Genomic DNA, 121,896 nt, shown 5'->3' with positions numbered 1-121,896 from the left:
TCCTGTAAGGTTGGCTCAGACTTAGTCTCTTCTAAACCCCAATGCCTAACACAGGGTGTGGTCACACCCAAGGTGGTTCTCAGTAAATACTGAGTGATCAAATGTAAGGCTGAATAAAGATCAAGAAAAGTACAAGATACCTGGATGATAATAGTGGTAGTAAATTTTATTGCTAATCAAGGGATCTTCGTGTATCAGTTGATTTAATTCTTATGACAAGTTTATGAGAAAATTCTTTTTCATCCCCATTTTACAGACAAGAAAACTGAGGCTTTGGAAGTTAAGTATTTGCCCTCTGGCTGGCAAGAGGCCAAGCTGGAATTGGATGACATGCAGGCTGACTCCAAAGGACTCAGTGTTACCAGAGCTGAGCAGGGCAGGGCGGTAGGGGGGGTGCATGAAGGATAGGGAGGGAATGTGGTGTATTCTCTCTGGTTTTTCTGCCTTTTTGTGTCCACTCTTGAAGGGATGAGAAGTAACTAGGTCAGTGGTAATTGTCCACCATCCCAGAAGTCCATAGAGATAGCCACAATGTAGCCTGTTTGCTTGGTTGTCAATCATAAAGTGTCACTATCAGTGCAATGAGCCTCATGGCCCTTGTGTCCTGTTTGTCTCCCCTAGATGTCATGGAACCCCCAGTACCGGAGCTCCAAGTTCCGCCACGTCTTTGGCAAAGCAGCCACCAAGGAAAACTGCTACGACTCAGTGCCCATCACCAGCAGCGTCCACGACAATCACTTCTGTGCTGTGAACCCCCACTTCATTGCAATTGTGACTGAGTGCGCTGGAGGGGGGGCCTTCCTTGTCATCCCCCTGCACCAGGTAAGGACTCCTGGTAAGCCCCAAGCCCACACAGCTGTCTGGAGGCAGTGCAGGACAGAGGAAAAGCAGAAATAGCTCGGGTTCCTGGTTCCATATGTGAGCTAAGTAAGTCCCCACCCTGTCTGTTACCAGTCCTATGACCTTGAGTAGGTCATTTCACCTCTGAGCCTTGGCTTCCTCATTGAGAAAAAATACACCTCTTCTAGGACTTCAGCTTCAGCAGTTGCCTAGTTACTGCTAGGACCTTCCCTCCTCCCCACTGCAAATAATTCACTCTTGAATTTTTTTAGTGCATCGTAGGGCTTATATTGGGAAATCTGCAAAAGGCACTCCTGCCACCCTCCACCCCCCCCCCCAAAGGGAAACAAGTATTGTGCCAAAATCTAACTAGGAGAGAGGTAAGCAGTAAGCAAACGGGAAAAACAGGTTCCCCTGCAGGCAATGTTGACAGTATAGGTGGACCATATGCAGTTGCTGATGTTTCAAAAGTTTTTGACCCCAAGTGGCAGTTTTATATAGATTTATATAGATGAACCTAATAGCAGATCTTTTCAAGAAATTTAGTCGCTGCCTTAAGGCAGAATCTCCAGAGGGGCTACTGGGTCCCCTGGTTGGTAGTAGAAGTCTTTCCAGAGGAAAGGACTTCCAATGTGCAAAGGATTTCCACAGATTAAGATCAGTGAAATTCATCATTGGAGATGACCAAGCACTTAGGCTGCCAGAAGCACAAGTCAGCTGAAACTAGAGAACAGATTTAGCTCCCCCAAAGAACTTTAGATGTTAAAATCAGAAATACAAATTGGATTTTCATAGATTTCCTGTGCCAATTGAATTAGAAATCAGTAACAAAGATACATTTAAATTCCCATTTATTTGAAAATTTAGAAGCACATTCATAGGTCAAAGAAGATATCAAGCTGAAGATTTAAAAGTACTTGGAACTCTGTGATAATGAAATATATTTCAAAATGTATGGGATGCAAAGAAAAGGGGTCCTTCAAGGAAAATATATAGAATTACTGCTTCTGTTAGAAAAAGGGCTGGAAAGTAATGACTAAGCATCCAACCTAAGAGGTTAGCAGAAGAGCAATAGAATAAACCCAAAGAAAGTTTGAGGGAGGGGGCCTCCCCAGTGGCGCAGCGGGTTGAGCACAGCACTGTCTGCAGCCTCTGCAGCGTGGATTCGATTCCCGGCCAGCCAGGGAGAGTCCCACTTGGCGCGGCAGACCTCTCTTGCCTTGCCCGCTGCTCCCCTCAGCAGTGTCCTTGGTTCATTTGCCTGTTCTGCTCCCCGCTCTGTCTCTGGTAAATTTTCTCACCCTCCCACACCTCTGACCTGTACCCCAGTTCTTGTATAAATAAATCTTTAAAAAAGAAAAAGAAAGTTTGAGGGAGGAGATAATGAAGAGCAGAAATCAGTGGAAGAGAATACAAAATTCTAGTAAACAGGGTCAAAAAAAGTAGAAGTTGGTTCATAGAAAACACTGACATACAAACCCTGGAGTGATGCAAAAGCAGCCATGTAACAGCTATTATATGAGCAATTCTATGACTATATATACAGATATATATATATGAAAATGTTGACAATCTGGACAAATTATTAAAATATATAGAACATAATTTGTCAATACTGATTCAAATAAAAATGGAAGAGTCCTATGACTTTTTAAAGTTGAACAATAAAAATCTCTCTTAAAATAAAGAGAAGGAAAGGCAAGTCACAGAATGAGAAGAGATATTTGCACAATCAACACTATAAAGTGTTCTTTTCCTGAATGCATAAAACAGACCAAGAAAAAAGAAAACTAAGCAAGCATCTCATAGCACAGAAAACCTATAAGGTTACTAAAAGTTTGCAAATGTCCTGCCTCCTGCAATGACATGGGCGTGCATATAGCTCTTTGCATTAGTGTTTTCCTATAAATATCAGAATGGGATAGCTGGGTCACATGGTAGATTAATTTTTTTAAAGATTTATTTATTTATGTATATAAGAACTGGGGCATAGGCCAGAGGTGCGGGGGTGGACAGGGAGGAGGTGTGTGTGAGAGGATTCACCAGAGACAGAATGGGGAGCAGAGCAGGCAGCTCTACTGAAATACACTGCTGAGGGGCACAGCATCGAGACAGGAGAGGTCTGCTGCGCCATGTGGGTCAGCTCCCTGGCCTGGGATTGAACTCAGGCAGTGGTGTTGACAGTGCTGACACTTAACCCGTAGGCCACCAGGGAGACCTGATTAATTTTTTGAGGGATCACTTTATGGCTTTCCATAAATCTGCACCAACTTACATTCCCACCAACAGTATAAAAGGATGCTCTTCTCTCCACATCCTCTCCAACATTTATGATTTCTTATCCTTTTAATGATATTTATTCTCACAGGTGTGAGGTAGTATCTCATTGTTGGTTTGATTTGCCTTTCCCTAGTAGTAAGAGATGCTGAACATCTTTCCTGCTAGCCGGCTGTATATTTTTGGAGAAGTATCTATTCAGATCCTCTGCCCATTTTTAATTGGCCTGTGTTTCTTTTTTCAATTATTGAGTTTTGTGAGTTCTTTATATATTTTGGATATTGACCCTTTGCATAATATGTGATTTGCAAAGTCTTCTCCCATTCAGTAAGTTGCCTTTTCCCTTTAACGATAGTTTCTTTCCTGCACAGAAAGAAGCTTTTTAGTTTGATATAGTCCTGTTTGTTTATAACATGGATGAATCTTAAAAACAAATTTCAGGGCCTCCCTGGTGGCGCAGGCGGTTGAGTACAGAGCTGTGAAGCTGCCCGCGCCTCTGCAGCACTGGTTCGATCCCGGCCGGCGGGTGAGGGTCACGCATTGTGCGGCAGACCTCTGCTGTCTCGCCCGCTTCTCCCCTCAGCAGTGTATTTCATTCAATCTGCCTGTTCTGTTCCCCATTCTGTCTCTGGTGAATCTTCTCACCCCCCGCCCATCTGGCCTGTACCCCGGTTCTTGTATAAAAAATTAAAAAATAAAAAATAAACAATGTTGAGGAAAAGAAATGAAACAAATTATAAACTGTCTTGTTCTAGTCACTTAAAATTAAAAGCAGATTAAATTAATCTCTACTTTAAGGACTGTATTAAGTAGAACATTTTTAAAGAAAAGCAAAGAAGGGCCTATCAATAACAATTACCCATGGTGGGGAGTGGGGAGAAGGAGCTGTAGTTAGAAAGCCTCCCTTGGCTGGGGGCAGGGAGGGGTCCCTTTCTGCTGGGAACATTTCATGTCTGGACCTAGGAGTGTGGCTGTTATTTGAGGATTTATTTTCCATCAGTTCATTAAGCTGAACATTTGCATTCTATGGGCTTTTTTTATATGTTATTTAGTTCCATGTGGTTTTTCATAAACCATTTCTGATTATTCCAATCTTTTACAAACATCTAGAGAGGATAGGAAAATGGAGACTACTCCCCTCCTTGTTCTGGGAAGTCAGTGTAACCTGGATTTCAAAACCAGAAAAGGACAGAACAAGAAAGGAAAGTGGGAGGCCAGTCTCACATAGGAAAAATGAAAGTAAAATTACCAGCAAACTGAAGCTCTCTGTGAATTTTATTTTATTTTTTTTATTTTAAAGATTTACTTTTATTTATTTATACAAGCCTGGGTACAGTCAGAAGCACGGGAGGGTGAGAGAATTCACCAGAGCCAGAGCGGGGAGCAGAGCAGGCAGAAGGACCGAAGTACACTGCTGAGGGGAGCAGCGGGCGGCAGGAGAGGTCTGCGCGCCAGGTGGGACCCTCCTCCGGTGGCCGGGGAGCAGCCGGGGATCGAACTGGTGCTGCAGAGGCTGCAGGCAGCTTCGCAACCCAGCGCTCAACCGCTGCGCCACCGGGGAGGCCCTCTCTGTGAATTTTAAAAAATAAAGCAATACATTCTGACCCCATTGCTTTGTTCCAGAAACTAAGGGTGATTTAATATTAAAATCTATAAATGTAAACATTATATTAACAAATAAAAGGGGAGGGTCTCCTTGGTGGCCTAGGGGTTAAGTCTCGGCTCTACCACCACTAGAGCCTGAGTTCTGTCCTCGGCCAGGGAGCTACCCACATGGCGCAGCAGACCTCTCCTGTCTCACCTGCTGCTCCCCTCAGCAGTGTACTTCAGTACATCTACCTGTTCTGCTCCCCACTCTGTCTCTGGTGAATCATCTCACCGCCCCCCCACCTCTGTCTACACCCCAGTTCTCCTACACTAAATAAATAAAGGGGAAAAACCAGATGGTCATCTCTCTAAATGAAGAAAAAGCACTAAATAAAACTCTATACCCATTCATGATCAAAATTCCTAACAAATTAGGAAAATGATTCCTACATACATGTAGGAAACAGAATTAAAAACTTTCCTTTGGAAAAATAAGAACCCTACAGAGAAGTAGCAAATATAGTTGAACTGACTTTCCTTCTCCTGGACCCACCAGTTGTTAACATTCTGCCACATTTGCTTTTGTCCCTTTTTCTACCTTTCTCTCCATGTATATAGAGAAGTGTCATTTCTGGTCCAGAATACAACTCATGTGTTATATGTAGTTGTCATCTCAATCTATTTTATTTCATAATAACATTGCTTAAGTAGTAAGGGCCAGTTTTGTAGAATATTTCTAATTTGGATTTGTGGAAATTGCCTCTTCGTGATTACATTCACCTTGTGCATTTTGGCAAGTGACACACATGGGATGTTGCATCTGTGATTCATTACACGGATGACGTGTTGTCATTGTGTCTCATCATTGGTGATATCGGTGCTATTTGGTCTCTGTTAATATGGCACTAACATCATTCATAAAGAAGGAATGTTAGAAATGTTCCTTTAAAGGCAACAGTAAGATAAAAGGCCTAGGGCCTAGTAAGACTACAAAACAAATTCTTGTGGTGGTAACTCCTAATGAATTTGGAATAAGTGGCTTAAAAGGATCCCGTGTTTTGTCTACCGAAGCAGCACACATGGGCACACAGGAGGTGCTCATAAATGTTCATTGATTGAACAAATTATCAAATGATTGTTCATCCAGATAAATAAGGAAGGCATAATTGGCAAAGGGGATGGCACCAGCAAAGGTTTGGAGGGGGGACTGTACATAGAATGTTCGAGAGTAATGGAGAGCGCAGTCTGGCCTGAACAAACGAAACTTCTGTGAAGGGAATGGAGGGAAATGCCCTGGGGAAGTGGATAAGGGCCAGACCACAAGGGATGTGGTCTGGTCAGAATATCAAGATGAGACTGTCAGCTGTGTTCCAGAGAAAGATGCAAATATATGTTGAAGCTAGGAAGAGATGACTATAAAATGGAATGTACAGAATGACCTAAAGATCAGACTTGGAAAGACCCCTGAAGAGGGCCCATTTGACTACTTGTTCCTCCTAAGTTCTGGATTCTTTGAAAAGATCGTGTCTACTAAACCAACTGCATTCCTAATGAAATAATGTATTTGTTTTCCTGATTTTTGCTTCTTGAACTCTTTCATCCCTACCACAGTTTATTATTGGCATGAAATCAGGAAGTGACTGATCTGAGGAAGATAAATGTGTGATATGATATGAGTGGGGAGAAGGGACCTAGTTTGGTTAGGATGATCAGAAAAGGTCTTTCGGTGAGACTACATAAAGCTCTAGAGGCAGAGCAATTAGACAGGATGAAGAGCAAGTGCAAAGGTCCTGAGGTCAGAATGGCTTCAGTGTGTTGGAGAAACCCACAGGTGTAATAGTGTGCCACTATTCTGAGTCTAGTGGGAAGCCACAAGAGGATTGAAACTCAAAGGGCCTGTGCATCCTGATCCCAGATAAAAGCCTTGAGGCTTTTTGAAATATCATAATAGTTGGAAGACACATGTTAATTGCTACTGTACCAGACTCCTAGAAATCCAGTCACAACAGGAGCTAAAAGCCACTAATCAGAGCTCACACCTGAGTGTCCTAAGGCAGATTCTGATTCCATGGGGCCAAAGTGGTGCCGGAGAGTCTGCATTCCAACAAGCTCCAGAATCTCAAGATAAAATACAGGACACCCAGTTAAATTTGAATTTCAGATAAACCTCAGAGATCTTAATTTGCTTATTTTTTTTCTTTCAATTTAAGCCATCTTGCTTTGAGGTCTTTGGAGATGCACATGCAATTGTAATTCCCCCCAGTGGTGACATTTTATAAGACTACAGTACAATATCACAGCAGGATAGAGATCCAGGCCATGGTTTTCATCACCAAGATCACTCATGTTGCCCATTTATAACCCTGGCCACCCCACTCCACCCCACCCCCTGCTTAATCCCTGACCACGACTGATCTGCTCTCTATTTCTGTACTTTGCTGTTTTCAGAATGTCGTATAAGTGGAACCCTACAGTATGCTATCTTTTGGCCTTGATTTGTTTCACTCAGCATAATTCTCTGGGGAGCCATCCAAGTTGTTGGCTGTATCAATAGTTCATTCTCTTTTATTGCCAAGTTGTACCCATGGCCTGGATGCACAGTCTGTTTAACCATTCACCTGTTGAAGGCCATCTGGATCGTGTCCAGTTTGGGGTTGCCACCATTAAACCTGCTGTAAACATTGGTGGGTAGGATTTTGTCAGTAAGTTCCATTTCTCTAGGATAAATGCCCAGGAGCTCAAAGGCTGGTTGTAAAATAGTTACATGATTAGTTTTATAAGGAACTGCCAAGCCCTTTTCACACTTCTTTTTTTAGTATGAGGAAAATATTGCATGAAATATTCTTTTTAAAAAATGTATTTGCAGTTTACCTGAAATTCAAATTTCACTGGGCACCTTGTATTTTTAGTTGCTAAATTCTGGCCTCCCCATGCCGAGGGGATGTCTGTGCTGCTGATTTGCAAACTGTATTTTCAGTAGCTTGCCTCCAATCTAGTTCTTTTTATAATGATGAAAACATTTAAGGCAGAAAAATAGATTTAAAGCACTATAATTCACTCTTCTGCACGGATTCTAGAACTTTCAAGAATTTTCTATTCTTGCTTCTTTTATCCCTTTTCTAACTTCTGAATTATTTCAAAGCATATGCCAGCATTTTGTCATCTTTGCTCTCCCCTTTACTCCTCCCTACCCCCCACTACAGTATAGGGATATTTTCGGACATCACCACATTGCCAGGATCACAGCTTTGACAATAACTCTTGTGTCACCTGGATTCCAATTCATATGAAAATGTCCCTGATTGCCTCATAAATGCCTCTTGGTGCTTGGTTTATTTGCCTCAGTGTCCAGAAAGTACCACACATTGTATTCAGTTGATGTTTTCGAAAAAGTGGCCACCTCCCAGGTGAGGGAGCAGCGGGAAGAACCCACAGGTGGTCTCCCCACACAGCACTCCCCCTGGGCAGACAGGCCTGTGGGCCCTTTTCCACTTTGTAAGCAGCATAACACAGTGCTCAGGTTGCTTCCTTCACTAGCCCACAGCCTGTGTTTCTAGAAAGGGAATCCGAGTGCGGAGGGAACAGGTTGGGCCCTGGGACATTGTTGGAAATGAACCAGACTGAAGGGCTGAATGAACACCTGGCCTCCAGGTGCCTGAGGGGGGAGGAGGGATTGCCCCATTGTGCAGATGAGGAGGCTGAGGCTCAGGGAGATGCCTTCCAGGAGCCTGAGCCTGAGGGTGAGGCCCCAAAGCTGGAGCTCAGGCCTGGGTGCAGACTTGTTCTCCATATCCCACCTGCAGCAACTAAGTCTGCCTCTGCTTTACCTGGGCTCCCTGTCAGTTACCAGGGGTCGTGCCCTACCCAGACACAAAGGTGTCAGCCCTGTGTGTGGCAGGGAGGAAGGGGCAAGCTAGCTAATCATTTATGGAGCATGCACAGGAGCGTTGGAGTTGGCTTTACCATTGTGCACCGGAAGTGTCAGGTATCCCAGAGGGAGTGACCCTGCAGTCAGGGCTCTTGCTTCTGCACCCTGACCCTGGGCGAGCCTGTGGGAGGCAGGGAGGTACCTGCAGCCTTGGCAACCCAGGGCTGTGGTTAGGAAACAAAGGCAACAACAGGGAGATCTGGGGACAGCCCCGCCCTGAGCTTGGGGACATGCCAAATTGGGGTCCCCACTCTGTCACCTGGCCTGCCGCTGAACCACCCTTTGGGTGTGAGGAGGGTGGACTTTGCTATGAGGTGTGGAGGGTAGAGAGGAAGGAAATCAGAGCCTTGGGGGTGGGCCTTGGGACATTGTTGGAAATGGACCAGACTGGAGGGCTGAATGAACACCTGGCCTCCAAGTGCCTGAGGGGGGAGGCACTTGGCTGCTGTGCTCAGTTAGACCCTTCTCAGGCCTGCATCTGACCTTACCACTCCCATCTAACTCCTCCAGCACTCCCCGTTGCCTGCAGATAAAGTCCTGCCTCCTAATCAAAATCCTTTCGCCTATCCCATTGAACATGGGACATTTTCAACATCAGAAATTCCATACCTATTCCCTCTGCACTTGGATTCCTTTTCTAGAAACACAGGTAGTGGGCTAGTCTGGGGTGTGTGTGTGTGTGTGTGTGTGTGTGTGTGTGTGTGTGTGTGTGTGAAAGTCTTTTCTGTTCTTAGAACATACTTAAGAAATGGATACTGGGCCTCCCTGGTGGCGCAGCGGTTGAGCGCTGGGTTGTGAAGCTGCCCGCAGCCTCTGCAGCGCCGGTTCGATCCCCGGCTGCTCCCCGGCCACCAGAGAAGGGTCCCGCATGGTGCGCAGACCTCTCCTGCCGCCCGCTGCTCCCCTCAGCTGTGTACTTTGGTCCTTCTGCCTGCTCTGCTTCCCGCTCTGGCTCTGGTGAATTCTCTCACCCTCCCACACTTCTGACTGTACCCAGTGCTTGTATAAATAAATAAATAAATCTTTAAAAAAAAAAAAAAGAAATGGATACTTTGCCTTCAAAAATCCAGGGATCCGGTCTGGGATGGGGAAGGCATGTCTGGGGTCCCAAAGGACAGAGCTTGGATGAGAAGCAGAGGGTGAGGGATGGGGGAGGGACCACAGAGAGGCCATGCTCCACTCAAGATAGAAAATACTTTCTTATTGTCAGCAAGGCCTGAAAGCAGAATAAACCACCTTAGGAGGAAGTGAGCTCCCCATCTCCAGAGGTGAGCAAGCGAGATTACCAAATAACATCTGTGGCTTGCCACTTCCAGCACTGGGCGTGCGCGTCTGTGACATACCCTCACGCTCAGCTATGTAGTGGGAAGGGGCGGGCTGATGACTGACTCACAGCCCTCATCCTTGTGGGAATGTGATTTGCATTTTAGCAGCATGTGTGTTTCCAGGATTAGGGAACATTCTAGCGTCTATCCCTCTGCTCAACTCCCAGACTCCTCAGGGCAGCATTCCCACCCCTGCCCCACATCCCATCCCCTCTAGTCAGCATGTAACACATCTGTCCACATGTCAGTCTCTAGCCATGGACGCTGCACCAGTGAGTTTCCCCGCCCAAAGCCTCGCTTCTCTTGCCTGGCCTCCTCCCATCTCATCCTGCAGTCTCATTTCCCTGCTGGCTGTTTCAAGATCCTCCCCACTTAAAACCCACCCACGCCCTGGCTTTTTGTCTTGAAATGCCTCCCCTCTGCTCTGACCTCGTCAAAGTCTCTGCTGTAAGGAGTAATTCAAAGACCTCCTCCTCCCAGAAGCCTTCTCTGATTAATCCCCCAAGGCTCTGTCTCTGAGCCCTGAGTTCACTTCATCCTGCCACTTCCATGGACACAGATGACCCCTGAAGGTCAGGGACCCTGAGTAACTTGCCCTGTGCACACTACCTGGCACCTGGCACAGAGCAGATCTTCAGCAGAAGGCTGTGTGTGATGCTTATGATAACTCTGGTGAGAGGACAGCAAGAGGCTGACCAGGCAGTAAGAGAAACCCCAGTTCTGGCTCTGCCATGGACTGGCTCTGTCGCCCATACACACAGATGTCCACCCATCTCATCCCCAGCTTCTGCGTTGTTAAGGGGATACATGTAGCCTTCCTATAGTGGTTGGGGGGTGCATGAGGTTGGAGAACAGAACAGCCAGAACAAGGCTAGGCACATAAATGACTCCCTAAAGTATGATTCTAAAGAAAAACATTTTCAAACTTGTTCCTTATAGATGTAAGATGTGTCTGAGCTCATCAGCTGGAATACCATCAAGGCATCGATTTATTCACTGAGGTCACCCTGGGAGCCATTGCCTGTCATTTGTGTAGGAAGAGAAGGGAGTCCCCTGCAGAGCACTTTGGCCTCAAAACAAGGACATCCCAGGGCGTTGAGCACATTAAAACTGGATAAACTGGATAATTGTGATCAGCTGCGAGGTGCTTACACCGTACTATGTACCAGCCCTTGTCTTAAACGCTTTACGTGTAATAACTCATTTAATCCTCATATCTACCCTGTGAGGTCCGACTGCTGCTGCCATTTTGTAGATAAGGAAAGCGAGGCAGAGAGAGGTGAGATCACTGCCCCAGGGTGAACAGTAGCAAGGGCTATAGCAGGGATTTACACTCAGGAGCCGGAGACAGCCTGCCTCCCAACCTCTGTAGATTCTGTGCAAACTCCCTCTGCCTGGCCCTACCACCCCTGCTTCCATGTCCACCCTGGACTGTTGGGAGGGTCACGCGACCACAACTGTGCCACTTAAGGGAATGGCACGCCCTTATGAGCACTAGAGGTCATGACAATGGCCTCATAGCCTCTCCATCCCAACAGCTGAGGTCTGCCCCAGAAGTGCCCCCACCCACCTGCCACTGCCCTCTAGGATCCTAATTCCTGTCCATTCCATGTGCCCCAAGGCAGTTCCTCAGAGACTTAGAGCCGCTGTCTCTCCAGGCCCCGCAGCCAACTCCACCCAAGCTAGTCTTCCCTGAGCTCTCGGAGGAGAGCAGTTATTTCCCTGATTTAGAGCATGCATACCCCATAAATCAGAGGCCAGCCCTTGGCTGACTGTTGGCCTAATGGACAGAAAGGCAGAATTGCCTCCTGATTATAAATGTTCCTGCCATGACAGGGCTCTTAACAACTCGGTCAATAGCTAATCAGACTGGCTAATGTCGGTCCTCAGCACTAACGCTTTTAGGCAAAGAGCAGCCTGTCGGCCTCTGGGGAGGACCAGCTATGCCTTATTCACAGAGAAGGAAGAGCAGCTGGCTGGGGCTGGGGCCTCTGCTCTTAGAGGCCGGGGAGGGGCACTGGCGCAAGCACAGATGCCTGTCTGAGCCTCTGAAGCACCTTCCTGAGTTGTGCATCCTCCAACCTGGGAGGCAGAAGGCATGGGTCTGATAGGGCTGTTGGGCAGTTTTCTTCCTGTCAGCCAAGGCCAACTAGCCAGTTAACATTTCTGAGAAACCCCAGGGCAGAAATTGGGGCATGGCCCTGGGCCAGAGTGTAAAGTCAAAGGTTCTGAGAGCAATAGTGTGGCCCATAGTAAAAGACAATGCACTGCTCAGGCCCTTTGACCAGGAAATGATCTAAAAGGGTAGAAGCTGTGTGTAGGAGGAAAGACAGGATTGTGATTCAGAGAGAACTGGTGCTTCCAGTTCTCACATTTGGGAGTCAGGGGCCTGTGTTCCAGTTCAGCTGTGCCCCTCACATTCCCAGTGACCCTGGGTAAGTCCCTCCTCCAATCTGGGGTCAGAGAGAGAGTTCTGGGATATATTAGTGATGCCTGCCACTGGTGCAGGATAAGAAAGTGCTATATGTACTTGTCCATCCCTGGTCCGGTCCTTCAGTTTCTGCAGTTTATAACAGATTTTTGGCTAATTCCAGAAGGACTCATCTTTTCAGAAAGCTGGGAATTTTGTTACTGAATATCTTATTGTAAAATTTGCACAATTTTTATAAGAAGTGTGGGAAATTAAAAACAAAAAAGAGAAAGATAATAAAAATGACCCATTTATCCCATCTAGAGGTAACCATGACTAACATTTTGGTGCATTTCCTTCTTGTTTTCTTTTTTCCCCCTCAGTTTTGATCTACACCCAAAAACGTGTGCATGCACATGCACACATATACGTAGAATTTTCATAGGCATGAGGTAATGTCTTATTGTGATTTGATTTGCCTTCTTAGTAATAAGAGATGATGAATATCTTATTTGAGCACTCACTACAGGACATCATGGTTTGACAAGATCTCATTTTACCTTCCTTAAAATCCTGGAAGAAAGAGATTATTCACATTTTACAGATGTGGGAAAAGGCTTACAAAACATGAGTGGTGCATGCCACCATCCGATTTTAATTTTTGAAAGCTCACCCAACTGTAGGTGCTGAGTGACCCAAGGGCTGGGTGAGAGGTCTGTGGCTGGTGTGGAGACCTGAGCCAGGGTCATAGCTGGGTGCGTTCCCTCCCGGGCCTTGGCTCTAGTGCTGCCCCTGTTGCAGGGGGCAGCCAGTGACCCATCTTGCCAGGACAGGGTCCCATTTTTTTCAGCCATGAGGAGGCAGAACCATCTGAAAGTAATGGGGCTTTTGTCCATCTCCTACACATCACCAGCAAATGATACACATCCATGTTCTTCTCCCTCTTTTCTTTCTGTCTCTCAATGCATGTGAGTGTATATATATTTTTCTGAGCCATTTGAGGGTACATTACATCTTCACCCTTTACCCTGAAATACTTGGGTATTTCCTAAAAATAAGAATATCCTCTTCCATAACCGGAGCACATTATCGACTTCTGTAAGTTTGACAGTACGTCGACATTTAAAGCTACCCCCCATGTTCTAACGTGTCCTTAGAGAATTTTCAGGATGGGATGCAGTCTAGGATGAGGTGTCCAGTCTAGGATGGGGTGTCCAGTTCCCTGAATGGACTTTGGCCAATTTTCTTCCAAGCTGTCTCTTTCACTTAGATATAAAAATGGTCAGGGGAGCATTCTGCCCATGGGCCCCAGAACCTGAGGCCAGATGGTGGATATAGACAGAGTCTGTGTTGGCAGGCAAGAGCTGGAGTGTGTGTGTCCCTGGCAGCAGTTCCTGTGACTGATCTGGTGGGGTGGTTCTGGGTCCCAGGAAGTCTAAGTGTGTCAGTGCAGCCATCTCTGCTTCAGGGCTGCCTGGCATAGGCTGTGGCGCCCACAAGTCCTCCCAGCACCTCTGCAGGAATTCTCAACAGGAAAGGGGGTAGGGGAAGAAATGCCCTTTTTTTTTTAATTGAAACAGAATTTACATACTATGAAGTTCACTACTGAACACCATTCAAGTACGCAGTTGAATGAGTTTTAGTGTATTTACACCATTATGCAACTATCTAATGTCACCACAATCTAATTTCAAAATAATTTCATCACCCCAAGAAGAAACCCCATACCCATTAGCTTTCACTCCCCATGCTGCTTCTCTCCAGCCCTAGGCACTCACTAATCTGCTTCTAGTCTCTCTGGATTTTCTTATTCTGGGTTTTTCCTATGCATTAGTCAGGGTTCCCTGCACCAGGTACCAGGGGATGTGTTGATTTGCTCAAAGCAATGAAACCACATCTGGCACATCATCTAAGTGGAACTGTGAATTTGTATGGCTTTTTCTGTCTGACTTCTTTCATTTAGCATGTCTTCATACAGGTTCATCCATGTCATAGCCTGCGTCAGCACCTTATTTCTTTTTTTGGCTAAGTAATATTCCATTGTATGAATACACTACATTTTGTGTATCCATTCACATTGCTGATGGGCATTTAGGTTGTTTCTGCTTTTTTGGCTTCTGTGATCATATGAATAATGCTGCTGTGAACATGGGTGTACAAGTTGTTGATAGATCTCTGTTTCCCTTTATCTTGGGCATCTAGCTAGACGTGGATTTGCTGGGTCACATGGTAACTATGTTTAACCTTTTGAGGAATTGCCAGGCTGTTTTCCAAAGTGGATGCACCATTTCAACCTTCTCAACAGCAGTGTCTGAAGGGAAATGTCCTTTTATTGAACACCTGCTGTGTGCCCTGCCACACCTCATCACCTGTGATCTGAACATGAACCCTGTCACTGAACACGAACGTCTATCACTGCCTTCAAAGGGGTACTGAGACTCAGAGAAGTGACGTGACTCCCCTGGGGTTCACGCAGAATAAGTGGTGGCAGGGACCTGTCCCTTACACCCTCCTGTCTACTCAGTGATTCCTGGCTAACAGAGTGATTGTCCAGAAGCTAAAGAGGAATTAGCCCACTGCCAACCCATCCCTCCTGGACTCTGTTTTGCAGACTGGAAAGTTGGACCCCCACTACCCAAAGGTCTGCGGGCACAGAGGAAACATCTTAGACATCAAGTGGAACCCTTTTGACGATTTTGAGATCGCTTCCTGTTCTGAAGATGGCACGGTGAGTGTCCAGGCAGCAGGCAGCTCCCTTTCCCAGGGGGATGGAATCGGGACTGGAGAAGATAAATCAGTGCTTGTCCTTGACTCTGGTGCTCCGACTCCCTCATCCTTTCTGAGGTGAGGTCACTGTGTGCCCCAAAGGGGGTCAGTTAGATTGAAGAAAAGTTCTAGGATCTGTGGGATATGGGACAACCCCTTTCTTCTCTGTGGGCCTCAATTCCCACCTAAAAAATGGACATTAATTGCTCCCAAACAACTGATAAAGATCCAGTGAGATTCCTATTCCAGTGGGGAAGTCCACCTTTTGGGGAAAACTCTAAAATGCTGTGAAGGGCATTTTTATTGTGCCATTTTAGTGAGGAGGTAAGCTTTAAGGTGATAGGTGTGGGTGCCTTATATGATCTGGACACTAACTGCCTCCCAAAGTTTTATTTCACCAACTTTTGATGTCTGTTCTGTACCAGGCATTTGTACCTGGTACCTGCCCCCACATTGTTCAGTGCTTTTATTATAATTTATTCTGTGCCCAATTCTAACACATGGTGCATGTGACTAAAACAAAAGACAGATATAATGGGCCTCCCCGGTGGCGCAGTGGTTGAGCGCTGGGCTGCGAAGCTGCCCGCAGCCTCTGCAGCGCCGGTTCGATCCCCGGCTGCCGGGCAAGGGTCCCACATGGCGCGCAGACCTCTCCTGCCACCCGCTGCTCCCCTCAGCAGTGTACTTCATCAGTCTGCATGTTCTGCTCGCCCCTCTGGATCTGGTGAATTCTCTCACCCTCCCACGCTTCTGACTGTACCCAGTGCTTGTATAAATAAATAAATAAATCTTAAAAAAGAAAAGACAGATATGATTAGTCATTAAAATAAGAATAAAAGTCATAGTTGACATTTATTTATGAGACCACTGAGCCCCTCAGTCTTCCTCACAACCCTACAAGTTGTGATATTTTTCTGATGGAGAAACCAAGTATCTGAGAGGTATAGCAGTTTATGGAGGCAGACCCAGGCTTCCAGGTGAGGCTTCAAATTCCTTCCCCTGAGCTATGCCAGTTTCCTAAAGAGCAGTAGTTACAGATGGAAGAAGTCAGGAAATAATATTAGAAATGCTGGCTATGGAGGGTCACAGCTTTTACTCAGAGCTGCCTGGCAGCCAAGGCAAAAAGGGAAATAGACTATACTACAGAACTCTTCATTGTCCCAAAGGAAACAGGCCACTTCATCAGGAGAAGCAGGTAGAAAAGTGTGTAAGAAGACGTGTGTGTATCCAAATAGAGTATGCTAAGAAGTATGAAGGACATTGTCTGCCTTGGTGGCTTCATGAAAGGTTCAGTAAACCCTGTGAGAATTGACCTTGTCTCCATTGAGCATAGAGCTTCTGACAAGGTATCAAATATCTGACACAGTGCCCACTCCTGGAATACCTCTCCTTTCAGGCCTGCTTTGAAGACTCTCTTCAAGGTCTTTATTAAGTTCCAAACTAGCCTCAGTCACCTGCCACTGTCAGATTCCCCAGGCAAGGGAAATGGACACAACTAGTTGGGGTGGCAGTGCCTAACCCTAGGCCCTCCTGTGTGAAGTGCTCACCTGTCTCCTCCCTGGCCTCAGGACCTGAGGGGCAGGCATGACTCTGCTCTGAGGAGATTCAGTGGTGGTGTCCGTTCTGGGCAGGCACAACCCTCACCAGACTCTCCCGTCCAGAGCTGGCACTATTCTCATGATTTTAAATCCAAGATGACCAAAAATTAAGTATTTGCCGAATTGAAAGCAAGATGTACCTGAAAGCCCTATATGTCTCAGAGGGAAAGGGGATAAATACTCAGGTAAGGGCCTAGGAGCCCTGTAAGACAAGACAAGTCAGCACCCTCCAGGTTCCATCATACTCTGCATCCCCGCATCTGTAGACGCCCATGATGGGGGACTTACTTTCCACTATGGAAGCCCCTTCTACCTTGGACAACACTGCTCTGGAAGGAAGTCCCTTAGCCTCTCACTGTGGAGTACAGGCCTATGATCCCACTCAGCCTGGCCTTCTGAACTTCAGTTTTTCTCCTTCCAGGCCATCTGAGGGGACCCTCTAAAAACAAGAGCCCATCCCTGGTTGGTCCTTCTCCAGAGATTGTGTTGGCTTTCTAGTGCCCCCTGAAGCAGTACAAACCGTTCTTGTCTCTGCCTTGGGCCTTGGGGCAGGGAGGGGGTAGACCACCATCTTTGCAGGATACTCTATACTGAAAGGCAGATTTACTCTGACATTCAACCTGGAAGTCAGATCTGTGTCTCCCCTTTAATCCCCGTATGCCTCCAGCCTCAGGTAATTAGGATGGCAAAGATGCCGGAGAGCAGATTTAGAGGCCCTGAGCTCATCTCCAGAGTCAACACCACTGCCCCTTCCCAGATGCCACAGAGAAGAAATTGGAATAGAAAACCTTGACAAAGGCCCTGTACCTCTGAGATCCCCAGATGTTTTTCTATTGAATAACTGGTGGATATAGAAAGAGCTTCCCTGGCACTTCTGCTGGGCACTGCCAGTTCTGTGGCTTAGGGTGGGGGGGGGTGCTGAAGTAACCCTGGCTAACACTCCCCCACCCATGTCTCCTCTAACAGATTAAGATATGGGACATCCCCAGGCAGTTTCTGGCGAAGAACCTCACAACCTACAAGAAGGAGCTGGTGTGCCACATGCGCAGAGTGGGCCTGGTGGAGTGGCACCCCACAGCCGCCAACATCCTTTTCAGCGCTGGCTACGACTACAAGGTGGGTCTGTGGATTGGCTTTCTGGGGCTGCCCGAACAGATGGCCAGACGGTGACTCAGGACAGCAGGAACTTACACTCCCACAGTCCTAAAGACCAGAAATCCACAGTGAAGGTGTCAGGGGGGCCATGCTTCCTTCAAAGATGCTAGAAAAGAATCCTTCTGTGCCCTTTCTAGCTGCTGGTGGCCCAGGCATCCTCAACTTGCAGCTGCATCACTGCGATCTACTATCTGCCTCTGCCCTCACATGTCTTTCTTCTGTGCGTCTATGTGTCCTCTCCTTTTCTTAGAAGGACCCTGGTTGTTGGGCTTAGGCCCACCCAAATCCAGATGTCCTCACTGTAGCTAATCACGCCTGTAAAGAGCGTCTGTTTCCAGATAAGGTAATTAGGATGGCAAAGATGCCAGAGAGCTGCTGATTTAGAGGTTGGGCATGAATTTTGGGCTAGACTTTCAACCCCTTAATCTGCCTGGAGGGGACAGGCTAGACCCTGCTCCAGTGACTAGCAAAGTAGGGGCCATGGGCCCTGCGAACTGGGAAAATTCACGGTCCAAAAGACCTAGATTCTATCCCAACTCAGTCTCTGACTTGCCATGTGACCTGGGAAAGTCCTTTAATCTGTACATAAATGGGGTGAGTGTGACCATTGTGAGACTTTTAAATTCTCTTCACCATTACAGGACTTTACAGAGGCACTTCAGGGCCTTTGTGATGGATAGAAGGGTAGAGGGCAGCAGTTATGAGGACCTCCCACCCTTTTCTGATTAGAAGTACTCTCATCTGTTTATGTGTCTGCCTGTTGTGCAAGTCTCCCTATTATGTCTACAACTCCAGGGGGCGCTATTCACATCATAGGCTATGGAAACAGATTGCTCAGGATCTGTGCAGTGCACAGCCTATGCAACTAAACATGGCAGCCTGTGTCTGTGTCAGAAGGAAACTACTGCTAATATCTGTGAAACCCCCAGATTAGCAAGTCCCCTGGGTCTTTCCAGCATGGATGTTTTGTTGCTCCAAGACAGATGGTATTTTCTTTTTACTGCCAGACAGCAGGACTCCTGATTAACAACCCTCCCCGCCGCCGCCCCCACACCCCCCAGCATGGAGGCTTCAGCTGGCAGATTCACCCTCCCACCCAAGACCTCTAGGCCAGACAGCCATCTGCAAATTCTCTCCTGGGTATACACTGTTTTGCTGCAGCCTGACCAGCATGTGACTATGGGGACTGGGGGAAGCATGGCCGCTGTGCTCAGGGCTGGCTCTCTGCCTTGCAGGTGATGGTCTGGAATCTGGATACAAGGGAGTCTGTAATCACAAGCCCGGTCAAGACAATTTCCTGTCACCAAAATGTGATCCTGTCCATGTCCTTCAATACTGACGGCAGCCTGATGGCCACCGCCTGTAAAGATCGAAAGATTCGGATTCTCGATCCCCGATCAGGGACCGTCCTCCAGGTCAGTGCTAGTTCAGGGTCTAGCTTGGAGTCAGAGGAGCAAGAAGCAGAGTGAGGTTGGGAGGCTTCTGCTGTCAGCATTCTGGCCAAGGCTTTACGCATGTTATGCGTCAGTGGAAGAAAAGATGTCATCCATTCCTTTTTAATTGCGGTATAAATGACATACAGCATTATATTAGTGTTGGATGTACAACTTAATGATTGATGTTTGTGTACATTGTAAAATGATCAGCCACCCCTATTTTTCAGATGAAACAGACCAGAGATGTTAAGCAATTTGCCCACACTGCAAATTGAATGTCTAAATTTGAATGTGGTCCAACTCCAGAGCTTGTCAGCTAGGTCAGGAGGCATGACTAGGGTTTGGGAGGCCTCGGGGCACCACCCTTTATCCACTGTATGCCTTTAGGCAAGCACTTTCTGCTCTTGAGCCTCTGGTCCCTCATCTGCAGCCATGGACCATTAGTCCTTCCCCTTGGAAGATTCGATGAGATAACCCAGTTGCCTTTGCCCACCAGGCCTCATGCCTTGCATACAGTGAGTGCTCAGTAATCTCTCATCAAGAACTCAAAACTGGGCAGAAGCTAGCCTCTGTCCTAGCTCAGAAAAAGCACTTGCAACAAAATTAGAGTGAGAGGCTCCATGTGTATGGGGGAAACCCAGGAAAGCTGGAGATGGCACCTCTGGATAGTCCAGGCAGAGCTGGGAGAAGGAGGCATGTCTGATGGAGCAGCGGCATAACAAAGGCCCTGACCACACATGTCCCTTCAGGAAACCGGCAATCAGGGGCACAAGCCCAACAAGGTGCTGTTTCTGGGGAACCTGAAGAAGCTGTTGTCCACGGGCACATCCCGATGGAACCACCGGCAGATAGCCCTGTGGGACCAGGTGAGTCTCCCACACCCTTCACCATCACACCTCAGCTGAGTGCTGGCTTCATTCACTCACTCATTCACTCAACTTCTCAGCACTTACTTAGCATAGCCTGGCTGGTGTCTAGGATCCTAACAGGGACACCAACTGCCTGAGGGCTGAGCCCAGACCTTGTACATCCTGTCATTCAAGAAGAGAGAGGGAGGGGCAGGACCCGGCAATGGCCCTGGGGAGGCAGGAAGCTGGCCAAGTCTGGGGCCAGGCCTCGGCAGAAGGGAGAAGAGGGCTTTCTGGACAGAGGGAACAGCTGCAGTGAAGGCCTGAAATGAAATACTGAGATGTGAGGGCAGGAGAGCTGCTTGTTCAGGGCAGCTGGAGGTGGGGGTCAGGGTGGAGGCAGGCCAAGCAATATTGATTTGAAGGTGCAGTTGGCAAGAGTTTCAAAGACGGACAAATCACTTCCTTTCTCTTAATCTACCTCTTTATCTATTACAATAAATAATAAAACAGGCTGGGGAAGTTCAGGGTGAGGTCAGGTATGTGAGAAGGGATTCGTTAAAAGCAATGCTGGCAAAATAAATAGTGCTTTCTCTTTCAGTCTTTTTCTGTCTCTGTGTGTGCGCGTGCGCACGTGCTCGCACACTCACACACATACACATACATACACACATACACACACACACACATACACACACAGAGCCATGGCACACTGAGGGCCTTGTGAATGACTCACAGGCCTTCCTGGTTTCCCTTCCCTTGCAGGAAAACCTCTCTGAGGCTATCAAGGAGGAGGATCTGGATGGCTCCTCAGGCGTGCTGTTTCCCTTCTATGATGTGGACACCAACGTGCTCTACGTGGTGGGGAAGGTCAGCCTAGCATGGGAAAGAGGTGGCCACCTGTTGGGGGTCAGGGTGGAGGCAGGAGGCAGAACTAACCTGAGCTTAGTTCCACTGATGTCCAGAGAGCAGCCTGAGCCCCTTGGGGTGCAGGACAAGAGCATAACAAGCAAAAGTCGCTGGACACTCTCCCCTGTGTCAATCCCATGCCCCTCTCCCACCCACCTCCCTCACTCTCCAGGAATACAGTGTTTCATTGGGACACCCTGAGCGACGCCCTCCCCAGCTCTGGGTGCAGATAAGGAAGGGACCAGTCAGTGATTCTCAAAAGGGACACCTTCAAATTTGGAGCAGAACAGGTCTTCACTGAGGAAGATGAACCCATATTTGGCATCCTGGCCTCACCCACAGATACCGGCAGCCACACTCCCCATCCCCACCCTGCCCCACCCAGTCATTGTGACAGTGACAGCCAGAAGTGCCCCCAGGGGTAGACCCACCAGGTAGTCTGAGGCCACATCACTTCTGGTCTTTGTGGTAGCTCTGGGAGGGAATAGGGGGACCTGTGCTCCCAGAATTCCTACCTTAGAGGCACAAGGGTGAGTTTGGAGTCATGGTAGGGGAGATGGAGTGTTAAAATGAGGACCCCCTAGCTATGTTAATGACAGTCCTGGTGTTCTCTTGTGTGAGGTGGCTTTGCCAACTCTTCACTTACTGTGAACTCAGGTTTCTGTTGCATTCAGTGGAGGCCAGGTTGGGGTCATCTGGAACCAGCTCTGATCAAACCCTCTTCTCCTCAGGGAGATGGGAATATCCGCTACTATGAGGTGAGCACGGACAAGCCTTACCTTAGCTACCTGACTGAATACCGCTCCAACAACCCTCAGAAAGGAATTGGTGAGTGTGGGCACTTGACCATTGGGGGCTGAGGATATAGGGATGAGTCAGATGCTGGCCCTGCCCTGAAGGGGTGATGGTGACATCAACACTGACTCCACGGGCCCTCTAGCAGAGCTATGCAGGAAGGTTTTCAGGGGCACACATAGGAAGAAATCAGGGAAGGCTTCCCAGAGAAGGTGACATTTGAGGAGCTGAAAGAGGAAGCAGAGCATAACCTAAGTAGAAAATGATGGTGTTCTAGGTGAGGTTAAGCATTTTTAATTATAGCAAAGGGGTGGAAAAGACTAACCAATGAGAAGCCCGAGGGAGCAGTCCGCATTGACATTTTAAGTGTGTTTTGAGATTTAAAAACAAATAAATCACCCAACTGTTAGTGCACAACCGAGGGATACCCAGAGACCCCATACTGTTTAGGGGTGCACTCTAAAATTAGTCTGGCCATATGCACACAAAAGCAAAGGAAGCACACTTAATGTAAGGAACTTTAAATAGAATTGGTGTGCAAAGAGAGAATTTCAAATAATAGTTTCCCAATAAAATTACTCAAATTACCCATCTCCTAATGGGTAAATGTCAAGCGAAACAAGCTTGGCCTGACCCAGGGTCAATGAGGACCAAAAACCATGCCACAAGTAGAAGGTACCTTCTGGCAAGGAACCACAAGAAAGGTACTAGGCAGGTCCCAGAGGGCTGGGACCAAAGGAAAGACACAAAATTCAAACTATACCACATAATCCAACATGAGGTCAAGAGAGTGGCTGCCCTTGTCTCTGCCAAGGACCAGCAACAGCCTCCCCTTGTGTCTCTCACCCATGTCTCCTTTCTAAGCATCTTCTCCACATGTCTCCTCCCCACTTTCTTCATTCTGCCTCCATTTATATAACCACTCTTTCCCAGCTTTCTCCCACTCAGGAAATCTAGTTCATGGCCTGCTGGGACTTGTAGTCTAAGGCAGCTACATATAAGTGGGAGTGGGGAAAATGGTGTCCACTCTCTATTCCTCCCCCTTTCACAGAGAGCTATCTGTAGCACACTATGTGGTGTCCACAAGAGTTCCACTTAAAGACATAGCTAGAAGAAAAGCAAAAGGCTAAAGAAAGCCTCGCTAATGCTCATCAAAAAAATACCTTGCTAATGCTAGTCAAAAGAAAGCTGGAGTTACATTTTTAAGAGCTTCTGGGTCCTGAGCTTTGAGGATGGAGTTGGGGGCCTTGGACAGAGCACACTTCCTGTGAAAGTCTAGTGAAAATCATTGATATCCTTGAAGTTAAGACCAGGGCCTGATGATGCAACCCCTGTTTCCCCAGCACAGGCCCCAACCCAGCAGAGGTGTTTGCTTATGAGCTGTTTGTAGAGAGGAGAATGGTGGGACGGGGAGGAGAGGGCACACTCTGTCCTCCTGCACGGGTGCAGCCAGGTGTTGCCACTCTCTCTGGGTCCCTGCAGCCCTAGCCCAGATGGAACCTCTTGGCCTTCCTTGGCCATCTGCCCGCAGGTGTTATGCCAAAGAGAGGTCTCGACGTGTCATCCTGCGAGATCTTCCGCTTCTACAAACTGATTACAACCAAAAACCTCATCGAACCTGTATCCATGATTGTGCCCCGGAGGGTAAGGGTTGGTGGGGGTTATCTGGGAGGGACGTGGGGAACCCTCCTGGAGAAGACAGACCTTAGAGCCTGGAATCCCTGCCCCTGAAGCAGCAACTGAGCAGCTAGTAGCCATTCTCACAGTCTGCGTGGAGCCACCAGGAGCAGGAGTCCTGAGTCTCCCTACCTCTGCCCTTGAGCTGCTGCGTGACCTTGGCCCAATCCCTTTGCTCTCTGGGACCAAGTTTCCTCAACTCACAGGGCTTGGGAGAGCCTGGAGCCAGCTCTCTAAGGGGTCTTTCCCATGAGGGCAGCCCCCTGCCACCTCCACTCTCACTGTCCTGTCTACTCCTGCAGTCGGAATCCTACCAAGAGGACATCTACCCACCCACAGCAGGGGCCCAGCCCTCCATGACCGCCAAGGAGTGGCTCGGTGGCATGAATAAAGGTGAGGAAGGCAGAGAAAAGGCCTGGGGAGATGGGGGGTGGGATGGGAGCGCCCCAATGACCCCAAGTAGCTGAGTAGGCTTTGGCCTGTAGTTTCCTTCTCCCAAAACCCCAGAGAAGAGGTCTTTGACAGCAAGTCCCCAGAGACTGTGATGGCCACATGGGGCAGGAAGGAAAGCCTTGTGGCTCTATCCAAAGACACTATCCAAATCAAGGGATTTTTGCCCCATGAAAATTTTAAACTCTAGGACTGTGCAGTGACTGGAAACCCCTTTCCCATCCCCTACACCCCAACCTTTGATCAGGGAGACCGTCCAAGCAGCAGCCGCCACCCAGATTCTCTACCCAGTCTGCAGCCCTCCCAGCCCTGTCAATATATGGGCCATCCCAGAGCAGGGGCCCCTCCGAGTTCCTACCCCCATTCCAATAGCTGCCTCTGTGATCAGGATCTCTCACGCTGTTCTCTGCTCCGTTTCCTGTACACGCACATACTCATGCACACACACACACATACACATGCACACATGCGCACGCACACACACACATGCACTCACACCAGTGTCTGAGGGGGCCTCCTGGTGGGTGGGAGCCTCTGCCCAGGGGCAGCACTGGTGCCAAGTTTCACACGGTCTTAGGCATTCTAGCTCCTCTGTGGGCCTCAGTTGCCTCACCCATCTCCATGATCCTGCCCGCCTTGCTTCTGCCCTGGGGGCCAGGAGAATTCATGACTGGTAGGTGGCCGACACATTCTGGGTGGGACTGTCCTGACAAAGTCAAGAACATGGCTTTGCTTGTGGAGCTGGCGGTATCTGAGTGTCTAAGGGTACCTTCAGGGCTTGAGGTGCTGTTCCTACAGACCAAGCATCACTGAATCTCACACACAGGCTTTTACACCCTGACTGCTCTATCCACAGGGTTTGTTCCTGTCTCTCCCCAACTTGTGTCTGTGGCCTCCCAGGCCCATCTCTCATGAGCACTCAGCCCTCATGTGGCCCTTTGCTTCTCTCCCAGGGCCCGTCCTGGTATCCCTTAGGCCCGGCTCCGAGATGCTGAGTTCCCAGCCTCTGCCTCCAGAGAAACCCGTTTCTAACCCCCCAACCCCCACGTCGTCCTGGCTCCCGGACCAGAAGGAAAAGATGGTTCCCGAAGATGGCCGTAGGCCCTCCTTCTCCCTGCCAGAGAGGACATCAAGATGGATGCCAGAGCACAGACTGGAGGAGAAGAAAACCTGGCTCACAAACGGCTTTGATATCTTCGAATGCCCCCCACCAAAGACAGAGAATGAGGTGTGGAGGAGGCTGGGGTGGGCCTGCAGGGGGCAGCTGGGGTGGGGGCAGAGAAAATGAGGCGTGAGAATAACCAGCTGTGTGTCCTGGCCTAGCCCCATAGCTCACTTTATTGGCTCACTCAACAAACAGGTAATGAGCACCGTCTTTGTGCTGACGTGGGCTTACATATAGATGGTGGGAAGCCCCCTATTAAATGCAGAGGGCTTAACCCAGTGGGTATTAAAAACTCCATCCAGTTGTGACATCCTAGTGTTATAGAGCAGCCCTGATATTGAACGGGTTGCCTGGCTGTGGGTCCTCACCCGCGCGCTTACAAGGGACTTATGAATACTCCACTACAGGCACACACAAAAGGTTAATAAAAGGTTTATGTACAAGGGAAAAGGAAATAAGGAAAATGTACAACTCAGGGAGAAAATAGGGAAATGAAGTCTTTAATGCGTCCTACCCGATCCGCCGACCCGGAAACCCAAAAAGCACTCTCCGAGCTGGCCGGACGCTGCGAGCTGGCAGAGAGTCAAAATGGGGGACCCCTCCAAAGCCCTCGTGTCTGGCTTTATACCAACCTGGCTGCTTAACCCCACCCTCAGGTCCCAGCCACCTTCCCTTTGGTGGGGATGGGATTTGGAGTTCCCAGTGTCTTTGGCTTTGGCCTGGGGGGGAGGGGGGTGGGGAGTCCACAAAGCCTGTATGGAATTAGCTTTAGGGCATCCTTTTCGCCCTAACAATTGGAATACCTGTGCTTTCAGAGTCGGTATTTGTTAAGTGCCTACTGTGTGGGTACTTTGGTCTGTCATCTGACTGAATTGTCTCTACAGCCCTGGGAGCCAGTACATAGTGGCTGAAAACTCAAGGGCTGGCTCCTCGCAATCATTGCAGTCTGACCCTGCTGGGGACTGTCTGCAGGACCTCAGACCTGGGCTGAGTCTCTCTTAGCCTCAGCTTCCATAAAGTGGGGGTAGAAACATGACTGGTACAGTAACAAAAATCCTTAGGGAGGCACCCAATATTCTACTGCCATTCTGTACAGTGACTATAATTACGATAATTCTGAATCTGCTTTTCTGACACCCAGTTTTCAGAGGAGGAAATTGAAGCTCAGAGAGGGTAAGTAACTTGCCTGAAGGTACTTAGTGGTGAAAACACCAGTCTTCAGACTTCAGGCCAAGTACTTTTCCTCCCTCCCACAGGGATCTAAAAGGGCGAAAAAGCTACTTGAAACAAATTTTTTGAGTCTCATTTTTTGGGGGAAGAAAACAAGGTTTTTGTCAATGCAATGGCTGCCCCCTCAGGCTTCAGCCACATTAATCACCCCCCACTTTTCTAAGTCCAAAAAGAACGATATTTTATCCTCTGCTGCTTTCCCAGGACACCCAGGTGACCATCCCTTCTGTTCTTTGCCAGCTGCTACAGATGTTCTATCGGCAACAGGAGGAGATCCGAAGGCTGCGGGAGCTGGTGACTCAGCGTGAAGTCCAGGCCAAACAGTTGGAACTAGAGATCAAAAACTTGCGGATGAGCTCAGGGAGGTTCTGAGCATAGGTCTCTGCCCTCCCCACCCTCAGGGACACTACTTGGCTCCATGGGGAGGTCTGGGACCGAATCACAGGTCTCCCGTGAACAACCACTATTTCTATATTTTTTACCAGAAAACAAAGCTCTCAGTCGCTGAAAGATTCCAGTGGGACATGGTGCCGTTTTTCTTGTTGCCTTCTTGCAACAACAGTTCCTTTTAGATGCTATCTTGCCTTCTATTTAATTCTGTGTTTAGGGGTCCATTGTGAGCTGTAACCTCCCAAAGGGAAAGAACAATATATATAGAAAAATAGAGCTGGAAGGAGCTAGGAGGTGAATTGCCTCTGATTTCAGACTGTGGTCCACAGACTGGGGTGAAGACTAAACAGAAAGGCTGTCCCCGCCCCTACCCCAATACATACCCCTTCCAATCAGACACTCCCCTTTTTAAAATTTTGTATATTGGCTTCTATGGAATACATAATTCTACTACTTAAATAGAAGATCAGAAGCTTAAAAGGCAGTGATCTGGCCAAACTCCCTCATTTTCCAGGTGGAAAAACTAAGACCCAGAGAGGGGCAAGTAAGTAATCAAGATCCCCAAGAGTTCATGGCAGGACTGGACTGAGATCTGGTCCCAGTGGTCTGTCTGTCTGCTGTTCTCAGCCCCTGGGGCAAGGAACTCATTGGTTGTGGCCTCAGCTGTGTCTCTGACTGCTCAATGACCTCTGGTCATTGACCCTCCTCAGGTCTCAATTTCTCCAGCTGAATAAGGGGCCCTGGGATGTGCTGCCCTCTACAGGATCTAGCATTTAAAACAAGAAACTTGGCCTTGACCTGAGAAAACTACATGTAGGCTATTGGTGATGTGGGCTATTGATGAATGGGCTATTTGCTGCAGGAGCTCATCAGGCTTGACTTCAGCTCACTTCTAGAACACAGACAGGAAGCCCAAACCATCCTCTCTTCAACCAGAATCAGCCAAATGAAGGGAGACATAGTCCCTTATATAGGGATGTGGTCAGAGCATTGCCCCCCAAGCTCCGACTACCCCCTCCAAAGCCTTCAGGGCACAGAAGCTCTACAATTAACTTCTAATTGTAGAAGGGTGCCTCAGCTCTGGAGTGTGCCAACAGAGCCCTGTGGCCATCCAGCCGGAGAGCTCTTCTGGAGAGGATTGGTGGTAAGGAAGTAGGGCCAGATGACCCAGATTCTCTTCCAACCTGAGTTTTTCTGTGACCCCCTCTTTGTGAATCTGTGTTCTGGACCCTTCTCCAGGGTTCTCTCTCAGTGGTCAGTACAATGGACCAGCTGCATAGAGGGAATGCTTGGAAATTTAGTGTGCTCCCACCTCTACTACTCTTGCCCCAGACCTGCAAATGATTTTTGCTCACTGCACAGGGTGGGATCCTGGAACTCAGATGGAGGGAGGGGCTATAGTACCCGACCTGGCCTGATAGGTTTTAACCCAACAGTGCATGAGAATCCCCATGGAAGTGTTTAGGAAATACAGATGCCCAGGCCCAACCCCAGACCAAATGGAGCTGTGTGTTTTTCTAAGCTCCCCAGTGATTCAGCAATGCAGTGGGGACGGAGCTGTACATATCTGCAGTAGAGAGGAGGACAGTGAGAGCCTGACGAGCAGAGACTCCAACTCCATCTTTTAAGTCCTAGTCAACAGCCCCTAAAAAAGTCAAAAAGCATTGTCCCCAAACCTCTCCCAAGTCTCTGGACCTCTGCCTGCAGCACTATGGAGGTTCCGGGCCCTTGATTGCCCCAGCACCCCAAGCCATGACTGAGTTCCCTTGTCTACCTGCACACATCAGACACCCACCTTATCTTGGGCTCCATTTCCTCAGTCTCTGGGGCTTGCCGAGTTTGCCAAAGGTCAAATCCCAGACACTGTCAGGGAAGCAGAGCTCCACTGGCTGGTTACGTCTCCCACCTCATCTGTCACCTGCACTTCACAGTTTACAGAGCACTCCCACCTCCACCTCCAGATGTCCCCTTCTCCAGCAGAGATGAGGCAGGCATTGTCCTCCCCATGTTCCAAAAGGAAGACCCAGCCTCAGAGAATGAAGACACACCGCAACCAACCAACGACAGTGGCTGTGAAGCGGAGGTCAGGGCATGCCTCAGTGCCCCCTCCTCAAAGAACCATCCAGCCTACCCTAAGGGACCCAGACTCCATGCTTAAAAACAATACGAAGGCATATTTGAACAAACTTTTTTTTTTTACATCTAGAATAAATTATTTAGATTATTTCACAAGGGAGAGGGAGAGATAATTTTTATCAGATATTTTTTTAAGTCATTTTTTAAAATTACATTTTTGTTAATGTTCTTGACTAATGAAGTAGAGCAAGCCCTCATCTCCTTACTCCATAGCCCGGGAGCCCCCGACTGTTGACTCAGGAACTTTCTGAGAATGAAGACAGCACTGAGAGATGAGCTTTGGAGTGTATCCACCTTAGCTCTACAATAATTGTCCTTCCTGGAACAAAACTTGAGATTGTATCATAGAGGGAAACCAGAAGTCAAAAATCAATCTATGCTTTTCATATGAAACCGTGCCTGAAACAGTTTGAATGATTGTTTTGATGTTGCTGAAATTCCTTTTACCTTTATTAAAAAACAAAGTGAAAACAAATAGATGTGGAATTGTGCAATGGAAAGAATGTAACAAAATAATAAACATCTGTCTATCTGACATTTTAATACATGGTGGTTTGCTTTTCTTGATTTCTTCTACAAATGCCAGTTTCATACCTACTGTTTGGGTCAGACACCAGAAACAGGTAAGGCAGGTTCGGGTCCCCAGAGTTCTGGGAAAGGGAAATATCAGGTAGAGGAACTGCAGGCTGGCCTGGGAAGAGAAGCAGAGAGAGCTTCCTGGAAGAGGTGATATGTAAACAAACCTGAAAGCTAAATGGGAGTGAGCAGAAAAATAGACAGTTGAGGAAAAAAGTCAAGTAGAAATCTGTTCTTGGTCTGAAAACAAGCAGAGGGGGAAGCATAGACAGGGCAGGAATCAAGGGTGTAAGAGACAAAGACTTTGTAGGTGGAAGCTAAGAGTTGCTTTCTAGCTTTGTTGCAGTCTGGTTGTCATAAATACATAGAGGTTGCATGTGATTTTTAAAGAGTAAAATACAATGATTTGAATATATGTATACTGTGAGGTCCTTACCACAATGACATTCATCATCTCACATTGCCATTGTGTGTGTGGTGTTGAGAACACTTGAGATTTACTCAACAAATTTCAAGATTTGCTCAAATTTCAACTATACTCACCATGCTGTGTGTTAGATCTCCAAAACTTATGCATCTTATAATTGAAAGTTACCCTTTCCCTCTACTGCTCACCCCCCTGGCAGCCCCCTTTCACACCGTTTCTATGAATTTGACTTTCTTTTTTTTAAGTTTCCACATGTAAGTGATACCGTATAGTATTTGTCTCTTTCTGTTTGAATTTCACTAAGCAATTTATTTTATTTTTTTAATAATAAATTTTATTTTTATATTCCCCATACAATTACAACCTCCTTATTTTGACCCCAATCCCTCCCCTCCCACCCCCTACCCCCCATAGAGTGTGTCTGGTTCATAGTTTTTTGTTGATTTTGATTTTCACTTTCTTATAGTTATTCATTTTCCTGGTCCCTTATTTAAGTTTTCTAGAGTCCTGCTATGAGTGAGACCATCCGGTATTTTTCTTTTTCTTTCTGGCTTATTTCACTGAGCATGATCCCTTCCAGCGCCATCCATGTTGCTGCAAATTGCATGTGTTTATCTTTTTTGAATGCTAAGTAATATTCCAGGGTGTATATGTACCACATCTTCTTGATCCAGTCATCTATTTTTGGGCATTTGGGTTGTTTCCAAAGCTTTCACTAAGCAATTTAATGTCTTCCGGGATCATCCATGTCACAAATGTCAAGATTTCCTTTTTTATAGCTGAATGACTGTAGAATATATATATATATTCTTTATCAAAGGGCACAACTTGCTTCCATATCTTGGCTATCATGAATAATGCAAGGAACATGAGAATGCTGATAGGTATCTGTTCAAAAACTGATTTGCTATTCTGATGTATACTCATAAAAGGGATTGTTGGGTGGCTATGGAAATTTTTAATTTTTGGAGAAACCTCCATGCTGTTTTCCATAGTAGCTGTACCAATTTGCATTTGGTGAAAATAGGGAGCTTAGTCTGGGAGCAATTGGAGTTTCCAGAGTGTTTCTTACAATTGTAAAATGGTTAGCTCTCCTAGGGAAAGGGCAAGAGTTTTGCTTGTGGGGAAAAATTATGTTCAGAGGCTGAAGCTGTCCTTCCTGATAATGTAACACACGTTCATTGTGGGCATTCTAATGTGTAATAATAACGCAAACCAAGAGCGTACAGGATAATGTCTCAACAGCCTATAAAGAAATGACAATCTAAACCAATAATGGTTAATTACACTATTGTCCCAGGCAAAGGGGAGGTGAAAGAAATTAAGTCCAAATTTAGCAGAGGTCTACCTTTCTGCAAGTTGGTTATCAGGAGAATCAATTCAGCCAACAGAGACTGAGGTCCAGCTGTCTGTGGAAAGTAAATAGCGTCAGAGTGAAGTCACAGGTGTTGAGAGATAAAACTAGATAATCTTCACTGGTTACTGCCCAGTTCTTAGCACAGAGGGCAAAGATGAATTTTGCGAGGTAATGGGTGATGTCCCAAGTTCGCTGGAGAGCTATTTCCATCAGAGGAGAGTTGCCCTAGCCAGGGAACAATCTTAGCCATTCCTCACAATCCACTACATGATGGACACCCCCGACTTACTATGGATTCCGTGATGTGAGAGTCCTCTGCCTGTTCCTGATGACAAGCACAATTTTGCTGACATCATCCGCACATGCGTATATGGATAAGTGCTAATGCCTAACTTCAAAACAAGTTATTCAAAATAAGTTCAAACCATCCGGAAAAAGCTTTGCAAACATGGATTTGAAATCCTAAGTCAGTACACAACAGCAGGAGAGAATGAAAGGAAAGTGGAAAACGGAGGTCCTGCATGACACCATCCGCAAGCCCACGGCCAGCCCTGGCCCCACCCACAGGGCTGCAGGGGAAAAGCCCGCCACCTTCCAGTTAGCGCAATGGGAATGAGACCCCACTTCTACGCCGGTCACCTCCAGGTCAGCCACAAGTCCACTAGACCTCGAATGAGCTAAAGCTGTCCAGGGCGGGAGAGCACCCTGCGAGCCCCAAGGCTGCAGAAGCTGCGCTTTCACCCCCGCCCCCAGGCCGTGCCCTGTCACCTCGCCTCTGCGAGCTGGGCCATTTGCGACGCTGGGCTCCGCCCCACCGCCCGGGTTTCGATTCCCCTCCGAGCTCCTTCCTGCGCTGCGCCAACTGGCTGCTGTGGGGGGATGCATGGCGGGCGCTCCGGGGCCAAGGGAGACACCTGCGCGGTCCGACCCCGAGGAGCTCACCGGCGCGAGCGGCTGGCGCTGCAGAGAGCACGGCGACCGCTTGGCCGAACTCTACTGTCGCCGCTGCCGCCGCTGCGTGTGCACGCTGTGCCCAGTGCTGGGCGCGCATCGCGGCCACCCTGTGGGCCTGGCGAAGGAGGAGGCCGCGCGCGTGCAGGTGGGGGCTCGGGTGGCAGGCACGCGGGTCCGGGAGCCCGGTGCAACGGGCGGGTGGGAGTGCCCGGGGGCGGCCCCAGTTCCTGGTTTGGGCCTGGAAACCCAAAGGCCGCCGAGAGAGTCTGAGGCTGTTGACTTGTGGTTCAGGATGAGAGATCCAGGCCCAAGGAGGGCAAAGGGGAAGCGAGGCGATTCGTTAAGCTTCGGGAGAGGTGAGTTTGGGAGTGAGAACTCATGAGCCCTGGCTGGTACCCTGATAACCCTAACGTCATCTGCAAAGGGAAAGACCACCCCACTGCTCTTGGGTTGGAATATAATCTGCCTTTTTTTTTTTTTTTGTGGGACCCTCGCCGGTGGCCGGGGAACAAACCAGCACTGCTGCAGCCTCGCAGCCCAGCGCTCAACCGCTGCGCCACCAGGGGAGGCCCTAATCTACCTTTTAATAGGTGAAAATCCCTGCCTGTTAGATAAAAGCTACGTGGCCCTACCAAGCCACACAGACATCTCTGGTTTTCTTTCTGGAGTTCAAAGAGGGGCTCTTGGGCCTGCTGGCCATGGGAGCAGCCTCAGGACCAACTCCACAGGCTCTGGTGGGCCTGTTCCTCTCGCTCAGACCCTTAGACTGGGGGGCGCTAGGACGGCCATTTTATCCAGAGAAAAAGAGGGATCTGGAAGCAGAGGGGAACCTTGAATCCAGGACTCCACCAGCTGAACTGCCCCTCACTGGCCCATTTAGAGCCCTTATTCATGCTTAATCCCAGTCTATGCTTGATCCTAGTGGTGGCCAGGGTGCTGAACTCTTGTTTCAGCCTTGTGACTGACTTGTTCTGCAGCTCTGGTCAAATCTCTTGGCCTATCTAGTCTACACAGGCTTTCCTGTCTCTGACAAACATCAATTCTTCCATTTCCACGTCTAACAAGTCTTCTGTGATTAACTCAGCCCTACAAGGAGCTTTTCCCTTCATGGCATGACGTAACACCATCACTTAGAGGCAACCGTAGAACTCAGAAGTGAAAATGAGTCCCTGGGGGCCAGTTTAGCTGGTAGAGTCTTGGGTTCAAGCCCTGGCTCTGCCTTCTAGGATTTTTCCTTAACTATAACATGGCTATAATAATAATAGCTCCTTAAAAGACTGTTTTTCAGAGTTAATAAGGCTGCTCCGCAGAGATGCAGGTGTGCCTCTCATCCAGTTGTCCATTGGTCCACCTACCTGCCCATGGATTTTTCATCCACACACCTACCCACTCAACTCTGTTTGTCTTTCATCCATCATAACATCCATTCAGCACATACCCTGTGCCATGAGTCAAGGAATAGCTCAGTCCTTCCCTGACCTGGAGAGGAATTCCTTGGCTGGTGGGGGGAGAACAGACAGCAACAATACAGTGTGATAAATAGTATAACCAGGGAGCCCACGGTAGTGGTTCCTGGGTACCAGAAAGAAGAAAGTGTGATGCAAAGACAGGAAATCCAGCACATGGAGGAGGTGCCACTGGAACTGGCCTTGAAGGATGAAGAGATGCACCCTGTAACTCGAGGGCACTGACACCAGGAGGCTGGGTATCCTTGGATGGTGGGCAGGACAGAAGGCTTAGAAGTCACCGGGGGATAGAATGTGCTCCTAGAAGTTGAGGCTATGACTTACACTTGCACCCTCAACCCCCACCTGTTAGCAAATGCTTGGTGGGCATTAAAATAACAGTAAGCTGCACATATCGAGCCCTTACTCCCTGTTAGACACTATACCAAGCACTTTCTATAGCTCTCATTTAGTCCCCACAGCAAGTCTGTGAGGGTATCCTCATGTTTTACTGAGGACATGCGGTTTCAAAGGTGAGGTCATTGGCCCAGGTCACATGGAAGAAGATATGGAACTCAGATGTAGGTGCTCTTCTCTGACTCTGGGGCTTATGCTCATAACAACTTGCCAATGACTCCAGCTCTCCACTTGAATTTAGCAGCCCTAGGCATTCATTTGGCTCTGTTAAATCAGGGCACTATGTGGGAGCTAGGAATGAAGCAGACCTGCCCAAAGGAAGCTCCCAGCCCACCAGGCAGCCAAACCTGGCTCAGCAAGTAAAGAAAGTTAAGATAGAGATAACATTAAGATATCCCTAAAGAGGTTAAGGCAGAGGTAAGGTCATACCTGAGAGGAAGGAGGGTCAGAGTTAGCCTTTGGGAAATGACAGTTGCAAGAAGCAGAGAAATGAAGGAAACATTTCAGGTGGAAGGGAGAGGGGCCATGAATCCCACACAACTCTCATACATACAGGTCTTCCAGGCCAGAGGGTCCACAGACCCACTGAAGTATACATTCCATGAGGACAGCTCCCAGTATAGGGCGCAGGAAATAATAAGTGCTCAGTTAATATTTGCTGTACAGATAGCGAATGCTCTTCCCCTGGCCCCACACATTTGCCTTAAGATCTTGATTGGGGGCTGGAAAAACAGGTCATCCTAGAAAAAACTGGAAGAGGGGAATACCTGATGTGAGCCTCTGAGAATCAGACAGCCTGGTTCCAGCCCATCCTCCAACTTGTTCTGTGACATTGAGCAAGGATCCTCTCCTTCTGAGTCCCAAGTACCTTGGGTAAAACAAAGTACAGGATGAGATTACCCATGGGATGCCTTGTTCTCTCAAAAGTATTTGAGTATTAAGACTTTCTGCCTAACTCCTTCTTGTACAGAGTCTCACCCAAGAATCATTAAGGCAGTTGGCAACCAAGAAGGAGCAGCAAGATGGCAACATAGCCCAAATAGAAGAGGCTAGAGAAAAACTCAAGGCAAGTGACCATTTCTTCCTTATTCTATTTGAAATGCCCGCATTTCCCTTCAGACACAAGGTTCTTCCTATTATGGGACCAAGGAAAAATAAAAACCGGCCTCAAAGGGGCAAATCAGTTGGGTGGGGGGCTGGGGCTTCTAAATTCAGAGGACCCTTTTTAAGGAAAAAGAACACAAAATTGGGTGCAAACCCATGAAGGAACCATGCCATGTGAGGGTCCTGAGACCCTTGTTTCATTAGCTTGGTCCAGAATCTGCTTTGACCTAGAGCTCTACTCTTGCCACTCCTGCCAGCGTTCTCTCGGAAGGACTAGTCCCTCCATGACTGGTGCCCGCAAATTGCCTTTAACAAAGCAAAACACAGCTTAAGGAACATGCCAACATAGCTCTTTAGGTTTCACTGACCTGTTGTTGTACATAGGAGATATATAAACATATATATATATATATAATATATATACTGCATATGTATATATGTGTGTGTATACACACACACATGCACATACATGTACTTACTTCAGGCTTCACCTTTCAGAAGTGTTTATCTAAAGGGAGTCTCTTGTGAGTTTGAAATGGGGCTGATTTTTTTTTTTTTTTGGACTGTGAAAGGATTATTGCATCTTTAGTGATGCAATAAACTTGGCCAGTTCCATCTCCCACAGCCCAGGTGCTGGTGGGGTGCCCTCCCAGGGCTGTTCTGTGAAACCTGGGGTGACCCACACAATTCAGGCAGGGGACCTCTTGACTTTTACATCTGAAGATTTCTTTTTTCTTTTAATGTTGTGGTTTTTTAGGAGGAAGGGTGCTGGGCATGGTCATGTAATTTTGAAATGTGCTGATGTTATCAGCATTTCTGTGTGAAGTAAGAAAGGGGATTTTGCATGTCAGCCACTTTTCCTTTATGGACCAAACTATATGTCATTCTATACATGGGGTTTTGTTGTTTAAGATCGTGACACAGCAGCAGCCCTTCAGCCCGCCTTTGCCTATGCAGGTGTTCCTCTTCGCCTTCCTTCTCCCCTGCAGTAGCTCTCCTGCCCACCTGTGACTGTGCAGGTACTTCACTGCACTTCACTGACCTCCCTTTGCAAAGCAGCAGAGGCAGCTCTCCCAGGGCTGCCCACCTGTGGCTACACAGGCCTCTTCTTTAGCAAACCTAGGGGCGTCTCTTTGTGTCTGCTTGTGTCTATGCAAGTGTCCTTTTTTCCTTCTCTCCCTTTTTATAATAAATCTTCTTTTTTGGATATTTAAAAAAAATGAAAAAGATCATAACACATAGATGATGGTAAAACACCTTCTGAGCGTCAGCGGTAGCGCTGTGTATCCCCTGTCCGCATCCACCATGATTTGTGAAAACCCTTTTCCTAAAGAACATTCCCAGCATTTCCAGTTTTTCATTGAAGTCAAATAAGACTGCAATGAACATTTTCAGCACCTTAATGCTTTGGGGACTCAGTCCTAAAAGTGACTCACTCATCTGGCCAGACATTTGTGAGGATGTTTGTAGGGCAAGGAAAAATGTCAGGCTTTTCTGCCCTCCCGCCATCAGGATAGATGATGGATCCTTGCGGTCCTGAATGCATGCCTGATGGCAGACACCTGGAATAGGGTGTGGGCATAGGCAGATGGGATTCACCTGGGCTAAGACTGTGCTTTTAAGGGCAGCATCACAGGGACACCAGTAGAAGCCAAGGAGAAGCCAAAAGAGAAGCCTTAAGAGAAGCCTTAAGAGAAGCCAAGAAAGAAGCAGCAGTAGCTGAAAGAGAAGCAGAGAACACCGGAGAGCCCAGATAGAGTGAAGACTTGCTGGGGGCTGGGAGGCCTGCCAGCCTCCCGGCCCCCCAGAACCCTTGCTTGCTGTGTACCGGGTAAATCCCAATAAAAGACCTGCAGAAACCGGGCCTCCCAGGTGGCGCAGCGGTTGAGCGCTGGGTTGCGAAGCTGCCCGCAGCCTCTGCAGCGCCGGTTCGATCCCCGGCTGCTCCCCGGCCACTGGAGGAGGGTCCCGCATGATGCGCAGACCTCTCCTGCCGCCCGCTGCTCCCCTCAGCAGTGTACTTCGGTCCTTCTGCCTGCTCTGCTCCCCGTTCTGGCTCTGGTGAATGCTCTCACCCTCCCGCACTTCTGACTGTACCCAGTGCTTGTATAAAAAATAAATAAATAAATCTTAAAAAAAAAAAGACCTGCAGAAACCACTGAGGAGTCTGACTCCTCCTTTACCCGGTCTGCATGGGATCCTAGAAAACCCACACTGTGTCCTGTCCTGCCCCTACAATTGGCGTAGTTGGCAGGGTGATCCATGCAGACGGGTATGGAGCCCTCCAAAGACCTGGAGGGACTAAGGAGTAACAGACTGTTTGGCTACAACAATGCTGGAGGCGTCATGGTGGCACAGGAGAGGGACAAGGTGTGGGAGCTGTAGGACGAGACCTCACATGAAGGAGACACTTGAGAGGACCAGCCAACGACCCCTGAGGCAGCAAGAATCATGGGCGAAGAGAGGACCATGATTCAGAGCTCACCAGTGCTGATGCAGGGAGAGGCCAACAGACTTGGACTGATGGACATGGACTGACAATCCCGCCAGAAGGCGGAGGACCTTGGCAGGTTATGTTTTTTTGAGAATCTGGGGGTGGCCAGTGGGCCTTGATGGCCAAAAGCAGCCTGTGTATGCCCAGCAGCTAGTTGGAGGAGAAAAGCCAACTGAGAAGGCAAAAGCTGGTACTGATGTTAAGTTTGAGAAGCCCTGAGCGGCTGTTAAGCAGCCTAAGTATGCTGAAGACCTGTGAGTCTCGTAAAATCACCTGTGGGTGATGCCCTGCTCATTGTCGAGTGAAGGTGAGTTGCTGAGGAACCTGTCCTTGGGGGACAGGTGGGGAACGTGGCTTGGGGTGGATCCCAAGCTGTATGTAGAGTTTGCATCTAAGGTCCCCGACCCATGTGCTTGTGCAGTGGGTTGGCCTGAGTACAGGGGTCTGCAAGTCACATTGGTGGCTATGAAGGCCGAGTGTTGGAGCGACAGCAGACAGAAACCCTGAGGGTTGGGTGATTACCCCCAAAGAGTAGAGAACCCCCAATCCAGGAGTGAGTGCATCCTGGGGGTGGATGCGGTGTGTGGCTTGTAGCCGAAACTACAGCCAGAGAAGGTCAGGAAGCCTGACGGCTCCTGGCATGTAACAGAGATGTCTGAGTGATTCCCCTCCCTCGTATGAGCAGTGCCTTCAGCAGCAGATTTGGTGGCTCATCTGCTGGTACCAATAATTGTCTTTTGCCACTAGGTTGGGGCCCTGCCTGGACTTATTTGTGTTCTGTTTATTTTGTTATATTGTGATGTATTTGCTTTTGTGGGCCATGGCTGCATTGTTTGCTAAGAAAATTGTATATATGAAGACTATATAGCAGAAAACCCTGAGGGGGTGGACTGTAGGGTAAGGAAAAATGTCAGGCTTTTCTGCCCTCCAGCCATTAGGATGGATGAAGGAACCCTGCGGTCCTGAGTGCATGCCTGATGGCGGGCACCTGGAGTAGGGTGTGGGCATGTGTAGGTGGGTACACCTGAGCTAAGAGACTGATTTATAAGGGTGGTGCAGCAGAGTGCGGTGTGGTGGTAGTGCGGTGTCGAGGGTGGAGAAGTGGAGTGTATGGAGGAGTACAGCGACTACAAACAACGGCGAAGAGCATGTGGCTGCTAGAACCCTTCATAAACCTACTCGGAATGGGTTGGTTGCTTTACACATGGTTAGAACTGAGGTTACACCAAAATGGTTGGAGAACACTTAATTGCCCTATGGAGACTTTCTTTCTGTTTTTTTAGATCTGTCTGCCTACAGAAGGCACACTATCTGCTCTCGGCCTTCTGGAGAACTTAACAGGAAAGACTGCTCTCTTATCATTTAATGTGCCATTTTAAGGGTCAATGCAATTCAGGGGATTATTGTCAACCTATTCACCCCCAGGTCTAAGGCGTATCCTCCAATCTCAATTTTAATTAGGAACAAAGCTATGTGTTCATCTCCGTCTGACTTCTGAACCTATTCTCAATTAATGGGTTCCTAATTTAGTGGGGAAGAGAGGGACTTTGTATACAGACTCTCAAACTCCAAGATGGATTGGAAGGAGAGAGAGAAAAAGAAGAAGGTAGGTCAGTAAGATGGTATGCAGGAAGACCAGACAGGAAAAAAGAAAAACACTGTGGAGAAAATGTGTAAAAATTGAAGAGAGCAGAATGTGAAATGAAGAGGAGGAGCCCAGAATTCAGGTTGCCTCGGTGCTCCAGTTCCAAGGGATGAGCAGTAAGATCTCAGGTAAATTACTTTCCCTTGTTTTGCTTTATTGACAAACTCTGTGAAATGGGAGCCGTGTTAATAGAACCCAAATTATCGCATTCTTGTGAGTAATACACGATCAGCTCCAGAGAAAGCATTTAGTATAGTCCTTGATGTACTCTAAACAGTTGTGACAATTGCAGTTTTGCATAAAGAAGTTGCAGCTGTTTTGGGTTGAATATGTTTGATACTGGGACTCTTTAAAATGTAAAGGCCAAATTCTGACTTTAGCTTCCCTCCTTATCTCTTGTCTCTTGCCCCCTACAATGTTCATACCTTCTGCCAAACTGTGGCAGGAGCAGTTTGTGATGGGGAGGACAGGACAACCACCACACTCTTGTTTGCTTTCACAGAGGAGTGCCAGGGAAAAGATCACTCCCCTGAAAAGTAATCCTTACAACCACACTGTAAACACAAAGGCTGGTGAACTTCATGTGGTTCAAAGTCTGCTATTCAGAAACCAATGATCAGGCTATCTTTCCTTTCCCGAGATAATTCAAGGGTTATGAATTCCCAACCCACGAAATGACTTCCCCTGAGTCTTGGTTAAACTCTTTGTCTCCCACCATGGCTTCTCTGAGGGTCAATCCACGCAGGTGTAAGGTGGATGCAGCCTGTGAGGGACCCCATCTTTTCACTCAAATGGGGATAAGATGACCCTGCGACAGAGTGGTTATGTTCTTCTAGAATGTGCCTCTTAGGAAGAGTAAGTAATTTATCATTGGTCACAAGCAAGGTATAGGTGAACCTGGAGCCACTACTGGATTCATCCAAATCCACCCAGGAGGACCGTAACCTCTTTGCGAGCTTCAGGCAGAGGAGCGTGAGTGGGTAACATTTGCTCTCTTAGTTTCTATAGAAAGGTCCTCTGTTTACATATGTTGCCTCCAAAAGTGTAACTGGGGGCTGAAACCAAAGGCTGTCACAGGTGGTGCAGATGAGGATGAACAGCCCCAGGTGAAATAAAGACAAAGAATGAGTGGGGTGGAGACTCTGAGAAGAAACACAGGGAACTGCAGAAGCAGCTCTGGGAATTCAGCCTCTTCGGGCATTACTCAGCATTTTCGGGATTTCAGCTTTTTCAGAATTTCAGCGATTCCATATTTTTGGCATTTTTGTATTTTTGGCAATTCCAGGGTCAGCTGTTTCTGCCCTTACCGTGTTGCTCTTCCAGAGGCTGTTGCGGGCCTCTGAAGGACATGGAGAGGCGTCCAGCAGCCAGCCTCAGAGGAGTAAAGTTCGTAGGCTTTGTAGGTAGCAGAGTGACTGCAACTGTTCCCAGCTTTGCTGCTGTTACAGTCTGGAAAGGAAGCTGAGACCCGGAGCCAGGCACCTCACTGAGCCACATGAGTGTGTCTGTTTGTCGGGTGGTTTTGTTAGGGGGAAGTGATGTCCTGAGTTAATCCCATACAGGTTTTGTGGACTCCACCCCCACTCCAGACTAAAGCCATCAAGACTCTGGGAAAGACAAATCCATCACCACCAAGGGAGGGTGGCTGGCACCTGAGGGTGGAGTTGGGCAGCCAGGTTGGATATAAAAAACCAAACACGTGGGCCTTGGGCTCTCTCTGGCTCGCGATCGCTCGCCTCCTGGCTTCACCGCTCCTGGCTGGCGGCCAACTCTGAGAGCGCCATTTTGGGATTCCTGATCGGCGGATCGGGCAGGACTCATTTAAAACTTTGTCTCCCGCTTTTCTCCCAGAGCTGTACATTTCCTCATTTCCCCTTCCCTTGTAAATAAACCTTTTATTAACCTTTCACGTGTGCCTGCAGTAGAGCATTGATAAGTCCTTTTAAGCGCGCGGGTGAGGACCCACAGTCAGGCACCCCGTTTTGTATGGGGGTTGCTCTACAACAGTTTGGCTGCTGCAGCTACTGTTTCCAATGTCGCTTGTCTGGTGCTGTGCTGGGGCATCTCGGCGGCTCTGGTGAGTGTCTTCTGTTGTGTCTTCTGTTGTGTTCATGAGTTGGGTCCCAGCCTATTACCTGGCTGCCACTGCTCCAGGGCCTCAGTGGCAGGAAGATGCCATCTTGGCAGCGTGGCCTTTTCTTCGGAATGGGGGTTCCATGCTTCAGTGGCAGAAAGATGCCATCTTAGACGCTTTTTGTTTTAGGACTCCAAAGCATTGCTTTGGCTGAGGTAAATGGCCATTTGTGGTCTCAGTGACTCTGTTTTTCCTTGTTTGTTAAATGTATCCCACTATCTTTGCTCCCTGAGTCTGAGTGGTCTTGGCAATTGTGCACGTGTTTAAGAACTCAGATAGTGGCTGCAAAACTATTTGGGCAGTGTCCTTGGCCACTTTTGATGCCCCTTATTGCCCCTTATCAAAAGGTGTTTAAAGATTTGTGGCATTGTAGTGGCAGGAAGACACAGAGCAGGATCTCTATGACCCGAGCAGACGGGATGAAGGAGGAGTCCTGGAGCCCTTGGTGGCTTTTTCAGGCTTTTATTGAGTTTACCAGGTACACAGCAGGCAGGGGTGCCAGGGGACCAGGAGGCTGGCAGGTCTCCCAGCCCCCAGCACATCTTTACTCCTGGGCTTTCCGACGTTCTCTCGTAGCCTTTGTTTCTCTGTTCCTTTTGCTCTCGTCCTACTGGCATCCCCATGATGCCACCCTTATAAGCCGTCTTAGCCCAGGTATACCCAACTGTGCATGCCCATACCCTGCTCCAGGTATCCACCATCAGGCATGCATTTAAGCTAATGGCAAGAGGGCGGAAAAGCCTGATACTTTTTACTTACCTTACAGGCATATTTCCTTTCTTTCACTTGGTCATTCAATAAAGATATATCATGTCCAGGCTCAGGGGCCCATAGAAACCATGTTGCCAGTGCAGACTAATTTCCAGGCGAGCCCAAAGGCAGTTTATATGGCCCTCAGTGACAGAGGTTAGCCCCAAGCAGCCCCTTGATGCTGCCAAACAACATCTTCCTGTCCAGGCATCACAGGGGAGCCTAACACCCCCAGGCCCTGCCGCACTGACACATATTTGGTCTGAGAAAAAGGCTGCTTTCAAAAAAAAAAAAAAGAATTTCTGCAGTATGTTTTAATTGTATAAGTAGTACATGAACACATGTTCATTAAATATATATATAAACAATAGCATATTAGAATACAGTATAGAATTTTAGAAAATACAAAATGAGCAGTCCCCCTTCTCTATCCCCCAATCCCATGCCTCTTCCCAAGCATGACCACAACTTACATTTTAAATGCACTTGCAACTATGTGGGCACATATTTCCATACGTAGTTTTTGTGCTCCTTCTACCTAAATGGGATCATCCTATGTGTAGTATTCTGCAACTTTGCTCTTTTTCACTTGGTGTCTTGGAACACTTTCCATGCCAGGATCTATAAGTCCACTGCATTGTTTGGGGTGGGGGTGGGGGGGTGTTAAAATATACATAATACAAAATTTACCATTTTAGCTATTTTTAAGTATACAATTCAGCTGTATCATGTTCACAATGTTGTACACCCATCACCACTGTTTTTAAAAACTTTTTCATTACTCCAAACAAAATAAACTCTGTAACCACTAAGCAATTATTTCCCTGCCCCACCTCCCAGCCTCTGGTAATCCTGAATCTACTTCCTGCCTATGAATTTGCTTGTTCCAGGTATTTTCACATAAGAGAATCATGCAACATTTGTCCTTTTTTTGGTCTGGCTTATTTCACTTAGCAGCCTATCCTCAAGGCTCATATTGCAGCCTGCAACAGAACAGCAGTCTTTTTAATCCCTCTGTGTTATTTCATTGTCTGAAAGTAGCATCATTTATAAAATAAACATATGTCCACTTCCTGTATGTTGCCCAGCCTCTCCTATCAGCAACAATGAGAGCCTCTTGCTATGCAAATCTTCCTGCATATGTGTTCTTGCCTGTGTGAAAACATTTCCTAGGATGGATTCCTGCATCAGAGGGGGTATGTGTGTAAGCGTTTGTGGTTTCATTTTTAATGTGTTCAGATCTGCCAGGCCCCCTCTTCCCTCTCTGTGTTTTGGGGTCCATCTACAGAGCTCTTCCCTCCCCAATTTTATTTATTTTTTAATTTATTTATGCACACAAGAACTGGGGTACAGGCCAGAGGTGCGGGGGGAGAGAGGATTCACCTGAGACAGAGTGGGGAACAGAACAGGCTGAAATACACTGCTCAGGGGAATAGCAGGTGAGACAGAAGTCTGCTGTACCATGTGGGTATCTCCCTGGTCAGCAGGGAATCGAACTCGTGCTGCAGAGGCTGCGGACAGCTTCATAGTGCTGGGCTTAACCCCTTGCACCACCAGGGAGGCACCCCCTTCCCAATTTTAATAAATATAATGATTCTGTATTTCATTCTAATTGATTATTATTTTAATGTTTAGTGCTTTATTCTAGGTGGTGTTTGTGGTTTACATTTTACTCTGGAAAACCTTAAACTTATGGATTTTGAAGCAAATCCCAGATATAACATTTCATCTGTAAAACTTTCAGCATATTGTCTCTAAAAGATGGGACATTTTTTAAAAAAACATGACCATATTGTCATCATCACCTATTCAAATTAATATTTTACTTTTATCATCAAATCTCTAATCAGTGATAACATTTGCAATAATCTTACAAATGTCATATGTAATTTGTTTCAACTAGGAAGGAAAGGCCTCAAAATTCAATTGGTTGATACATATATATATATATATTTTTTTTTTGTGTGTGTGTGTGTGTATGTGTGTGGGACGCTCGCCGGTAGCCGGGGATCGAACTGGCCTTGCAACCCAGCGCTCAACCGCTGCGCCACCAGGGGAGGCCCAATTGGTTGATATATTGATGGTTAACATATGGTCATCTGTCCTTAATATTGTATATTCTCTAAGCTGGATTTTTAAATTAGATCAAAAGGCTTAATCAGATTCACATTTTTGGCAACATTACTTCACAAGAGGATTGTGTCTAAATTTATTTTTTATATATATAAGGATCTAACAAATTTTTCCAATTGTGGCTAATTGCATATTGCACCAATATCACTTATTGATTAATTTGCTCTCTCCTTCCAATAATTTGTAATGGCAACCACTATATTTGTGTGTCGGTGTGTGCATTTGTATATGATATATATTTTTCTTGGTTCTTTTTCTGTTTGGAACTCTGCATTTTTGGTCTTTTTGTCTCTGCCTAAGCCACATAGTTTTAAATCCTGTAAATTTAGAGTTAGTTTTGATAGCTTATATCGGTATATTCATTTGTCTGTCTTTCATTGATCTTTTTTTTTAAACGTCAATTTATTTTTTTTTTGGAAGATTTATTTATTTATTTATTTATTTATTTATTTATTTATTTATTTATACAAGCACCAGGTACAGTCAGAAGTGTGGGTGGGTGAGAGAACTCACCAGAGCAAGAGCAGGGAGCAGAACAGACAGACTGACAAAATACACTGCTGAGGGGAGCAGCGGGCATGGCAGGAGAGGTCTGTCGTGCCATGTAGGACCCTCGCCAGCGGCCGGGGATCAAACCAGCGCTGCAGAGGCTGCGGGCAGCTTCACAGCCCAGCACTCAACTGCTGCGCCACCAGGGGAGGCACTTTCATTGATCTTTTTAAAGCAATTTTTAGCTTTTATTGTACTTAGTTTCCCCATGATAATTTAATATTTGTTTGATCTGTATATTAAATATATATTTATTTAAATAAACTTCCCTTTGATTGAGATTGCATTGAATTTATAGACCAGTTTGGAGACAAATAACATCTTTATAGTAATGCAACTTCCCAACCAGAGAGAGTTATTTCTTCCATGCATTCAGATTATTTTTATGTCTTTCAATGTAATTTATACTGTTATTTATCTAGGTTTTTACAGTTTTCACTAGGTTTATTTTTGACATTTTGTTATTTTCCCCACTACTTAAAAAAGGGTCTCTATTTGTCCACATATTTTACAATTGGTTATAGCTGGTACATAGAAAAAGCTTGAGTTTTTAAATTGATCTTTTACCTGACTGATCACCTTGCTGAAACTTCCTTTTTATATATTATAATAATTTTTTTGATGTTGATTATTCTGGATTTTCTGGCTGGTAATCATATCATCTGCAACTGGTTTTCTTTTTAGGCTCATGCAGAGTCAAGTAAAGCCTGGCTGACCTCGAAATTTACCGAACTCAGACTACTACTTGATGAGGAAGAAGTGCTGGCCAAGAAATTCATTGATAAAAACACTGAGCTTGCCGTCCAGGAGTATAGGGACCGAATCTACTCTTGTGAGAAGCAAATTGACATCATTAATGACCTCTCCAACAGGGTCTGGTGTATCAGCCAGGAGCCAGATCCAGTACAGCTGCTTCAGGTAATCCTGGGTTTCTGCCCTCACAGGTGACACCTGCCATCCCCACTTCATTGTAGTTACTGTGGCATTGAACACGATTTTCACACTGCGTAAATTCACAGAGAATTACCTTGTTAGCTGGTAGACTGCCTTTCTCCCACACAAATGGCCATAAAATATACATTGTTAAGAAAATAATATACATCTTGGAGAAATTAAATAACAGTTACCATTTTTTAAAAAGATTTATTTATGCATACAAGAGCTGGGGTACAGGCCAGAGATGCAGGGGGTGAGAGGATTCACCAGAGACAGTGAGGGAAACAGAACAGGCAGACTGACTGAAATACACAGCTGAGGGGAGCAGCGGGTGAGACAGGAGAGGTCTGCTGAGCCATGAGGGTTGCTCCCTGGTTGGCCGGGGATCGAACTTGTGCTGCAGAGGCTGCGGACAGCTTCATAGGTTGCGTCTTAACCCCTTGTGCCACCAGGGAGACCCTTGAGAGCGTCTGTATCCCCAGCACTTCATGTATCTTATAGCACTAATATTTACTAGAACTCTGGGTTTTGGCACTCCATTATGAGTGAGAAATTGGCATTCAGGGAGGTTGAAATGACTTATCTAAAGTCACACTGCCTGGTAGGTGGGAAAGCTGAAATCAGAACCCAGGTCTGTCTGACTCTAAAGTCACAAGGCATCATTGCCATCCCTCTGCCCGTACACTCTTGAGATACCCTTCCTGGAAGGGCAGGTGCCTTTGAGCTAGTGAGCAAACTCCAGGAGCTGAGTCACAGTTAGCTCAGGGGGAGAAAGACAGTATTCCTTGGTCACTGAGGTCTGTTAGCGGCTATTGCCTTAAGCTGAAGGAGAGTCTGAGAAATAGCCCCTGTGATAGTCACTTAGTGAAAGCATGTTGTTCCTGTCTACAAGGAACCATGGAGAAACTGTCTTGTGTCAGTACACCTGGGCAGACAGCTGTGCACTTGATTTACTTTTCCTCTTGTGTGACTCTTCCTGTTTCCTTTTTTGCTATGGCTTCTGGGAGCTCCGGGCCAAACAGTTTTCAAATAACTGACTCACTTCGTAGCATACATTTTGTGCCACATCCCGTTCTGACTTCCAGCTCACATTCTGACTCTGCTTTTTCTCTTTGATCATTTTCTCACAGTAAAGAGAACTTTTGCAGTTTTGGATAACCTTTGTAAGATGCTTTAAAGGCTTGTGGAACAAGGCAGAGTACCACTAAATAAGGGTGGCTGTGTCTGAGTCTACCACAAATTTGCATGATCTTTGCCTGAAAGTAAGACAAATACATCAGCCAGTACAAAACCAGTCAAGCCCATGTCTGGCAGGTATTTCCACTCTTGTGCCTTGTCTCATTGTTAGCTATTTCAGCCAAATTCTAGGTGAAGTGCTCTCCCAGGCATGATGAGTATTGTACTTTAGGAGTGGCGAGATGTCCAGAGGAGTACATTTGTTTATTTGCTCATAATAATAGTGTTTTTTTAATGGATTTCTAATACAGAGGGATATTTCAATGGAGAAGAATATTGTTCTTCCAGCATACGTATAGTTTCAGAGCTTTGACATCTAATTCCTTTATTCTCTTTATTCTGCTGGTTTTCTTCATCCTTCTTTCTTTCCTTCTGTTTGCTCATTTATTTATTCACTAGACACATACTGAGCAACCAGTTCTGCACCAGTCCCTACTCAACATTAGGAGCTCATAGTAGGAAGACTTGCTTAGAAGCAATTATTCACAGCACAGCTCAGGTGAGCTAGGAAAAGGTAGTCAGGGAAGACTCCTAGGAGGAAGTGACAGTAGAACTGGTTATGGGATGATGGCCGGTGATATCCCAGACTGAAAGGACCACATGCATATGAGAGTTTGGCAGGTTGGAAAACCATCAGGGTTTAAGCTGGCTGGAAGTGTGATAGGGGTACAAGGGAGGGGATGTTGAGAGAAGCGGCTGGATCAGGAAGTCAAGATTAGTTGGCTAAGATCTTATATGCCTGGCCATGGAGTTTAAACTTTGTCCTGTAAAGAGATAGGAGCCAAGGTAATGGCATGGCCAGATTAAAGCTTTAAAAAGATCACTTTGATGACAGGGTGGAGGATGGACTGGGGGCTGGAAGGGAAGTGGGAGAAGACCACAGTGTCCAGGGAGAGGGCATGGTGGCCAGAACCAGTGAAGGGGCAGCAGGGATGGAGAGAAGAAAGCAGGTTTGAAAGATGCAACAGGATTATTAGGGGGCAGGAGGGCAGGCCCAGTGCTGCCTATCCTGGGTTTGTCCTTGTGTGCAGTGGTGGGGGCTGGGACACAGCTTGCAGCTCCCAAATCTGCCCTGCCCCCCCATGTGCCCTCGCAGAAGTACACAGCCACTGAGCGGGAGCTGCAGCAGCAGATGCGCCTGGGCGAGCTGTGCTACCCCAAGCCTGTCTCCTTTGAGCCCATCAAGAGCTTCTTTAAGGGCCTAGCGGAAACCATGCAAAGCGTGTTACAGACGCCCCTGGAAGTTCGCCTTAAGGAAAGTAAGTCGCCGTATGGATCGTCTTCGTGTCTTTAACTCCCCTACTGTACTTTAGCCCAGAGACAAGTGCAAGGATCGCCACCCTAACCATGTCTCTTCCACCCAGAGGCCCTTGAGTGGGCTGTCCAGGGCACCTGGCTTGGGCCCCAACCTTCTGCCTTCACCCCTCCTGAGACCATGACCTGCCACTCACAGCCACACAGCTCTATTTCTATCCCTGGGTAATTCCCAGATTCTGTGCTACCTCATCTTTGCCTGCTCTGGGCTCCCAGGGGGAATGGGCACCTCCCCCCTCCTCTTCCTCTGCCTGGCCAAGTCCTGCCTTTGTGAGTGTAGCACAGCTTTGCTCACCTAGGAAGTCCTGGTCACCCCACTTTGAAGGCTCACTCCTTCCCCTGGGACTCCTCTCTGCTTCTTTAAGGTCATGGAAGTGTATTTCAGTAAATCCGCAAAAAAAAAAAAAAAAAAAGTGTCCTGGAGTAAAATAAAGCAAGTAGGGAAAATAGAGGATGGCCAGGAGGAGGAGCTATTTCACATGAGGAAGTGAGGAAGGGCTTTCTGAGAAGGGGGCCGTGTGAGCTGACCTGAAGGAAGCCTTCTTTAAGCTCTGCGAGTTGGAACGACCTGAGATGGTAGTGGGCACACACATGGACTCGAGCCAGGTTCCTGCCCCAGGTCCACCGTTACCTAACCCAGCCATCCTGGGCAGGGCACCTGACTGTACTTTGCCTCTATTCCCACATCCATAAAATGGAGATGACAACATAGGTCCCTGTTATAGCACTGTTGGAAGAATTCGGTGAGTCCTTGCATGTGAAGTGCTTAGAGTGGCCCTCAGGCATGGTAAGCACGATGTAAGCACCAGCTAGTATTACTGCTGCTGCTGTTATATCTAGGGAAATATCTGCTAGGGTGGAAAAAAAACAAGTGCAAAGGTCCTGAGGTATAAGGTAGGAGTCAGTTTGGCTTGTTGAAGGACCAGCAAAAAGGGGTTCGTAGGAATGGATTCAGGTGGCAGAAGGAAGAGAGATAGCAAGGAAACGCCAAAGCTTTTAGCAACTAGGAGAAGGAAGCTCTTATTTTTCTGAGATGGCAAGTGCATTTGGAATTGGAAGGAATGGCCCTTCTGACTCTGAGTAGTATCAAAGTGGTTTGCAAGAGTAAATACCTGATGAAAGGCAGCAAAAAAGGAGTCAAGAGGAAAGTGGTCGATGCATTTTCTAAGAGTTCAGTGTGATATGAGAGCATGGTGAGGGATATTAGAAAAACACTGCTTGAGGAAACAGAAAACTTCATCTGATGGCACTTGGGGGCCTGGGAGAGCTTTTGAAGTGAGCTCCCTGACCTGCAGAAAATGTAGCTGCATTTAGAAAATTCAAGCCAATTACTGAGGATATTCTTGGCAAAAGCGCCCAACCTCCAGGGTGTAGACTTTACCCTGGGCAACACGTGCCCCATGACTGCCAGTGGCGATTTGCTTCACCAGCTCTATACTGGTTTTGCTTTAAAAGGCAACAGTAGATTTGGAAGACTTCTTACATTGGTACCAATAAATCTGCTAGATATCACAGAAATCCTGACCTGAGCGGGGCAGAAAAATGACTCAAAAGGACTCAGAAGATCAATCAGCTTATTCTAGGCAGCACATTAAAAAAAGACACACGGAAGGCTTGCCAATCTACCTACCTGCTACATGAAGTCCAAGTTTGACTTGGGAAGACTTGGAGCATCCTGGACTAGGGGGGTAGTTCTGGAAGAGCCCCTGGATGTGAGATGGGTACTAATGGACATGAGTCACCAGTCCAAGAATCTGTTTAAAATTCAGACTTTTAATGGTGACAAGAAGTGTCTTTAAAAAAAAAAAATTGGGAAGAATGAAGTGCTTGGATCTGTTAGGTTTGAGAAGTTTGACTTCCTACGTGGTGATGTCAAATTAGCAGCTGGATCTATGATTCTCGAGTTCTGTGATGAGGGGAGTGGTGTTCACATGGGAGGCAGGTGGGGGCTTCTTCCCACCAGGTGGGCAAGGAAGGCATCCTTGGGAAAGTGGTGAATTCCAGCCCAGGCAACTGAAATTCACCAGGCCCAGGGGAAGGGATCCTGGTGGAGGAAACAGCAAGTGCCAAGGGCCCTACTTGTTGAAGAGCTTGGTGAGGTTTAGGCACAGTGGAGGCCAGAGTCACAGGAGCACAGGGAGAGGGGAGATGAGATGAAAGCAGTTGGAAATTACCTAGGCACATGGGGCCTGGCAGAGCATTGCCATCTCCTCGGATCAGGAAAAAAGGAGAGGGAGAGAGAAAATGAAGCAAAATGATATCAGTACGCACTGGGCACCCTCTGGGATGCAGAAAGAGGGGAGTCTGGGCCCCAGCCATCTGTAGAGCAGGCAGACGGTGAGTGTGTAACCACAATGGCCAGGGCCATGGGAGGAGAAACAGAGAGTGATTTTGATGGAAAACCAGGAAGCCTTCCTGGAAGAGCTGGCACTCTAGCTGGACCTTAATGAATCACTATGCTTGGGAAAATGGGAGAGAACAGGGAAAGACATTTCACTCTGAGACAAGCAAAGTCTAAAGTATGTTTGGGACACTGAAGTGTGCAGCGGGGCTGAGTAGTGGAGTTACCTGAGCTGGTTTGTTAAAACAGATATTTTCAAAATCTGTGAACAGTGTTCTCTTTGTTCATAACTTTTACTGGAAGTTTGGCTACACAGTCCAACTGAAAAATTCTTGAGTTTAATTATTTTAAAAGAAAATCACATCAGAATCATAGCTGTCTATATAATTCAATTAAAAAAAAAAGACTAGTCAAATATGAAAACAAACTAACAAACAAGAATCTTAGCCAATGATTGCTCCAGGAAGCTTTGGGCTTATCGGTATCCAGTGGGTGGGCATTCATGTATTCCCCCATCTCTCTTCCAAGATGGACCCAAAAGTCAGTTCATATTTACATTCTCAGTGGTCCATTCCCAAAGGACTGGCGGTGACTCTTGCGTCCTTGATAACAGTTAACACTTGCTCTGTGCCAGGCCTTGTTTATTATAGATTCATCCAGCAACTCCTCACCACTACCCTGTATGGTCGGCTTCTTCATCCCCCTCCATTTTATAGATGAGTAAGTGAGGCTCAGAGAGCTTCACCGACTTGCTCTAGATCAACCAGTTGGTAGTTGGCAGAAGCAAAGTTCAAACAGCATTTCCTCAGCCAGCCCCTTTTTTCCATCCCCACTGCTCCCATTCAGAACTGAGCCTCCCAGCAGGGCCTCTGCCTTCACACTCACCCTGCCCCATCATTCCCCACCAAAGAGAGCTCTGGAAATTCTGTTCATGTATACCCTCACTCAGACACCCTCCATGGCTCCCCACTGGCCACTCTATATCTGTCTTTGTCTTTACTCCCACTGTAGCTTCTTGTCAGGAAAAATTTCATCCTTTCATTTTTCCCAGGTACCTAAGTCTTCATCATCCTCTAAGGGACAGCTGAGGGGCTTCTTCCTCCAAGAAGCTGCTTCTGACTCCTTCAAGCCCGAGTCCCTTTCACTTCTTCTCTGTAACTGGGAGCACTCTCTGGCTTGGGTGGTGGTTCAGGGGAACCTAGTTCTCTCCTCATTACCTGACTGAGCTGTGAAAACCAGGGACCATGGCGTGGGTTCCCCTTGAACCGCCTCTCAAGAGAATGAGACTTGAACGAGATTTTTCTGAGGATCAGCTTGAATTCTTTTCCATCTTTATGCCATAATTTCATTACTGCCTTGAGGTTGCCACCATCCTTTACAGTTGAGTACAGAAGTGATTCTCAGGCTCCTCAGGGAGCTGCTGCCCCTGCTCCAGGGCTCCCTGCCCTTGCCCTGCCATGATGGATGTGCCTCCTGTGCTGAAAAGTGCGTTTCTTCTTAGAGCTGAGCTTTGCTCAGAGTGAATTTGTATTTCCTACTTAATGTGCAAGGGATTCTTGGGTCGAGACTTTGCGAATCTCCAGTTTGTAATAGTTACAGTAGTTTTATCATTTGTGCTGTTTGCATAAGCACAAAGCACTCATTTCTCACATTTGTTGCAGACCTGAACTGCCGGCTCTTGGGTTCCTCCAGTGTCAAGCCAGGTTCCTTGTTGAAAACAAGCCCTCCTCCAGAGCGCCAGCTCTTCTTAAAGTGTAAGTGGGGAGAGGGTGAAGAAGGTGTGCTGTGGGTGTGGGCTTGTAGAAATGGGCCCCACCTTCATTTCCTAAGAGACCTAACTTGGATTTTTAAAACCTTTGCTGTTTTTTCTTAAATACAATAATAATACATGTTCATTGTAGAAACATTAAAAGGCAAAGGGAAACAAAGATTTGAAAAAGAAAATCACTTATACATAACTCTCCCATAATGACTGTTATTACTTGCCTTTTAGTTTTCTTTGGTATAACTACATGACTATATCTATACATAAATGATATATTTAGTATTTCTATTTTGCAACCATGGTGTCATACTATACATACTGTTTGGTAATGCATTTCACTTACTGATGTATTGTGATTATCTTTTCTCCCTTAAAAAATTATATAGCATGCTTTTTATAGAAAGTTAGAAATTAGAATAGAGCAAAAAGAAAAAAGATAAATGCTGCTAATATTTGGGCTTCCATTTTTAGACATTTTAAACTACATATATGTGCAGATTTTTAAAATGGGATCATACTATAGCTATCCTTTTATAAATTTTTAATAACTTAGTTGAACAATATTGTATTTCAATAAATTTAAATACTGTGGTTATTTTTAAAGGATGCATAATATTACATTGAATAAAATTCCCATATTTAACTACTCTCATAATGTTGGACATTTAGGCTGTGTTATATTTTCATTTCTATAAACAGTGACGTGATAAACATCCATTCCTGTACATATTTATTGAATTAGTGAATGAATGAGTACACCTACCACACTGGTGTATTGTATTTTAGGAGTAATTTCTCAAAGTAGTATTACCGGTCATGCATTTTTGAAAAAAAAAAGACTTTAATTGAAATAGAAAGTACATAAAGAGGAGAGCACAAATCAAAGGGGGTGTAGGCTAATGATTTAAAAGTAAACACATTCTTCAGACCTAATTCAGACCAAGAAATGGAAATTTCCAGCTCCCTGGAAGTTCTCCTCATGCCGTGTCCTATCTGCCAGCCTCCAAGGGTAACCACTCTCCTGACTTCTAAACGTACAGATTAGTTTTACTTGTTTTGTGACTTTTATGTAACTTGATCATTCAGGCTATCCTCTTTTGTGTCTTGCTTCTATCACTCAATATTTGTGAGATTTATCCTTATTGTTGTGGAGCAGGAGTTTCTTCATTCTCAATGCTGTAAAATAGTCCATGGCATGAATATGTATAACACATTTTATCTGCAGGGCATTTTGTATGATTTCAGGTTTTGACTATTGTGAGTAACGTTGTTAGGAACACTCTTGTGCATGTCTTTTGATGCACAGGTATGTGGATGGTGGGTATTTACTGAGGAGTCAGCCACAAGGGTGCCCACTATAACCATAAATATGTTCTGTTTAGAACATTAACAATGTTCTAAATGTCCTGGACAGTGCCTTGAAGCAAGAAAAAGAAATGAAAGTTATAAGGATTGGAAAAGTGGGGGAGAGATCATTAGTCATGGATGACATGATTATTTTCAGGAAATCCAAAGTAACCCAGTTACTAAGTGAAATTTGAACAGGTGCTGGTTTGTAAAGTCAGTACACACAGTTCTTCTCCTAGGGGACTTTCAAACAGGCCCTCAGAGCAATCAAGGCAGTTCCTTTGCTGCTGTGGTCATTGGCCCTCCCCCTTCCTCCCCTCCCCCCTGCATAGGCAGAGCACTTACACTATTTTCTGTTATATTAGCAAAAAAAAAAATTAGAAAATAAAAATTTACAAATATTTTCCATAACATTGTTAAAAACTAGGAATAAATCTTACAAAAGAAGTACAAAACTTCTACTGAAAATTTTAGCAAACTCTTTGGAAGTATTTACTTAAGCTGAACATTCACATACAAACCCTAAGCTCTAGCTCTTTTTTTAAAACTTCATGTCTACACCTGTGTGGTAAAAGAGAATGCTTATTGGGAGTTCAAATCACTACCACCTCTCTGGAGGACAACTTAGCAATAATTACCAAAGGACAATTTGGTGATATTTGCCAAAGGCTTAAAAACAATCACCCCCATTGACCCAGCAAATCCTCTTTTAGAAGTATCTCCTGAAAAATAATCAGGTACATACAGATGTAATCATAAATATTAGGAAAAAGGGGGATGGAGCATCGATTAAATTATAACACATCCATACATCAAAATCTTAGGACTGCCATCTTATAAAAGTTATTTGGGGGTGGTAAAATGTTCATAAATACATAGATAAAATTTAAAAAGCTGGGCCTCCCTGGTGGTGCAAGGGGTTAAGTTTCAGCACTATGAAGCCATTGGCAGCCACTGCAGCATGAGTTCCATCCCTGGCCAGGGAGATACCCACATGGCAGAGCCGACCTCTCCTGTCTTGCCTGCTGCTCCCCTCAGCAGTGTATTTCAGTCGATCTGCCTGTTCTGCTCCCCACTCTGCCTCTGGTGTATCCTCTCACCCCCGCCTCCCCCAACCTCTGGCCTACACCCCAATTCTATAAATTGTATGCATACATAAATAAAATTTTAAAAAAATTTTAATTTTAAAAGCCCATTACCCAAGTGCATGTACTGTATGATACCAATGTTGGAAAAAAAACCTATAAAGCATCTGGCAAAATATGGAAAGACATACACCCAGGTGTTACTGTGATAGGATCCATTTTTAATAAAAAACTTTACAAATTGGCAACAATTTATCATAGAAAATTATCATAACAATTTATAACAATTTATCATAGAAAATTATCATAGAAAATTAATTTATCATAGAAAATTATCATAGAAAATTCACACTGTGCAAAGGGTGTACAGTAAAATTTCTTCTCCTTCCCTTGCACCCCAGATCACCTCCCCAGAGGCCATCGGGGTTAAAGGGTCGACTTGGGTGTTTTCCCTCTTTCTACTATGAACATGTATAGGGCCTGGCCGTTGGCGCGAGGCGGGTGGGTATTTCGGGGGCGGGAGCCGCGCACCCCCACCCACCAGGCCTCGTGTCCCGCCCTCCACAGACGCGCGCACGCCCACGCTGGACCCGGACACGATGCACGCGCGCCTGCGCCTCTCGCCCGACCGCCTGTCCGTGTACTCCGGCCTGCTGGGCTGCCTGGGGCCCACGGCCACGCTGCGCTTCGACAAGCTGTGGCAGGTGCTGGGTAGGGACAGCTTCGCCGCCGGCCGCCACTACTGGGAAGTGGACCTGCAGGAGGCGGGCATCGGCTGGTGGGTGGGTGCGGCTTACGGCTCCTTGCGACGCCGCGGGGACACGGCCGCTGCCCGCCTGGGCTGCAACCGCCAGTCCTGGTGCCTCAAGCGCTATGACCTCGAGTACTGGGCCTTTCACGACGGCCAGCGCAACCGGTTGCGGCCCCGCCAGGACCTGGATCGGCTTGGTGTCTTTCTGGATTACGAGGCTGGCATCCTCTCCTTCTACGACGTGATGGGCGGCATGAGCCACCTGCACACCTTCCGTGCCTCCTTCCAGGAACCACTGTATCCAGCCCTGCGGCTGTGGGAAGGGGCCATCAGCATCACCCGGCTGCCCTAGGGGCCGGAGGGACTGGAGTGAGGTCCTGGGCCCTTCGCTGCTCTGATCTCACCAGACCCAGCCATGGCTGGCCCACTGTCTACTCTGTGTGCCCTTCTCCCATCAGCCCCTCTGCGGCACTGCCATGCTGTGTGTTTTGGATGGTACCTCTCCTAGGCTGGTTTCAAACAGCTTCTTTGCTGCTGCATGTTCATTGGACCTCCCCCCCCCACCACCACCACCAGAGCACTTAACTGCACTGCCTTTGGTAGGATTCCTGAAAACCCACAGTCCAAGCGCACCTGACCATATTAGAATTCACGTCTTCAGCCTTGGACCTTCTCCCTTACACAGCACAGTAGCTCCTGGCACATGATAGGCACATGGTAAATATGTGGCTGAAGAGAAGCAACTGGTCCAGACCCTTCTTCCTAGCTCTTGGAGGAGCCTCCTGCCTTCCACTTCAGCTTGTCCTTGTCACCTTCAGAGCCTCTTAAGCCTCTTGACCTGACCCCTCACGCCTTCTCATCCTTTACCCCAGAACCAGAGGGATCTGCCTAAAACTTAATCTCTCAACTCTCAAGAGGTTCCCAAGGATAACAGGGTCAAAAAAACAAGCACCTTACCCTAGCATTCAAGTCTTTTCTAGTCTGCCCCCAACTTCTATCCTCATTTTGCTCCTATTGCTCTTTTCAGAGACAGTCTGACCAGAATTGTGTCTCACATAGGTCCATCTCTACACCTTTCATTTACACTATCCCCTGGCCATGCCCCTCCCCCCAAACATTTATTACAGGAAAGTCCTTTCTTCTCTTTGCCTGTCTCAGTCTTCCCAAGCCTCAAGAATCTTCCTCTCTGCCAGAGTCACAAATCTGAGACCTGTCTTTCCAACTAGACTAGAAGCTTTCTAAGGCATCTATTAGATACTATAGTACCCTCCCCCACCCTGAAAATTTCCTAATATCCCTTTTATCCCAGGCAGTGAGTGAGTGACCAGCAGTGGTCTCTTCTTGACTCACAGACAGCTGAGCCTCACAAAAAGGCCTCAGATCACCCAGCCTGACCTTATTATACGTCTGGAAGACAAAGGCCCTGAAAAAGAGTTGCTTTAAGTCACCAGGTGACTGAGGGGCTGCACCATGCCCAGCCTCCTGGGAAGTCTGATTAGCCCTTCAGGTCCAGCTTTCAAGCTGCAAGATTGTTCTGTTTATTTCTCAGGGGATGTTGGGAAGAAATCAGCAGGTGGCCGTTGCTAAGCAATGACAGTTTTTCCAACTGTCTTGGAACCAAAAGGAGAGGAGCCATGGTGGGGTTTGGGCAGCCCCGACATCCTCTTGCTCCTCAAACCCCTTAGATCTAGATGTTGCCAAAAAAAAACCCAGAGAGCCTTGTTTTCCAAAAAGAAGTGACAGAAATGGAGAAGTCCAAACCAGTAAGAGCTTACTGGCAGCCTGCTCCCCTAGCAAGGAGGGAGAGGCTTCTTTCCAGGATCTTTGCCTCAGTTCTGAAGATTCAACGTCCCAACTCGTCAAATTCTCTAGGCAGTTTTGAAGTCATGCTGTGTTAAAGCATCCTCATAGGTGCAACGGTAGGGCGAGAAAAATCCCCCCCGTGGCTTAAACTGACTCAAGGTGCATTCATTAACTTGAACTATATATAAAACTGCCAATTTCCAATAGTTTTTGACCTAAAAATGGTCCTTTCATATGGAACAATGTAACACAAGTAGAATACTCAAAAGTGCCTTTGGTTCTAACCAAGTAATTTAAAACTCTAGCTGAATAAATGCCTAAGCACTGTGCTCCAAGAATCCTGAGAAAAGGAAAATTAATTCTCCTGGGGATGCCCCAGAGCTGAATTCTGACTGCAGACGACAGTCCTGACGGAGGAAGATGGGTACGCTTGACCCCACGTCTCTCTCTATTCCTGAAAACCAACAGTTGCTCCCACAGCTGCAGAGCCCAAGTAGTACGAGCACTTGCTCTTTGGGCAGATGCTATCCTAATGCTTTACAACTGTTAACTCATTGGATCCTCACATCATCCCTGGGAGGCAGAAGGTTATTCCAGCTCTACATGTGGCAAAATTGAGACTCAGAATGAGTAACTTGCCCAAGGTCACACAGCTAACAATGGAGCTGGGGTCCGCATACATGTCCGCCAGGCAGTACTGTTGAGGTGAATGCAGCCTGACTGGCCAGCGCCTGCTCACTCTGACCCTTGTCCCCTCTAGATGGGCCTGTCATGCTTTGTTTTTGCCTGGTCACTCTGGGGCTTGGGTCTACCTTTGTAGTACCTGCCCTACCTTCCTAGGGCTCTGAGATGAGGTCTTCCACCAGATAGGAATTTGTTTTCCACGTGCCAGAGACTGAGCTAATCTATAAAGGATAAAAAATTACTTTTATCAAATGCCTACATGGTGCCAAGGCCTGAACTAGCCAGAAAACTGCAATTTTGGCCCACAATCATGAGTTCAGGCTACTCATCTTTCACTTCTTGGAGCATCATCTGTTGGGGGGTGGGGGCTTAATTCCAGCACTATGAGGCTTGAACGAGCCAAAGAATGTGAACCTGCCTTTAAAAGTCTACTGTGCCTCCTTATACGTGTTTTTCTAATAAAGCATGAGTACTGTCCTTGCCAATCATGTTCTTGGAAGTTCATGGTGCCTCACTCAGGTACACAGCACCCAGGCCGGGATGGGGCTGCTGATGAGGAGGGGTGAGCATGAGCACAGCCACAGGTTTGAGTCCCCTAGGTCCTGCTCAGAAGCCTTCCATGGCTCCCCAGTGCCTACAGAATTAAGTTCTAATTCAACAGACTCTTAAGCTCTTCCTTCTTGGCTCCCATGACTCCTGTGCCTGCCTCCCACACCTCTGGGTAAACATTTCAGCATTCACACATATGGGGTGCTGTTGGTGAAGGTGCCTATACCCAGTAGGCTGTGAACTCTGACAAGGATGCTCTGCTGCCTCACTGTGGGTCCCACACTGCACTTCCCATCTGGCAGAGGCACAGGGATGTCTTCTAGACCTGAGCTTCCCAACCCCAATGGGCTAGTTATGTGCCCAGATGTCCATGCTCAGCCCTCACAGCAGCCTGGCACGGCCTGAGCTTGACCCACATCCATCGTACACATGGTGTCATTTCCGCTATGTGCCCTAGTGGGAAGTGTGCTCTGACAGTCACCCTCAGCAAGTGTCCCCAACTCACAACAGTCCTCTAGATAAAAGGTGAAGTCCTGGGACTGCAGGCTCTTCCAAAGCTGAGCCTCAGTGATTGCTGCCCCCTGAGGGGAAATCCAGCTGAGGTTTATAGGGCAGCAGGGCCTTCTGCCTTCTACCACTGCAGGCTGCCAGGCCTGGGGCAAGTGCCTGGCATCCTGTGGGAAAGGACCCGCAGCGATCATCCCTCTAGATCCACATCCTGTTTCGGCCCTGAAACGCGCCCCTCCCCACCAAGTCTCTCCTGTCAGAAGTCTTCAGTATTTGCTTAAAATGTCTCCTCTGCTGCTGCAGGAAAAAAGGCCATGCAATCAAGACATTTTGATTGTTTACTCAAGATCTGTTATACAGGGAGAAAAGGGAGTAAACACAGCGAGTAAGTGAAAGGATCACACTGCAGTTCCTGACACGTCAATTTTACAGGTTCTCTTTTACACATAAGCACAGTCTACCCTGCCCCACCTACACGTACAGACATGAGAAACTGTTTTGGGATCTGCAGGAGAGTGAGACTCTGTACTCACAAATAAAGAATGTTCAAAAGGCTAATTCATGTATTTGAAGAGACTCAAATATACGTTTTTGAAATGAGGGTTTATAGTAAACAAGGTCAAATAAGTATGAACAGAGACTAAGGATTTGAAAATACATTTGAAAAGAATGATTAATCTCCACATTGGCTCAAAAGAACAAAGGGGAGTATCACTTGGAATCTCTGTGAAAAGTTCATGCTGCTGTTCAAGGAAGTATAATAGAGTTTCGTACACTGGATTTGTAATATCATTATGGATTATACAACAGCTGATGTCAGCATTACCGCTGTATTGAAAAGCCATCACAAGCTGCAAATAGACCAAGCTCCACACTTCCCATCTCTCTTAGGTGGCTTGATTCCCCTGCCTCATTGCACACACCACCTTCTACAGACTGGTTTATTTCCTAATGCTCATGGTTTACTAAGCTCCTGTCCCCACCTAAATGGAAGTTCCACGAGGAAGGAATTTGAGTTGTGCACTGTTTGTACCTCCAGCAGGTCTGGCACCTGCTAGGCCGTCGGTATTGTTGAAAGGAGTGAGTGCCATTTCTCTCTCTCTGCTCACAGAGGATGTGTGCTTTCCGCATTTCTCTGTCTGCCAGACCCTTTCACCAATGCCAACAGTTGTCCAGTTCTCTGGATATGCAACTCAAAGGTAGGCTGGGATGAGGGCCATGGAAGAGAACAGACAGCTGGAGGTCTCGAAGGAAGTGGGATTTTGGGTCACATGGGTTGGCCCTGTGGTCACTAAGAACAAAGGTTAAAGGAGAGGACTCACACAGCAAATGGAAAGTGATGATTAGCTTCTGGGCCCCGCTTCCCTTCTGGGTCAGCCAACCAGAGCGGAGACCGGTGGTCATTCTTTGTATCCCTCCAACAGGCTTGATACAGGGCCTGGCCCCAAACTGCCTACTCTCTAGGGAAAGGGAGTGGATGAAGGCCAGGTCTCTGGACACCACCACTCCTGCCCCACCTCACCCAGATACACCCGGCAGTACCAGCAAGGCAGTTCAGAATTCAGAAAATGACATTTTATTTTAAGATTTTATTTTTTTACCATGATTTTCTACTGATTCTTCCATGATGGTTTCATCTTGTTCGACAGTGACCAGGGCCTTTTTGCCCACCAGACTAAAGATGTCTTCAGGAGGGTAACCTTTGGGCTCACCCACCTTCACAGTGAGCATGTCCAGCGTTAGAATGGTACCTTCTGGAATTTTCACTTTGGCCACCACAGACTTGCCCAGCTGTGAATAAAATTAAGACTCAGTGTCAATCTCACAGAAGCACCTAGCACATGCTGCTTCCTACCCCAGGCTCCTGGCCAGTCTTCACAAGGTGCCTGGAGAGTGGGGGCTGTCTCTGACTCAGTACCTAGAACAGGATCTCACCCATGTCAGGGACTTGGCAGTATTGGGTGAAGTCAGAGAGTGAAATGAGGGGCCTTTACAATAAAATGTAAAGGAAAGGGGGCAGATTAGGTGGCCACAGAGCCAGGTTCAAAGCCTAGCCTCTGGACACAAGCTGTGGCTGAGCTTCTCCATAAAATGGGAAATAATAGTGCCTTTATCTCATGGGAAGACTTAAAGACAGTGATAATATATGTAATGCCCCTGGAGATGCTCTTGATAAATGAAGATTGTGACTACTTTTGTCATCATCAACCTCAATTCAATGAGATAACTCATTTTAAACATGGTTAGAGGCCTGCGGGGAGCAGTGATTTGGTCAAGGTTACAAAGAGCTAGAATGTGAACCTGGGATACCTAACTGCTAGCGCAGTGCCCTTGAGGAGCACAAACCTTCCTGCTATCACCTTCCTTGGTAAAATAGGGCTTGCTGGAGAGTGAATGTGACCGCAGACAGGGCGCACAGGCGAGGGGAATGAGGATACCTAAAGCTCATGGCCAGCAGTTCTGTCTTCTCCATAAGGCTGTGAAGTTATCTACTATATCACTCTGTATTCTCCATAGAAGAGCCAAAAAATCCATTCTGTTTACAATTTAGAGCCAAGTCACAATGGTTATCAACAGATGATTACCAAATTGTTGCATTTGTTATTCACTGTTTGCTCAGGGAGCAAGGAGGCTCACAACCAAATTAGGTGCTTTCCTGCTCTAACTCTCATTCTGTTTTCTGGTATAATTCACTCCTCTTTTTTTCTAAAAGGCAGATGTTTCTTTTTTCTTTTTCTGTTTCTTGTTGCTATTATAGTTTCCTGTATTTGTTTCTTTCATCGGCGGGTAATGCATAGAGCCCACTACATAAAAGATGTCAGCAATCCTATGCATGCCTGGCATTTGATCTTTGCCTTGACCCAGATGGCACTCAGCAGACGAGTGGTAGGTATCTGCAACCCTGGCAGCCCCAGGATGCCTGGCTCAATGACTCAGAGGACAATCCAGGTCTAGGCCACCACTTCAAGAAGCCCAGATGGTCAGTATGCCAGGCAGTGCTCCTTGGCCTAGCCATGCCCCCTGTCTGAAGTCAATGAGGCACAGCTCAAACTGCCCCTGAGGATATCAGCAACACCCCCACTGACAGCAGGTGACAACACACAGCCCCACTCCACCAGTACCTTCTGGGCTGAAGGATGGCTCCACCTATCACAGGCCCTGCCCCACCCCCACCTCCGACTCAGGGAACCCCTCGGTCTGAATTTTCGCATAGCTGTATCTACTCCAGGGGACCCAGAGTTGACCTACGCTAGTGTTTCGGTAGGCCCTGTATGATACCACCCACCCTACATCTCCTGGAATCTATAGCACCAAGGCCACAGGGGCAGAGACTTAGAGGGAACTATAACAGGTTCATGATGCTCAGAGAAACTGCTAACATTTCTCCTGCTGCTAATACAAACCCCCAAAAACTTAGCAGACTGCTGTGACATGCCTCCACCCTCCCCTTGGACTGGGGTCTGGCAGGGTTGGGACTGACTCTGCTTCAGGTGAGCCCATTCTGGCCCTTCTCCGGAGAGTAGAACCAGCAGGATCAGGCAGAACCCACCTTCTCATTGCAGGCCGTCTCACAAGGCAGCAGCTGCTTGGTGGGGGAGCCCATGGCCTGTTCCACAAGGCGCACAGACCGCACCAGCTCAGCCAGCTCTCCAGGCTCCAGCGAGGCTGAGTGGTCACTCCCCTTCCAGGTCTTGTCCAGAGTTATGTGGCGCTCCAACACCTTGGCCCCCAGAGCCACTGCAGCCACAGAGATCGCTATGCCTGTCTCATGCCCAGAGTACCCTATGGGGATGTCAGGAAAGAGCTTTTGATATTCCTTTAAAATAGAAAAGGAAAAAAGGTTAAATACCATGGTGTTTACACCTACATTCCAGAGTCAGAAGGATCTGGACTGGAGTCCCAATTTAACTGCGTACTACCTATGTAACTATGGACAAGGATCTGAGGCTCTCCCAGCCTCTCTCTTGGAGATGGTAATAGTACCTGCCAAGGGCTGCTGGAAATGTATGAAAAACACTCAGCGCACTATACATGCTCAGAAAATAATGGCCGTTGTTATCAAGAATGCACTTTAAGATGGTTTCACACTGCACAAACCAACAGGAATAAGAACCCAACTATACCCGAATGCCTAAACTCACTAAAAGGCATCTGTCACATTTAATTACCCTGAGCTGCTGAAAGCAAGTGGGTTATATGCATAAATATCATCATCAATAATATATACAGCCCAATCTCAAAACAATCCTTTGGTGGAAACGCTGCATAATTAATCACTTTTCTATAATTTACAGGATGCAACAAAAGACATTCTAAGTGGAGTGAATTTTGTTCATAAGGGTGAGCAGAAAGCTTAAATATAGTAGAAAGACCCAGAAAGGGGTGTATTGAAAGATTAGGACAGGCGAGGAGCAAAGGTTTGAAAAGCAAAAGCCAAAGGGTGTGTGATGGACAGGGAAGGCAGGCTGCAGTCTGGGAACGCAACCTGCTGTAACAGGGTGGGGCCACCTGAGAGGAGGTGGGCTGGCAACTGAATTGTCACTTCCCTGATCAGGTATCAAAGAGGGCAGACAGGACCACAACTCAGGCAGAGACGAGAGGAAAAGGGGAACTATGATCCATGGAGAGAGATATCTGGAGTCACATACATTGAACTACTACCCCTGGTAACTTCAGTAGGAAGGAATTACAGAGGATGCTCACTCTCCACATTATATATTTTAAAATTTTTAAAGTAACATGATTAGAGATGAGCTAGAAATACAGACAAGACTGTTAGAACTGGGAAGTACATAAAAGTTTAGGTGAAAAAATAGACGTGTCAGTTAAAGTTAATTTTCTTACAGTTAAATGTGAAGACTGTGTATGAACATGTACAAGAGATTATATTATCACGGGAAGAAAAGCAATGTCAAATACAGCACTAAAAGGAAAACTGTTTAATTGCAATACCAGAATTATATGTTTATATAGTTAGAATACATATATCTATATTTAGAATTCCACTAACATTACTATGTTTTTCTATGATAATTACATATACAAGTATAATTCTAATTAAGTTGAGGTGCTACCAGGAAGAACTGACAGATGTGGCTAAGACAGTAAGACAGAAAGGATTCTAGTCTCAGCTCTCCCACCAAGAGGCTGTGAGATCCCAGGCAAGTAAGTCCTTTTCCCTTTGGGGCCAGACTTTACTACTGTAAAATGAATGAGTTGGAGTAGACAAAATCCTGGGAGAGCTAGTCTAGTTCCCTCAAGACTATCTCTGGAACTAGTTAGACCTCAGGGTTGCTCAGAAATGCAGCAGGTAGAAAATAAGAGAGCTGGCAAGTAAGGGACCGCAGGAAAAGCCAGAAGTTTCAAGGTCTCCTACAACTCAATATGAAGAAAAACAAACAGTATTCGTACTCATGTTCACACCAGCACTATTCACAACAGCCAAATGGAAAGATCCCAAATATCCATCAACAGATGAATGGATAAACAGAACGCAGCACATGCATACAATGGAATATTGCTCAGCTCTAGTAAAGGAAGAAATTCTGACATGCAACAACATGGATGGACCTTGAAGACATTATCCTAGGAGAAATAAGTCAGTTACAAGAGAACAGTTATTGTGTCAGTCCACTTATATGAGGTACCCACAGCAGTCCAATTCAGAGACAGAAGTAGAATGGTGAGTGTTGCCAGGGTTTGGGGTGGGGAGAATGAGGAGTTAATGTTTAATGGGGACAGAATTTCATTTTGCGAAGATGAAGAAATTCTGGAGATAGTGGGGATAATGAGGATGGTTGCACAGGCAGAGATGAGAGTACTTAATGTCACTGAACTGTACACCTGAAAATAGTTAAAAATGTAAATCTTACGCATATTTCATAACAAAAGAAAAGGGGAGTGGCAACAGCACCCTAAGACACAATATGAGCCAGCAAGTCACAGAAGAGGGACCTCTAATGGACAATACACGTGAGCAAAGAAAATGTAGAAAGACAAATGTGAGCGCTCCCTCAATTTTATTATGGGAGAAATTAAGAGTGATTTTAAGACTTTTTAATTAAATCATCCTCTTCGGGATATATGTTTTCTTAACTATACAGTTGTGCTAATTTGATTCTATAACATCAACGCAGTCAAAGGATGTTCACAGCACAAAGCATGCCAAGGCTGGTTTGAATTTTAGTTCCAAAAAAAGGCTACACTTCCCCCACAGCAATGGCCTGTTGAGACAGTGGCCCTCCCTCCTGCTCACCGAGATGACACGCAGGTTGACATCCTCAGGCTGGAGTGGGTAGGCACTGGTGCACTGAAGGAAGCAGAAGTTGGGGTTGAGGGGCTTCACGATCTTATAGACTTGCTTCATGGTGTCCATCGACTGCATCCCACTGGAGATCACCATTGGACGGCCTGCATGACCCAACACAACACCATCATCTCTCTCTTCAGGTCTTCCGACTCTCCCACAAGTACATGCCAACAGTTGGTCTTATCATTCAACTGAGCCTCCATAAGCACCTTTTAAACACTGTGGCAGCCAATGTGGGGGAACAGATGAGAAGCTCAGCCAGTTTTTGCCCTCGATCATGGGAAATGGAGACTCTCCTCACCCTCCAATGTTATCATTTAGAGAATGAACTGAGTTGAGGAAGCAGAGGGATTTCATAGTCCCCAGAGAAAGAAGGGACCTTAATCAAATGATTAAGAGGTTGCACAGTGTGGTAGCGTGATGAGCACCAAGCCCAGATTCAAGAGTGTGAGTGAATGTGAAACCCAGCACTGTCACTTCCTAGTAGAAAGTATAAAGCTTCAGAATCATATCACCTGCTTCCATCCCACAGCTGTTATGAGGATCAAATGTAATTGCTCATATTATAAAGCCACCCTACAAAACCGTCATGTGCAGACATTAGATATTATACCTACATGATAATTCTCAGAGCACATCCTCAAGGAAGTTTAATATAATACTGTCACATGATTTTTTACAAATTAAATCACTTTTAACTAAAGAAAAACTTATAAAGTTGTCTTATCCGTACTCTAAGTCATCACATGGAAACGTGGAAGTATTTGCTGATTAAAATGGTTTCTAAAGTCCTTCTTCATGAGACTCCTTGAGTTGTTACTAAAGGAGTAAAAGACAATTTAGACTTTCTCATAACAAAAATTAAACACTTACCTTTTTTGGCTGTCTTTTCCAGGTAAGGAAAATTGTTAGTGTCCCCAGATCCAACTTTGAAAAATGGAACATTCAGTTCATGCAGAAACTCAACTGCCATCTATAAAAATCAAAGAAGGAACACTTTTTCACCACTGTTCAAAAATATTGCCCTCAACAACACTGCCTTCAAGGCAGGCAGGAAGCCACATAGGACCAGAAAAACCCCTCCTCTTATCCAGCAAAAGAGATTCTCTCAACAACTTGGAAGCAGACAAATATCTGTTATTGGTTATTTCATTCAAATCCAAACATTCTTCCATTCCTATCCACCATCTATTTGTCCAACACACAGTGAACACAGATCTGTAAGGATGATGAGAACCTGGAAAAGAACCGGATGCCCTGGCTAGACCTTCCTTCCCCAGGCCCTGGGGCTTGTGAACAAATGCAAAAGGGTCAAAACCTAATCTTGACCCAGAAAACCAGGCAGTGAGAAAGTGAACGTTCCTCCAAGGCCTTATCTTTTACTCAGAACCAAACAGCTAGGGAAAAAGGCCATTTCAAATCTTGCCAAAAGTGGAAAAAATGGAGCATTTTATGGTCCAGCCCAATGCAGTGACCCACAGCTGGCAGGACTCATCAAACCAAGCCCTTTTAGACTTCAAACTGTGCTGCCCCAGAAAAAAAAAAACAACAAAAAATTGTCACTTTTGTGGACACAGTATCACTGCTGGAGGTTACCTATCCAGAGCCCCCCACTATCTTTATCTGGGGTTCAGCTCAGGAAACTGGCAAAGGGCAGCAAACACTGGCTGAAGGAATCGCTGGACTACATTTTTCAGAGTAAAACCTCAGTTTACTGTCAAATTACAAGAATTCCCCAAAACTACCTTTCATTACTAATTTTTAAAAGATTTTATTTATACAAGAACTGGGTACAGGCCAGAGGTGTGGGGGTGAGAGGATGTACCTGAGACAGAGTGGGGAACAGAACAGGCAGACTAACTGAAATACACTGCTGAGGGGAGCAGCAGGTGAGACAGGAGAGGTCTGCTGAGCCATGTGGGTCAGCTCCCTGGCCAGGGATCGAACTCATGCTGCAGTGTCTGTGGAGAGCTCCATAGTGCTGCATCTTAACCCCCTGTGCCACCAGGGAGGCCCTCATTACTAATTTTTTAATGGGATTGGAAAATTCAGAAGTGGATAGAATCAAAGTCATGGAATGATTCCAAATATCTCAGTTCTAGCTTAAAATGGTACTTGAGTTTCAGAATTTTGTAAGATTATAAGAACAAAATTGCGCTTTGCACACTTCAACACGGGCACATGAATCTTCCAGGATCTTGCTCAAATGAGCCACAGAATCTAAATCTGTTGGTCTAGGGTGAGGCCTGAGAGACTACATATTTAATAAATTCTTCCCTGACTCATACTTGGAGTAACCAAGAGCTAGGTTACTAGCTCTTGCCAGAAAACCTAGCCAGAAAATCCAGAGGACAGTCTGAGAAGGCCTTCCTGCTCCTGGCTCTTTAAATTACCCACTTCCGCCTGAGCATCCTTGTCACCCCAGTGTCCCAACAGGTGATGAGTTACTCCAGACCTTGTGGCAGTACTCAGAGAACTTTCCTTGCATAGAAACCCCCTAGTAATGGATGACTTACAGCTGCTAAGAACCACGCAGAGTGATTAGCCAGTCAGTCAGCAGTTAAAAGGCAGGTCACAATGCTCTTGGTCCAAGAGACACTGTCCGCTCAAGTGTGCTGATCTGCCTTTACTTCAATTCTTGTTGCTCCTTCCTCCCACTGCTGCCTACTCTCTCTCTCTCTCTCTCTCTCTCTCTCTCTCTCTCCTTGTCCATATCTGTCCCACTCTTCTGTTCATATACCTCTAACACATCAAACAGCCTTAAGATGGAACTGAAAAGCACTCATGTCTAACGTTTATGGAACAGTGTTATTTTCCCACTCTTCTCATTGGCAAATGAAGAGTTTGCTATTTTTAGGGGGAAACCCTGTGCTGAACTTTCATCTATATAATATAATGTTCAACTTGTGAAGAGGTTCGTGATGAAAAAAATGCCCATAGGCATATAAAGCCTGGTCAGGAGAGGTACAGAGTGAATATGGTGAAGGAGAGGCCAAATGCCAAAGCCGACCTATGGAGGTTGTGCAAAGGGCCTGCAGTTCTACAATTTCCAAGTCTGGAGAAAAGGGTAAATCCCTGCTGGGATGGGGGGGTGGGGTGGGGACAGGCATTTCTGGGCTCCTGGAGGACCAGCGCCACCTTGTGGCCATTTAGAGACCCACCAGTTGGATGAATCTGCAGAGGCTGTCACTTGCAGTAGAGATCCTAGCCTTCCATCCGCAGGTGGTATCACCCCACTGCCCTAGTCCACTCAGGCTGAGTCAGCTCTGTCAGGTGGCCCCTTCACTTCATGAACTTCTTAGCTTCTGCTGGTCCTGCCCACTCTGCTGCCCATCACCTTTCGTGTAGGAGTACAATGCAGCCAGGCACCTCACACGACTTACTCCCTCCCACCCCTCTTTTGGAGTCTGTCTGAAAGGAACCCAGCCAGCCAAGTATGACCCTCCCTGGACAAACAAGTAGGCCTAATAAGCAGAAAAAGGACCCACCAACCAACTGGTTTGGGTGAAATGCCACATTGCCAAAGCTCCCTCTTGTAGTGTCCTAATAAATACACTTATCTAGCTTTTTTTACCCTGGTGTTTCCTAAACTTATTCAACTCAGAACCCTTGCTTTTTGGGGAGGGACATTTTATTGACTTAACTAATGAGGATCAACACATCTATCCACAGAAGCCCCTTTACATGTCATGTGAGATGTGAAGAAACTGGAAACCACTGATCTAAGGGGTAACAGAAAAGAGAGGAGCTCAGATTTTTCTGAAGCCTCTCCTACTTCCCTCCATTTCTAGATTCTTCAGAAAAGGAAAAAAGAAGCTCACAGTGATGAGCTGGGAACAAGAGAGGGTACTGGAGAGCTGCCCAGGGTATGGGAGAAGGAAGCACAAAGCCAAAAAAAAAAAAAAAGCCTTTGTGCTATGGGGGAGGGGGAATGTATGAGGTACCTGGCTGCACTGTACCCCTAGATGAAAGGTGATGGGCAGCAGGGTGGGCAGAACTAGGGGAAGCTAAGGTGTCCTGCTAGCGCTGACTCGGCTGAGAGTGCCTATCCTCAGCCCAGCAGCCTGTCAGAGTGCACCTGTGACTTGGGGAAGGGGCGCCTTGTGGGCAGGGATGGCCAAGTTATGGGAGAGGATGGAGGGCCTGCCTGGGAGGCAGGAGATGCTGGGAGGGACAGGGGACCCTGTTGGGATGGGTCATTTGTGTGTGAGGGCAGCACATCCTTCAGCAGCTCCCTATACAGACATGTCTTTTCACCTATATAATGTCCATTTGCTCTGTCAATGGAACTCTTCATTTAGACCAAATGGTCTCTGTTCATCTCAGCCCAGTTCCACAGGACTGTGTGCGGCTTTGACAGTGTGCTCTAGTAGTTTTCTTGGCCTTAATGCAATTCTGCCACACCTTAACCTTTGCTCAGCACACAAGCAACACCCTAGGCCAACACAGAGTAGAGACAATAGACACAATAAATGTCTACTGTCCATTAAGGAAGTTAGGGTGGGTAAATATGCAGACACTTGCCAGGTAAGCAGGAACTAGGGAGCAACCCACCTGCAACAGCTGGTTCAAAAAAAGGATCTGGACAACATAGATTAACTCTGGTAAAAGCTCAAGAATGCATTTTCCCCTCACTGCAGGAGACCGGCTGGGAACAAATGGCATTCCCAGGACAGAGGAGCCTCCCTGCCCAGAGAGCACAAAGCAGAAAAACTCCCAGGGGTTCTAAGTAACAGAAAAGCCACAGCGCAGTAGGTGCTGATCTTGCTCCCCGCAGGCTTATCTCACTGAATCCTCCCCTCTGGGGTGGGCATCTGTATTATCCTGTTTTACAAGTGGGGTCCCTGAGGCTCAAGGAGGTTACATGAGGAGCACAAGCCCACACAGTTGATGTCAACGCCAGGAGCTGGACTCAGAGCATGACCACAGAGCACACACTCCACATGCCAAATAAGTGCTTCCTGGGGCACCGAAAGGGAGCAGGACTGCTAACACCCAGGCACCTCTCCATCTCCCGATGCTCCTGGTTCTCACCTCAGAGCCACCTCGGAGTGAAACCTGAAGAAGTAACTTCCCAAGGAAGCATCCTCTCTCCTTCAGCATCCACCTCTGGGAGTTCAGGTGCCCGGAAGCACAGACTGAGCGGGCAAATTCTTACGCCAGTGAGTAAGTCACTCGAGTGACGTCCTTCTAGTCCACCCTGACTCAGGATGGCAGAGCTGGAAGAACCTTGGACAGCAGCTTGTTCACACACACAGAAGGAAGTGGAGGCCCAGGACAGGAAAGCTCAGAGATGAACTTAAAGCAGTTGGGGCAAGAAGCTAAACCCGCCCGACCCTCAGCCCAGGAGGCTTTTCCTGAACCGGAGCTCATGGTCACTGAGTGCTCATTGTGCACTTGTTTTACGTAAATGATCACATTTAATCCTCACGTCAGCCTTACAAGATGGGTTCAGGTACCAGCCCCCTTTGAAAACAAAAGCACAAAGAGGTTAAATAACCAGGAATATTTAACCAAGGGTTAAATAGGCTTAACCATATTCAACCTCAGAGTCTGACCTTGGACTCTCACAATGAACCACTGGACCACACGCTCTAGACAGAGCCACGCCAACAGGTGTGCACCACCAGCATCGAGTTCCACGCTGTAAAGCAAGTGCTTTTCAAAATTACAGAAGATTCTACAGAGCTTTTGTTTACATAAGTTCTCTCTAGTTATATTTGCTGAGTTAAAATTAAAACGGAATTTTTTAAAATTTTAAGCCTTTTGAGATAATTACAGGTTTATATGCAGCTATAAGAAAAAGTACAGTGAGCACCTATGTACCCTTCACCCAGCCCCCTACCATCTTGCAAAACTATAGTGCAATTCACAACCAAGAGACTGACACTGACAGAGTCCGCTGATCTCCTGGAGAGGGTACCTGTACTTGTGAGATGTGTGTCATACTATGCAGCTTTATCACACCCACAGACTCACGAAACCACCATTGACAATACAGAGCTGTGCCACTACTACCAGGTCCACCCATAACCCTATAGAGCCACCTCCACCCACTTACCTTCCCTCCCTAAGCTGTGATAACCACTGATCTATTCCCCACTACAATTGTGTCATTTCAAAAAGTTTCCATATACAGAAACCGTAGCACATGCAACCTTCTGAGACTGGCTTTCTCACTCAGCACATTAACTTGGCATCCACGCAAGAGGTGACCTATATCAGTAATTCCTTTTTATTGCTGAATAGTAGTTCATGGTGTGGATATACTGCAGTTCACGGAACCATTCACCCACTAAAGAACCCTTGAGCTGTTCTAGTTTGTGGGCTACCACAAATAAAGCTGTTATGGACACTCACATGCAGGTTTCTATGTCAGTTTTGTTTCTTATGGGATAAATTACCGAATGATATGGGCCACAGATGAGCATATGTCTAGTTTATTATTTTTATGTATGCAATAAATGTTTATTTGTATTTTTTAAACTGAGATATAATTGACATATAGCACTATTAGTTTTAGGCATGCAACATAATGATTTATTATACACTGTGAAATGATTACTACAGTAAATTTAGTTAATATCATTACCACAAAGAGCTACCATTTTTTTTTTACATGCCTACTTTTATTAGAAGTTATCAGTATACTTTAAGTGGGAAAGCAGTACCACATGTGAACTGTAGCTCATTAAAGCTGTTTTTTAAAAAAGAAACAACCATAGTTTTCTAGATTGACTGTACCATTCTCGGTTCCCAGTATCAATGTATGAGTGACCCATTTTCTCTGCATTCTTGCAACAATTTGATACTGTGATTACTTTTCATCTTAACCATACTGATAGGTGTGTAATAAAATCATAGTGTGTTAAAAACTGAGAAATTTAGAAGAAGAAAATAATAAAACTGAGCAATTTTTAAATCACAAGAATAGAAAAGAGCAGAAGAAAAAACAGACGAATTAGTCATCAAAATTAAAGATGTCTGTGCTTCCCTCAAAGGACACCATCAAAACAGCTAAGACATGGGAAATCGGAACATTTTTGCAAAATGTGTATCTGATTGGGGAGTCATATCTAGAATATATAAAGACAAAAACTGGCAAAGGATCCGAATAGACATTCCTCCAGAGAAGAACTACAAATGGCCAATAGTAAATGAAAAGCTGCTCAAAAACATTAGCCATCGGGGAAATGCAAATCAAAGCCACAATGAAACCACGTCACACTTGCTAGGATGTCTTGCATCAGAAAGCCAGATAAAGACAAAGGTTGGAGAGGATGCTGGATCCCTCATGCACTGCTGGTGGAAATGTAAAATGTGCAGCCACTTTGAAGTCAAATGCTCTACCTCTGAGTTATACCCCCAATGCAGCTACTTGGAAAACAGTCTGGCAGTTCCTAAAAAAAGTCAATACAGAGCTGCCATACTTACCCAAGAGGAAAAGAACCTGTACATACATGCATACATATATGTACATTAATATTCACAGAAGCATTATTCATACTAACCAAAAAAGGAGAAACCATTTAAATGCCCATTAACTGATAAATGGATAAATGAAATGTAATATAACCATAAATATTATTCAGAAATAAAAAGAATGAAGTAGTGCTTATACAAACTACAACATGAATGATCCATTAAAACACTGCTTTGTGGCAGCAGCGAGACATGAAGATGCACAGACTGCCTAATTCTATCACTACAGACACCCAGGACAGGCACAGTCCCAGGGACAGACATCAGAAGAGTAGGTTGCCTGGGAGAATTGGGGAGACTGAGGAATGACAGCTAAGGGGAACAGTTTTTCTTCTGGGGGTAATGGGATGTTCTAAAAATGAATGTGGCGATGGCTGCACAACTCTGTGAATATACCAAAAACAACTGAGTAATATACTTGAGTTGGGTGAACTGTATGGTAGTCATGAAAGCTGTTTTTTAAAAAAGCACACCATTATTTAAAACAAAAGCTCATTCACACACCCATCAACAGCCACTGGCAGAGGAATGTTGCACATCAAAAGGCCTCTGAAAATGCCAAGGAACCCCTAAAAGGTTTCATGAATCCTCCAGGGGTTCCTGGACTACACTTTGAGAACTGCTGCCACACTCTGGTTTATTAATATTTCTAGTTGTGATTGCAGTGACAGTCCCAAATGTCATGTCTCCTGTAGCTCCTTACTTTGGACTCAGTACTAGGTAAAGTGAGGTTTTCAGAAAACTGTGTTCCAGGAAAGCAACCATATGGTGGCAGGCGAGGGTACAACCAAATGCTGAGACTGGCTAATTTTAACCACCAGGCCAGCACTTCGTGCTCCAGATGGGGGCACTTTGCAGTGACTGGTAATGTGGGAAAGGCTGTAACCTTCTTCCAAAGACAATACTAGGAATCCAGAATACTTTTGTATTCTTCTTTGGAAATTCTCCGCACAGTCTGTTTTCATGGGCCCTGCAAAAGCCCATCTGTCTGGCTACCAACTCATTACTAAGACAGTTGGAATCATATTTGATTTGACACATTTGACATAGGAAAAATTAATAGTTTCCTGAACCCAAACCTGTCCTCTAAGGATGAAGATACGGCTTCCCCTGACTGGCTGAGTCCTACGGGCAGGTTGCCAAAGAACCCAGAAAAGTTCTAAACCAACAATATGTGAACAATAAGTGCATAATGAAAAAAAATGTCATTTCCTGGGTCTCAACTGCCATCAAGGTATTTGCTAAGCACACCCTATAGGCTGACCATGGGCCAGGACCTGGGTTCATGGTAGTGAACACACAGACGTGGGCCTGCCCTGTGAAGTGTGCTTTCCATATGGTCTTGCCTGCTTCAGAGAGGAGCCCTTTATGAGGGCAGGAACTTTGAGGAAACAGACCCAGAGAGATGCAAGAGTATGATCAGGAGGCCAGGTGATTCCATCTGGGCTGGAATCAGCCCCTGCTGAGCACTAACTATGGATACTCTCTCCGTGCTTTAGTTTACTCTCTTGTGAAATGGGGATCATCCCATTCCAAGGGGTGGTGAAGAGAAGTAAATGAATTGATACACACCAATACCTAGCATAGAGCTCAGTTTGTCAAAAACATCCAAGAAATGTTAAGGATTCTTGTTGTATCCTGATTTGTTATTTTATTTTTTTAAATTTATTTGTTTATGCATACAAGAGCTGGGGTATAGGCCAGAGGTGCAGGGGGGTGAGAGGATTCACCAGAGACAGAGTGGGGAACAGAACAGACAGACTGACTGAAATACACTGCTGAGGGGAGCAGTGGGAAAGACAGGAGAGGTCTGTTGTGCCATGTGGCCAGGGATTGAACTCATGCTGCCATAGCTGCAGATAGCTTCATAGTGCTGAGACTTAACCTCTTGCACCACCAGGGAGGCACCCTGGATACTGGGTCTACTTTCCCCTTTCCTATTTTCTAAACTGAGATATTATTTTTATAATTACTTTTTTTATATTCAAATAAAGGGCAGGTGTAGGAATCTAAAGGAGGCAGAGCACAGAGCAGATGGAACCTGAGACCTGCCACCAGCTGGACTCTTTCAGCATGGCCATCCTGTGTGCCACTCCCTCCGGGTGACACCAATGCCACCCCACCCAAGCAGCCAGCCAGGCCATTCAACAAGGGGCGGATTCTTGTCAGAACTGAAGTTTCTGGAATCCTGGTCCAGCAGGATTTTTCCACAAGTCTGAGGGGCTCTGGAATTCCAGCGTGGCTGCCCCTATGCTCATAGTCAACTATTTTGTAAAAACTATGGTTCTCTTTCCACAAATTCTCACTGAACCTCCTTTCCCCCTGGCCTCTCCTTCAATTGGGCATTTACCTGGTTAATGCTGTGGGAGACTCTAGATCTAGAAAGCACAAGAGTACAAAGTGAGCAAGAGCTGGAGCTGGCTCTAAGTGAAAAGCCACCAGGCCCCCTGCTGCCCCTGGGTCTGCTAACAAGGCAAATGGCATTGGCAGAGGGCTCACCTCATCCATGCCAGAGGCAGTGAAGTAGATGCCAATCTCCTGGGCATATTTCTGCAGCTCCTTGTACTGGGCATGACTGAATTCCAGGTGGCGTTTGTGCTCCCCGTAGGTCTTCCCCCAAGAATGCTTCGAGGTATATGGCCTCTCCAAGGCTTTCCGATTGAACTTGTACTCCAGCTCACTCTTCTGGAACTTGGCACAATCAGCCCCACACTCCTGGAACACACATCAGGCCTGTCAGAGATTCTCAGAGAGAAATGTTGGGGCAACTGCTATGACATCATGATCTTTAAACATGACAACTGACATTTAAACATGACATTAAGAACACCCAAAGAGGGCCTCTCTGGTGGCGTAAGGAGTTAAGCACCATACTATGAAGCAATTCGCAGCCTCTGCAGCACGAGTTCAATCCTCGGCCAGCCAGGGAGCAACCCACATGGCGAGGCAGACCTCTCCTGTCTCGCCCGCTGCTCCCCTCAGCACTGTGTTTCAGTCAGTCTGCCTGTACCCCAGCTGTTGTATGCATAAATAAATAAATCTTAAAAGAAGAAGAAGAAGAAGAAGAAGAACACCCAAAGAAGAGGAATAGGAGAAGCAAGGAAGTCTCAAAGAAAGACAAGATTGGGGATGAGGTTTCCCCATTCCTACTTCCCCTTTAAATGCAAAAATAAAAAGCCGCTTTTTTTTTAATTTGTTTTAAAAATAATTCATCAGTTAACTATGATTTTAAGTTATGTAAGTCCAGAAAGGATAATAAAATGAACACTATGCCAATATTTAGGAGAGAAAATCAGATTTTGGCCTAACTTTAGCCTGAACTCTTAGTCAAGTTACTTCCTGTCTGGATTATACAAATAGCCTCTAGACTAGCTCCAGCCCCTGTAAAGGTTCTGAGGTTCCCCAGACTACGTTACCCCTTTTGAGCTTGTGTTTTTCTATATGACATATAAACAAGAGGTCCTTGGACAAAAAGCAAACTAATAAAACTTAGATGGCCCCAGTTTAACTGAATGGAAATAAAAGCTGAATTGTCTGACTATTGCCAGTTTCAGCCTCCAATCTCTAACAATTGTTTTTAAAAACTACTCAGTAGAGCGACTAAGGCTAACCCTCTAAAGTTTAGCTCACTGATATTTTTGTAGCCACAGAGGATCCATGCTGTTGAAAACCTTGGCTCCAGAAATGCCTTCAATAAGAGTACAGCTCCCACTCCTGGAATAGTTATAAGAAGGCATGGGCAGGAGTTGATGCTGCAAAGAAGTTCAGAAAATACCAGAACTGAAAACAACCCTGGGCCACAGAGTTCACATTGTCTATATGAAGACCCTGAGACCCCAGTGACCTGACCAAAGTCACACAGCCAGTCTCTGGTAGAGCCAGCCAGGCCGCTTTCTCAAAAGCTGCAGATCAAAAAGCTGTGTCTCTGCCCAGGGCTGGGACCTGGACCCTGCTACACCCAGCCCTCCAGCAAGCTACGGAGGAAGTCTTCAGTCCAGCTCCCTTTGCTTCTCACCTTTCTCAAGCAGTAGACTTAACCCCCCCCAAGAAGTTCAAAAACACATCTCCGTTTGGGGGTCAACCTCAAACAAGAAGCAATCAGCTGATTCACCAACAGAACGGGTTTATTTGAAAACAACAAAAAGGCAATTTGGAAAGTGCAATCTTGTGGCGAGACACACAGGCACGTCCCTAGAATAGAAAGCAATACCCTCTTATCCATCTCTTGGTAGGGCTGATGCTGGGTAAAAGGGACCCCCTTCTTCTTTCTGATGAGAGGAGAAGCAACATCACTTCCTACTGGATATACAAGGTGCGTGCGAGGGAACTCTTGTCTCCCAATCACATTTCTGTATATTAATTTTCACATAGGCAAACCTTCCCTTTAGAGGAATATGATAAAAGTGAAGTAGAAGAAATGAGCAATGACATGAGATCAGATAAAGCTCTACTACAGTTGTATGGGGAGAAGAGCAGGCTCCTCTTCTCTCAACTGCTTTCCTAAAAGAGTGGTTTCTTTATCTGTTTAATGCTATGATGAACTCTACGTTCAGGAAAATAAAAACGATCACTGTCCGTGTTGCACTATAACATTGATGGTTTCTTTGTTCAAGGTTTTATTGCTTCTCTGCTGACAAAAAAACAAGTGGCAGAACTCCAGGATGAGCCGAGGTATAATGCTTCATTTGTATCAAAATTTGAAAGTGAAAAGTATATTCAACAAGCATATTTGCAGTTATGATAAAGTAAAAAATAACAGAACAAACACAACTTTTAATATTGCAAACAGATCCGTAGTGTGAGTGAGGCAGCTTGTATATAACACTCTGGATAACTAAACTTGTAAATGTGATTCCACTGGGCAAAAAAGAAAAAAGAAATCCCAAAATAAGGGTTTTTAAAACTTTCACTGCTTTAATTTTTTTTTAAAGATTTTTTTAAAGATTTATTTATTTATACAAGCACGGGTACAGTCAGAAGCATGGGAGGGTAAGAGAATTCCCCAGAGCCAGAGCGGGGAACAGAACAGACAGACTGATGAAATACACTGCTGAGGGGAGCAGCGGGCATGGCAGGAGAGGTCTGCGCACCGTGTGGGACCCTCACCAGTGGCCAGGATCGAACGGGCGCAGCAGAGGCTACGGGCAGCTTTGCAGCCCAGCGCTCAACCCTGCTTTAAATTTAAAAGCAAAAATATATACCTATTGTAAAGAAAGCTTAGTTGAAGCTGAGAAAAAGACACCTGCCCAAGAATATTCAGTAAGTAAATGAGATCTTGACCACAGGCTACTGCTCTTTCCACTATAACACAGCCTCAAACTCTTCATTCTCCTCCCTCAGAAGAACTAGCCTATAATTTCAAAGGAAAAGGGTGGGCTGGGTGGGAAATAACTTTGTCTTCATGGCTTCAAGGTAGTTTTTACAACTTCAGCATTCAGACCTGAATTCAAGTTATTCCCTAAATGAAAAGCAGGAATTTCCTTCTACAAAACAAGGTTACAGTAACAAGAAACAGAAGCAGGGCCTTCCTGGTGGTGCAGGCGGTTGAGCTGTCCATAGCTTTTGTAGCGAGGGTTCGATCCCGGCTGGCCAGGGAGCTACCCATATGGCGCGGCAGACCTCTCCTGTCGCGCCTGCTGCTCCCCTCAGCAGTGTATTTCAGTCAATCCGCCTGTTCTGTTCCCCGCTCTGTCTGTGGTGAATCCTCTTCCCCTCCCGCACATCTGGCCTGTACCCAGGTTGAACCAAGACAGGAGAGGTCTGCTTCGCCGTGTGGGACTCTCGTCCACCGGCCGGGATCAAACCCATGCTACAGAGGCTGCAGACAGCCTCACAGTGCGGCGCTCAACCTCCTGCGCCACCAGGGAGGCCCTAAATAAATAAATCTTAAAAAAAAAAGAAATAGAAACAAAGTTCTGAAATCCTAGGTGTTAGTAGGTTTGCACCCTTGTGTTTGGGCAAGCCACTTACTTATCTTCTCTGAGCCTTTCAAATGAAACCAATAGCACCTACCCCATTGTGCTGCCGAAGGAATGAAATGAAAGTACACTAGCCCTCAGCACAGGGTCTGAGAGAGTAAGCACTCAAAAATGTCAGCAATTGTTACTCTTTATTTTTATGATTCAGTGGACTTTCATAAAAGCATAATTAGTCCTGAAAACTAAGAGAAAACCTAAACCTGAATAACGACACTGGGGAGCAGCACCAACTGAGGGAAAGGAAAAAGCGCGAGCTGTTTTCAAAACCAACGAATCAAAGAGCAAACTTTATGGGAATCTGGGATTGCAAAGAAGAACATGAGAGTCTGCCCTTCAGAGAGCTCTAGAAAAACATAAGCTTAAGCAGACGACGATATGATTAGATGGAAACAACTAAAGGAGGTCAGGGTTAGAGAAAGCATCCAAGCATACTCGAACACGAGCAGAAATTTAGCGGAAGAGGGAGCATGAATATTCATAAACATAACTAACAGCTAACATCTCTTGAGTCCTATGCGCTAAAATACTGTGGTCAGAGCTTTAAACGAGTTGGCTCATTTAAGCCTCACAATTTCAAAGAAGTATTAGTATCAAACTGGCTTTTCGAAGGAGGAAACTGAGCTTCACAGAAGAGAAGTAACTAGCCCATGTTCACGCAACTGATAAGTGACAGAGTTCGGATTCGAACCGAGAGTCCTGGCATTGCAGCCATTTCAAATTCAAAACGCAAGAAAGGGTGGGCAAGAGAGATAAAAGGAACTCCAGGAACTTCCAGCAATTCCTGCAAGTAATTCAGTGTTGCTGGAAGATGTCAAGATGAAAACTTACAGGCAGAAAGGGGTCAGGCCATTAAGGTCTTGAAGGCCACAATAAATTTTCCAGTCCCCTCGAGGGCAGAAAGTTAACTAAGGTCTGATCAAATCTCCTTTAGGAAGATCACTCTACCACCAGGAGAGGGCGCGAGAGGTGGGGTTAGGAGGGAACTTAAGTCAAGCCGGCAAGTCAGGAGAGCGGCAAAGGGATGAAGTGGAGAGTCCTAAAGAACGGTCGGAGCGAGCAGGACCCCAGGCAGCGAGCAGGTGGTCCCGGCTCTCCGCGGCCCGGATCGCCGGCCCCGCCCACCCATGAGCCCGACAGGCCCCGCCCCCCGGATGGCCCCGCCCCGCCCAGGCCCCGCCCACCCATGAGCCCGACAGGCCCCGCCCCCAGGCGGTCCCCGTTACGCCCAGGCCCCGCCTCCACCCGCCCGGTGCCCCTCTTCTCCCGCGCTCTCTCCCCTCACCTTGGCCGTGCGGATCATGCGCTTGGCCACATCCAGATCGCCCTGGTGGTTCTGGCCGATCTCGGCAATAATGAAGCACGGGTGCCGCCCGCCGACCCAGCGCCCGGGACACAGCTCCAGCTCCAGGGGCATCGCGGTGGCTCGCGCTCCGTCCCCTCACCACCCGCCTTAGTGCGACCGCTGCCACCTCGGGTAGGTTCGGCCGCCAGCCTAGCGGGAGCCTCACGCCGGCCCCGCCACGTCAGCCCACGCAGCCAATCCCTAAGCCCCGCCTCGCTCCCGCTAGCCAATCGAGGAAGAGGGCGGAGCCTCCCGCGCGAAGGGTGAGGGGCGGGACCCGGAAGTCCCTTAGCCTTCTGGTGGGCTGGTCGCGCCTCTCGCGTCGGGAAAATGAGGGCTCTGCCGGCCTCCCCTTCTCTGCCTGCAACCTTGAACAAACATTCTCGGAAGGAGGCTAGCAGCAGGTGGTAATCTAAACCTGGCATCAAAGGGCGTGGGAAGACCAAAGTAGCTACCAAAGTAGCCATTCCTACTATGTGAGAGACAGTAGGTTCAAATAATTTCATTTATTTTTCCAAAGCCTTCCAAAATGCTGAAGCAGAGCTAGAATTAGGATCTGTACAGCCTCCAACCTAGGGCTCTTGCAATATGCTATGTTAAGTTTCAGACAAAGTTGAGAAATAAGAGACAGTTTTTTTTTTGTTTTTTTTTTTGTTTATGCATGCACTAGGTACAGTCAGAAGCGACGGAGGGTGAGAGAATTCACCAGAGCCAAAGCGGGGAGCAGAGCAGGCAGAAGGACCGAAGGACACTGCTGAGGGGAGCAGCGGGCGGCAGGAGAGGTCTGCGCACCATGTGGGACCCTCCTCAGGTGGCCGGGGAGCAGCTGGGGATCGAACCGGCACCGCAGAGGCCGCGGGCAGCTTCGCAACCCAGCGCTCAACCGCTGCGCCACCGGGGAGGCCCAAATAAGAGACAGTTTTAAGAAAAAAATAATACCGATTCCCAGCTTGACTTACCAGAACTCATGAACAAAACAACAGAAAGGAGTGGAGGTGGCCCCTCTGGGTGCAAAGTGAGAAGGATAGATTTTGAACACTTAGTATAACTATGCAGGTGAAATCCCACAAGGCAAGAGGAAAGGCATGTCTGAGGTTCAAAGGAGAGATCTGGACTAGAGGGTGCGCTAGGAGTCATTCTGAGGAAATGGCTTATAGTAGGTTAGCCTATTCATCTACTATTCATCAAGTTAGGTGATTTAAGTGAGTTTGTGCAAATTTTATTGATTTACTTATTTTTGTAACCTTAGACAAGGAAATAAACTTAAAATTTTCAAAAAAAATTAAAAAGGCAGAAAAGGGGGGAGAGGAGGTAGAGAAAGGGATCTTAAGCAGGTGACAGAGACCAGAGTGTGTCCTGAGGGAAACCCACATAGTCAGAGGCCCACAGCAATTCAAGAGAATGAGAAGCAAGAGGAAACCACTGGACTCAGCATCAGCAGACTCGGAGAGGCAAGCAGCCAAGGTGGGTAAGGAAACAGAAAGGGCAAAAGTAGATCTTCAGACCTTTGCTTGGAAAAGTTCAGTTGTTAAAAGCAGATGGAAAGTGCAGCCTGGACTAGAGGGTCCCAATTGAGGGGACCCTGAAGGCATGCACTTTTAGAGTCCAAGAGGAAGCAACAAAGGAAAGAAGGAGGTTGCAACAGGATTTATTCATCCATGGTATGGGGGTGTGCAGACTGGATGGCGCCTGCATCACATTTCTCCACTTTTAAATGGCCTTTCACACCTGAGTGAGACTGAGCGACAGACCCTGATCACAGAGAAAATGATATCCAACACTGTCACTGTGGGGTAAAGAAAATATGATGGCTTTGAACTACTTGTTTATGAGTAGAAATGAAAGGGGAAAAATGAGAGATCCCATTTAAAAATACAATCATCCTATAAAGTCAGGCTGATGTTATTTGTAATTAAATAAGAACTTCCAGTAAAGTAGTAGTTTACTGTAATAAGGAGAAAAGGGCTCTTTTGTTCTTATTTTGAAAACCATTTTCCAGTTCTCTCTGTTGCTTTTTCTGCTGGGAGAATAAATCAAAATGGATGAAAGCAGGTAGTAAAGTTATTCAAAAGACAAATTTAAACCTGTTACTACCAGGAGAGGAAGAATTTCATTTTGAAGAAACCAGGGTACCCAGAGTGCTGGGTCATGGGCATGAAGGTAGAATGTGGGGACCCAGTTTCCAGTGAGGCCCCCCAGTGTCCGGCCTGACTATGCTAAGCCCCTCCTGACTTTGACTCCTGCAAAGTCTCCTCCAAGCTAGAATGTCTCCTTAATTTTTTGCCACTCTGTGCTCCAACTCCATACACAAACTGTTTTGAGCTCCCCGCAAGGACCATGTTCTTTCACCTCTAGGCCTTGGCATAGGTGTTTTCCTGAGGCTGCAGTCTCCCCACTTCTCCACCCCTGCCATACTGAGGCAGGCCTGGCCACCCTCGGCAGGTCACCCTCTTCAGTATAGAAGCCGCTTCCTCTGAGAACCATCTTGAATCTGCCCAACAATCTTCTTTGGACTCTTATAAGACCCTCTTCTTTGTTCATGTATTACCCTTTATGGTAACCCTCTCTCCTCTTGTCTGTTTTCGCTGGAATGTGAACTCCTTTAGATCAGAAACCATCTGGAGCATGTACTCAACCTTAGGGAAACAGTGGGAACAAGAAGGCTACCCTCTGTCCTTACATTACTTAGGATCTTATAGGAGAACTGTGTCCTATAGGGCTGGGAGCTCTTTTTATTTTTTTTAATGCATACAAGAGCTGGGGTGCAGGCTAGAAGTGGGGATGGGGAGTGAGAAGATTCACCAGAGACAGAGTGGGGAGCAGAACAGGTGGATTGACTGAAATACACTGCTGAAGGGAACAGCAAGACAGACAGGAGAGGTCTGCTGTACCATGTGGGTAGCTCTCTGGCTGGGGATCGAACTTGTGCTACAGTGGCTGCCAATAGCTTCATAGTGCTGAGACAATCCCTTGTGCCACCAGGGAGGCCCAGGGCTGGGAGCTCTTGAGAATAAGTCTTAGAATGTTTCCTACTCTATTCTGAGCTCCAAGCAGAGGACCTCGTAACACCACTTGGGTGCCAGTAAACATTTTCAGAGTGAACAAGTGCAAAAAATTAAAAATGACAGAGAAATCTGAGGCACAACTACTTCATAACTTCATATGTTTACTTCTCAGGCCACATTCAATCTCTTAGGTAAGCATGACTATTCCCAGAGTTGCTAATAAAGTCAGCTTTCTGGAAAATTCCTCTAAGGAAGAAATGAAGTATTGACCCACCCAAGATCTCCAACCGCAGCTGCCAAGGACCTGCCCTAGGGTTGTGGCCAAAGTGTCTGATTCTCCTAAGGTTCTCAGTTTTTCCATTTACAGGCTTCACACACACCTACTTCCTGCTTCTTCGATCTCGGTCCTCATCTTTGTAACATAACATCATTTTTTTATAGGTCCCTGAGTAAATAAGCCTACCACACCATCACACCCTGGGCTTGTGGGGCAGATAAAAGTCAACTTCTGTCTCCAGGGAAAGATTTTGACCTTCCGTTTCCAAAATGCTACCTTACTCGCATGTCCAACAAATTGTTCCTGAGGGTCTCCTCATGCCAGGCACTAGGAATAGAATGGGGAACAAAGGGTGTGTTCCTTTTCCTGTAAACTAATTTATAGTAAAAGTAAAACTAAATCCATACACATATTAAACCATGAATTATAGTTAAGACAATGAAGAAAACAAATTGGAGACAAATAAGGGGACCAAGTTCCTTCTCTGCCTGTGCTCGGTCCCCACAGGACACGGACAGAGTATAAAATCCTGAAAAGAGCACAAGCCTTGGAATCTGTGTGCCTGGGTTCCACTCCCAGCTGTCCCTTTCTGCTGAACTACTCACCTTCCTGCCAAATGGGAATAGTCACCACCAGAGGGCAGTAGTGAGGGCCGCCTTAGAAGAGGTGTGGCAGTCCCCTAAAAGCCCAGAAGTGTGGAGACACTGGGGAAGGGGTCTCTTACTCTAGTTCTGCTCTCTGACTGTTATCCACTGCCTGCAGCCTTCGGGACTTTCCCTGCCCTCAGGTCTCTTCCTCACAGTCTGCCATGCACCATCTCGCTCGCCCCTCTGGTGGGTTCTGCTCCCCTCTATACTCCAGTTAGGACAGTGTAACTGATGTGTTTCCACCATCTCTTCTCACCCTAAATTTCCAAGACTCCCCAAAGCATTAACAAGTTTCACTCGTCTCTCATTATATGACTATAACTTGAATCAGCAGAGCTGAAAGAATAAATCGTTTGGGATAATTGACTTGGGAATCTCTTCTATTCACAGGCTTTAAGATTTGTGTCTTCATGAGTGACTCCCAGACATTCATCAACAGCCTGGTCCAAGTGTCCCTGGTTGCCTCTTTCCTGGGGTAAGGTAAGCTGACTGAAACTGAGATGGAATATTATTGTTGTATATGTTAGGCTTCCTTGAGAGGTGTTTCTTATGAGTGCAGGCTGACCTCGGTTCATATTTGTGATGTGGGCCAGGCCACTAGGTTGGCCTCCATTTTGTGGGTCCCACTATACAAATTAACTTTATCTGTTGGATTATCACTTCACAATAAAAAAAGAATGAAGTACTGACGCACACTACAATATGGATGAACCTGGCATTGGAATCTTGTGCATGAGCATCTTTTTTTTTTAAAGATTTATTTATTTATGCATACAAGAGCTGGGGTACAGGCCAGAGGTGTGGGGGGTGAGAGGATTCACCAGAGACAGAGTGGGGAACAGGCAGATTTACTGAAAAACACTGAGGGGAGCAGTGGGTGAAACAGGAGAGGTCTGCTGTGCCATATGGGTAGCTCCCTGGCCGGGGATCGAACTCATGCTGCAGTGCTGTGGACAGCTACATAGGTTGCGTCCTAACCCCTTGCGCCACCAAGGAGGCCCTGCATGAGCATCTTATAGTTGAAATATTCCAGAATATTCAACTGAGATAAACTGTGGAGAAAAGTGGTTGGGAACTAGACGAGCTATGATGGGTATTGTCAAATATTTGCAGGGCAAGACTCCCTTGGAAAAGTTGAATTAGATTTTCCTCCCCTTTACGTTCCCATAGAGCAAAATTAGACCCAAGAGTATCATAGGAAATTGGATAAACAAGCTTTTTTAAAAGTTGGTTTTCAAATTTGGTAATAAAAACTAAAGTTAAAAGTTGCCTTACTATTCTAGAGATAAAGAACTTTCCTTAGCTCTAAGATGGAATACATTGCCTCCTAAAGAGTGAGCTCATCACTGAGGTATACAACAGAAGTCAGGTAGGCATGTTGACAAAGGGTTCCCAGAGGGATATGACTAGATGAAATCTGGTTTCTCCGATCCTAGGGAGTCTGAATTCACTGCATTTTGGAAGTGTCCATGGGTGTATGGAGATACCATTTTGGTAGCTCCAGATTGGTGGGTTCTGATTTGGGGGACCCCAGACTCCTTTGTAAATTGATTTCTGTCACCTGCTGCCATTATAGCTGTCTGTTCCTTAAAATTATCTTTCTGTTAAAGTTTGAAGGGAGATACTTAGGCATGCATTTCCTAATGGCCAAAATACATTTTGAGAAATGCATCATTAGGTGATTTTATGGCTGTGTGGACATCCAAGAGTGGAACTACACAGACCACACATCCAGGCTATATATAGGGATTACATCACAGTGCGGTCTGTCATCGACAGAAATGTTATGCAGCATATGACTATCATGTGAATTACCATAGCTGAAAGAGTAAATAGTTTGGGATAAATGACTTACGCAGGGGTTACAAAATTGATTAGTGGCAAATCAGCTTTTGACTCTGCTCTCCACAAATGAGCTCCCAGGTCTTCCTTTGAATCACATTGTTTGTATGTGCAGATAGCCAGCTGAGGGCATTTAAGCATCCAACTGCCATTCTCTGCCTATTCACTTGTTTAGTATTATGAATTGAAGTTTGTCCCTCCAAAATGCAAGTCCTAACACCCAAAACCCTTGAATGTGACCTTATTTGGAAATGGGGACATTGGAGATGTAATTAGTTAAGATGTGGTTATTAGGAAGGGATCTAATCCAAGATGATTAGTGTTCTTATATAGGTACACCTTCAAGATATTGCAAGTTCACTTCCAAACCACTCCATTAAAGCAAGTATCACAGTAAAGTCACACGAAGCTTTTGGTTTCCTGGTGGACATGTTATGTTTACACTACACTGTAGTCTATTCAGTGCAATAGCATCATGTCTAAAAAAATGTACACACCTAATTTAAAAACATTTTATTGCTTAAAAAACGTTAGCCTCATCTGAGTCTTGTAATGTTTTACTGACAATGGATCTTGTACTGATGCACAGTAAAGCTAAGTACAATTAAATGAGATGTAGCTATAAAAGGGGGACATTTGCACCCAGAGACGTGCATACATACAAGGATGACCCCTTGAGGGACACGGAGAGATGGCTGTCTAGAAGGAGAAAGACATGGAAAACTTCCTTTCCTCTCAACCCTCAGGATGATGAACCAACCCTACCAAGACCATGATCTTGGACTTCTAGCCTCCAGAAATGAGGGATAAAATTTTTTTTAAGCCACCAAGTCTGTGACATTTTGTTAGACCACTCCAGGAAATAAACACACTTGGTCATTGAGAAAATGTACACTGAATGCTGTGCCAGTGTGCAGGCCCAGCAAAGAAAATCAGATATGTGGCCAGACACAGTCTAATAGGAGACAAGACGGGAGGAGCATTCAGGACCAGTGCCATGACAAGAAGTCACCAAACCTGCTGTGCTGTGGGGGAGGCTAATGTGTTTGCCTGGCTCTTGAAGAGGGGGTAAGTTTTGCTTGGGCAGATGGAGGAAGTGATTAGACAGAGGAGGCAGTGTGAGCACAGTCAAAGTGAAACACAGAAATGTACAGATGGCCAGGCCTAGTAAGGTTGGAAAGGTAGTTGGAAAAGCATGTTTTCTTTGTTCAGGAGCATGGGGGGCTCAGCACTGAAAGTCACTGGAAGTCATTGAATGATCTAGGTTACACGATATGGCAGGCTGTGTGCAGGTCCCCGGAGTTGGGTAGGGAGGACGGGGTCCAGGGTAGGATACCTGGGCGGTCTTGAGTTGTACATGATGTGGGAACTTGAATTCCTTCCACCTCATTTCTTCTTTTTCTATCTTTCCCCTGTCAAAGCACCATCCTTTCTTTCTTCTTCTTTTTTTTTTTTTTTGGTGGGACCCTCGCCGGCGGCCAGGGAACGAACCGGCGCTGCAGAGGCTGTGGGCAGCTTAGCAGCCCAGCGCTCAACCACTGCGCCACCAGGGGAGGCCCAAAGCACCATCCTTTCTTTTGCCACAAGTAGGATTTAGGCTCAGTCAGACTGGAGAGGTTCAGGCCTACCTAAGCTTGGCAGTGTGGTTGTGGGTAGGATTTGCATATGTTGTGGCAGGGGGCACTGGGTGGCTCTAGAAGCAGGGGAACAATATGTCCCAGCAGAAAGGGAACCGAGAGTAGGTCAGGGACAAGGCAGGGCACCAACCCAGTCACTGGAATAGACAGTCAAGAGGCTGATAGGAATTCCCATTCCCAGAGGTTAGGTGAGGTCCTATAGAATTCTAAGGTATCCCCAGGGTCCTGTCACCCACTCCCAGAGTCCTCCAGTGTGGGGCCACCCACTCTGCTCAGATGCCCTATTCTCCCCTAGTCCCTGATGAAGCTGCAGCTGCCAAGTACAGTCGCTTCCCAGCTCTTTTCAAGGAGTTACCCTTCACAGGTGTCCGGCAGTTTCACCCCCAGAAAATGGGCAGGAGCTTTCGGTTTATAAAGGGGAAAACTGATTTCTAAGAAACTAGGGCCTTTTTCAAGTGCACTGAGGTAGGGCTGCCTCCCACAATTAAATTATTATGATTGAGTGGAAGTTGTCAGATTTAGAGGTGTCCCCTGTCTGTCTGCATCCCACTGAGCATGAGAACTCTGTTCTCTGTGGAATCTCTGAGACCAACAGGCTGTTGTTAACCCTGAGGAGCAGCATTTAGCAGAGCAGAATTCAAGCAGAGCTGTGTTAGAAACCATCAAGTCAGCCATTTACTGGCTATGTGACTGTGGGTACAGCACTTTACCCCTAAATCCCCAAGGTCCCACATTTATAAAATGGAGATTACACTGTTATTATTTTGCAGGAAGGTTGTGGATAGAATCAACAAATGGCCAGTTCTCGTTTCCTCCAACTCGAAGTGACACTGCCCCTCAGTGGCACATGAGTATACTGCTCATGCTAACGCAAGTCTTACAAGGACACTTCCCAGGACACTGACTGGTCTGACTAGTAAGACCCACTCACAGTTATTCTTATTGCAGTTCTAGCAATAGAACACATTTCACTCACTGCCAGTCCTGGGGCTCAGTCGTCATCCAGTATTGCCCAATTAACTGTAACAGCCTCCTCACTGGCCGCCTGCTTCTGGTCTGTCCCTTTCTACTCCATCAGTCTAGAATACACATCTGATATTGTCCACCCATCCAACCAACCCTCATTCATGCCTCAGGAGGTGTCCCAGGTCCCTGGTAGCAAAAGCATGAGTAACTAACTCGTGGCATCCCTGTTGCTGGTCAGAACTTGAGTATGCTCCATTCAGATTTATGTAGCTAGAACAGAGCTGCAAGCTCAGTGAGCTTGGGCCCAGTATCTTTAGTTGGGGAAATGGAGGGTCCTGAGGGGAAGTGACTCAAGATCAGATACTAGCCAGTATCTGATCTACTACAGTGCCTAGGGCTGGGACTAATACTGGTTTCTGGGTTCTCTTTGAGGTTTTCCTCATCCCTCCACTCCTTTCCCAGGGCTTGAAGGTTGAGGGTGGGGCGCTGCTGTAATGAATACATGCATCCTAAACCCCTCCTGGCCTGGCATTATGTTCCTTTAATCAGACCCAGCAACTAAGGGAATGTTTTCTCTATATGCCTAACACCTCTGGGACGTGTTATAAAATACCTGGTCAGGGATTATGACGCTGACCTAATTGGCTCTGGGAAGAACTTCTACACTTGCTGCTATCTTGGTGGTTTTCCTACAGAGCAAGTGTTTGGCTGGCCTGTGCTGAAGTCTAAGTCACTAGTAACTTGACTCCCTTTCCAAATTGTCAACACAGTGGTATCATCAGCCTCATTAAAATTGGTATCAGCACAACTTGACAGGGCTGGGGCAAGGAGGTCATTGCCTATGGGCAGAACCACCTTTGTGGTTCTGTCTCACCTTTCTCTGATGGTGTAGCCCAAATAGGAATGCCAGACATGGGAACTCTGCCATAACTATCATCACCTGTACTCTGGTTAGGGGTCCTATCGGTGGTGATGGTGTGGGGGCTTGCATCTTACACAAGATGGGCAGCATTTCCGGGCCTCCCCGGTGGCGCAGCGGTAGAGCGCTGGGTTGCGAAGCTGCCCGCGGCCACTGCGGCGCCGGTTCAATCCCCGGCTGCTCCCCGGCCACCGGAGGAGGGTCCCACATGGCGCGCAGACCTCTCCTGCCACCCGCTGCTCCCCTCAGCAGTGTACTTCGGTCCTTCTGCCTGCTCTGCTCCCCGCTCTGGCTCTGGTGAATTCTCTCACCCTCCCGCGCTTCTGACTGTACCCAGTGCATGTGTAAACAAAACAAACAAACAAGCAAACAAATAAAGAAAAACATGCCTCTATTAAAAGAAAAAAAATCTTTAAAAAAAAATTTAAAAAAAAAAAAAAAAAAGATGGGCAGCATTTCCATCAGAAGTGTCAGTCCCTCTTCAGGGCCTGAATTCCTATAGCATAAATGAACTAAAGGTATAAGCACAAAGCTGAAAGCAGGGCCCTGTGCCTTAATAGGCCAGCTCCTTTTCCCATCTCTACATGGAGCAGTGTTCCAACCTTTCATTTTAAAGGACTTCAAATGCCATCATGGCATATAGAAGAGCAGTGACTGGATTGAAGGTGGTGTGTGTGACCTGCTTCCACAGGGGCTAGCAGTACTACTCCATCCCACCCATCACAGCTCCTGCCCAGCTCACACATTCTAACTCAAACACCAGATGTTCGCTACAAAAACTGGAAGCGAACCCTCTCAATGAAGGTCTCCTTCAGATGGGACTATAGAAATATAGTCTTATCACCAAAAAGCTTGTTTTTCAAGATTTGAGTCTTTAGACAAGGGGAGCAGAGTCTTAAGCTCTTCCCAGTAGTCAGATAGGCACAGGCTTCTGGAAAACCTAACTTTAAAAGAAAACTATGATAGAAATAAAAACCTGACATTATAGTTTCTTAGACATCCTCACCGGTCATGTAGTAGTTCAGAATGACGGCACAAGGCTGGAGCTTAGGGCCTTCTAGGACAGGGTTTCATGTTACTGCCATTTCACCTGTCTGTCTGCATCTACATGTACTAAGCAATCCCCCCCTCTGTTCATCAAGCTCCTCCTACTTTTCTTCATTCTGTCTAAACCCTACTATTTGCAAATTCTTTCCTTTCTAGGAAAGGTCCCCAGCCCTTCTAGTTGGATACCATCTTTCCAGCCTCTGAATTACTGTAACACTTACTGGTCCTCCTGTTCAAGGTGCTAGTAAATTATCACTTCCATATGGGTCTTCCCTTCCCTGCTGTTAACTGGGAGCAGCACAAGGCTGGCTTATTGCTATCCCACCCACTCTCCCCCCATGGCCCAGCAGGGAACCCGGCATATCCCAGGTGCTTGGTAGACACTAGAAAGTTCTGTAAGCTTGAAAAAGGCAGGAAAAATCATCCAAAGTTATTGTTTGAAGTTTAACAATACACAAAACCTAAGGATGGCCTAGGCTACATAAGAAATCACTTTATAATGTATCACATGTGCCAAATAGCAGATAAGTATTTACGTAGAAAAGGTATGTTAAACCACACATCAAATTTTAATTTCCTCTGAAAAATAAACTACTTCCTTGAGAATTCATGTTTAGAGTACATGATATGGTAGCTCCACTGACATTATGACTTTTCTAGTTGTATACTCAAATTAGATGCCAATCTTTTATCTTGATCAAGCCCAACTCCCTCCTCCCCCCACTAATTCCAGTAGCTATAGCTACTAGAAAGTATCAATAGCCAAAATTTCCTGAAACAATCTTCAACTCTTCCACAACAAAAAATACTGACAAGTCAATTACTGAGCCACTGAATATAGACTGCAATATATTTTAGCCTTCCCCTCAATCTTTTCAAGATCTGTAAGAGTAAATGTCTTCTGGAAAAGCTGAACTGACCTCAGGCAAGGCCTACCCATTCCTCAGCACAGCCTTTCACATGTCCTTCTTGTTTAGCACTCCATCTTGATAACAAACCATACTCTGTTCACCTGCCCGTCAAGCCCTGTATGTTTCAGTCTTGGTGCAGTGTCTTTTTTTTTCTTTAGCCTTTCCTATCGGTGAGGGTCACAGGCCATCATTGTTGCAAGGGACTTCATTTGGTCACACCTCCTCAATTTTAGACTGAGAAATAATCCAGAGGTCAACACAAGGTCACATAGGAAACTAACAGCAGAGCCAGAATTAGAATTCAGAGGTCCTGGGATTCAGATTAAGGTCTTTTCCTTTATGTTATCCTCTTTTCCTTAATAGGTCTATTACTTGAATCTAACATTTTTATTGGCTTATAGGGAATAGACCTCAAATATTCTTCTTTTAAAAGTCTACCTCATTTATTCCCAGTCATCAAGAATGAGAATTACATTTACATGCTCAAAGGTACTACATGTCTACTTTTCCTCTCAACAACCAGTTCACCAGCATGTTTTAACATGAGCTTACAATTAAAGTCTAATTTAAAAATGTAAGCATACAACTAGGCTTTACCAAAGAGTAATGTGTTTATTTCACTTGAATTCTTAAAAATACTTTTTTTTTGTCAGTTGTCACATAAAATGTCCTAATGTAAAAAATTTCATTAAAAAAGGAAAGCATGAAAAAACAGACCCAAAATGTTAAGATTTTATTTACAAAGCTTCTTCGTTGTACAGAAAGTAAAAATGCTGTTACAACTTCGGCATAACTGGTAGTCACAGATGGTTGATTCACCAATCACAGCTATCCCTGCTACAGCAAGTCTTACACGAAAACCTAACAACGCTTACAATTTTGTTGGGGTGAAGTCCCCAAGCTTGGTGGTGGATTTCCAAGAGGGACTAAATGGAAGGCGGAATGTCACAGGAACTATTCTTTGGCTCTTTGGGTGGGTGGGTGTCCTGGGGTTTGTGTCACAGCTACCTTTTTTTTTTTTTTTAAAACAGCTACCAAATCCTTATGCGCAGTCCAACCAATACTGAACAGTTCGCTCTTTTTTTTTAAGTTTATTTGGGTTTTAATCATCTTCTCCTTCATCATCTGTTTCCCGCTTCCTTTTTTCTCCTTTTCCGCTCTCTTCCTCCTCTGCACAATAACAAAAATTTACTTTGAGAAAAGCAGAAAGACACATTTTGCCTAAATTATTGCTAACGGAGGTAACACTGACTTTTTTGATGGTTGGAAGATAAAGATGTAAGCTTTATCCAATCAACAGTCAAAAGGTATGAATTTTTTAAAAAGCATAGTGACCACAGAACCAAGAATAAAATAACCCCATTTTCTCAATTTTAAGTTGCTGCCTTCCAAATGTTTATTTTTCTTATACTTGTTGGTCACAACAATTTACATTAGCAATTATTTAAATGCATAGCAAGGACTTTGGAGTTAGCTAGCCTATGACCATCAGCAGGCCATTTAACCTCCTAACCTTGTTTTGTCATTAGAAAAATGAGGCCAGTAGTACTGATTTCATAGGGTTATTCTGAGGATTATATGAAATATACAAAATACTTAGCCTAGAACATAACAAGATTCTAATTATAGAAGTATTAACTAAAAAGGGATTTCTTAGAACCCTCAGGTATGTAAAACAGACACCTATGCATTGCTATTCTTTCAACTTGTAAAACTTCACAGCTATCAATAATATTAACTAGATATGTGGTAAATTATGTTCCAAAAAGCAGCTTAAAAGGCAGGGACAAGGTCCCAATTGTATTCAGTGCAAATTTAAAATCATGGGAAACCTGGTTTGCTGAAACTGACACGTGTGAGAATTTATATAATGAGCATTAAATAAGTGAAGGCCTCACTACTTTTGGTTGTGATGGGGGAATTAACACTGACAAAATTGAAAAGGTGCTATTTATATATAGTACAAAAATTATAATTAAGATTTTTGTTAATAAGACTCCCAAACAAAGAAATCTCATGCCTGGCAGTAATCCAAATGATGGGGTTTAAAAACAAATTTGAACTATGGGGACGGAGGACCAAGACTCCTATCCCCAGGCTGCTGGTTACTAATATCTATAGAGATGGTGGGTTGCACCACAAGGATGCAATCACAGGGCTATGAAGACACCTGTGTAGGCCATCAGGGTCAAGTGCATTTTATTATCTTATACATGAAATACCCTCATTCCCCCAGTTTTTAACCAAAGTGCATGTGGACCCACCTTCATCTTCATCGTCATCCTCGTCATCTTCATCTTCATCAACTTCTCCATCCTGTCCAAAATCTTCTTCCTAAAGAATGGTAAACAAAATATATAACTTGCCAATAGATATCATAATCATCATAAAGAACATTATATTAATTTTAAGCTACTCTGATGTACTTAGATATGTTAATTTTTCTAAGCTTACATTTTTCTGAAAAATTGCATTTTATCTGACAGATGTCTGAGTAATAGACAACTTACAGATATTTAAGAAATGATTTTAAAAACAAATTTCAATACAGTTTTTTTTTTAAACTTGGTATTATCTACATTATTTTATTACTTTAAATGATTCACATCACTTTCGATTTTATTTTTTTATGCATTTTTTTAAAAGATTTTTATTTATACAAGAACTAGGGTACAGACCAGATGTGCGGGAGGGTGAGAGGATTCACCAGAGACAGAGCGGGGTACAGAGAGAGGACCAAAAAGACTGCTGGAGGAAGCAGCGGGCAAGGCAGAAGAGGTCTGCCACACCATGTTTCTCCCCAGCAGGCCGGGAATCGAACTGGCGCTGCAGAGACTGGACAGCTTCACAGCGCTGCGTTCAACCCTCTGCAGAACCGGGGAGGCCCCACATCACTTTTTAAAGATTTAAATTTCTCCCCTGGTGTAGCCCCATAATTCTCCCACCACTGCGGCAACCATGAAGTGACCATCACCATAGTCCTTGTGCTCTTCTCTCCCATTTTGACCCCTCCCACTCCTTCTCCCCTGCTACATGCCTCAGATCTGGAATTTCAACACAGGTTTAGACAAAGGTTCCTATATTCTCATTCTTATAAAAACAATCAGGGGTTTTGTTTCATTAAACACCTACGAGATTATACAAATGCTAGTCTTACTTCTGTACAACAAAAGAATGTAATTCTTAGTAACATCTAATTTTCTTTTTGTAAACCTCCTTGAAGGTCAGAGTTAAGTCACTCCTTTCTCCTGTCCTTCTATAGCATTCAGCTCCTCAAAAAGAGTGAATTACTGGGTGTCCCCAAAACTAGACTGCCTGCTCTTTCAGGGCAGGGTCACATTCTTTTTTATTGCATCCCCAATTCTTCAAGACAGCAAGCATGTATTTACTCATTAAGCTCAATGTACAAGTTCAGAAATGGTAAACATACCCTTCCCCCATTTCAGTATAAGAAGGGGACAGACATACCATTAATTCACAACTTTCCCAGTTTTCTTACCCTACTGAACGAATGTATGGTAAATTCACTGCTTCCCCCAAAGTTAAATGGTGAAAATTTACCCTGTGGAGTCAGGTACTATGTCTAATTAGCATTCAGCAAGCATTTCACTTGGCATTTATTAAAAGGGGATAAAGCAAAATTAACCATACCGACAATGGTCTATTCACAAGCATATGGACTTCTTTAGACAGTTCTTTGTTTTCAAATGCACATATCTTACTTACAGACAGGAAGCAGGGCCACAAACATGCACACTCACCTCCCCACTGACTTCATCCTCGTCCTCGTCCTCGTCCCCTTCTACATCTTCATCCTCGTCCTCATCCTCTTCATCATCAAACTCTTCCTCCTCACCATCCTCATCTTCCTCATCCTCTTCATCTTCTCCTTCTGAATATGATGCCAAAAACAGAATCCATTCAATACCCTTGATGTCCTGTGGGCATACCTTCTAAGAAGTTGGAGAGCTTTGGGTTGGTCTGCACAGGACAAGTGCTGGGCTACACAGGCCCTCCTAACCAGCTTGTGCTCTTTCATGAGCACCTGGCACTTCCCCACTACCATACACTTTGCTCACTTGTGATTATTTAACCTTTCTCTTAGGAGATAGTAAGCTCTAGCAGGGCAGGAACGATATCAAGTTTTTTCTCTCTACAACCATTTCCCACAGAGCCTGGCACATAGACAAATGCTCAATTATTTGTTGCCTGACAATCTTGGCTCTCAGGAAATGCCACCACCCTCTAAAGGATTCCCTTTACAGGTTTCTGTACACGTGGCCATTCAACAAATGGTCTCTAGTGAGAACCTGCAGTAAAGAGTTTGGAAGGTGAGAGACATTGTATTCTGGATCCACTTTACCAGCTAACATCCCAACTCTTTCTTACTTATCTCAAATCTGCCAAAAAACAAAACTGTAAAAATGCTTTTAGAGTACTACACTTATTAATTATAACGAAACTGTGGGATGTTTTTCCACCTCCACTTTTCTTGACCATTTCTTATGCATATGTACCTTTAATGAAAGGAAGTATCAAAAGAATAGTAATAAGCACAAATCCTAGGAGAATGAGTTTTCTTCAGGCTGACTGATGTGAAAACTATGCTTCCTCTAGTTTCTTGAAGGCCAGAAACCTTTTATTCTCAGAGTCATTGAGAGTAAACAAGTCATGGTACAAGGGAGAAGCGCAAGCTTATCAGGACGGGTAGTTGGGACAGAAAAATACAAAAATCTCTAAAGATAAGGATGTAAAAAAACCTTGATCAAATATGAAAAAGCTACATATCCTAATTCTACTTTATGGTTAGAGGCTATTTTCTCTAATATAAAGAAAAAAAAAGGAAGCCAAATTATAGTGCTTTAAAATTATTACCTTCTTAAATTTTAGTCGCATATTAAAGACAGAAAAGTGATCTAATTGATGTCACAGGTACCAAGTACCTACCAAGTGCTACGCCCTGTGAAAAGACAAAAGACGTACTCAAGAAGGCAATGGTAGCATAGCTGGAAGAGCTAAGAACAGTGGCAAGTATTACAAAAGGTAGGTATGCATGAGGACCTAACCTAGCTTGCAGGTATCAGTAAATGCTTTCTGCAAGTGTTGACACAGTTGTCGGTTAAGGATAAGGAGGCAGTAACCAAAAATGGGGAAGAGTTAGAAAGGGGGCCTCCCCGGTGGCGCAGTGGTTGAGCGCTGGGTTGCGAAGCTGCCCGCAGCCTCTGCAGCGCTGGTTGGATCCCCGACTGCTCCAGGCCACCGGAGGAGGGTCCCACATGGCGCGCAGACCTCTCCTGCCGCCTGCTGCTCTCCTCAGCAGTGTACTTCGTTTGGTCCTTCTGCCTGCTCTGCTCCCCGCTCTAGCTCTGGTGAATTCTCTTACCCTCCCGCGCTTCTGACTGTACCCAGTGCATGTATAAATAAATAAATAAATCATTAGGAAAAAAGAAAGAAATTCAGCTCATGATCTTATTAAAAAAAAAAAAAAAAGAGTTAGAAAGGGAGGAAGATACAAGACGATGGTCCTTTAAACAGAAACCCTAAAGTACTTGAATGGGTTGGAGCAGTTATGATACCTAGGCTCCAAATTCAAGATTAGTCAGCGTAGGAACCATTTTTATTTTCCATCATTTGAAGGTTTCAATAGCTTATTAAAATGAGGGGTCCTAGGCTCCAAATTTAATGGAACATGTTCAAAGGCAAGAACATAAGTAAATGTATTAGAACCTCTGCAAGGCAGAAATTAAGTTCATTGGCTGTTACACCCACTTACCTTCATCCTCCTCCTCTTCATCTACACCATCCACCTCAGCATCTGAGTCGGAGGCTTCTCTATCCTCTTGGTCATAGCCATCCAGATAGGTCAGCTGAGGCAGAAGCTTGAAAACACTCTCTCGGTAGTCATTCAGGTTAGTGACCTCACAGTTAAACAGATCCAGGCTTTTCAGACATTCCAACTTTTTCTGAAGGGTCAAAAAACATACCTCCTAAACCAAAGAACAACACAACAAAACCCATCTCCTAAAGAGGTAAAAGTCTAAGCTCTGTATTTCAATTAACTGTTATTCATTAATCCTTGCACACAGGAAAACATTTCAAGTCCTTTCCAATCTTTGTATTAGGCCACTAGATTTTAACTAGTCCTTTCCTTCTGTATCTACCCTCTGAGAGAACATTCTTCTCCTTTTCTGGTAATAATTAGTTGTCTTAAGAAATGTGAAGTCGAAATATTACAACTGAATCTTTTCACATATGAAGCAAATCAAGCAGATTAATAAATATGGCTCAAACTAACTCTTAACATTTGAGTAATCAAATGGCCATTATTAATTTGCATGGTATCAAGCATAGTCTTCATTGCTATGGGGTGAGAGGGGTTCAATCAATCCAGTCTCAAGGTGTTTGGGGACACAGATGTTAAACACTAGAGAATAGACAATAATCGTATGACGTGTGATGATGTTCTTTTTCTGGGAAGACAGGCGTCAATACAGGCTGGGGGAAAAAGGAAGGAGGACGCACAGTCAAAATTTCAAAAATAGAGGAACATTATACTTTTATTTTTTTTTTTTAACCTTTTGGGGAAAAGACTGATACTTAACCAGACCTTTGTGTGTTAACGAATTCATCTTATTTACCATACCTTGAAACTTTGTTGTAATACCTCATTTATTTAGAATTCCAGTTTCATCTACTAAAAAGAGTTAAGATCTAAAAATTTGCCTCAAGAAAATTTTCTGAATAGCCAAAGAGGAATAGGAAAATATCCATATGCCATTACTTAGACCTTCACCTGTTATATCAGTGTACCATACTAGTATTTCAATCCCAGATCTATTAAGTTTTGAGTAAACGTTAATTAAGAGATTGGAAAGGTAGAGATACTATCACAGGCAAACACAAGGATAGCAACAGGAAATGATTTCATAGAGAGAAGAGGGGGCAAGTCTATAAAAAGCAAACATAAATCTGAAGTACTATGTAGTCTGGTGTCCTTTAGAATAGAATAAGCCCAGAGGACATATGACTATATAAACTTTAATGATTCTGAATGAAGAGAAAAGGCTTGGTATTCTATAAGAAAGTAGTATAAAAAAAATTAAAAGGCTCTTTGCTTAAGGTGCAAAAAAGAAATGTTATTTGAAAGCGTTGATGCTTTATTGGGAAAGCTATTTCAACATTCACAAGTAACTGAGGAGAAATACAGATGAAACAAAACCTTGTCTTTATTCCTTGAAATATCTATGTAATTCTGGAAGCTAGGAAATGATCTGAAAATCTTTGCTTGACAGCAGGGCTTGGCAAACAATGGTCCATTCCAGACCGCCACCTGTTTTTGTGAAGTACGTTTTATTGGAACACAGCCACACTCATTTGTTTATGTATTATGTATGGCTTCTTTCATGCTACAATAGCAAAGCTGAGTAGTTGTGACAGAGACTGTATGGCCCACAAAGCCTTAAAGATTCAGTATCTGGCTCTTTAAAGGAAAGGATTGCTGACACCTCAACTTACAGAATCTTCATCTTCCTGACCAAAGAAGAGACTCCAGTACTTGTTTTGTTCTCACTGAGTGTCCTTGGGATAAAAGCCAGGCAGGGAACACAGAGCAGGGGAAATGTACTCCTCAAAAAACACAAATGTACAATGATCCAAGAGTTTGTAGAGCATTATATATGCCTAGAGTAAGTTAATCCCCTGAGGTCTCAAAAAGCTCTCCCCCCCTCCCCCCTTCTAATCATAGGAGAGCTCCTTTTATGTTAGAGAGCTTGCAGGTTAGGTTCCCTACTGGACAGGCCTGGACTGCCAGATGCACAGGTATGACTTCTTGCCAAAGAGGAGAAAATATGGAAATACCACCCCAGACAACTAACTAAAGGTACTGGGAACTCTTCACAAAAAAAAAGGGATCATCATACCAGCTACGATACAACTACAAGTAAATTTAGGCAGCTTTCCCAAAAAGGATCAGTCTAAAAATTCTTCACTCAAAGGAATGTCATTTACTTCTCAAAATTATTCCTTAGGAATGGATAACCAAAAATGCATCCAATTGTAATGATTTACAGTGCCAAGTCCTTCCTCTAGTCCTACTGACTCTCCCAGTACACAGGGTCTCCAAAGCTCTCCCATTTCTGAAACTGAGTCTGAGGTTTTTGTCTACTTCCTGAGAAAGGATCCATTATTAATTCAGACATGCCAAACAGTATGCTAGAAAATGGAGTGAAAGCAAGTAACAAAATCTCAACTACATGCAGTACTCTTAGACCTAATCATTTAAAGTAGTAAAAGTTTGCTTTAAGACCTAAGATAGACTACACACAGATCATTCAGGATCCCAATGTAATGCGTAAGTATTGTTTCAGAAAAAATAAAAAAATAAAAAAAAAATAATAATCACAACTACCATACCAGAAATTTGGCCTAAAACGAATAGGCTAGCCATAATAAACATTAAACATTTTATTAACAATAATTTTGCTTGCCTTCTTAGAATTTAGAAGGGCTTTGGGGGATGGTTTGGATGGCCCAGGTCTCTTAAAAAAGGTGTCCAAGGAAGTTTGAATTGATGCCTTCTTTGTCTCTCGATTAATGTCCCTGTAGCAAGCAGAGGCATTCACAATCATTGCATTGACTGTAAGAACTGGGCTCAAAGTAGACGGTGTTCAAAATGTATGTGGTTAATGAGGATGAGGATGGTGTTTTTTCCCACTGAAGAAAACTTTCAGAAGTCAACATTCCCCCCCTTTACCTTCTTTCTACAGTTTCATGTCTTATTACAAGTTCTAACTCCAGGAATCCACCTAGCACCCCCAGAAATCAGCAAGTACAGGAAAAGGCGGGAGCTCAGGCTTTTCCAGATATCCCTGGGTGTGCAGTTCTATGGCTCTGTCACTGGCTGTGTGTGACTCTGGACAAGGGATTCAGCCTCTCCCAAGCCTCAGCTTCCTCGTGTGTAAAATGAGGGCCATGTTATTTCTACTCACTTTGGAGATGTTTCTTGAGGTTTACTACTAAGATAACATACAAAAAGCACCCACTGCATGTATGGCACATAGCAGACCCCCCACCCCAAAATGATAAATACATGGATGGTTATTTCTTCACCATCGTAGGGAACCTGAGACTGTCACTGTTACCAAAGGACCCTCATATATCACTAGCCAGGTCAAAAGCACCCCACCAACAAATCCTACACAATGTTTACCTCTGTTCTGCCACTGTGGTTAGGACCCTGACAAATGCTTCTGAGAGGACTCAGGTTGTCATGAGAAAGGGGCAAGAAAGCTAGTAATCTAGAATGGCAAGGTACTGCCAGGCACTGTTGTAGAAAAAAGTGTTCCCTTGCTCACAGTAACCCTGATTTAGGCTGCATTAACACAAAAACAATGACGGCTTAGTGCAGCAATCTGACTGGGAAATATCAACTTTTATTATAGTGCACCAGTTGGAATTACTAACTTAGGTCAATATGAAGTGGAATAAATTTGTAGGTAAAAAGAACAGGTCTTAAGGCCATGGAAATAATGCTGGATTTGAATTCATACTATGCCATTTATCCTGTAGCAGCTAAGAATTAAGTTCCCTAAACATGGTTTCCTCAGCTCTAAAAGGAAGACAGTCATCTTTCTTCTCTGGCTTTTATGAGGATACAATGGGCAAATATTAATGTCCTTGAATACAGCAAAACTCAGTATATGTTTGCTTTAAAATGAAATGGGGATTTGTTTGGAGAAAAGAACTAGTAAAAATGAGGAAGCCAGAGTACCTGGTATACCTATAGTGGAAAAAAGGGACAAAATTCATGAAGCAAAGGAGAGAAAAGGGGTCCCTTTATTTATTAGAAATGAGTTAAACATGGTCCATCTTAGTGAAATGTGAAAATAAAGGGACCTGGTAAAAGCTATTAAATCTACACTGGAGCAGAGCCTCAATTTTTAGAAGGGAAAAGACCCTATAATTCTGACCAAAAAAATACTTTGCATTACAAGCCACAATTTAATTCTTATCTTCACCTGAAATATCAACAGAGCATTCTGTAGAAGTGATATGAAATCCAATTATGTTACTATCTTATAACATCAGAAAAGTTGAGACAGAACCTTAGGGCTCTATTCCTCTAGATCCAAGACCGCACCATTCGCTGCTTAAATCCCAATTAATGTTTGCAAATTAAAACAAAAATGCTGGCTGTATGTATACCAATTAAAATGGAAAAAAGCCTTAGGTTTCTCTGAGTAGTATGATACATGTTTAAGTTCAACTAGCCTTACTGAAATGGAATTCTACCCCTATGCCACATTTATGAATGTCATATTTGGGAAAATCAGTCATTTACCTATCTTGACATTTCTAGCTGGTAGTCAAACAGAACAGCTTGTGGGTCTGCCCCAAAGCCTACATTACCTCTGCCTCCAGAAGCTCTCTCTGGCCACTATTAACTTCCACATGGACTGGACCCCATTAGTACAGCTTCCCAACTTACAAAGCAAATTAAGTACATTATTCTCAACTCCTAAGTGAGGTTAAGGCAGGGGTTATTATCCTCCCTGCTTTATAAGTGAGGAAACTGAGGCCCAGAGAGAAGAAACAATTTGCCCAAGGTCACACAGCCGAAGTTTATAACCCAAATGGCACTTAAAACAACTTTCCATAGCTTAACTCAGCCAAGTGAAACTGAGGATTTTGAGGTCCCAAGGAAAACTTTAGGAAAGTGATCTAGTTAGAGCACAAGACCATCAATTACAAGACAAAAAACTTACTGGAATTATCCTTGGACTGGTTTATCTGCAGTTCATCACCCAATATATAACTATCTTATTCTATTAAAGTATGAAAGTATAGAATAACCTAGCCAGTCTGGGGGAAAAATTTTAAGACGTTTAAGGTTATAGTCAATATTTAAAATTAAAAAATGAAGCAACCCTAATAACAGATAGGGAGAGCAAAGCCACAGGAACACATATAACTAGAGGCCCTGATCTTTAAAACTGGATTCCTTCTACAAACAGTATTGTTAATAAAAAAAAGTCACCACTTTCTCTAGCAATTATTTTCAATCAGTTCCCTTATTATAAAGAAATATGAAAATGAAAATGACCAATAACTTCCTGGTTTCAAAGTTTTCAATTACTTACCAAAGGTTCCAAGGTGCTGATATCTTTCAGTTTATTTCCACTTAAGTTAAGATGTTTGAGATTTGGAAGTTTTTCTGCTAACATGTCCAGAACGCCAAAGATTCTATTGTCACTGAGCTCAAGCTGCAAGAGAAAATGTGCACAGCACACACACAAATATAGAGAGAAGCAAACATTAAGGTGCTATAAACAGCAAATACAGTTCTCAAATACCTATCAAGATCAATGATCTCTTTCTATTAAGGCATATATGTTCTTTTGTTTAATTAAACCCATATGTGTAGTTTATAGATCCAACCAACATTGGGAGGAAGAGGAGAGACAGAATAAGACGAGTTGTTTTCTTAACCAGCTGCTAATTATAACGGTTTGCTAGAGAACTGGCTAACATCAGTGAAAACATTTTGTAACTTAAAAAGTAGGTCAAAGCAAATTAGAATTCTTTGAGACATTGCAATACTCTATACCTGCCAGAAGGGTAAGTGGTCCATGCATTCTAAGCAGCTTATTCTGTGTACCAAGCATGGTTCACAATGCTCACTTGAAACCTAATCTGGTTCTGTACAGTGCTGACACATTTGGGGCTCTGGATCTGGAAGCCTCTAGGAAATGTTGCACTAAAGGGTTCAGGAGTGGTAAGGCCACAAAAAATAAAAAAGCCCTTAAAGGGGCCTCCTTGGTAGCACAAGGGGTTAAGACACAGCACCCAAAATTATCTGCAGCCACTGCAGCACGAGTTTGATCTCTAACCAGGGAGGTGACCCACATAGCACAGCAGACCTCTCCTCTCTCATGACTCGCCTACTGCTCTCCTCAACAATGTATTTCAATAGATCCGCCTGTTCTGCTCCCCATTCTGTCTCTGGTGAATCCTCTCACCCCCCACACCTCTAGCCTGTACCCCAGTTCTTGTATGCATAAATAAACCTTAAAAAAATAAATAAATAAAAGCCCTTTAGGTTCCATGACCTCAGGAAAAGGAGTGGGGCAACAGTTTTGGTTTTGATGAAACCAGCTCTCCGGAGGCCACTTGCATAAACCTGGCATTAGCCTTTTAAGAGCCTACTCTAATTTCTTAGCTTCAGGTCAAGCAGCACAGCAAGTATGTATCAATGAAGAAATGAGCTTTGCTGAAGAATATCAGAATCTTAGACTAAAAGAAACTGGAGTCCAGAAAAAGCAGATGGTTGAAAGCAAGCATCTAATTCAAACTCTTCACTGTGCAGATGAGACAACTTAGGCAACACAGCTGGTTTTGGTTCTCTTTTTTTAAATGCCAACATCAGTAGTAACTAGTGTGTAACACTTGCATAGTACTTAAGTTTCAAGTACTTATGGAAGCACTAGAAATATATAAACTCATTTGATCTTACAATAACCCCATGGAGTAGACAGAATCTTTAACATTATTCACAGATGAAGAAAATGAACTACAAAGAGACTATGTAACTTGTCCAAGAATACATAGGTATTACAGTGATGGATCTATGATTTAAAGACCTCTGATTACAGACTGAGCTTCTGAAGAATCCAGGCCCTCCTCAATGTCATATATCTAGAACAGTGTAAAATCTTCATATAAATTAGACTTTGGTATGCAATGAAATGAACTACACGATGCAGAATAGAACTTTGAGAAATATACATTTGAATTTCTTTTAAAAAACTCAAGTCTCCTGCTGAGTGTTTAAAATATGCCAAAAGAAAAGTGCAACATTCCAAAAATTTTTCTTTCAATGGGAATAATCACAAAAAAAAAAATCTAGTCAGTCTATTTTAAAAATATAAGCCTATAATCAACAAAGATTCAAGTATTAATTCTGAGATTTTAATACTCAAAAGACAACTTTTCTTGGTTAGAATATCACACATCATGAGTATCTTAGGGAGTAGAAATAAAAAGTCAATCCACCAAAGAATTTAGTGGTATGTTTCATTTCAAATAAAATCAATACATAAATTTAGGATATATGTGACATTTATACACCAAAATCTTTTTTGGAACCTATTTCTTAACAATCTGTACTCGTGGGTAGGAAGAAAATTCCTTATCTGCTGTGAGAATGTATAATCTGCCTTTAAGTTTGATTTATGAATGTATTCATTCTTTCTTCACTGACAGGTAAGTTAATGAAGTTTCAGAAAGATATGATAAAGCCTTTATATAGATGGTCACCAACACACTGAGTAAGAGTAACTCTGATGGTACACAGACCACAGAAATTCAGGAAAATGTTACAGGATACTAGGAAAACAGAACACAAGACACATACCACAGGATCTGTTAGTAACAAGTTTTAGGAGATAGATGCCAAAAAGTCATCATGTGACTAGGAGGGCTATCACAGCGGCCAATGTGGAGGATTATACCTGAATCTCTCAAGAAGATTCTCAGAAAAAGGGGGGAAAGTTTACAAATGCAAAATTTTTTTTTTTTCATTTTTAAAATTACTTTTATTTATGGTTTTGCTAGCCTTGGGGGAAGTAAGACTTTTTGCTATTCTTATGAAGACTCCTTTCAATAATATCAGGAAATTAAGTAAATATTTGTAGTTTGTCTGCCTGAGTAGGGAAGGTGAATTTCATCAAAATGAGGTTTCTTCATTAAACTAATTTTATTTTTCACAGGTAGCCTCGGGCTTCTTTATACGCAGGCAGTTTTGACGACTGCTTTCTTTTTTATTTGTTTTTTTAAATTTAAATATTTTATTTTATATAATTCTTACATCTTTTTTCATCTTTGCACAATGTATGCATTTTCATTTTGGTTATATTCCCCATACAACTGCAATCCCCCCCCCCCCCATTTTGACTCTAGTTCTTCCTTTCCCCACCCCCTCTCCCCCACCCCCCAGTGTGTCTCTGGTTTATAGTTGCTTGTTGATTTTGATTTTCACTTTGTATTGATTAGTCTTTTTCCTGGTCTCTTATTTAGGTTTTCTAAATTCCTGCTATGAGTGAGACCATCCAGTATTATTCTTTTTCTTTCTGGCTTTATTTTGCTGAGCATGATCCCTTCCAGCTCCATCCATGTTGCTGCAAATTGCATGTGTTTATCTTTTTGAATGCTGAGTAATATTACATGGTGTATATGTACCACATCTTCTTGATCCAGCCATCTATTTTTGGGCATTTGGGTTGTTTCCAAAGCTTAGCTATTGTAAATAGTGCTGCTGTAAACATAGGGGTGCAGGTGCCCTTTGGAATTACTGTTTCTGTGTCATTTGGGTAAATACCTAGGAGTGGGATTGCTGGATCATATGGAAGCTCTATGTTTAGTAGTTCAAGAAATCTCCACACAGCTCTCCATAGTGGTTGGACCAGTTTGCACTCCCAACAGCAGTGCAGGAGAGTTCCTTTTTCTCCACAACCTTGCCAACATACAAATGCAAATTTAACAGGATTCTTTCTGATAGGAAACAAGGCTATCTGAAGCTCATAAGGAGTTCTGAGTACGTTTACAACTAAATAAGACAATGAAAACTGATTTCTATGTGAACCTTTGTTTAGATAAAAATTCAACTTAAATTCCCTAGTAAAGTGAACACTGAAGTAGTGGTGAGGTCTACAATGTTTTGATCACATACCTTTTCCTATGTAAGGAAAATAGGAATATGGGTTCTAGTTTTGGCTCTAGCACTAACAACTTTTAGGGATGGTTTAAGGTAAATTACTGTATCTTTCTGGGTCTACTGACATGCCTATAAAACAGGGGTAGACTTCAAGGTTGACGTTTCTTCCAGTTTTGATATTCTGGGGTTCTGTAGCAGTTAAATGTAGACTTAAGAAAACATTTTTCTTGTTTTTTGTAAGTGGGAGGCAGGAGCTGGACAGTGACTGGTCATAATAAACCAGTAAGGCACTAACAATGTGTTATCAGTTATAACAATTTTGTTATGGCTGTCACAATACATTTAAAATTTCCTATCTGAGAATTACATATGGATTACAAATCTGAACCATCTTTACTTAAATTCACCCTTAACTAACAAGCATAAAACATGAAGAGTGTGGGAAGCACCTGTGGCTCCTAAACCAGCACATACTAAGAAAATGTAGTTAACCTTGTAACAATCAACAACACATTAGTCACAAAATAACCATACTTCACAACTGTCTACCAAGCATCCAATATGCATTATTTCCAAACAGCAAGGCAATTCTACAAGGTCAGGTGATAGCACCAGTTTACAGGTGAGGAAATTGAACCTTAGAGAGATTAAGTAACCTACAGAAGATCACCCATCAGGGAAATGATAGAGCTGGAATTCAATCCCAAATAGGTCCAGCTCCAAAGGCCATGTGCTTTCTGCTACACTAAATGCCTCTTATAGGACAAAGTATATATCCTTTCCTTCCCAGAATAATCTCTCTCCTTTGCTGTTAAAGATAAAGCACTTACCTTTTTTAATTTAGGTAGTTTGGGGAGATTTGAAACTGAAATCAAGCCTACATTTATTAAACTGAGGAACTCTAAGTTCACAAATTCATCTGTCAAGCCCTCAATTTTCCCGTCATTTGCTTTGCAATTGTCCAGGACAAGTTCTCGAACCTATGGAAGAAAATAAATAAATAAATAAATAAATACAAGGTTTCAAAAACATACTGAAAACATAGAACAAAGCAGAAACTCCCATCATAAAATACCTAGCAAAAAACACCCACATATAGAGGGCGGTCTCTACTTAGACCTAGATCACTTATAAATAAATAAAAAAATGATCAAGCCTTTAGTAACAATATACTAATAGATACCAAGGGTAGAATGTTATACCATGATATAAAGATTTAAATGCTCTGTTTTCCAGAGATATAAATTACAGTTCTTAAGATGTAAGTGGAGAAACTACATCCCTCTTAAGTGCTTTTCCCAGGTCTGTTCTCCAAGGGATGACTAACTACAAATGCAGAGTGAAGATACCCCCTCTTTTAAAGCTTAATCTAGCCGCCCCACCACCACCACCACCAGTGGCGCAACAGTTTGAGCACAGCACTGTGAAGCTGTCCGCAGACTGCAGCGTGGGTTCAATTCCCGGCAGGCCAGGGAGATTCCCACATGGCATGGCAGGCCAGGGAGATTCCCACATGGCATGGCAGACCTCTCCTGTCGCGCCCGCTGCTCTCCTCAGCAGTGTATTTCCATCCGTCTGCCTGTTCTGTTCCCCACTCTGTCTCTGGTGAATCTGCCCATCCTCCCATGCCTCTGGCCTGTACCCCAGCTCTTGTATAAAAACAAATCTTTAAAAAAAAAAGCTTACTCTACCTTAAGTCTCCACAAACTGACACAAGCAAGAGGAAAGTTTGATTTTTCCTATCAAGATTACTGAGATTACTACAAGTTTCAACACTACACATTTCCATTTCTGTTTTTATTAATATCTACTAAGATTATCATAACACTAGGAAGGAACCAGTATGCAAGAGGCCTTAATTCAAAACAGATCAACCTGGGTTACATATGTGTGAGAACAGATATTTCTAGGGAAAAGAATTAAGACATAAAATTAGGTTCCCTTTTCAGGCCACACAATCTCTTTTGGCAGTCCCAAAATTCAGAATTCAAATCCATGCAAGGGTATCCACCTGAATATTTTGAATATTGATTATTTAAGTCAGCTGTGTACACTGTTAAACTGTGTGACTACCATAACAGTGCCCTTTACTGCCATTCTTGCTCTGTGGCTCTCTGAAACATGACTTTTAAATAGATTTAAATCAATTTACAGTGATGCAAACTACAGTTTTAACTGTCAAAGACATTCTTGCAGTGAATAACCAGTTTAATAGCTTTAATCAAGCATGTATATAGAAAGGAGATGTTGACAGTTCTAAAGTGAGTCAAGGTACTAGTAGTGTCTTCATCCTCCCATATAAAACTCAAAACTACTACTCTAGTAATTGTTATCATTCATGGAGAACCTACTCCTTATTTGTATCACCATACCCCTCCCCCCCATTCAAAGAAGGAAACAGATTTAGAGAATCAGTGATACCCACAATACCACAACTACTTCTCACTCACTTCATCACTTTTCACTACCCTATTTCCTCTGCAGAAGTCCTGGTTTAGGGATCACGTAGGCTTATTACTACCTTTTAATTCTCACTTTTCCTTCAATTTTTCTCCAGATATCTCTACCCTTTCCCCCTCTTTTAATGAAAATCAGCACCAGGGAAAACCTAAGAGGTCAACTGAAGAGAGCTAGGCTCAGGAGACACACATGGCTGGGGTTAAATCCCGATTCTGCAAATTACATCTTGTGTGACCTCGTCAAGTAACTTAAAAACTCTGTGCCTCAGTTTTCTCATCTGCAAAGTGAAGATAATAGCCACCTCATGGAGTTGTAGAGAGTAATGATTGGGACACATTAAATAATGGGAAAATAAATTTTAAGGGAATGACAGGGACCTTTTATTCCAATCTGTAACCTAAGTTTTTTGTTGTTTAAAAAAAAAAAAAAAAAGCATATTATTGCTTTTGTGTGAGGGAAAAATGCAAACCCAACAAACCATAAAATAAAGGTCAATTTTAATCACCCAGTCACCTAGGTAGCATACTTCATACTATTAAAATGTTCTCATTCTGCCTCCCAGCTTACTGGATAAAAAAATCACCCATTCTACATTTTTCCCAACTGGTAAAATTCCACTCTAACTAGTGCCATCAAAAACCATACAGCATTTATACGTGAATTAGAGCATGTCTGATGAACCAAACAGCAGAATACAATCAAGAAAAGGAAAAGTGAGAGATAAAAAGGTGCTAATGTGGTTTGAATTTGCGGATTTGGTTATTGGGTATGGATGATGGAAAGTAACTGGGGTTCTGGTTTAGAGAAATGGTAACCATTTAGTTAGACAGAAAGTACAGTTTTTATTTGGGGGGTGTGTGTGTAATAAAAACCAAGTTTAAGATTCCCGTGGAATGTCCACAGGTAGCTGGACATGTGTGGAGTTCAAGGGAGGTCTGGGTTCTAAGTTCTGTATTTGCAAAAAGTCAGGGCAGAGTAGTGGCAGGATAGAATTACCAGGAAGAGGACCAAGGATAGAACCCTGAGGAATACTGCAAAGGAGACCTGAGAAGAATCAGGAGTGGTACCCAAAAGTAAAGTATTAGATTCAAAAAACCATAAAGGTTTATGAAACAATGCACAAGAAGTTATTTAAAAAAAAAATTAGAATGTAACACTCATGCTTCATCAACAAGGGACTCAATTCCAGGATATACTATGAGATAACAAATGTAGAGAATGTTATTAATGCGACATAGCATTCACTTTATTATGTACATAAACATTTCTCAAGAATAATACCTATAAGAAGAAAAGTAAACGGCCAGGAGATTTTTTTCTTATTAAGCATTTTAATGAGAATACTAACATATATTTTAAAAAGGTAAATAATAAATAAGTCAGTGCTAGTCTTTAAGTTTCATCAAGTTTCAGTACAAGAAAGAGCTCAGTATAAGAAAGAGCCTCCACAACTGTTGAATGAGAAAATATGGGCACAGGTTTGTGTAAGTACTGGACAGGAGTCTGTATCAGAATTTAGGGAATTGAGCAATAATGAAAATCAGAGGAAAACATGACTATAAAGAGAACCCATTTTCTGATTATAAGCAGAATCACATTAATGCAAAGTACATTAATGTTTATCACTTAATATTTTAGTATATGTTTTTTAGTCTTTGTATACTTTAAATACAGGCAAGATAAAACTATTTAGAAACACTAAGTGTTTTAATAAAGTATAGGTGCAGAATAACTTACCGTACAATCCTACCCTTTTGACTATTTCTAACATTAATGCCATAATCTTTTTTATGTAAAATTTATCTCTTCTGGGCCTCCCTGGTGGCGCAGCGGTTGAGCACTGGGTTGCGAAGCTGCCCGCAGCCTCAGCAATGCCGGTTCAATCCCCGGCTGCTCCCCAGTCACTGGAGGAGGGTCCCGCATGGCTCGCAGACCTCTCCTGCCACCTGCTGCTCCCCTCAGCAGTGTGCTTCGGTCCTTCTGCCTGCTCTGCTCCCCGCTCTGGCTCTGGTGAATTCTCTCACCCTCCCACACTTCTGACTGTGCCCAGTGCTTGTATAAATAAATAAATAAATAAATGTTTAAAAAAAATTTATCTCTTGTATAACTAAGAGTTTTCTCAACAGTCTACTGCTAGGTGAGAGAATACAAATATTTCAGTCTGTTACTGAGTTATGAGTTCTTTACTTGAAATGGTAACTAACCCTTATTAACATTTACTGTAAAATTCTCTTCCAACTTGACTTTTAATTTTATGACCTTTCCTGATATATAGAAATTCTATATATTTGCACTTATTTTCTTGAAGAAACTGTTTTTACCCTAAGGAAAAACAGACAAGAGACAAGTCATAAAACACACATAGGCAGGGGCCTCCCCGGTGGCACAGCGGTTGAGCGCTGGGTTGCGAAGCTGCCTGCAGCCTCTGCGGCGCCGGTTCGATCCCCGGCTGCTCCCCGGCCACCAGAGGAGGGTCCCACATGGCGCGCAGACCTCTCCTGCCGCCTGCTGCTCCCCTCAGCAGTGTACCTCGGTCCCTATGCCTGCTCTGCTCCCCGCTCTGGCTCTGGTGAATTCTCACCCTCCCGCGCTTCTGACTGTACCCAGTGCATGTACAAATAAACAAACGAACAAACAAATAAATAAATACATGCCTCTTAAAAAAAAAACAAAAACACATAGGCAATAAACACTAAGAAACTGTTTAACTACTATTAAATTAAAAAAAGCAAAACAAAACTGTGGATCAAAAATGAGACTCTACTCTTGTTGGAGGTGGGGTGAGTTGAAGACTAGAAATAGGTGTAGGTGAGTTTGAAAGTGGGAGAGCAAGAAGTTCAAGGAATGCACACACAAACCTTCAATTTTCTCCATGAGTAGGAGGCAAAAGAATATACTGGGGTGAGCAGGGCAGAGGGTTGTTTGGCTAAGCAAAGACCTTGCCCCTTGATTTTTTCCAGGAAGGCTGCAAATGTAGTGAAGAAAACATGCTACCCCTAGAACAGAACTCCAGAGTCACTGGGGAATGAGCACAGAGCAGAGTGGGAATTAGTGGAGAGACCATGGGAAGGGCCCACGCATCTCCCCAGAGATGACAGGTCTGTAAAGCCTGCCGAAAATTTTAGCCTTCTCTGACTCAAGTTCTCAACTGAACCTTGGTGAAAAGGTGTCTGTCCTCAGGCACTGCGTCATCAGCATTTGTGATAACTGAGTCCCCAGGCCTTCCTGAGTATGAAGGGATCCAGACTGCCTTGCAGAGGAGATAACAGTGGACAAGGGTGCACCAGGCGGGGAGAGGAAGAACATATAACCCCACAGCCTCCCAGTCTAGATCCAGAATACATGGGCGCTTTAACGAGTAAGAAATGGCTCTAGTTTCTTCCTTTTGTTCCAAATTCTCCTAGGGTTACTAGATAAGGAAGGGAGGTTGCACAGGCACATGTGTAACTGTGTGTACAACTTAGGGAGCTATTTGGTTCAAGGGAGAATTAACTGACCTTCTGTTCAAAGATATAGATAGATGGTCTAACTTTGGGGGACAATCCATTTATGACTCTTCAATTAAACTAGCTTTTGCTGAAACACAAATTTAAGGCAAACATTTAAAAACTAAAAACAAAATCCCATACTATTTCCTATTTAACTCCTGTTTTTGTCTCCTATAGCTCTCAGCAAATTAGTAATGTTTTCTACTACTTTTTCACTGGAATGTTTGAACTATACTGTAGCCAAGTTGGGGGCGGGGGGTGGGGTGGTGGTGGAGGTAGAGGACACAGAGGGAACAGGAGAGATTTTTCTACCATTCTTTCCAACCTGCTCACACTTCTCACTCCCCTGGCTACTCTAAAGGAAAAACAGGTTTTACCTAATTGGTTAGGTGACCTCCCCCAATTAGAAGCTGTTTTTGCAATAAAAGGGAGAAAGGGCATGGAAGAATTAAAGATCATTTTGAATTATCAATTCTTTTAATGAGAAAAGAAGTAAGGGTTAAGTCTCAGGGACTTGTGGAGCAAGGGTTAAGTCTCAGGGCTCTCAATCTACCCCCTGCCACTGAGGCATGAGGCTAATTCTGGCCAGGGAGCTAACCCACATGGCACAGCAGACCTCTCCTGTCTAGCCTGCTGCTCCCCTCAGCAGTGTATTTCAGTAGATACATCTGTTCTGTTCCCCACTCTGTCTCTGGTGGGTCCTCTCACCTCCTGCACTCAGGCCTACACCCCAGTTCTTGTATGCATAAATAAATAAAAATAATTCTTTAGAAAGAAAAGAAACAATATATTATTGTAGTAAGTATAACAATCCGAAAGTGTGAAAAAAGTTAACTCCTCTTATCCTTGCCAGTTTCCATTGTGAGTTAACCAACGTTCAAACCTTCTACCCTATGAATATCATAAAAGAATGCTTTCAAAATGATTAACAGCACATTTAAGTCAGTGGTTCTCAGATGTCTAAATGGCAGAATTAGTGGCATGGAGGGAAACACCCATATCCTTATGGATGGATAGGTAAACCAATCTGAAAAGCAAATGACAAGACAGATTCACATGACTAGATAATCATTTAAACCATCTCCAAAAAAACAAAATAATAAAAAAAAAACCCTTTTAACTATTCATGGGGATGGTTAATTTATGATCTATGCATTAACAATAACAGTAACATAAAAATATTACCTATCATATATGCACACACACACACAAGATAGTACACACAATCCAAGCTTGGAAAAAATTAGACATTATGGAAAAATACACAAAGATTGTGTAAAGGGTAACGGGTTTATGTATTCCTTTTTTAACTTTTGATTTTCTATACCTATTTTTTTTGGCTTATCTGTACCTAACTTTTCTTCTATTAAGATGTAGGTACAGTCTTCCTGTTTTCCCAAATGACAAGGCTACAAGGACCCCAGAGGGGGAACCTCAGCAGTTCACCTCACAACAAACGTAAGTCATGACTGGGTTTGGTTTTAAAGGAGTCACCAGGGAAGTTCTCATTTTGCCTAAAAATGATGCTTCTGTGCAAAACTTTTAAACCCCACTTTTAAATTTCCTTCAAAATGTATAGCTTTTCTATAAAAGCCTTCAATTTTTGGTTAAATCTTTACTCTCCAAGGAATCTAATTCCCACTAGCCTGTTTCCCTGTTGAAGTGCTTAGGGGAGGCTTTCTCTAACCCCACAATCGTGGGGGACTGCCACGATGACACTCCTAACCGAGGCCTGGTAGCTTCAACTATACAGGATCAGGCACCACCATCAGGTTAGTTTAAGGTTTCTGGGGAGAGGGGACAGCTGACTGTTGTTCACACTGCTTTTCCAAGCTCTGGTATACTTTTGGCAGTGGATTCTGTAAGCAAGTGTTGTTCAACAAGGAACCCACTAGTCACTTCAGGATTTTGAGCACTTTTAAGTATGGACGGTGTAACTAACCAACTGACCTTTTAATTTTAAAAAACCACAAGATTCTGATCTGTCTTCAGCAAGATAATTAAGCCCAAACTGATTACTTGAAATATGAACATTTGCACTTCTGTAGGTATTTCTAAAAATCATTAACTTAATATATGAAAAAGTTCCACACAGTGAGAACACCAGCTTGGCTTTAGCTCCCAGAGGGAGCAACACTGCTCTTACCCAACATTTTATTAATACTTTGGCTTGAATACATGCAAAGAATTTTAAAAGCGCTTGCTAGATCCATGTGTATTTTCCTTTGGAAGTTGTGGCTAAATTAATTATTCCACAGACGACTTATCTGCCGCTATGCAATAATAACGCATGCGTCTGAAACGATTAATTCTCAAGGAGAGAACACAACTCAAGTTTTTAACTGTGTGAAGAGGCTTAACCAGTCAAGATCCCAGCACGTGGTCGACACAAAATGTCTGACTGATGGTTGGAAGGGACCATCGCATCGTGGTCAAACCGCAATCTTAAACCCCGGGGACCGAGGGGAGATGCCATCCCTTCAGGTCCTCCAGGGACACGTGGGGCGGCCACGCGGTGGGGCCAGCCACGCACCTCATTTGTAGTGACTTCGGGGACACAAACCCTCGCAGACCAGGACACCCTGGTCGACGAATGTCCACAAGTTGCCAACTTGTTACCCGCGGCTACCTGACGGCACCAAACGCGCCGGTCGCCCGGGTGGGCAGGTTTCCTCCGGCGGAGAACGCCACTCACCCGGGGAGCGGGTCCGGCCCGGGCTCGGTGCCGCGCGGGGGGAGAGCAGAGCCCGTCGCCCACCACGGACAGCCCGACTAGCTCGCGGGGAGGGGTGGGGCGGAGAAGAAAAAAGCGATTCTTAAAGGCCGCCCCGCCCGCCCGCCGCGCAGCCGCCGCGGTAGTGCCCCGCGCTCGAGCACGTGCAGGGGCAGAGGCCGCCAGGCCCGCGAGCCCGGCCTAGGCCCGCCCGTACCCCCCGCGCCAGGTTCGGGCGCAGGCGCCGCCAGGCGTTGCCCTTTTAAGAAAGGGAGAGGGAGACGGCAGCGCGCCCGGGAAGAGATGAGTCGGCGGCAGCCGCCGCGCGCGGCTCCCTTCCGCGCGAGCCGTGCCCGGGCCCAGCTCAGGCAACTGCGGCCCGCAGACCTCTCCGCGGCCGGGCAAGCGGCCCGGGCCCGCAAAGCTGGTCGGGCCCGCACGGCGGCTCGCGCGGCGGAGGGAGACGGGCGCCCGCCAACATGGCGCTGTCGGCCTGTGGCGCGCCCCGACTGGCGCGAGGAGCCGCCGCCCGCCCACACCGAGGGGCCAGCCTCCCGGGCAGGGGCCCCCCGGCTCCGCCGCGGCGACGCGGGGCTAGGGCGCAGCCTGCCGGTACACGGCCGCGGGGGGTCGACCGGGGTCCGCCCTGGGAGGTCGGGAGGGGGGGAGGCCCCGAGCGCGAAAGGGGAGCCAGAGAAACGGGGGTAAAAGTTTTATTTTTAGGCTTGAAAAATGGCGGGAACCGCGTCCTTTTTTCAAACTTGGCCCCGGGAGGGGCGGCGGTTGCGCCACCTCCGCCGCCCCGGCTCGCCCCTCCCCCGCCCCGCGCGCGCCAGGCCGCGCCCGCCTAAGCCCCCCGGCGCGTGATGGGGGCTTCTCCCCCCCCTCGAAGGAGAAAAGCCCCCTCCTCGTACCATGGCCTCGGTCCTCGGCACGGCCGGCGCCAACCGCGAAACCTTGCCAGAAAGACCCCCGCCCGCGCCCCTTTCCCCGCCGGCCCGGGGCGCGCGGAGACCGGCCCGGCCTGCGGCGGGCCCAGCCCGGGCTGGCCGCGCGGCTCCTCCGCAGGCCCGGCCTCCGCCCGGCCGCGCATCCCGGGAGGCTGCAAACATGGCTCCCAGCGTTACACAACCCCCTCCTCCCTCCTTCGCCGCCGGCCAAACGCACACGCGCTCCTCTGGGGAAGGCCCCCGGCAGGCGAGGAGCTCAAAGTTTGCTCCCCCTCACCCCACCGCCTTCCCGGACGGCCGCGGGGGCCCGCGGGCGCCAAAGAGTTAATCCCCGCGCGCTCACTCCCCCCTCCGCGCCCGCCCGCCCGCCCGCCTGTCCGCCCGCCTTCCCCGTCCGAGCCCGCGAGCTGCGCCCTACCCCGCGCCGGGCCGGCGAACCCGCGGCCTGGGCCCCGCAGGTGGCCACCATTACATGCAAGTCATGGAAGGGAGAGGGCGCCCGCAGGGGCTCTGCTTACAGCGGCCGGGGTCCGGTTCCTCAGCTCTAGGTGGATCCTCTTCTTCATTTCCATGATTCCCTCTTCCCCCCTCTTCAAACTTAACTTTCCGCGGCAGGGGCGGAGGGGGGAGAGGCGGCCCGGCCTGCGCAGCGAGGGCCGTCAGGAGGGGTCTGCTCGCTGCAGCGGCCGGCGGCGCGATCCCGGGCGGCGGGCGGCGGGCGGCAGGCGGGCAGGCGAGCGGAGCCCCCGGAGCCAAGTTACTCGCGGGAGCGGAGAGAAACCATGGAGGGAAAAAGGGGGCTGGAGCGCGGCGTTGGTCTCACTACCGCCGCCCCCGGCCGCGGCCCCGCACTGCGCTTAAACCGGCGACGCGGCGCGGGCGGCTGCTGGGCTCGGCTCGACTCGGCCCCGCGCGGAGCCGCTCGGCTCGGCCGCCGCGGCTGCACCAAGGACGGGGCGGGGAGACGCGCGGCGGGAGGGGCGGAGGCTGGGGTAGGGCGCAGCCCGGGCCGGAGCCACTTCCTGCCTCCCCGCGAGTGCACGTGGAGTGTCTGATGTAAGCCCTTCCTCGGGGGCTTCCCCGCCCGCGCCCGGCCGAGACCCCCGCCGCCCCCGCCCGACCGCACCTCGCCGCGCCCGCGGGCGGCTCTCCAGCCCGCCCTTGAGCGCTTGCCCGGAGGACTCGGGGGGAGGCTTTACTGCCGAGTTTCGGGGGTCCGTCAGGCCCAGGCCGTCCGCGGAGGCTGAACCCAACCGAACCCCAAGCCAGCGAAGGCGCGAGAGGCGAAGAGGGCGCGGAGCAGGCGCGATTGGGTTCGCCTCCTGCTCCCCCACCCAATTGGGGGCCCAGAGTCCGAACCCCGCTTTTTCCGGGACGGGTGGTGATGGAAGTGCTGTGAGGAGCCCCGTCGGGGGCGGAATCGCTGCGGACCCGAGTGTCCCGCATCGTACCGTGCGGAGTCGGCGGGGGCCGGAGGCGCCCGGGCCCCCTAGCCTGAGCCTCGGAGGAGCCTAACGTCCCCGAGCTCGGGAGTATGTCCTTGGGTTTTCTAACTTTTAAATATAGGTTGTGAAGGCAGCAATTAGCATTTCTAATGGAGTCTCGGAGTTTGAGAGTTTCCCCGCACTTTTATCTTATTTATTCCTCAAGGCACCCCTGTGAGTTGTAAATGTTCGATGATCTTTGGTTTCCTTGAAACTTGGCAGGTAGCCTTTGTGATGATCGGGCTCCGGGGGTCTCAGAGAACCCGGAGAGGGCCCGGGTTAGGGAACCAGGTCAGCTGTGCGTTTGCTTTGCAGACCTTCCTCCCTGGGGTAAGATACCATTGCATTCAGCTTAAAATAAGAACATACGCCTAGTGTCCAAGCATAAGCCATCGCAATTCTGGGATAGTCCAGAGCCTCCAAAGATTAAGAGCATATTATAAAAAGAGAAAAGCGTCTATGTATTCACCTAAGGTTTTCTTGACGTTAAGACCACCCCTTCCCTTTTTATCTCAGTTCATTTAGTGATAAACAAACCACTTACATCAATTTTTAAAATAGCTAATGAGTTAAGAATTCAAAGCCAGAAAAGTTTCAGAAGGCTCATGGGAAAAGGCAAAAACTTTCTATTGTAGTATGTTGTTTCCTGAGTTGTATTCAAAGTGTTGGTCTTGGTAGACATCTCTGTGATGAGGGAAATGGAGAGTGCTCTTCAGGAGGTCATGTAAGGCCTAATTACAAGGTTATGAGAGCTACAGGACCATGAGATAAAGGCTTTTAGAAAAAACTAACAAATCGGTTCCAAAAGCTAACAAGCAATGATTGAGCACCCACTTTTAGGGCTTGATATGTTCTTTTTCATTTAATCCTTAGACAACTTTGTGAAGTAGTTGTATTTTAATCATTTTCCAGCTCAGGAACCTTAAACTACCTGACTAACAAGAAGTGGAGCTAGGATTTAAATCCAGATGACTTCCAAGCCTGCCTTTTTTTTTTTTTTTTTTCTGCCACACCATCGGTTTGACTGAAATGAAGCCAGAGCATGGGGGGTCTGCTTTGGAACTGCAGATTGGGAACAAACTTAGAAGGCCTTGTGTGCCAGTCAGCATGTAGGCGCCATCTTGCAGGTAATGGGGAAATGTTGAAGGAGACTGGAATATGGTAGCTCTGTGTTGGAGTGGTCACCTGGTAGCTGTGGGTAAGGTATTGATCCTTAAGGGAGAACTGACACCCTGTCCTCTCTGTGACCAACTCAAGGATATGATGGACTCTTTCCCCATGATATATAGCTCACAGTTTAAATATGTTTTATATGATGAATCTAAAAGTAATTAATAAACAACCAAGATGTGCAGCAAATAAGAAAGCAAGAAGCTGAGGGAGGAGTGACTACAGACCCTGTACTGTCCCCTCTTACACAGCGGGTGCTGGCATGCACCTCTGTGAACAAAGAGCATGTGTTCCAGTGACATGCTTCTTTGTCAGGGGCTTCACTGCCAGAGGCATAAATAACACAGGCAGAACAGGGTGTGTCTCACTGGCCTGCCAACATCTTCCACTGGACTGTCAGTCCACGGGCCTGAAGGAGCTGTTGTCACAGTGCCCTGTTTTGAATATTGCTGTACTTAGCATCATTCTGTGTATGCATCTGAGTGTGAGAAAAAGAAGTAGAACATATAACTGCATCTACTCGGCAGTTATGGTGTCCATTCATGTATGGGTTTGAACTAAGACTGGAAAAGAATAAGGAAAAATAAAAACACTTTGTGAGGGAGTCTGAATTATGGGCAAATTTCAGTTTACTTCAGTTGATGTTAATGTTTAGCCAATACATAATAAGAATATCAAATAATGTTCAGTTTTGGCACCCCTTTGAGTCTTAAAAACGCCTGTTTATCAAAAGTGTATATATTAGGCTTCAAAATGTCTGAAAACAATCTGAGCTAGTTTGTAGTTCTTTGGAGCTACTGCTCCCCATTCTACTGCCTCAGCGCAGGTTATTCCTCACATTATCAGATGATCCAAGCCTTCCACAAACTTTGTGGAATTGTGACTAGACTTTAATAAATCTGAAGCTGAGAGAAAATAGCCCCACCAGACTTTGGTTTAACTGGCTTTGAAGTGAGTTCAGCAGAATGGACACCTTTTCTGTTGAGTAAAGACAGTATAGAAGGTGTGCATATAACATTGCTTGAGAAATTCATTACATTTTAAATATGAAATACTTCCCGTTTTCCCTTCCTCTCTCCTACATATGTGAATCTCTCTACGTTTCTACAGCATGGTGCTGTAGCATGTAGGCCATATATGGGAGTTGTTGAAGGACCTAAAATCTCAACTAGATTATGGGTGCACACAAATATTTCTAGAGCTATGAATGGAGAGTAGGAAGGAACCTTGGCCATCTCTAAGACAGAGGAACTCTGCAACTTGACGTTATGCTTATGTCATGTTACTCAAAAACGCTACTTATGCACCTGTGCTTATTGAATTAAAGGGAGAGGGAGAGGCAAGTAGATGAAAATGGATTAAGGAATGAGGTCCCATTAGTCTGCAGATGGTAAAAACAGAAGAGGGGTGTGTTAGGTATGTAGGCAGCTGCAGGTCCAGTAAGGGGCTCCTGCCAAGAGAACTAGATTCCTCCCTGCTCTTGGAAACAGCTGTCAATGCTAGACCTCCGTGGGGCAGCAAGGAAGGACTATCAAGAGTCAGGATTAATATTTATTCAGCATCATCTTTATGCCAAGTACTATGCTTGGGACTTTCATGTACACTGCACCTCAGTTAATCCTGGCAACAGCTCACTGGGACAAGACTATAATCCCCCTTTTATTGTTTAGGAAACAGGCTCAATGAAGCCAAGTGGAACTCACATAGCTTCCTAGTAAGAGCCGGGATTTCTCTGTTATTAAGGTCTCACTTTGAAGTACTAGTCCTCACAACTGCCTTTTTAAAAAAAAAGCTTTGTTTCTTCTTTAAGAAGATTTAGGGCCTCCCCTGTGGCACAGCGGTTGAGCGCTGGGTTGCGAAGCTGCCCGCGGCCTCTGCGGCGCCGGTTCGATCCCCGGCTGCTCCCCGGCCACCAGAGGAGGGTCCCACATGGCGCGCAGACCTCTCCTGCCGCCCGCTGCTCCCCTCAGCAGTGTACTCCAGTCCTTCTGCCTTCTCTGCTCCCCGCTCTGGCTCTGGTGAGTTCTCTCACCCTCCCACGCTTCTGACTGTACCCAGTGCATGTATAAACAAAACAAAACAAAAAAACAAACCAGCAAACAAATAAATAAAAGCATGCCTCTAAAAAAAAATAAAATAAAATAAAAAAGAAGATTTATATGTGCATTGGTGAAATAGAAAAACATGGAAAATAAAATACAAAAATTCCTCCCATATCCATCATTCAGGGATTTGTCCTTAGCTTTTTTCCCTGTGCTATATGTGTTTTTTTAATGTTTGGATTAGATTGAAGTTTTTTTTTTTTTGAAACTTGATTTTTTTTATGTACCATTATGACAAATGAGTTGTTAACTTTGCTCAATGTTTTCCTCATTTTAGAGGCCTCTGGTCCTTCTAGTGAGGTGGAGACCCTGTTCTGTCACTTACGCGCTATGTGCGTTTAGACAAACCATGCAGCTTCTCTGTGTCTCCACTGCTCATCTCAGGACTGATACGAAGATTAAATGTAGAATCATAGGGTGAAGCTCCTATTTGGCGCAGGCCTGGCCTCAGGCGCTACAGCCCAAATCCCTCCCTGTCCTAAGCAGAGGCTGGAGCTTCCTGGCCTCCTCATGGCTATCTGCATGGTTCTGCGTAGCCTCTGCGTGGCTATCAGTTCGCCACCTCTGCTCCATGTCCTTCATCTCCAATAATTATCCTGCCCTTTGGCGGAGGGGAGGAGGGCTCACCCTCAAACCAATATGTTTTTGACTCTCAAAAGGAATGCATTTGTTGTCTGTTTTGTGCAGTCCTTGGTCTCTCTTGAGGAACTAGAAACAGACTCCTGGGATAGATTGGAAAATATCTCGGTGGCCCCATAATTCCCACCATCTGGACTCTCTCCTATCTCCCAGGATTTACCTTATCCACACAGAACTTAGACTCATCTAGGAGACCAGCTCCTGCTAACTGACCTCTACCATCTGCTTTTGAGTTTGCTTTGCCAGCTTCTGGCCAGCCAGCAAGCCCTCTGTAGACGTGCAAGGTAGTCCCCCCTCCCTCTAGACTTTGACGCTACCCAAGGTAGATTTGCTAGTCTCTTTGGTAAAGGCTGAAAGTTTCAAATACTCTCATACTCTACTTCTTCCTTGAAAAGCAGGACAGTCGGGTTGTCTGATTTCCTTGTTTCATGTATGTATGTACTATAGAAAACTTAGGAACTATACTTAACAAAAAGAAGAAAAGAAAAAGCTCAGTTCAGGGCTAAGCACTGCTCACATTCTATTCCTCCACACATATGGCACTTTCTCAAGTCTCAGATTGCCAGAAGCATCATCTCTGTAACAGCTTTTC

The 121,896-nt window shown here is 45.5% G+C and overlaps 4 protein-coding genes across 4 annotated transcripts; 2 read left to right on the top strand and 2 right to left on the bottom strand.

Moving 5' to 3' along the window:
* Window positions 1-621: 621 nt before the first annotated feature.
* On the top strand, window positions 622-26,768 carry CORO2A (coronin 2A; the record flags this gene model as incomplete). The annotated part of the gene is made up of 11 exons (XM_084238293.1): window positions 622-822; window positions 14,979-15,095; window positions 17,698-17,847; window positions 19,122-19,301; window positions 20,072-20,188; window positions 20,936-21,040; window positions 21,811-21,907; window positions 23,406-23,518; window positions 23,854-23,944; window positions 24,955-25,229; window positions 26,637-26,768. 11 exons carry the CDS (start codon window positions 622-624, stop codon window positions 26,766-26,768), a joined length of 1,578 nt encoding a protein of 525 aa, XP_084094419.1.
* Window positions 26,769-32,165: 5,397 nt separating this feature from the next.
* Window positions 32,166-56,034, top strand: TRIM14 (tripartite motif containing 14; the record flags this gene model as incomplete). The annotated part of the gene is made up of 6 exons (XM_084237797.1): window positions 32,166-32,381; window positions 35,069-35,164; window positions 45,592-45,825; window positions 48,176-48,338; window positions 52,396-52,488; window positions 55,499-56,034. The coding sequence occupies 6 exons, from the start codon at window positions 32,166-32,168 to the stop codon at window positions 56,032-56,034; spliced, it is 1,338 nt and encodes a 445-aa protein (XP_084093923.1).
* Window positions 56,035-60,806: 4,772 nt separating this feature from the next.
* On the bottom strand, window positions 60,807-80,459 carry NANS (N-acetylneuraminate synthase; the record flags this gene model as incomplete). The annotated part of the gene is made up of 6 exons (XM_084239239.1): window positions 80,278-80,459; window positions 75,517-75,732; window positions 66,409-66,508; window positions 65,482-65,636; window positions 62,776-63,042; window positions 60,807-61,016 (listed from the first exon to the last, which is right to left on the bottom strand). The coding sequence occupies exons 1-6, from the start codon at window positions 80,407-80,409 to the stop codon at window positions 60,807-60,809; spliced, it is 1,080 nt and encodes a 359-aa protein (XP_084095365.1). The 5' UTR covers window positions 80,410-80,459.
* An 11,893-nt stretch (window positions 80,460-92,352) lies between these two features.
* Window positions 92,353-116,481, bottom strand: ANP32B (acidic nuclear phosphoprotein 32 family member B; the record flags this gene model as incomplete). Its single annotated transcript, XM_084237496.1, has 7 exons — window positions 92,353-92,758; window positions 93,853-93,922; window positions 95,350-95,480; window positions 97,362-97,551; window positions 102,727-102,849; window positions 107,129-107,278; window positions 116,428-116,481. 7 exons carry the CDS (start codon window positions 116,479-116,481, stop codon window positions 92,691-92,693), a joined length of 786 nt encoding a protein of 261 aa, XP_084093622.1. The 3' UTR covers window positions 92,353-92,690.
* Between the last annotated feature and the right edge of the window lie 5,415 nt (window positions 116,482-121,896).

This window comes from Talpa europaea (genome assembly GCF_964194135.1).
Source record: "Talpa europaea genome assembly, chromosome: 7".
Classification (NCBI taxonomy): Eukaryota; Metazoa; Chordata; class Mammalia; order Eulipotyphla; family Talpidae; genus Talpa; species Talpa europaea.
Note: the sequence above shows the minus strand (reverse complement) of the source record. Positions and strands in the feature narration are given on the sequence as shown.